At 38.1% G+C, this 121,896-nt stretch overlaps 1 protein-coding gene across 1 annotated transcript; it reads right to left on the minus strand.

Moving 5' to 3' along the window:
• Positions 1–25,926: 25,926 nt before the first annotated feature.
• Positions 25,927–121,537, minus strand: kcnh8 (potassium voltage-gated channel, subfamily H (eag-related), member 8). Its single transcript, XM_066674310.1, has 16 exons — positions 121,462–121,537; positions 98,852–99,085; positions 92,394–92,525; positions 87,539–87,669; positions 86,562–86,796; positions 81,583–81,740; positions 69,969–70,194; positions 62,459–62,662; positions 58,919–59,118; positions 51,368–51,617; positions 45,660–45,874; positions 40,945–40,983; positions 38,751–38,971; positions 37,695–37,801; positions 37,219–37,298; positions 25,927–26,941 (listed from the first exon to the last, which is right to left on the minus strand). Exons 1-16 carry the CDS (start codon positions 121,535–121,537, stop codon positions 26,423–26,425), a joined length of 3,027 nt encoding a protein of 1,008 aa, XP_066530407.1. The 3' UTR covers positions 25,927–26,422.
• Between the last annotated feature and the right edge of the window lie 359 nt (positions 121,538–121,896).

Raw genomic sequence — 121,896 nt, forward strand, 5'->3', positions numbered from 1 at the left:
ATATGGGCTCAAAGTGTCTGCTATCAGTGTAATTATTATTATAGTATAATCAAACAAGAATTAATGTAATAGTATTGTCTTATTATTAAAGACAGTCGTTTTTAAACAAGAAGTGGTACACTGTCTAATCATAAAGTATTATTATTATTTATATATTTATTTAAATCCATAGTATATGGGTAGATAGAGGCAAGGGATAACTCCTATTTATTAGTACCTCAGGAACTGGACAGGAGCATGTTACTTTGAATTAATTTAATTAGGAACAGACAGTGAAATTAAACATTTTGTTTTGATTTAGGGCGACATAGTTGCGCAGCAGATAGCATCACTCTCACACAGCTCCAGGGTCCTGGGGTTGTGGGTTTGAGCCGGCTGTTTAGTGTGTTCTCCTCATGTCTGTGTGGGTCCAAAAAATACACGTTGGTAGGTGGATTATCTACTCAAAAAAGTGTCTGTGTGAGTGTCTAGCGCCTGCCTCGTGTGGTGTTCCTGCCTTGTGCCCAGTGATTTGAACTAAAATAGGAGGTTACAGACAATGAATGAATTAAGGGTTTGCTTAAAAATGGATAAGACCAATGTCATTTTAAAAAATCCCTCTGAAGTACTAGAAACATCACTTGCAGTTTCAGTCAGTGGTTAGAAATCCAATAAAATGTTGGAAGGTTGGATTTTCTGTGTGAAATTGTACACAGCTGTGAGTGTTTGCGTGACTGGATGAGTGTGTTATGAACTGTGCTGAGCTGTTGCCTTGTCCAAAGTGTGTTACCTGCCTTACACTGTTGCTTCTCTATCAAAATAGCTGAAATGTGGTGACGTTACTGATATGAATGGGCTGTCATCACATATTCCAATGTTTCAATGAATCTGAAGCACTTTGAGTTTCTAGGGGAAAAAAATCGAAAAAATGGAAAAGTGTGGCACCAGCTACAGCAATAGCAGTCTTTGCTAAAGAAATCACTGCAACAAACAAGGTAATGTATATGTGAGATAAATATAGGATTATACAAATGTTTTAATGTAGTATGACCAAAAATTACTTGTTTTATGTTTACCAGGATTAACAAAGCGTTAACAAACTATTAGGAATACTATTAGCATTTGTTTTAATGGTGTTTCTTAGTAGCACATACTACCATTTGATAGATATTTCTATCATCAGGAGACCTGCTCAGCGATGAACCAGCAACGAACACAGGAGAACGTGATGGGCTCTGCTTTGTTAATCAGAGGAAGATGGAGCGCACTCCTGAGATTGCTGGACATGAGTTGCATCACAGTGCTGAATCCATTGGAGGATTCATAAAGGTTCAAAATGTCTTTTTAGTTGCTTTCTATTCGAAATGATACCAATAAACACTAAACCAAATTCACCAGTTGGTAGAAAAGCCATTTCACATTATATCATCTTACCTGTTTTATATGTTGGATAATTGTCCACTTTTGCTACAATGATAACCTCTTCTCTTGTAGAAAGGTTTTTATATTACATTTTGGAACATTGCTGTAATGTTTTGATGGAACCTAGCCATAACAGTATTACGTCAGGTACTGAGTTTGGATGATTAATTCTGGATTAAATGCCTCTACAAATCACCCTAAAGAAAATTGTTGGTGCCTTACACTCTTAAAAATAAAGATGTTAAAAAGGGTTCTTAAGTTTCTTAACCATATAAACATATCAGCATAAACCAAACATGTTTATTCTATAGACTTAGGTATGTGTATTAATGTATTAACTTTCAGGGAAGCATACATAAAAGGGGATATATGGAATAACAATGGCCATGCAGCTATTTATAATGCTTGACAAACCCATATGATGCCATAGCCATTTGTAGTCCAACAGTCCAAGAAACAAGTATTTGAATGCACATATAGTTGGATTAATTTCTCTCCATTTCTCAGTATAATATTAGCCAGTCATCAGCTGGTCTGTTATATCACATACACCTAATTGTAATGTTATGTTATTGTGCTGTCTGTGTGTGTTATGAACATTTTATAAATAATTTTAATATATTTAGTAAATTTATTTGATTAATTTCTTTATCTTTTTAAAAGATCCTAACTTCAAGATTGTTTTCTAAACTTTAAACCAGAAATGGTCACTGTAGGACTTAAGTAACTCTTTCAGTTGATGGCCAATGTCTGGGTAGACCATGCTAATGGGTGACAGCAAATAAAATAGGTGAATAAAACAATGATGAGTGTGGAGATTACTCAATAGTTTGTCTCGAAAAGTTAAAGCATGTAGCATTTCAGTGCTATATGTTTAAACTGAACACTGTAGAGAACATTTTGTCCTCCTGTGGCATTGTAACATGAGAGGCATTGTATAAATGTCTCTCTCTCTGTCTCTCTCTCTCTCTCTCTCTCTCTCTCACACACACACACACACACTCTCTCGCATGCTCACGCGCATTTTCACTCTCCTTGTCTCCCTCTCCCTCCATGAAAATAGGTCACTGTAATATTGGTTATACTGTTAAAGTTCTTTAGGTATAATTCAGGTTTAATTTCCCAGGAATCTTATCATTGTGTAGTATTCCCAGGCCCACAAATGCTGCAATAATTCCATAATTTCTCATATTGGCATTTAAAGTAGGTCATATTCACCTATAGAAATTGTAATAAGCCACTTTAAGGTTTTCAGTGCACGATAGATGTAAAATTGATTACAGAGAGTCATATTCAATAATCAAGCAGATTTAGGAGGGAAAGAAAAACAATTACATGGGACCAATAAACTTCCTATTAGTTTCTAAAGGCAAATACTTCCAGATGCTTCGGGTGCTTTACGACTATACTCAATTATGCACCTCTGCAGCTTGTATTGCTATTGCTTCTTTTGTTACAGGGTCTGTTATGCAATAAGGCCTTTCCTTTCGTCCTGCTCACTTTTTATTCATATTTATTTGATTAGTTCCCTAGAATTTCATAGAGGAATTATGTACAACCGTTATCTCCTTCAACCAGGAGAGAGCACTTCTTTATTTCCCTCTTTCACATTTTTAATGTGTCTTTACAAGGTTTTTCCATCAGTCCCATAGCAAGTGGTTCGCTTAGCCTCCAACACCCTTACCTTGAAAATGAGAAGTTTGGCAGAAGGGGGCCTTCTGTTCTGAATGGCACACTGTCTACAACCATAGTATCTGAAATGTAAGAAGAAGTAAAAAAAATAATAATAAAAATTCAGTACCACACCAGATGGCCAAATACTATTCTATTTCATAATACCAGGAGTACAGAAGGTTGTAGCTTGGTCAAATTGGTCAGCCAATTTGGAGAAGAAATACATACAGCATACAAATTATGCTGTTATTTTTTTTTACATACATTTCATAATTAATATTTAAAGTTTTTATAAGGCTGTGAAATAGTCAAAATAATTAAATGGGATAAAGTAATATTCGTCTTCATGCCGCTTATCCATTTCAGGGTCGTGGGAGTGAAGTAATCTGATGTGTACAAATCTGATGTGTAAAGCTTAATAAAACATATATTACTTTCTGTAATTCAGTACATTTATACATTTATTTCATCATGCCAATGCAACATTCACAAAAATTTACTGTCAAGCTGTTATTGTAAATAAGAATGTGTTCTTAATGACTTGCCTGATTAAGTTAAAGCTTAAATAAAAAACAAAAAAAAAAAACAAAACAACAAATCTGGACATAAAATGTACACAGGGTGAACACAGTGCCTGATTTTAGTCATGAATATGTTGTGGGAGAAACAGTGGCAGCATGTTGCCTCTTGTGACAGCCCCTGTCATATATATCATATACAGTCATAGTTCCAACTCTTGCTTTGACTGTATCCTTACTGATTTATCCGCAGTTCCCTTGAGCCCTGTCCAATGGAGCCTGACTTGTGGCATCCTCAAGTGTTAACAAGAGTGTGAGTTTGTGAAGGTGCTATATAACTTGAACAAATTATTATTACTGTTGTTATTATAATTATAATAATAATAATTATTATTAATATATGTGTCTTGCTAGAATAAACTTCAGGCCTGATGTGTCTGGGTGATAGTGTAATTTACAATAATTTACACAATAGCTATATCAAATTACAGTGTGTGAGTTGGGTATTTTCTTTTCAACTGGAACTATAGTTGGGTCAAATTATGAAATTTGAAAATTGTATTAATGTTGTTAATAAATGAGTGTTATGTTGATGTTACATTAGGTGGAAGTGCTGTTGATCCAGAACTATTTTTTTCTTTTCTGTTGAAAATTTACAAGCACGTATCTACATGTCCACAATGAATGCATCTTAATATGGCAGAATTGAGTAATTTAAGGGAATGTCTATAAATGTTTGGACATACCATGAAGATGGTTAAATGGTAACACTTCATTTAAAATGTAATAACATAAGATAACATTTTTATGGTCAACAAAGAAAGTTCAATTTGTGTGAAGAAACAATTTATTTCTTTTCTCTGGGATGCCCCAGTAGCGCTTTACCACGTTCAGTGTAAATTCAAGTTCATCTGGAAACAAATAAATACTGTACGATACTGTTCAGTGCTGGGATTTTGCTATGTTCTGCCAATTAAGCTTATTAAGTTAACTATTACCTTAACTATTATAAACTTAACTATTACGTTTATGCAAGCACAGATGCAGCTCCAGTGACTCAGGAAGCATTTGTGATGAAGGTGACTCAATTATGTCTGGAAAAAAAAAGACCTGGCAGTCAAACAAGACTGCAACCTCAGGGGACTTGGGCATTTACAAAGGAAAACTGTCATTCTGTATGTTGACACTTTGAGCAATGTCACAGAAAATCCATGATCAAATCCACCTTTTATGATAAGGTTAATTTTTACACCTGAAAAGATGAATATCAGCATATTTGTGTAAAGTTTGCTGAGGAGGGCTTTAAGTAACATAATATTTTCCTTTGTAATCAATGAATTTAGCTAGTTTAAGGTGTACCTATTGTGGTCTCATACATTACAACATCTTCAATCTGTTCTCTATAGCGAAGCATTCAAACATGAGGCTCTGTTCACCATGCTCCATCCTAAATATGGAAGAGGAGGGAATATGAAGCCCCTCAACGTTGAGCTGTGGAACAGTAAATGTGTATTCTATAGCATGATGGGGCTCCATCAGGTGCCTTTTGGGATATTTTTTAGTGGTGGATGTGATCCAGAACTGATCATCCAACATCAGTGTCTGACCTCCCTAATGTTATATGGCTCAGTGAAATCAAATCCTCACAGCTATGTTCCAACATCTACTTTACAGCCTTCCCATAAGAGTTGAAAGGTTTACTGCAGTAAGCAGAGGGTTAACTAACTAATAAATACCTGTTTCTTAGACATTGGATGTGCAGTGATCCACAAATATTTGGTAAAATATTGGAATTGCAGCTCACAGAGGAGCTAACGCACATTTATATGTAACCTCATTTTGTGTGTTAATATACACTGCACAAAATATTCAAAAACCTTTTTGATCCTAACCTATGTCAAGAAGCAAGGCTTCTTAGTATTTTCCATCCCAAAGCCCACCCAACGCATTTTGGGAATTTTTACAAATGCCATAGGTACAAAATTAATGTTAATATTTCATTTGAGAATTTAAAAAATGTATTACATTTTATTTATTTATAATACAAAATGCTTTCAACAGCCCACTACAGACACACTTGGTACTGGTCTGAGGACCACTACAGTGTGCTTTACCGCCCATTTGTGGTCCATTTGTGGCCCAGTGATTGTGAAAACCTGGTTACACTGTGCACACACAGGTTAGTACACTATAGGGTCAGAATTGTGTACAGACCTGTTCATTCAGCATTTCTCCTGAAATGTATTTATACATTTTAAACAAGGTGGTTAATTTATACTAAATGCTGAATATTTCTTTGCATAATTGTAGCATTTTACCACAACAGAATGTGTATATTACTGACAAACTCATTTGTTATTAAAGAAATTAAAAGGAGCTCCATTACTCATGAAAATGCTGTTCCGCTGCTACAGAACCTAGTGCTTTAGAGGATTGTACCCATTTGGCCACTGCTTGGCACTGAAGGTCGACTTATGCTTCTAAATGGATTCAACATAGAGCCAAAGCTGCGCAAGTGTCCTGTACTGTTGTGAGTGTTTATACTTGTGCCTTCACTACTCTGCAATTACACTGCCAAACCGGAAAAGACTGAATACAAAATACTTTTATCACACTATTTAGTGCACAATGTAGTAAAGTGATATAAATATAGTAAAGTAAATATAGTAAAGTACTATAGGGTACTAATTGGAACAGAGTATAGTTTCTGTGCGGTACTAGGAAAGCACTAACTACAAAGCTGGCAATTTGTCCCCCTCACATGTTCCCACTTCTGATAGCGAGTTAAGTTTGTTTATTTTAAGTGTCCGTATTTGTTCCGTTTTATTCATGGCATGACGCCTAATATCAGAGGAAATCTTGTGATGAATTTGCTGTTGTCTGTAGTCTCTGTAGTGTTGACAAGAGTTGTTTATATTTCTGGACATTGCAGTTCAACAGACATGTCTGTCTGATTGCGAACCAGGATACAGCATAGGATTTGTGTTGATGCGGGACATACATGTTGCCTTTGGTGTAGGTTTGATGCAGAAGCATAAATTGGCTTTGCGTTTGATTACCTTAGGCTCATGTGGCTTCTGCAAAGCATGCAGTTTTTAAAGCTTTCTATAGAGATTATGCAAACTGTGAATGCACATATGTCCGTAATGAATGAATTTTAAAGCAAGTGAGTTAACTCATTATTAGGGATGTTTGTAGTGTATGGTACAACAACAGCATTGCCCACACATTTTCAGAACTGGTCCTTAGACGACCACCACGAACAGTAATTTGGCTTTGGGTGAACAGAATGAGTCTCTTCAGTTGGTACACATCAACAGAGCACTAGTTGTATTTTGACAAAATGAAGCCGTAATGACCATTAAAATCCCTCTCCTCATGGATCACCCAGTGCATCAGATGAGCCAGAGACTTAAACATCAACCTTGCCTCTGCTCTGAACAACGAGAACACTATCAAAATCTAACAGCTCGGAAAAAGCCTCTGCTCAACAGGAGAATCAGATCTGCCTCTGAAGGCCATTGATCTTATCTCTGGAAGCAGACTCAATTGCCTTTCTTGAACATGAAACGAGTGTCTCTAGAGAGGTACATTTTACAAGTCATTCATCACCACCTGTGTGATTAACACAGACACACCAGTCTCTCACTCATACTCTCACACAGTTTGAGCTCTCTCAATGTCCCACAAGCAAATGTACCATGGCAAAGCCTGTCTTCACTTAAAGGTGATTTTCATGATTTTATTCAAAAAACACATTTTATAAAATTCTGAGGATGTTCCCTCACCATTTGCTAAATTTCCACTCGGTTTACACTGAAACAAATCTAAAGTGTTTATGAATTTACAGTGTCTGTAAATGGGAAAAGAAAATGTCTCTGTCTGGTATGTTAGGCTTTCTATCACTGCTTACAGCAATAAAACTACATTTTATACAAAACAATGAGACCTCCAAATGTTGAAAACCAAGAACTGAGATGAAGATACTAATCTATTTCTGCTTCATATTTGGTAATATTGATGTATTTCTGCTGTAGATGGAACTAACTCTGCCCCCTCCAGGGTTTATTCCCGCCTTGCGCCCAATGATTCCAGGTAGGCTCTGGACCCACCGCGACCCTGAATTGGATAAGCGGTTACAGATAATGAATGAATGAATGAATGAATGGAACTGACTCTAAAATCATGAGTGCGCTAACTTCATGAAAGTAAGTTAACAGACAGAAAGTGCTATAAAACTGATCACATTCAGTAACAAATGAGTTTCTGTGGTTATTCAAAACATACAGGCATGTTCAACTTCAGCCACACAGAATCAACAGTCATTTTTTTTCCTCTCTCATTTAAATGCAACATACATGATTGTAATCAAAATACACTTTTTTTTAAAAAAATCAGATGTTTTTTCTCCATTTTGCACTTTGAGTTCTGGAAACTGGTCTAATGTGTTTACGAAGCCCCAGTGTTGGTAAATGAGTAAAAATGATATGCTAGTCTTCCTCTCTCTGCTCACGGCGGATTACTGCATCAGGACGAAAAAAAAACCCTCATAAAAAAACGCAGTGTTTGTGTGCTGATGTGAACCACTTTGTAAAGCCAGAAATAGTAACTCAGAAGTAAAAAGTCAAGGGTCGTATTTTACGGGGAGTGATTTTGGGGAGCTTACTTTCTGAACCTAAACCCACCTCTGAAATAACACTGTTTTTAAATGATGATCAGAGCTTACTGATATTTAACTCACTCAGCTGTGCTACACCCCTTTTGTATGTGTAACCCCCATTTCATGTGAGATACAGATAACTCACAGTTAAAGCTCCTCAGCAGTTTAGGGGTTAATTTGGTTGAGCTGAGTGATGCACTAAGATGTGGCCAATCATATTGGACAATTTAGTTTGTCCCGCCTCAGCTGCTGCTTATTGGTGATAGCTAATCCAGCAAATAGCGTTTTTTTTCTTTTTTTTTTTTGTTCTTTTCTCTCTTCATGCCCTGGAGGAAGGAGCTGTAGCTCCCAGTTAGCCTAAATAACAATTAAAATCACAGTTCCTTGTTGTTAAAAAAGTACCTGGTTGAAGATACAGCTACCAATAGTTGAAACAGTGTCAAGAAGACTCTCTGTGGTTTATGACTTGACTTATAAACCCAGTTTTTGTTGCTGGTTCTAGAGCTTTTGAGGAAAGCTGACTAACAGCTGTACATTCATCCCAGAGGTCAGGTTTTTAGAGGGCATTGGAAGTCCTGGAGAGTGGATTTCCCCTTTCATCTTGGAACCCTTCTGTGAAATTGATGGCGAGCCACCCAAAAGAACTGACAGATCTGACCACTCTTGTGTTGTGCTGAACTACCTGGTTACGTGGTAGGGCTACAATTGAGAGACTGAGACACATTTATTTTTCTTTCCTCATTGCACCTAATGGTTTAACAATTTTTTTTTATTTTATTATTTTTTATATTACTTGATTAGATATTATTTGTTGGGTTATTGATATTTAAAGGTGTAACCAACATATCTCACAAAAACAATAATATCTCACAAGCCAATACTAGTGTTTTGTATTAATTTAATAGTAATTAATTTAATAGTATATGTATGTTTTTTTAGTAAAGCCAATCATTTACTTTTTCTTGTTTGTGGTTCATGCTGACACACACCCCCACCTCCTTAACAAGCCTAGACATACTGGTCCTTAGAGTAGCAAACTCCTATATTTCCTGTGTCTACTGAGCTTAATTGTTGCTGTATAGTACACAGATTACTAGGTTAGACAAGAGGAGTGTTACATATGTATGTGCGCATGTGTGTGTGTGCGCGTGTACATGCTAGTTCATTTGAATGGCGAGCTACATTATTCTCAGTAATGGAAGAGCAAAGTGATGAATAGCTACTGTATTTGGGTCAGGGCTGTATGACAGTGAATACTGCCATTGTACAGAATGCACAGACATGCACGCAATTTTGTTCCAGTACCATACTTCTCACAATATATTCTCTCTCTCTCTCGCTCTCTCCCTCTCTCTCTCGTGTATATGTGTGTGTGTGTGTGTGTGTGAGATATTCTCTGGTTATTGCATATAGTGACATGTTATCAGACAAATGTGCTGTGTGAGCAGATTGAGCAATGTGTTAAGCATTTTACAGAAACATTATAAATGGATGAACAGCTGAAATTATTTCTCTCTCTCTCTCTCTCTCTCTCTCTCTCTCCCTCTCTCTCTCTCTCTCTCTCTTCCTTTCTCTCTCTCACTCACTCACACACAATGTTGACACTGTCAGAGAATTCTCTAGTGCTTTATCTGCTGAATTAAAGGAACATGCTGACTAAGCTAAATTTTTTAATCAGTAGTAAATATGCCTTGTTCCATCTTACATCTGCACTGAAATAGCCTCTAGAATGAGATTTCCTTGTTCAAAGACTAGGAACCCCCCTTTTAATGACGTCTCAAAGGTGAGTGGAGCTTTTACAAAACTATAGGCACTTTGGAGTAAATATTTGAGCTCCCACACATGAACTGTTAGACAGAGAAGCCAGATAAATCAGGCTTTTATTTTAAAATCATTCTATTCATTCCCATTGGCAAGTTGCAGAGGGCATGCCTGGGTATTTTGTTTGACGGTGGTGATGTGTTTCTTGTTTGGTCTGGGCAGCTTTTCTTTAGCTTTTATTTGTTAATATCGGAATTATATCATATCAACTGCAATTTAGAAATATGATATCAATTTTGGCCATATCTTCCAGCACTAGAAAGACGTAATTGGACCAAAACCACCAAGAATCTGTACTGAGACTCTTGAGAAGACGTGGTCTCAATCCGGTCCCAAACGAACATTGGTATGGTTCATTTTTGGTCAAAACGTGAAACCCAACAATAAAGTGCATGCAGCAGATCTGTGCTGAATATCTCCCATACCAGGTGTGGTTTGCATGCTGTAGAGATAAACAGAGACTTAGCTGCTAATCAGAGATATGTCCCTGTCCCAAATCTTGCTATAAACCCTAAGGCCATCCTTGAAGTGAGCATTTTGATGACATTGTCGAATGGTGAGCTAAAGAGCTGCGAGGTTTCGAGTGTTAAGAATGTTGAGAGCAGAATGGGACACTCGTGCCCTTCAGGTGTAAACATCACTAATACTTAACGGAAACGCAGTGGCTTAAAGCCAAATTAATATACAGTGTGCTATTTGTCGCTTAAAAATAAATATGTTGAAATTTATTGAGATTTTATCACTTATATTAATGTGTGCGAGCACACACACACACACACCTGCCGTCCTTCTATCTAAATATGCAGAGGCTTATACAATGAGGAAAGTTGGTGTAGCTAATGGAACTCAACTTCTTGGTGATATCTCCTGGGGAGACTTATCTGTATTGTTGTATGTATGTATGTATGTCTATGTGTACTCCTTCATGTTGTATTCTCTCCTAAAACTGTTGTGTTTTAACATGCTGGGAAACCATATTGCCATTCAAAAACCAGAACGAAATGCAGAACAAAACGCAGAAGGCTTCTGCTAAGGGTTCAGCTATCATTTCATAGGGGTGCAGCAGAAATTCTCTCAGGTTTCAGAGCTGTAAAGCATTTGGGAGTTGTGTGTTGAAAGTGGGCCCAGAACCGTTCGATTACGGGAGTTACTCTGATTGAGGAGGCTGCGGAAATGCTTAGCCTAGTACTTCAGGATCAGAGATTTCCCCTCTCCTTGTGGAGCACTGTGCCATCTGCTAACTGCATGGGGGTTATATTGTCTTTCTGAGGAGCAAAGAGGATCTTAATGATAGATAAGAAGTCACAGAAGCTGTGTGTGTGTGTCAGGATAACTGAATTTTCTCAGCTTTCCTGATTCACTGCTCATTTTGTACATTCCCCACCATGTATGGCATTTCAACCTACATTTTCCTTATTATTATTTGTTTTTATATTATTAATATTATTATTATTATTCATGGAACTGATGGAATCACATTTTTTAGTATAATTGTCAGTGCTCAATGAGGTAAAAGTGGTATGTCAATTAGGATTTTAATAGAAAAAAACCTAAACTGAATTGTGTATATAGTGTATCTGCTTTCGCTAGCTAGTTAATTCGCATGCGAGAGACTGATAGGACGTTAGTAACACTGCACTGGTAAAATACATCGAACTGATCGGTGCATTTGGATAAAGTTGAATCTCTCCTCTTGTTTTTTCATTCAGATCCCCTTATCTGAAAATATTTAGAAAAATAAATAAAATTAAATAATTTTCAAAAATTATTTTCCGTAGGACCGCCGGTTGAAAACCCTGGCTTTGGAGCCTTCTACAAGGAAATTAGAATGCCTCTTTATCAGATGCCCAAACCACCTCAACTGGCTTCTTTCCACGTGAAGAACAGCTTTACTCAGAGCTCCTCCTGGATGGCAGTGCTCACCTTTTCACAGAGAGTGAGCTCAGCTCACACAATAAATAATCTTGATTAATTTTGGTCATTACCCAAAGGTCATGTTAGGGACCAGGGGCATCTCTAAGTATGATATAAAAATGTATGTACAGCCCAGTACATTCAGCAATATATAGTACCTGCCCACACTCATTGTGTAAACACTGTCTTCATTTACTGAGCATGGGGCTGGCCCTTCAGGGCTAGTTTATCTAAGTGAGCAGCTAAAAAATAAACTGTGCTTGTTTGCTTTCAGTAATGACCTGTGTGGCATGATATCACTGACCCCACACTGAGACCACAGGTCACTAGATCATCCAACATTATCAAACAAGGCAATGTATCCACTATATTCACATTCCCTTTTGTTTCCTCCTTAAAGTTGTATCAGTCCTCCTCACACAGGAGGGCTGGAAACTACTTTAACAATGCTAAGGTTTTCACTGGGGGTACATTGTGTACTAAATACACAAGTCTTAGCTTTACATTTACTTACATGTTTTTTTTTTTCAATTTCTAATTTAAAATGTTATTGTAGCATGAGTCTTCTACCTTTTTGTATGTAGTTTCATTCAGATGCTGCTAGGGCTGTATGGTATTCATGTTTTTCTTTTCGTCTTGCTGTCTCAAAATATTAACATGGTATACGATATTATCTTGGGGTGGGGAGTGCGTTGTCAGTCTGCGTGAGTCTCAAATCTGTGAGTGTGGGTCGAGTGAAGGGTTTTCAACACTGTGCAGTTCAGATCAACACAACCCTACTGTGCACAAACACACATGTGTGTTGATGATTAAAAAAAGAATAATAATACATTTCGGAGAGAGCAAATTTCAGTGACTGGTGCTGGATGAACAGAAAAGTTCGAGAATGAGCGAAATAAGGCAGGCTCTACACTGTTTAGGAGCATAGCTAGTTTAGCACACCACAGGAGATTATTTTCCAGCGAACTGAAGCTCACAAACACATATTTAGAGATAAAGCCTCATTCTAATGAGGATAAATTTGAGTGAAGGGTCTTCTGAGTATTTTGTCTGTTGACAGCTTCCTCTTTCTCTCTCTCTCTTTTTAACCCAAACTCAGCGCTAAACTCCCAACTGTGATGGGCTACTGGGCTTGTGTTTTATGGGCTCTCTTAAATGCACATGAATGATGTCTGTCCTTTTACGTAAAGACACAGAACAGAAATTCGATAGACCATACACATGTCATGAACACCGCCCTTATTCTGAGATGATGTCCACTATTTTAAATACAGTGGTATAAGTTATTACCATCATACCACCTAACCCTAGATGCTACAGAGTTTACTCTACCTCACCAAACATTTCATACCAGAGACGCCACTGGTAGGGACATAGTTCAACTTGCAAATTGAGAGCTTTTCTGTAGGACTCAGCTGCCTCTTCACAACTATGGCCTTGGAATATTTACAGAATAATTGAACTTAACCTATAGTTGACCTCAGTGTGCCCCTTTCCATTACTCCTGAATAAGGTCTGACATACTTAAACTCCTTCGCTTAAGGTTGGTTCTCACACATTAACTGGAGGAAGTGTGCCTTTATTTTCTGGAAGATAACCATGGCCTCAGACTTGGAAGTGATGATTTGCATGCCCACCACATCACACTCAGCTTCAAGTTAATATGATATCCCCGGAGAACAACCCAAAAGGACTCTTTTGGCATCTTCAGAAAATTTCAGAGATGCAATCTCCAGATACCCTGCTAGAAGCCTATTCTTGACTACAATAAATGAATAACTACACCTTCAAATATCAGAGAGGGTATTAAGAGAGAGACAAATGTTCCTTCTAAATCTGACACCCAATCATTTGATGGAGTCTCCTTTCCTGTACTCTGGAATAGACTTGCCCTGGGAGGCAGAGAAATATACCTCTGCAGTTTACACACACTCCAATCCACTTTCTTAAAAATTGTGACCACCAACCAAGTTTGCGGGCTAATGACTTACTGTCCCTGAACTCCAGGAAATAGTGTTGACCAAGAGAGCCCTCCAACATCCAGGGCCTTCAGCCATTCTGGACAAATCCCCTGCTGCCTTATCACCAGTGAGCTTTCCAACTACGTCTGTATCTTTGGCTAGGGAGACTGATTCTGACCTCCCATTTTTCTCCGGTCATACCTACGCTTAGGAGGCTTGTTTCTTAGGTTTAGGGGTTCCTCAAAGTATTCCTTCCAATGCTTGACAGTATTCTAAGTTGAGTTCAGCACTTCACTACCCTTGACAACTCCTTCCTCTCTTGAGCTGTCAAAGTGTTTATAAAAAGTTCTTTGAGGCTGTCATTGCCTCTCTGAACTCTTCCCATGCCCTGGATTTATGCAGCCGCCACAGCTGCATCCAGGTTTTCCTGCTGGCACCCTTCCACTGAATCTAGATAGGAAATGCCTTCTTCTTCAGCCCGACAGCCTCCCTTAGCACTGGTGTCCACCATTGAGTTTTGAGTTGCTACTATATATCCACTATGTACAGGTAATTTCACTGGGGATGTTTTGAACTGGGTCAATTCAGATTCCATATTCCCATGTCTTTCAAAAGCCAGAGGTGCACTTTTAACAAGTAGTCAGTGTTCTAACACTGTTTGCTATTAAGCAAAAAAACATGACTACTTCAGTACCAGGGTTCAGGTCAGGCAGGTCAATCCTCTCAATTACTCTATCTAATGGTGTTTCCACTGCATGGTCCCTAGTTAACTCAGCTCTACTCAGCTCTTTTGGTTTTGCATTAAAATCTCTGTAAATCTCCAAGCTACAGCAGCGATCACGTTTTTTATCAGACTCACATTTGTTTTTAATGGCAGCTCGAATAATTACGCCGAGGTCTATTGATGAGGTTCAAACAACCCTTTGGATAGTTTACAGACAAAATCCGTCTGCCATTGTTGTGGTTTTCAAAGCACTTGATTTCTGTTAGATTTGTGTTAGTTCTTTTAGTGTTATTTAACATTACCATCTACATTTTGCGGTGGGAGCTTCTCTAGTGGAAAAGTGACCAGGGACTGAAAAGTATGTCGAGCCATGCTGAACTGAGTTCAGTAGATAAATCTCAATCCAGGTTTCCAAGTCAATACCCGTAAAAGCTTCAAAGTCCCCCTAAAAAAAAACCATGCTATCATTATGTGGGACCCACCCTATTCACTTTCTCCAAGAAGGCTGAATACTCTGTACCATTCTTGGGCACTTGAGGACATTGCCTCTTTATGTAAATCTAACTTGGCCACAAGTTTTATAAAACAATATATAAAAATTAAAAAAAATATGTTCAGGGACACTGGTAAATCACTTTTTTAAAGAGAAGGGTGAGGAGAACATCTTTTTTTCTCTATTTCTCTCTCACCATACCTGGCTTATGTTCAACTCTCCTCCATTCATCTTAGTTGTAACCATGGAGACTTTCAACACATGTTATTTTCCTCAGATGGACCATAGATCTGACAAAAGAGAGACACACACCTTAGGCGTCTGGCACACGCCCGAGTGGTCATGCTCTGTTACAACCTATCATCATGCCTCAAACACAGCAAAAACACTGGACAACACACCAAGGACACGCATGTCTGTAAATCAACAAACAAAAACATACAAGAGTACATTACACGCAATACATCAGCAGACCAGTGATAGGAAGATGCTGTAAAAATTAAATGTGTCTGAGGCCCTTCCACACAGATCGGTTTCCATCCATCCATCCATTATCTGTAACCGCTTATCCAATTTAGGGTCGCGGGGGGTCCAGAGCCTACCTGGAATCATCGGGCGCAAGGCAGGAATACACCCTGGAGGGGACGCCAGTCCTTCACAGGGCAACACAGACACACACACACATTCACTCACACATTCACACCTACGGACACTTTCGAGTCGCCAGTCCACCTGCAACGTGTGTTTTTTGAACTGTGGGAGGAAACCGGAGCACCCGAAGGAAACCCACGCGGACACGGGGAGAACACACCAACTCCTCACAGACAGTCACCCGGAGCGGGAATCGAACCCACAACCTCCAGGCCCCTGTGATCGGTTTATTAAAAAAAGCAAAACATTTTTTTGTCTGTGTTTTGACCACATGGAAACAGAGGTTTTCAAAAAACACACTCCAAAATGAAGATTTTTGAAAATGTCTTGTCAGTATTCTCATGTTGCTGAAAGAAAACTTAGGTTTTTAGAAATGCTGACGTCACACAGCATTCCTGTCAGACAAGTCATAAACATACACTACAGCATGGGTCACCAATCTTATCCACAAAGGGCCAGTGTGGATGCAGGTTTTCATTATAATTAAGCAGGAGCACACCTGATTCTACTTGTCTGATCAAATAGTCTCCTTCTCTAAACAGTTATACAGGGTGTGCTCCTGCAGCTACATTGGCCCTTTGTGGATAAGATTGACAACCCTTGCACTACAGTGTATACATTTGCATATCACTAGATTTCAGCTTCCCACATATGAATAAATATAAATATAAATGGTGATGTATTATAAATATATAATACACTATTAACATCTAAACTGAGTAATTGAATGACTTGTGTAGTGCACTACATAGGGAGTATGAAGTGATATAGGATTAAACCTCTGTGTTTTCCTCATGCTGTGTGATGTTTTGGTGTCTCTTTTAAAGAGGTACTGTGGATGTTGCCTTATATGTTTTTAACGTGAAACAGAAATCAAGAGCTTTTGTATGTTGTCAGGTAATCATGTAACAGGACTACATTTTACACAGTTTCTTTACATTTACAGTTAATTACAATTTTTTTAATATTACAATTCTTAAGTTTACCTTATAATTTACAGTAAGACATAAGTCCCTGTAGGAACAACAGAATTAAATGACAAAGTTATGTATGTTGCGGCACGGTGGCGCAGCAGGTAGTGTCACAGTCACACAACTCCAAGGGCCTGGAATTTGTGGGTTCGATTCCTGCTCCGGGTGACCCTCTGTGAGGAGTTGGTGTGTTCTCCCTGTGTCCGGGTGGGTTTCCTCCGGGTGTTCCGGTTTCCTCCCACAGTCCAAAAACACATGTTGGTAGGTGGATTGGTGACTCAAAAGTGTCCATAGGTGTGAGTGAATGTGTATCTGTGTGTCTGTGTTGCCCTGTGAAGGACTGGCGCCCCCTCCAGGGTGTATTCCCGCCTTGCGCCCGCTGATTCCAGGTAGGCTCTGGACCCACCGCAACCCTGAATTGGATAAGCCGTTACAGATAATGAATGAAGTTATGTATGTTATTTCTAATTACACAAGACATTTAATGGAAATAAAATATCACATATAAATTAAAGTGTAATTGCATTCAAAATAATCAAATAAAATATTGAAAGAGCAACCATTCTAATTTTAAAGTAGATTAGTGTGACACTGTTTGTGTAAATTATACAGGTGGTGTCAGTGAATCAGTAGACTGATGCTGTGGGTGGATCTATAGCTTCAGTATCTACAGAGTGAAACAGGAGAGAAACTTTTAACTTTTAATGGCAGTGTCTTGTGACAGTTTATGTGGATTTAATGGAAATAAATTCATCAAATTAATCTTGTTCTATCGATGCATCTTGTGAGAAGAAATTTCGGAAAATACAGCTGCTTTTAGATTACATTATACCCTCAGAAACCAGACTTCTTCAGAAATATGCCACAGTACAGGAGGAAAATGTTATGATTCCTGATTCATACTGCATTTAAATGGCCACAGTGAACTATCTGACATTATGAACTGGGATTCATAAAAACATTTTTACTTACAGTAAAACATGCAACATTATGACATACATGAAGCTGAAAATTAAAGTTTAGCAAGAGTTTTTAGCTTATCGTGGCAGTGCTGAGTATGGGAGGGGCTATCCTAGCATGCTTGGCCCTTTTGTTAGTTTAATGTGTATTTTTTTTCTCTCTCTCTCTCTCTCTTTGGGTGGTTAATTTTGTTGTTTGGGGAGTATGTTGTTGCTGGACCGCCTGCTGGGCTGGCGTAGAAGAGGCATTTTCGCTGACTGACTGATTGACCCGTAATGTTGAAACTTGCATGCGCCAGTAGAAACTGTTGAATCAGCCATATTTCACAGAGAAGACTTAAGGTGGCACCACTACACTGTCTGTTGTTAGTTCAACAATATTTCACATTCCAGTTTGTGAACTAAATTTGGAACCGTTCGGAGGTGACTAGAGGTCCTTATTTCCCTGGACATATACTCTTTTTGGGACTGAAAAAATGTACATGGTAGGCATTTTTAAATCACTAAAAATGTCTGGGATTTTGCTGCCTGCAGGCTTTCCCCCGTCCCATTTGTTGATGCTTTCTGGTAAACGAGTTGCATTAATGTCATGTCAACACAGTACTTCAGCTTTGCTTGAAGCTTTGTACGAACAAAAAATAACAGGCTTTCCATGATCATACACACACTGTCAGCAACTGACAAGATAAACTATTTTTATAGTTTGTTATTACTAGTTATTGTTGTAAACCAAGACACTGATATGAAGCACCAAAGCTTCTCCAGTTCCAATGACAAGGGTATGTATTTTGGGCTTTCCTGTTTTTGAAATACCAGAAACACCTCTGTGACAATGGCTATATGACTAACAGCGGTCATGTGTTTGCATGTGTATGTTTGGACTTGGTGGATAGCAAGATTTGTGAGTGTTGTGGGCTTGCTAGGACACAGAAAGATGCAGTTACCAGGGCCAAAAAAATCTATTGGCTCTTATTAATCTTATTGTACATAGATGTGTTTTAAGCAGCCTGAGTGTCGCATGCTAGACATCTTATTCATGAATGTGTCATGGGATGGTGATTGATGATAAAGGTTCACTGCTTGGAAACTAGTACTCATGCATAAAACCTTATTTACATAGTACACACCTCTGTTGGCCCTCGTATATATATTTACGGAATGCACACAGTAATTCATACATATATTTCATTAGTGCGAAAAATAATAAATTCATATCAGCAGCTCTTTAGCCAACGGTAGTCTGTAAGCTGTGAGTTCACTACCCCCAGGGGATTAAAATGGTATTATGGTCCCCTTTTGCTGCAGTAACAGTGTGTAGTCATTTAGGCCTTTAGATTGAAGTGTATTTAGTGTATTTGGACTACACTGGATATCACCAGTAGATTGCATTCTGAGAACATCAGGTCATCGGTTATTATTTCTGGATCAAGGGCCACTTCAGCTCATCCTAAAGATTTTAGATGGTGATCCATTACTCCAATGCAATCCTCTCATGCTATCAGACTCCTGAACACCTAGAGACTGAGACTGGACTGAAGAAGCACACACACACACACACACACTTCACACAAACACTGGTCTGTTGGACTGTAAATGAGTGTACTGTTTTCACATATCCGGTTTACATCATGTTTACATCCAGTTACCGTTTACAGCACAAATACACTTTAAATTGCAGTGTCTCTCTCCCTCACCCCCTCCGTACTTATGGTTTTTGCCTTGTCTTGTATTACATTGTATTGTATTGTACTGTAGGGACATTGTTTTGTATTTTTCTTAGCCATATCTTTTGCACTTTAATGTGTATGCACTGTTTTATGTTGCACTAGATTTGTACTAGTTGCACTTTAATGTTGTGTATTGTTTTGTGTTCTATGTCCTTTGCACTTTAATGTGTGTGCACTGTTTCATGTTGCACTAGCTTTACACTAGTCGCACTTTAATGTTGTGTATTGCCTTATGTAGCACCTTGGTCCTGGAGGAACGCTATTTCGTTTCACTGTGTACTGTAAACACTGTATACTGCTGAAATGACAATAAACTTCTTGAACTTGAACTCTTGAACTTGAACTTGAACCATATAGAATACAGTCCTATTGCTCCACACTCTAAAGCTTTTGGGGCTTTTACATCTCTTTCCAACATTTGATATTGGACATGGTTAACCTTACATAAAGTATAGCTGCTAAAGAGCATCCCATTTCAGGCAATGAAATTATTTCACGAATGAATGAAAGAATGAATTCACTAATTATAAGGAGCAGCCTCAGAAAATGTAACTGAGGGATTTCTTCCTTAGAAAAACAGGATTTAAAGAAAATGAGGAGAGTCCATAGAATCAGCCAAACAGTAGTAGTCATTTATTAGCATAACAGGCTTTTGCTCTAATAATATCATATCAAAGAAGATTAAAGTCATTCAATTACATTCCCAGCAGGACGGAGCATCTCACAAAGCCAAAAAGGCAGTGAGTGTGTGGCACTGAGATTCTGGATGGCACTGAATTGCCCCTATAAGCCGACACTACACACTTCATCCAGCATCCCACCCTTACCCCAGCAAAACATATTCTCACACAACAACACTGCGCAAACTGTTTTTGTCATGGATTTCCAGACTGGCCCTGTGTGTCTGAAGTACAAAAATACATCTTTAGCTGTAATACATTCATAGAAATATAAAAATGCCCTATGCTTGGGCAACAGAACAGCATATCTTCTATTACTGGCCAGGAGAAGAGGGAGTCTGAGAACTGTCAGTTATAAAAAAATCCTTTACAGCAGATGGGAAACAAACAAACAAACAAATACGTCTTTTTGGATTTTTTTCTGTTCATCTGTTCATCTTGAAACTTTAAGGAGCTGGTGTCTTCAAACTATGTCCAAATTTGAAAAAATGGGTTGCGTTCCAACAGTGAAAAAAAGGGAAAATATAATTTTTTTTTCAGTGACAAAAAAGGGAACAGTTGCTCTTAACAAACCATTGATAATCACTTCAAACTTTACCCAAATGAGATATTTAATCAGTAGTTGTTCTCTTCAATTAATCAACCCCATAATGCATCTAGACTTTATAAGTGTTTTACATGCTTTTATATTTCTAGTGCAACATGCCTTAAACTGCTTAAAATAATGCAGGAAAGGCTACATTAACACAGTTTTCCACTCACCTGTAGGAAATACCTGGATGAAATAGGCAGCAATAGAAAATCTTTAAAAAATGAAAAACATTTCTTGCTGTCAGAAGCTTAAAGGGTATGTCTACGATTGTGGTGAACTGTAGTTCTCTCTGGTTTGTTTGTTGGGAAAAATACTCTTGTTTGCATGTGGCTGAAGTTTGACTTGCTTTACTCACTGTTTAAATTACCACAGAAAATCATTTGTAACTCAATTTTAGTTTTGTAGTACTTTTTGTCTTTTTACACTCATGCAGTTAGCCATCTCCCGAATTTGGAGGCATTTCCACCTTAAGTAATCCAAAACAGTAAAAATAAATCAATATCACCCATCTATGGAGTAAGAATAGAGTATTATCATCATCTAGATTTTTTATGGAAGTCCATCACACTAGAAAGCACTGTTGCCAAATTGGGCAGAAACAATTTCCTATTCTTCAATGTTATGCAATCTTAAGGCCATTATTATGTAGTTATTGATGTATTTTGGGGACAATTGCTATAGTAAATCAGGATATAGATTTACATAGTCTTCTCCCATTGACTTTGACACTGCCACTTCTTAAAATAAATATTCATAAAGTCAGGTTTAAAAGAATGTTGGTGTTTTCAAAAGCACAGGTTGTAACTTCATTTACTTGGCTTGCTTTTGCATCACTGTACATGTTTAGGAGATAAATATGATTTATAGTTGGTTTAAAATAAAGCAGCAGAGCTATTGTGTATCTCCTCTATTGTGTATCATATTATTCAATGTGCTGTGCTTGTGAAGACTGCAATTCAAATTACTGACCTCATAATTTAGATTTGGAGAAAATTAATTCATGCTAAAAATTTACTAATGTTCCGCATTTTTCAGTAATTTGTTTTAGATGTAAAAAGAGACACAGTTACAAGTTTTAGACTTATTTTTAAAGAACAGTACCAAGCACATGTATGTGTGTGAACGGGTGTGTGTGTGATGCCCTGTGATAAACTGGCACCTTGTCCAGGGATTGTTACTGTGTCACTGGCTTGCACAAAATGATTCCAGGTAGGCTCTGGCCAGACCGTGAACCTGATTAGCATGAAGCTACACAGAAGATGAATAATGAATAAATGCACTGTGTGTTTGTCAGGGGTGTAGGCACAGGTGGGCCTGGGTTCAAATTGAGTAGCCAAAGCTAATTCTCTGCATGCAATTTCAAGTACATTGACACACTGTCCTTTCTGACTGTTCCACACAAATGCACATTCCGATTTGGATTCAGAGCTGGAGCGCCAGGGGATATTTAGGGTCGCCAACCATCCCGTATTTGGACACTAAAAGCCATGCTTTGTTTTGAGCCGATACTAGATGCTTATCATTCCTTATTTTTGAGGCTAGACTGTTAAAGGAGCAACCTGTAAAACAGACACAAAGCATTTAAAATGAGAACTACAATACATTTTCAGAACATTAGGAGATCTGTCTGCCTCCTCCACTTCCTCCCTTTATAACACTCATTTCCCTTTTTTCCATTTAAAACACATCTACCTACAATGAAACACATATTTGTGGTGTATTACTGAACTTGAATTCCATTCCACCTCAAATAGGCAAATATGCAAGGCTTTTCAAACACACTTACTCCTTATTTTTTTTAAACACACAAACCACAAAGAAACACACATTAATCTGTTTCAATTTCTTTTTAAAAAACAATGGTATTTACACCATTCAATCAGGTTATTATTCACCTTCTTTGTATAAAACACAAAACACAGTCCTTACACATTTCATTCATCGCTATGCTCACCTTCTCTCTCTCTCTCTATATATATATATAAAAAAACAATGGTGTTCACACCTTTAATCTATACACAGGCTTCTGTACGTTTTTCAGAATGAACTGGCTGTTAATTCAGGATTTACAAGGTCTGTGGTTATGAGATTTTTATAGATTTTGGGTCCCATTCAAATTTAACATCTATCTAATCTGTTCTATGGGTTGGGACTGTAATGTGATTGGACAGAGGGTGGGATCTCAGGCTAAAATTCCAGCAGAGATTTGCTCTGAACTGGGCACTTCTCAAAGAGTGCTTCCACACTGCTCTCATGGATGCGAGTGCTTCAGCTTAGCCTGTTTCCTTAATCATAAACCCTCCAAGGTGTGTCATAATAGATTAAGTACAGAAAAAATATCTTACAGATTGCTCCTTTAAGGCGAAAATATTTTTGAGACAGACAGAAGCTCTGCAGTTCTCTCACAGCCAGAGGGCGGGGCTAATAATCTATGGCTTGACAGAGAACATGCTTCTCATTGGTTGTTGCTTTTATTTAGCCAATCAGCTCTTGGAGTTAACTGTCCTTCATTTAATTCCTCAGCCAATGCAGTCACTTCATTCTCCCTCACCACATATGTGATTACAACAACGATTTTAGAATCAAAGTAATCTAAGTCATATCAAAGTTCTCTATGCATAAAAATCACATTTGTTATATTCGTATAAGATTAATAATTCTCATATTCCTTCTTCAAAATTCAGAATGTTGGCAAACGTAGATGTGAGCGCAAGACTTACTAACAAGAGATGCTGTGTAAAGCACATACCCAAATGTCAATTTCTAGCTATGCCACTATGTGTGTGTGAGACAGAGTGTGTGTGTGTGTATGTGTATGTGTGTGTACCTCTAAAACCCAAACACTTGTCACAATCCAGATTGGTACAGGAACAGGAAAAAACCTGCCAAGATTGATTCAGTTTTCAAAAAAATTTAAATAGTTTAAAAAGCATCTCTTTTTTGTTTTTTAATTATGAAAAAAACAATGACACAAATGGACCAAACTGATTTTTCTGTTGATATGTGAATGATTTCCCAACTGCATTAAAAATGCAGGATGGTCTAAATACGCCATATAAATTCAATGTAAAATGGAGGGACAATAGGTTATAATGTGTATATATAAAAACTTTTTGAAATTTTAACAATGTTTCTTTGACAACAAAAAATATTAATAATAATTTTCCATTATATTTCCTGGTACATTAATATAATTATTTATATCTAAAGGGGTTATTTAATTTTCAGTGGAGGTTTGTACCAAACAAAATCATTAACAGAGGGACAGAGCTGGAAAGAAAAAGCTTGGATCTGTGGGATTGCACCATAGTTGCAGCAAGCATTTAAGGTTTAAAATGCAAGATGCTGTCATAGTATTGCATTATCTGGACTATTCAACAAATCTGGAGCTAGAATGTTGTTTAATATTATTAAGACTGTGTAGTAAGGAGTTAAAAGTAAATTCTGACAATAACAAAGTAACATGCAGCTGATTAGAGAGAGAGAGAGAGAGAGAGAGAGAGAGAGAGAGAGAGAGAGAGAGAGAGAAAGGGAGAAAAAGCCGGCAGAGCGGGTGGTCCGTATCTGTGCCAGGGAGAGACAAGTGACAGCAGGGGGTTGCATTGCCATCGGCAACCAACCCCTCAGGACCGGAGCTAAAGAGCAAGTCACCCATCACCCCCCAACCCACCTAAACTTGCACTGCCAGCCCACCAATAAGCCCGTCCATCTCCAAGCCTTTCCTCTCAACTTAACATGTACCATCCATGCATCAACAAAATTGCTCATGCTCCAGAGTCTGTTCCTTAAATACCCCGTCCCTTAACGCAAAACACACACACACACACACATTGTGTAAGACTTGTCCCTGCTGTTCCTCTCTTGTGCCTCGGGGGCATCCGGAGAGAAAAAAATGCAGACAGACTGACAGAGAGAGAGAGAAACACACAATGTCAAGGTGACCTTCATGCTTTTTTACCGCATCCTAATAGGTCTACACAGTGTCTCAATGACCTACTGCTACTCTATGCCGACCCTCTTTTACACATGCGTTTCAAAAATAAGCAGGCAGAAACTAAAGGGACTTTCATCAATAAAACTGAAGATGCACTGGCAACAAAACCAACAAGCAGTGTATTACAGCTGACTGTGGTAATTGCCAGTTAGCAAGTTAGCATTATAGAAACATAAATGTTAGACCCTTAAATGGGACTATGTAAAAATATTTAATTTCAGGACCTTGTCCTGAATTGAGAATGATTTGCATTAACTCCTCTCAGGTATCTGAGCCCACACTCAGCTGCTCATTCTTCTAACTACATAAATTACATTATTGAATTCACCAAATAATTAATAGTAGTTACTAATTATGCATCTTACAATGGAGTTATAGGTCTGTAGTTTAGGGTGTTAAAAGGATACTCTGGCCTCTTATAGTGCTACTGCAATACACTACAGAGAAAATTTTGAGACAAGATGAGACTTCCTCAAATTGAGATTAACACTGGGGAAGTTTGTATATTGACAGCCTGTTTTCATGTTTTGGTTTTTTTCTTTGGGGGTGTGGGGGTGCAGACATTAAAGGAGCTAACATTAAAGATTACTTATTGCAGTCATGTAGTGACTGCCTCCAAAAAATCTTCATAGTGAAGAGAAACCTTAACTCAAATGACAGACATGACTTGTCAGATGACAACAAGTGGGCAGCTAAACTTAGCAACACTGCTAATATCTACTGAGATATTTACTGAATATTTGTGCTCAGTTAGTGTTCTTGTATTGTCTCTTTAAGGCAAAAATGTCTTTTTGTGATGAATGGTGATAAAATTGTTTTTTTAGAACTTCCTGCAACTTAGGAGATAAAAATTACACTATTACTGTTTATACCTCAGTGGCTAGGCTAGCTGTCAGAGATTTTTGATGCCACAGGTTTTCCCATTGTCATAATTAGGAAATACATACTGGACCTGTCTGAATTATAAAATAAAATATAACTATATGAAATATTTGTGTCTAACTGATTAGGGGAGGAATATAATTCTGAAAATACTGCATAAAAAGATCCTATTAAAATCTAGTTTTAGGCCAAAAAGTAAGCTCCAGATCTCAGAAACTGTACAGGTGTAGCTCATGAGTGCCATTTAAACACAGCACCAGAGTCACTGAATTTGTGCGTAGGGATAAGGTGCATATAAGGGGTTCTTGGAGGAAATGATCTCCCAAAGGCATTTTGCTTGTAAATAGACCCCCTTCAGAAGGCTTTTTCAACAAGGTCAAAATGTTTCTTCAAAGCAGCTTTTTGTCTTTGTGCATAGGGTATTTGTTTTAAAGGGTTAGAGGTTCAAGAGATGAGGTGGGTGAGTCTCTGGTGAGCGAGTTTATGGTGAGGAGACTTATGGCTTGCCTTAAAACCACATCAGATTGAATTTCTTTAGAGATGGGATTAAACATGATCTGGTCATGGAATTCCTGTAAGTGTCATCAAATACATTTGTGTCAGAGTATTGAAATACTGGTAACGCAAGTCCCTTTAGTGTCTTCCATTCAATTCAAATTTTAAATAAGTTTTTAAATAACATAAAACCAGTGCTCCATGACTTTAATTGTGTGCCTACATAGCTCAGTCCCAGCTCTGAGTTCATGTTTCCTAGTGGCCTCTCCAGTAAGGAGTACTTGGTCCATGCTTAAGTCTTTTTGCTACAAACCCAGGGGCCTGTGACCGGTCCCTTGTCCTAGTGACATTGGGTTAACTCGGGGTAGAGTTCCAGGGGTATGTGGGGGTGGGTGGAGGTGTATTGTTGGGGTTTCTAGGCTCTGTGAACGGCTTCTCAGGGTATTAGGTCCACTAAGTGGAGATAAGGGTGATAGTGCCCCAGTAGAGTGGTTCATAAGTGGTGAAGTGGAGAGGATGATGGGACGAGAACTATCTGAAATGTAGGGAGTTGGAGAATGGCAACTCCTCTCTGTTTCATGTACCCTGAAATTTGCAAGACTTCCAGTATTGATTCCAATATGTGCAGGCGAAGGAGGGGGCCGAATGGCCCAGGGGGTGGCCTGGCCTTCAGGGGCATTGGACAAAGGTGAGCGGTGCCCTGGGGTACAGATTGGGCTGCAGATCTTGGGTGTTTGAGACGACGTCATCATGGATTCCACGAGAAAGGCAAGACTCCGCATTATCCGGCCAAGCTCGGCTACCTCCTGGCCAAGAGACGTCACCTGCAACACACAAACAACAGTCACTCACAGACAGCAAATTTAGAAACCTGCATGCTTAAAACAAAGTTGCCAGCACCTTAAAATTTTAAAAACCTTGAAGAACAATGATAGGCAGTTCTTTAAAGCTGGGATTACCCATTCTAATAGATGACCCCACACTATGCAAATTTTTGTGATCTTGTGGAACATTTATCACCTCTTTAAAAAGCCTCTGTTTATTATATACTAGGACCAAGCTTATTTATCAACTATGCATACCATGTATGAAATCCATTAGTGGAATCTATATATCTGTTTTATTGGTATTAATCGAACCAATCCCACTCTTGCTTCTTCTGCAATTAGGCCATGGTTTAACAAACACTCTGAATACACACTTTTTCTTTTAGTCCAAGCATATATGGAATACATGTAAGACTGTATGTAAATAACCTCTCTGTACACATATCTTAAACTGCTGCAGCAGATTTTTGTGCCTTTATAATTCATAGAAGAAAAATCCAGTCATGTTTGCACATGAAGCTCACATTATGACTCTGCTAGTTTGGTCCAAATAATATAGGGATCTACATGCCTAGTGGCTGAAATTCTATATTAATGCTAAAGCTGAATGCATTTAGAACAGTTCTCTGAAAGAGTTGGGTAGCTGACATGAGTTAAAATTTATTTCTATAACATGTGATATTAACACTACTCATAAAGCATTAGATTTTGTTGTATATGTTCAGTCTTAACCCTAAGTCAAAACAAAGCAAAACAACATATTTTAATGTGTTAATGAGTTTTTATAGAGGTTGCATTTCATTCAGACAACATATTCTGTCCTTTTCTGGTTTATAGGACATGCAGGAATTATCAGCTATTACTGACAATTCCCAATTATTATCCTTAATGTCAGTCGAAATATTTATGAAATATACAATCCCCAGAATTTCTTTTTCCAGAAAAATTGGCACACAATCTAAAAAAACAGTAATTGATTAAATTGCTTGAACATTTGAACTTATAAATGTAAAATAAAGTAAAATAGGTGTAAATAGGTTGTATGAGTAATACTGTTCTTGAAGGTTCCGAAGTTAATAGTTTAACTGATAACAGGTGAAGTCATCAAGATTAAGTATTACGGCTGGCCCCTGAATTTTCCTTCTTTGGGTAGGTATTTACTCCTTAATTTTGTAATTCAAATATTTCTGTCTATTTATTGATAAAGGCAACACCCCATTCCACTTGTGTTCATGCTCTCCAGCCCCCGGAAACCCCCACTCCTCTCATATTCAGACTTGTCAACATTAAAATCCTTGTAGGAATGAAGTCTGCATGCTTATTACCGCTGACACTGAATCCCTAAAAATGGAATTCAGGACAGGTCTACAAAGTATAAAAGAAGCATTCACCAAAGGTTTTGTCTTTGCAAGCAAGGATGGGTCATACTGTACTTCATCAGTTTGTGCTAAACTTTGTAAAAGAATGGTCAGTCAGTTCAAAGTATATTTCTCAGTCTAAGAGAATTTAGGACCTCCATGTTAGTTAGACAGGGTGCATGTGCTTGACTGGCCTGCCTTCATTTCAGGTCTGTTTCCTATTGAAAATGTATGGCACATCATGAAGAGGAAAATCAGAGAAGAGTGACCACAGACAAAGCAACAGAAGCCTTGTATAGAGCAAAAATGGGCAAATGTTCCACTTGTAAAACTCAACACCTTCAAATAATTTACACCTTCACAATTAACAATTAGCACCTTCAATTCTGAAATGAGAAGAAAAGAAAACTAAAATAAAATGTGATGTGACCCAGTGAAAAACATGTCTATGTCCCACTTTCATCTGAGTGCGTTGCATCAATTTATGAATTTGTTTATATTTATATTCTTTTGTTTGTTAAACAAATATTCAAGTAAATGAACAAATTACAGATTTTGCTTTTTAATGCATTGTTAGGAAAAGTCAAATTTGAATGAAAACGGGCTTTGTATGTTTATTATATGGCTGACACTCTCCAGCACTAAAGGTAACAAGCGAACAGAACACAAACTGTTTCCCTAAATGGTTTTGACTGAAATCTGGTAGAAGACAGACGGTATATGGTTGAAAGTGGCAGGTGTAGGCTGTCAACAAACAAAAAAATGATTGGAAATATCTTCATAGTTTTTTGCAGTAGTGATGAATGCATGAATGTGTAGAATAATTAGCCATAGTACAGTGCACATGGTTCATTCCTGTACCTTGACTCTAATGAAGTCACAGCAGTGGCAAAAATCCAGCTCAGCAGCTGGTCCTGCCAATCACATTTCATGGGACAATCTCATTCTGCCTTCAGCAAGAGCTATGACAAGTCAAGCACACATGTATATCCACATAGGACCAGACAATGCTTAGTCAGATGCAGAAGGTTAGATTCATATTTCACTATAAAGACTTATGAGTGGTGTATTTGGGCTTAAAAATCTTATCTGCTAAATATTTGTTACCTAATAGGTAAATAATGATTCTCAATACAGGTCTAAAAAAAGCTAGAGTTCTACAGCTAGAACTTATGAACAAATAATTGATCTACAGCGGGGAATTATAAACAAGGCAGAGACAGATGGGGCAGGGAGAAGTCAGTAACCTATTTCATCAACAGCTTGTGCTGTTGCCATGGGAGGGATTGTAAACATATGAGCAATAGGAAGATGAAAGCAAAAAGTCACAAAAGAACTAGACTGAGAAAAGCTAATTTGGTCCCCATCACTTTTTGAAAGTCCGTATTTTGTCCCCACCTGTGAAATGGAGTGTGAGGAGCAATGAAAGATAGATTGGACACAACTGTGGAATTATTGTTTCATGACCAAAGATGAAAATAAACACCAGCCCCAAGAACAAACATTGAAACAATGTTGAACAAATAATGAAAGAAACCAAACAAAACACTAAACTAAACATGAAAACAAACAATAAAGCCACAATTATTCATTCATTGTCTGCAACTGCCTATCCAGCTCATGGTTGTGGCAGGTCTGGAGCCTACCTGGAATCACTGGGCACAAGGCAGGAACACACCCTCTAGGGGGAGAACACACCAAACTCCTCACAGACAGTCACCCAGAGCAGGACTTGAACCCACAACCTCCAGGTCCCTGGAGCTATGTAACTGTGACACTACCTGCTGTACCACTGTGCCCGCCGGTCCACAAGTAAAAGACTTAATTAATTATAAAAATATATATATTAATAAAAAGACATAAATAATGTACATAATTAAAAATATACGAAACTACAAACGTATAGGAAAATAATCGTGCCGTGTGTTGAACATGACGAGATGCAAGTACAAGGGAATAACCTTATTTTAAACAGAAGTAGACTTCACAAATTGTAGAACAATCAAAACTGTAGAATAACACAAAACTAAACATGAGCACAAACAGGAGAGAAAATCTAAACAGCAAGGGGAAAGAACACAAGGAACTTGTAAACACAAGACAAATTAATAGAACACAGTTAGGGAACATTAAACATCATGGAAACACGCAAGGAGTATGGGGGAAAGGTGAAGCAGCGGAACTAGAAGGCGGGGACAAAATACAGAACGAGAAAAGGAGGTAAAATTAAAACAAGGACAAACCATACAGGGGAAAAAACAAGACAACACAACTTGAAAAAAATTGCACAAAGACACAACGCCAGCCCCTCAGTGCTTTGCCTTAATTTCTTTTTTGTTCCCACCACTTTTAAAAATTCTGATTTGTGCCATTTCCTTTTTTAAAATGTCATATCCCCATAAGGTTTGAAATTCACATTTAGCAGATTTCATTTATAATCATGTTACAAAATTAGTCAACTGCACTGTCAAGAGGCATGTCCAAGAAATTGTAATATGGCATGATTTGCCTAACCACCACTTTTTAGAATACACTACTTTGTCCTTGTCACTTTTTTTATAGCAATTTAAGTAATATGTGGAAAATGTATCTCTATTGTCTTTCAAATATGAAAGATATAAGTATTTAAATATCTGATGTCGAAATCTTTTTATTCTCTATGAGCTTTTGCATGCTCTATAGGAGGTTCAGTTTCTTTGTATATTTTCATATAAAAAGCTAAGAAGATTTCAGCACAAGCCTAGATATTAAATTAGATGTACATTCTTGTGCGGGTCAACATCTTCTTGTGTTTTACTAAGCTTTGAAGTATTGAAAATAGGGTCTAACCATCCCACTGGAAAGACATACATAAGACATAATGTCTAACTATTCTTCCATAGCAACAGCATTACACCAGCTGCTGGAGGCAGAGGCTAGTCCCTTCTCTCTTCCCCATCTGTCTATGTCTCACTGAGCTAGTGGAGGTCTTTATTTGAAACAAACTGTTTACCTGTTCCCTGTGGAGCTTCATTGTTCATTGTGGCTGTATAAGCGTTTAGACATTTTTGGGTCTGCACTTACTTTCCTCATATCACAATGCACTGGGTTGCCAGGTCATAAGGAAAACAACAATTAGCTATTTTATGAGTGAAATGTCCATGCTACTACCATGTAGGACACAATAGGATAATATTGCTTTACTTAGAATAGTCTATCATTCAATAATATCAGGTTTGTGGTCAAATTAAAGTTTTTGCGATGATGAATGGAAAGGGGTGGACTGATAAATTGTCTGGGCTACAATCCATAAATTGTACAATGCACACACATGGACAACCAATTAGCAATACTTTTATAGTATATAAAGTATATAACCTCATTGTTTCTATAAGTTTTATAGCTTAATATAAATACTTACAATATAGGTACACTTTGAACTTTTACAATTACAGAAAATAGTCCACCTACTTCCCAGCATACTTTAACCTCTTTTCACTCTGTTCTTCAATGATGCAATACTCCACAAAACCACCACAGAGGAGGTATTATTTGGGTTATAGATAATTCTCAGCAAAGCAGTGAGACTGACATGGTGTTTGTGATGTGTTAGCCTGGCTCAGCCTAAGGGGATCAGACACAGCAGTGCTAAGCCTCTCACTGGCCTATGTGGTCTATGACACATCTTCCTTGTTGTTCCACCCTGTAGATGTAAGTCAGAAACAGTAGCTCATCCTCAGTTCTCAGTCCAGCAGTGACAGTGACATGTTTAAAAAGTTTGGTCCACTCGTGCTAGTGCATCACTACCATGTCAGTCCTTAGCATAGAAGACAGGATTAAAGCAGGCTTGCACATCAGATGGACTAAATCTATAACTGTCGAACCAGGGGCGCAGCCAGGGTGGAGGAAATTTAGGACGATTCTAAGGGCCTGGCACTGACAGGGGGCCCTTGGAGGGCTATTAATATTATTTTAATAGTATTGCCTTGTGTAGGCTAGCGCATCTTTCATGGGGCCCATGATTTTTACCTGCGCCCCTGTGTCAAACTTTAAATACCTTTTATGATGAGGGGAGCTGACTGATTGGACATATATACAGATAGAAGGGACAGAGGACCTTATTCAAGCATGTTCAAGCATGAAGACCCAAAGTTTTTTTTTTGTTAATTTTGTTTATCACTGTATATCTGCTCTATATTAGAATCAGAACCAGGAAATAAACCGGTGCACAGAGGATCAGAAACAGAACCAGGAAATAAACCAATACAGTAAGGATAGGAACCAGAACAAATTAAGGGTCAAAAAGGAGCAGAAGCAGAACAAAATCACTGTGGTGAGAAAGAAATCCATTACTTGAACAATTTTTTATTTATTTTAAATGTGCCTATACTAGGAGTTTATATTACTCCAAATTTCAAAAACTGGGGTCATTTGTCCCAATTTCCCAATTGCAGCATTGAACTTATTGAAGTTATTAGTTTTGTCTTTTCACATAAACACAGATGTACAGAAATGAAATCAATCAGGGTAAGTGTGCAGGCAGGCTTAAAAACCTGAATACTGAACAAAAATAATCATGTTATTGGTGAGAAAAAATGCACTCAATCCCTCAGTGAGAAGTGGGAGAGATTCCACAGAGAGCTGTACCACTAGCCATCATTATGTCAGTGAGAATACCGAGGTCAGAGGTTCTAGTGGAGTCTGGGAATTGAGTACAAAGGTTACAGTATGCAGTCATATTGAAGAATGGGATGTGAAATAATTAGTTGAAGTTTAAGCTAAAAGAGCTTAGATTTAATTACGGGAGAAGCACATACCAGTAAAAGGTCTATATGTCGTTGGAAGATGTCTAACAGAAAAGATCAAATAGACTAATAGAGATTCCCACTATGGTGAAAAATATCAGAAGACATCCTCCATCTGTTTAAATTCCCATTAAACGTTATTCTTAGAAAATTACACATACATGTATCTTTATGAATCTTTTCTGGAGACTCACTTAAGGTTGTCAAATGAATATCCAGCTTAGATCCTGAGCTTGTTGATCACTACATTCAATTGATTTTATTTATATGGCGCTTTTCACAACAGAAGTAATCACAAAGCCTTGGCAGCCATGGTCTTGAGGTTAGAGTAGTGAGCTTGAGGACGGAGGGTCACAAGTTCAATTTAGGGACTGGCAAAAAAAAAATCCTTCACGGCTGAAGTGCCTTTGAGCAAGGCACCTAAACCCCAAACTGCTTCCCAGGTTCTGAGGAGGTTGGCAGCCCCCTGCTCTGGTTGTGTGTGTGTTCACTGCCCCTAGTGTTTGTGATTAATTGCTCACTAGCATCTGTTCACTACCACAGATATGTCAAATGCAGAGAAGCAATTTACCTAAGGAGATCAATAAAAGTGTTTCTTTTTCTTCTTCTACAAAGCAGCTTTACAGAGATCTGGGTCCAAGCCTTCTATGAGCAAGCCAGGGATGTCCGTGACAAGGAAAATTGCCTCAGCACATGAGGAAGAAACCTTCAAATCAAATCCTACACATTCCTTTTGTTTTTCACTTTTCTTTTTTAATATGTCTTTAGTGTATTATCATCTCCTGAGAAAGAAGCAGCTTCTACTTGAAATTAAATAAGTGTGGTTACACATTTCTGTACCACACTCTTAGTCATCAAACAGCAAAAACTATGGTATAATTTCATACATAAGTGGGTGTTTCTAATTATCTCGTTTATTGGGCATCCAATATGAAATTACAAGTTACAAGTGTGAAGATACACTTAGTAAGTAGTCCTCTGTTTGCTGCAGTAACAGCTACTATACACTAGATGTCAGAAAGTTCAGATGAGGGTTTAATGGCATTCAGCCACATGAACATTACTGAGGTCAAGTACTGATGTTGGATAATTAATTCTGGATGAAAAAAGCACTACTCCGACTCATCCCAAATGTATTGATTGGTACCTGAATCCAGAGAATGCAGTTCCACCACTCCAGAGCCCACTGTTAGGCTGGCTTTATACCTTTCCAGCCTTACGCTTGGCATCGAGCATGCTGATTTTAAACTTGTGCACATGTGCATTCCATTTTACTGGCAATGCTTTTCTACAGAGATTACACAGATTACAACAGTGCATAACATGTCCAATGTTTGTGTCAATACCTTAGAATAGTTAAAGTCTTTTAAATTTGGCCATACATTTTGCTTTTAATCAGGAAAAAAAAAGATGTGTCATGGCTATATTCAAAGCTGGAAACCTGTGTGAAAAAATACAGTATTGGTAATGATCCAGGACATGGCACAGATGATCTCAGTTTAGATGAGCATGGATTTGGCAGAAACTCAAGGTGTCATGCCAAATAAGTGATAATAACAAATAATGAGTGTAATTGGTTAATGATCCACAAATGCCACCGGAGACAGCAGAAAGGATTAGAACACAGCATCAGACAGGAAGAGGCCTGAGGAAGAGTGGCCCACACCTCAGAGAAGACCGGACCAAACACGGATTACATTGTAACCCTGCTGAGAGACAGTCTGTCAGAGTGAGAGAAGGGGAGAAAATAACGAAAGGGTACAGGAAGAAAGAGGAGTGAGAATGACATGTAAAGAAAAATACAGGTGGAACCAAAGAGCAGATAGAGAGCAGGGAGAGAGAGGAATGAGACAGACATACAGAGGGAAAGTGAGAGGAAGGTGAAAATGACAAAGAATACAGGAAGAATGATAGAGAAAGGTGAAAATGAGAGAGAGTGTCTCTATAGGAAGATGCCCTCTCACAGAGACACTGGTGAAAATTTTAATGTCACTGCAGCCACCTGACAGTCAAAGCAGTGGGTCATGCAACATCTCAGCACATGCAATAGTTACATAACTTTCAGCACCATAATGGCAACTTTCTGATTTTGTTCTTCTTCAGAATACAGAACAACTGAGTCCCTTGCAGATGTCCATTCATTTTTTTAACCTGATCATAATGAGTCTCAGATATTGTTTCCCTAATATATTTTTTTATTTGTCATTTGTTCAAAACATGAAGCCCAATATGACATTGACTAGGCTGACTAGATAACTATTCATTTTTGCAGAAGCAAGAGAACAGGAGTGGAATCATTTTGTTTGTGGATGATAGTTATGTTACACTTGCCATGCTCTCAAATTGTGATCATTCGGATTTCATCTTGTGCAACATATTATTCCTTCTTCTGATGCATCTAAAAGCTCTAAAGCCAAATTGCCCAATCTTAAGTACTGCAAAATGTCAGAACATGCATATTATACAAATTACTGAATTTTATATCAATTCATGAAATTATATTAAAAAAATGAACATTGTGTTGTTCACTGTGTATAGGTTTATTATCGATATTAATTAGCAAAAATAAATAAAAATAAATAAATGAGTTTTATACATTTTTGCCCATAATTATTTATTCTATATTTGCTTATTTCTTACAGAAAAATAATTAGATAGATTATTGTTCAATTAATCATCCAATTAATCATTTTATCACTTATATTAGAAAATTAATAAAATTATGTTTAATAATATTATATAATATTGACCAAATTCTTTGAAAAACTATTAACTGAATATAAATGTACTGATTATATTAGCTTAGTTTTTGTTTATAGTTATTATCATAAAATCTTATATTATATTGTAGTAAATGCCCCATCCAGGGTAGGCTCCAGACCCACCCTGACCCTTTAATGTATTAACAATTACAATTATTCTTTACAATTACAGTGGCAGTGCATGGAGTTGGTGGATGAAAAACCAGAGTTAAGAAGGTAACAGAAGGTTCAAGGGCACTGTAGAATGTTCTCTGTATATCAGCATGGGGCCAACCCCACTTTTTTCCTCACAAGTCTGATGTCCTCTAGTGTTTGATAGATATCCTCAGCATTTCACGCTTTCACTCTTCTCTCCCTTGCTGGTGTGGGCCATATGGTGAGTGAGTAACCGGGCACCAGGAGCTCAACTAAAATGAGCTGATTTCAGGTTAACTCTTTACTAACAAGTCTAGGGCACTCACACTACAATGTTCCATGAAAACAAGGAACTGCAACCACAGTGATACAGGAATGATCTTCAGGTTCAAATGTACATAATAAGTTACAAAACATATAGTTTATCAAGGACAAATATTTCAACTTAGCAATGTTAAAACAAATTAAGGAAATATTAATTTGCAATCACAATTTCATTGATTCTAATCTTTTAAAATGTATGATGACATTTTTTTTGTTTTAACTGTTCAGAATAAATTATTCTTTCATTCACCTTTAGTTATGGTTTCATCCTATTCAAGGTCGAAGTGGATTTAGAGCCTGGAATCATTTGACACAAAACAGTATCACACCCTGTAAAAAGCCCAAGTCCATCACAGGGCATCACACACTCCCCCAGTCACTCACACAATCACATCAGTGGAGAATTTCACACAGCCTACCCACCTACCAGCATGTGTTTTTAGACTGTGGGAGGAAACTTATCCACCTGAAGAAAACATAGCAGAAGGGTAGAACTTACCAACTCCTCAGTGACCTGAGGCAAGGATCAATACCAGTACCAATACCAGGACCCTGGAGCTCTGTGGAGCTGAAGCAACACCATGCTGTTCTGTGCAGAATCAATGGAGCTTACAAAATAATATTCCACTGCAATCATACTTTTTTTTATATAAACTTTGTTTATAAAATCAATTGTGCTCTAAATGTATGGCTGCTGTATATTTAGAGTCAAATTCTGCTGCTAAGTAAAGGAACTGCGGTATGTATGCATGAGGATACCTCCCAGTTAATATGAGGAATATCACAACAGTTCAGAACCCTTTTTATGAGGGTGTGCTTACTCATGTCAGACATGAACAGAAAAAAATCAAACACCAATATGATTTACAAAAGTGCCCAAATGCAGCAAGAAAAGACTAGTTTTACAGTACCTCCTGGTCCAAGTGACGTAAATGTCCTCTGGTCTCCTCTGATTTAGCTACTAGCTCTGCTGTGGTGAGATGCAGGATGTCTGGAAATGTAGGTAAATATAAATAAATGAATAAATATCTTGAATAAAACTAGAAGTTTATCATTGCTACTACACAAAGAATGATTGTGTCCTCATTTTCCTTTCAGTCTCAGGCACACATTATTTTGCTGGTTGTGTAGGGTGGCCCTCCTACTCCCCAGTCACAAGTACAATGCTACCAGTGCAAGCATCTATTAACAGATTAACAGGCACAGCAGATCTGGGCATTTGGAGTTCTCCAAGTATGTTGAGCTTTTCATTCATTCATTCATTCATTCATTCATTCATTCATTATCTGTAAACACTTACAAAGTTCACACACACACACACACACACACACACACACACACACACACACACACACACACACACACATACACATGTACAAACACTAACCTGTTTTGCTGGTGCTTATATTTGTTTGGCTGCTCTGGTGACCAGGTGAGAAAGTGAAAGCTGGAGACCTTTCCGAACCTTCATTAGCTTCTGTCCCATCCACCACCCTTAATCAACACACACATAACTTTTATAAAACCTTCCTGTCTAAATATCAGTTGGACCTACCACTAGTATGTTTTCACTAACACAATGAAATCTGCTGTAAATCAATATATTTGTTGAGAACTGACAACTATAAATATTACCAAGTGTTTTGTTCCATGTTTTGTTCCAGTGCTGCTGATGAACTCTCTGCATATATTGCTATACACATTTCACCCAGTTCTTCAATGGTCAGGAACCCCAGAGGAACTTTATCTGGTGTGTCATGCTCAGTGCTACAGTGACTTTGATTTGGTGCTGGTGATGCTAGGGTGTGCTTGTATGAGTTTGTCAGATACAGCAGAGTTGCTAGTTAAAACCCTCTGTTTCACTTCTGAACTTAGAATAGTTCAAGAATCAAAAGTATCCAGCTGACAGCGTCCTATGGGCAGCATCCTGTTATACTGATGAAGGACTAAAGAATAACCAACACAAACTGTGCAGTAACAGATGAGCTACAAGTTTACATCTACAAGTTGGACCAACAATGTACATGTGTCTAACTGAGTGGACATTGTGTTTAACAACTGCACTGACACAGCACCACAAAATCAGTGTCGCTGCAGTGCGAAGAATGTTCCACCAGCCAAATCATACTTCACCATTAATGAACAGTGTGAAAAGGAGCAAATTATGCAGAAAAACAAATGGACTACAGTATGTAATTATAGAACTACAAATGACCCAATCTTATGCACTAATGCTCTAATTAATATTGATTAAAATATTTTTGGTTGTCAACAGAAGAATCTTTCTCTAACTGTTTAACCAATTAAGTTGGATTCTTGTGGTGGGTTTCGTCTCTAGAACCTACATTCTTTCCTATGTTCCCAGACCTCTATCAAACATTCTGTTCAACTCGCCCTTGTACCTAGAACCCTTTGGGCATTTAATTTGAGTGTCAGAGAGTACCTGGGACTGAGATTGGAAGGGTCAGGCTTGGTCACTGGTGTCTGCTGAATGCGAAGCTTCTTGTCATTGTGGTGAGTGCTGCCTTGAAAGAGCGAGGGTCTGTGTCCACTCTTGTCATCCATAGCGTTCAGGTACAGGATCCGATCCTCATCTTCCTCTTCCTGCTGCTCGGCAATTGGAGGAAAACATTGAATCACGCCTCCGTTGCCCCTCCCCTCCACCTAGAATGGGGAAAAAGCTGTTCAGAAATTTTCTTCAAAAAGATTTCCATAACAGGCCTTCCAGTTAGATGTTAATATAAAATATTCTTTGATTTCACAGGGGTGGTTGATAGAATCGTATAATATTGATATACAAATATGTGTACAAAAAAAAAAAAAAAAACAAGAGGTAAGTGCACACATGAAAACCCAATATTGTCATATTTCACTGGCCCTTTGAAGGAAGAATCATGTTCTGAGATACTCAGCATGAGTAAACTCAAAGTAAAAACAATCACACAGGTAAACCAGTTACTAACTGATTTGCATTCAAGCAGCAGCACACTTTTTTCTACGAGCAGCCAAATGCCCAACAGGCAGTGCTACTATGGTCATGTTTTAGAACGTCACAGGTTCAACTTAGGTCAGTGCAAAATGTGAAATGTTTTCAGGCTCAAGGTTCAGGCCTGGATTGTTTAGGGAGCAGTTCTGTCTCAAAGCACACTCCTACGAACCATATGAAGTGCTGTACAGGAAAAATAAGAACAGTTATTGCATTTATATATATATATATATATATATATATATATATATATATATATATATATATATATATATGTATATATGTGTGTGTGTGAGTGTGTGTGTGTGTACTTAAAATTTGCATTTAAAACTGACATTTTGTGGACAAATATTTGTCAGTGATAGGACACTGTATAAAAGTGTTGGGTTAAAAATTTGCCATCTAAGTGATATGAGGTTTTGTTCCGACGGCAGTGATATGTTAACTCATGTTAATTAATGGCCTGTAGTATGATATTACATTCCACATCCTCATTACTTGGACACAATTTTTCATATATCGTCATAAATACAACTGCTAGGACACCAGTGATGCTAGTACAGGATTTCTGTTTTGTGGTGAAAGCTAATAAAGGTATCCTGAATGCTAACATAGCCTCTGATATAGGAACAAGTTTGCAATTTTAAACACCATTTCTGGAAAAGTAGGTTGATAAATATACTGAAAACCATTTCTGTGTACTTTTCTCAATTAAATATAGGTTCAAGAAAAAAAAAACTAATCAGAAACTGGTTTTACTGCAATTTTATTTTTAAATCCCAACTTTTCTGGAAACGGTGTGTATAAATAAAGTGTTTCAAGGAATTTCAATCTTTGAAGTATTAATATTCTTACATTTATTTGAATAAAATCTGTGATATAGAGTTAAAACTTAATATAAACATGAATGCATAACACACAATAACATACAAATAAGTACTGAGCTTAAAAATGACGGAGGTCAAATATGGCCATCAAAGGCTTCAAGGTAAACAGTTGTGACAGTTCTTCTTACTGTAGCACCAACAGGTGAAATGTAAGTGATGAAGTGAAAAATGCAGGTGTGAGGAGTGATAATGGGACTGGCTATATAAGTGTTCCCCAGACCTCTGTCTTTTTTGTCTGTATTTATAACTGATTAATTACACTGTGAAATATTCCGAAGCTCTAATTTGGTCATTTTCCCTGTTGAATAATTGAGGCTCACACTGTAATTGAAAGAGCGGCAGCCAGTCAACCACAGCATCAATTAGCTCTTTCTCTGCCGCTCCCCACATATTCCTCACTCCATACACTGTTTCCGCCTCCTCTTCCTGCTCCTACGCTCCTCCCTCCATTATTACAACTTCAGACATGGAGGGACAAGAGGCTAAAATGAAGGCTCATCATCTTCATCACCATCATCACTCTCAGGTTCACTTTTTCTCAGGTTCACTTTCTCTTTCGTTCAGTTTCTCTCTCTCTCTCTCTCTCTCTCTCTCTCACACACACACAACTGTTCTGGAGCTATAGTGCTCTTAGCCTCCCATCATTAGGCAAATGAGGCGAAAGATGGATCATCATTAAGGAAATGAGCCCACAGCTATTATGATCTACACACCATTGTTAGCAGGAAAAGGAAGGATGATTGACAGGAGATGGAAAGACGCACCTGTGTGTCCATGGACTTGCTGGATAACCTGGATATCACCTGAGAAGTCACACACAAACACACAGATGTATACTGTAAAAATTGTTCCTTTCACAGCTGGATTGCACATTATGGACTAGATGTATGTTCACTGTAAAACAAATCCAACTGTGACAGCAGTAGCATACTCTCAATATACAGTAATTTACTGTTTAGCATTGTAGAGTCATTTTACTGCTATTCTGTTTTATACTTTACAATCACAGTGCACTACTGCACTTCTGTTAAGAACTGAGACCAAGTATATTTTAGAGGAAACTACTTGCACTCGCAATGTGTGCATGCAGCTACAGGACATAAAGCTTTGATGTAACTGTAGTATGCACCTACGCAATTAACCTGAAATTGATAATCGATTAATTAAGACTGCAGCTCATCATACAAAATAACATAGCCCTGCCTACTAATTGCACATTGCCTACACTGTTCACTGCAGAAAGCCCTGCCCCACATTTAATCACTGATTTAGCACAGGGTTTGAAAGGAGCCCTTGAAATAATGAAAAGTAAATGTAAGTTCAGGAATGACGAGACATCTGTTTTGGTAAACGAGGTTCTTTCCCACCAAACCATTCCACAGGGGGAAATTCTACTCCAATTCATCCTGAATTTGGCACCATGTACAAACAGTGTTATTCTAATAGCAGACGTTTTCCAGCTTCCACTCTCGTGCTGCTGCCATATGTGTAATATCTTCACACACTTTTCTGTGATTATCCCATATTTTGAATGTACATTTTCCAAGTGATTATTAAAATCATCTCTAGTTCCAGCCAGAAGCTCAGCTAGTATCCGGTGGCTATGACACTTCAATTCTATTCATGTCTAATTTAATTAAAAACATCATTCATTATTTTAATCACTGAAGTGCACTGCATCAGCAAAATAAAGTCACCCCTTGGTATCTGTGGGAGACAAGCCCCAGGATCCCCCTCAGAAACCCAAACGTGTAGATGATGCAGTCCTTTATGAAAAGAAAAAAAATGTTGCATAAAGCGTTTGATTAGTCTCAAAGCCTGCATGCATGGTGCCAGGTGAAGGGCAGTGTCTGCAAGTGAGGGACCATCCCTATGGAGGGAGGGTTTCTTGGAGGGAGGGTTTCTGCTTGTGCTCACAACCGCTCAACACATCCACCTGCAGACACTTGCAGGGCTGCTTTTTGCTTGCACATGCTATTCTGAAATGTTGTGTGCACACCTGGTTTGGCATGAGTAGTCTCTCAAACATGGAGATCCAACTGTACACAACTAAGGCCAACAATATTAGTAACACAGAAGTACACCGAACAGTGAAGGACACTTCATAAATCAGCAAACTGACAAAAGCACCAGCCAAGTGGGAAGCTCTAGTTTCCCATGAAACTAGACATAGGGTAGTTGTGTATGGACAATAGCAGGAAACAGTAATCCCACAGATAGATCTGCTTCAATTCTGTATGGAAAACATGATACAGCACTGCTGCATGTGTCCCACAAAAGGATTAACAGTGTGAATGTAACCTCAGGACAGCTAATCAGAGCAGTGCTCATATATGTACTATATACTTCAGTCTTAAAATCACAATAATGAATAAACACTTTTCTAATTATAATGGTGAATAAGAACTGGAAGATTGTTGTGTAAATGTTGTTTTGTGTAAATAAACTGATTTTGGTGAACACAACTTCCAGAAACATTATAAATGGAGTAAAAGATTTAATGATATAGAAATATAAAAAGTAAGTAATTGGTCATTTTAATAAAAAAAAAAAAAAATCTGAACATATAGTATACATTTAGGTAAAGTTATCTTTAAAGGTAGTTAAAGGGTGCCACCTCAGTAATAAGAACGTGTACCCAAAACATGTTCAGTTGCTTTTTTCCTGCAGTTCCTAAAGTTTGAAATATGACAAGGCTTCACACAAGAAATAACATTTAGACATTTTTTAGACATAACTTGGTGGGTTTTTTTTACCAGGTGCAATTGTGTAGGACTATGAAAAATTGTAGGAACACCTATGACACTATACCCTATGAGTGTAAAGTTTTGTGGATTCTTGAGAAAAGGAAGGATATTAAACTACAATTGTGGGGAACTGCAGTTCTCTCTGGTTTGTTTATGTTCAGAAGTTTTGTGTCTTATAAGGTGGAACGGTACGTTTGAGGAGAAAATGGACTGTTGTTTGTATGTGGCTGAAACATAACTTGCCTGTAAGTTTTTATTCACTTCTTGAATTTCCACAGACACTTTAGTTTTGTAGCATTTTCTCTGTGTTTACTTTCATGCACCTAACATTCTCCAAAATTTAGAGTGGTTTACTACTTAAATAATCTAAAGCAAAAAAAAAGTCAATATTACTCACTTATGGAGTAGAATAAAGCAATGTCCTCATTCCTTTTCATGATTTTTTAATGTTTGGCTGGCACTTTGCCATTTCTTTGATGTGAGCAGAGAGAGAGGAAGCCTAGCATGTCTGACTAAGCCAGTTATTTATTTATTTATATGTGTGTTTATTTATTTACTAACCCTAACCCTAACCCTAAACACATTAGACCATTTTTCAGTGCATGGACAGAGTGGAGAGCTTGCAAATAGTGAGAAAATATCTTCTTGATTTTATAAAAAGTGTTCATTACAATCTTAGATATTCCCTTTAATACGTGGTTTGCCACATTTTTTTCCACAATAACAGGTTCTGCTCTTTTGGGAAATCCAATCACACCAGCAGTTTTGAACGCTGGGTCTGGAGTACCACTGCCCTGCACATTTGAAAATTACCCCATTTCCCAACACACCTGATACAATGCATGATCAAATCTTTGCTAAATTAAAGTGTGGGCAATAGTGCAGAGTGAATGCACTATTGTGTGGGTCGTCGGAAGTCCAAGATTCAGGTTGAGGACCACTGCTTTAAACTAAATGTTGGAAAATATTTGTGAGAATTTGATGGAATGACTTCACAATTTCAGTGTTCTACAGCCAAGTATTTAGGTGCTTTATACCATTCTAGCTGACACCGGTTATTAGGTATTTTGACCATAGTGTTATTTGCTGCTCCAGAGCATTGCACTCTATTAGTTTATATATACATATAGACATTATATGACTCACTATCAATATCCTCAATGGGTGCAACTCAATTCTCTAAATTATTAAGGGTGTTAAACACACTTTTATTTGTTTCACTAACATAAGCAGAAGAAGACAGCCCAGTACTATTCTTCACCTTGCTTAGAGGAAGAGTATAAGATCAAGGACAAGAGAAATGATATGCCAACCACTCTTCCTGTGTTGGCCCATAGGCAGTGAACTGTACCATTCTTCACTGCGACTCTTAAGTAGCTCTGCTCTGTGGTGTAGATGCTAGCAGTAATTATTATCCTCTGTTCCTCAGAGAGTGCAGGAGTGTTCCATCACAGTGTAAATCTCCCAGCGTGCCTCTCAGCTAGCAGCCTCTTGCTGATGAAAAAGCTTTTCAAGGAGAAGCCGACAGCCACTAGTACAGGCATTAAATACAGTAAATGGAGTACAAGCTTGGATTGTGCTGAACACTTGACTTTGGGCTTTAATTGGTTTAAAGCCTCATGTACAGAGAAGTCATGTTCAGCCAAGTGAAGTGAAGAATGTTCTCCACACATTTGTAGACAACACTTAAAGTTCATTTAAGGTTATCCCATTGTGACCACAGATATTGAGATTTGCACATTCCTGTGAGAATCTGATTGCATTCAGCCACAGGATCATTAGTGAGGTCAGGTGCGAATGCTGGATGATTCGATCTGAATCAAAAAACACACCACTCAAACTCATCCAAAAGTTCCACAAACAGTTCCACTGCTCCATAACACAATGCTTAGGGTCTTAAAGATGATCTTTATAATTTGGAATTTTTCCCTGGTGAATGTCTGGTGTTTTATGCATCAGTGGCTCTGTAAATGGAAAAGCAACTAAGGGCCCCTGTCTGAAATGGCTCTTGCTTTCTTTCTTTAAATTTCTGCTTGAGTCATGGCCGAGAAATGGCATCTGGAGGCCTAAGGATTGTGGAGAGACCTCCTTACATTGAAAATGATGAAAAGGGATGTTTCTCTATTCCTGCACCACAGTTGATAAAAGTGATAGTTGATAAAAGTGTAGCTGATAAAAATCACCCAACCTGACTGACTATGGTTTAATGCTACACCTGTGCAAGCACACTACTCCAATAAGAGACCTATGGAAAGATTCCTAATGCATTTTAATGCATTAAAATAATCCATTGAGAACCCACCAAAATCCTCACACACTCAAGGCAAAGTCTGCAGTCAATTTCAATGTCAATTGCTAAAGGAATTTCCAATCCTACTAATTTGATGATCTTCACTATAGAATAATAGTTTGGTGTTATGTTGGTGAAATTTGTTGAAGTGACAAGCAGGTGTAACTGTTAATAGCAGATAACAATAGTGGAAATATACTGCCATTATCAGATCAATTCAAAACAGAGAGAAAAGCCAAACTGGGGAAGTAACAGCCTGTCAAAATAGTCTTTCTGATATATTTTGGCCTGCAATGTTCTACTCATGCACAAAATATAGTCTACATTCTTTTCAAACTTGGCAGTGTAGGCTGATATGACCTGGTATGACCTAATATTTCATGCTAAAAAAACTCAAAAGAAATCCAATGACAGTAAATGTGATTATTGTGGTGGGTCTTACGTGGCGCTCTTGTCCCTCCCTGAGGTTGTAGGTCAGGTCATGAGTAATGTCCTGGACAAAACGGTGAGAGTACTCAGGGTACAGGTCCAGCACCTCATACAGTCCCCTCAGATTAATGCACTGCAGATCACAGTACGTTAGCGCCTTCACATCTGCATTAGTCTTTATCACCCGGTTCTCCACAGACAAGTTAGCCCCGATTAGGTCTCCTTTACCTGTGTATGAACACACACCCACAAACAAATATGCACAAAAGCAAACTGTTTGAGAACACTGAAATAGTAATGCATTCAGTTTACCTTGTTCAAACTGGAAAGAGGTAATAGGCACAATCTAATACTGGGGGAAAATAGTTTGAGTGTAGAACAGCATCTTGTATTCTCAATTTCAAAAATATAATACATACTTTCATTTACTGTTTTAACGGCAATTTATATGAATGCATGAATAATGTTGGAGAGAGGGCCAAAAAAATTCTGGTAGTGGATGACTAAATATTTTTTAAAAACCTTTAAAGGATCATTACATAAGGTTTTTACCTTACAATTGGTGCTTTAAAATAATTGTGAAGCATTGCTATCCTAGAATGAGCACTGCAGAAACTTCACTATGTAACTCTATTTAAACCTAAATCTTACCTATTGTTTTTTTAATTTAATGAAAATTAAAATATACATTTTGGTTCTAGCTCTTACTATGAACAATACAGTTGATTTTCTATACTAATACAACTAAAAATGCAGCTGATAGAAAAACTTAGAAGAAAATATCTTCAGGGTGTCTGATTGCTGTGGGAATTTACAGATGATAAAGGTATGGGGTGCTAAGGGAATATGAGAAGCATGTTCTACCTGAATGTGTTTGACTAAATGAAATACATTTCAGATTGTGTTAGTCTGTACCCGTTCTCTTAAATACTCTGGGGTTGGGGTTGTTTTCAAAGGACACAATTACACACGAAAGACAGACTGCTGCTGAGCTTGTGGAGATGGTTTGTGTGTGTTTGAGTGTGTGTGTGTGTGTGTGTGTGTGATGACTTATATCATTCTGTCATAATCACAGAAGGTGTAGATGTTGCTGAGAGTACAGTTTAATGCAAACTCAAAGTCACACAGACCTTCTGCTGTCAGCAAGATGGACAGGGTAAAAGAGGGATAGGGTGCAGAATTTTTTTTTTGTCAAAAAAAAAAAAAAAAAAATCACACAACACCACCCCTCCACCATCACACACATATACACACTAGCAAAATGATGGAGATTATATTTTTCACACATCCACATCTTTGTCCTGTGTGCCATATGAATGTGTGAAGTCTCATAGCGAGAGTGACCAATTAGAGAGGACACCTGAGCTGCTCATCTCTGAGAAACAACGTGTTCCTTGAAGTGCTTTGTGTTTCCTTTGTCAGAAATGCTATGTCTACTGAAACTGAAAAGAAAATAATCTCAGTTGCACGTTATCAATGAATATACTTATATTATGTTTTATTACAAACGTTGACTAGACATAACCTTACACATCACTGAATATAGGAAAGCTAGAAGTGCCATAAATGAACTCTTGAGCCATGCTTTTAAAAAAAGTAGGTGCTACAAAAAGGTTCTTTGAGCAATGCCACAGAAGAACTAGTTTTGGTTCCATAAGGAATAATGTTTGCTAATATGTTTAAAAGAATAAAGAACCTTAAGATCGAGTGATGGATTTTTAAATATTTAAAAGGCTTTTCACACTCAAATATCTCCTAAACAAACGTGGTTCTTTATGGAACTAAAAATGGTTCTTTTGTGGCATTGCTCAAAAAACCCTTTGTAGCACCTTTACGTTTAATATTGTAGAATAAAAAACAAGAAGGAGAGGTTTCTCTCTCTCCTGTTTCTTCATTTGCTATGGTCTTTCTATCATGGGTTGAATAATTAAAACATAACCAGGCAAATATCCAATGACAGTAGTATCATATGATTTCAATTTAATATAACAATACCATATTTACTTTTCTTAAAATATCCTTTAAATTATAAATGTATTGATGACAGGAAAGCTGTGTGGGATGACAGCTGGGCACATAGACCTTTGATAGTGTTTGACAGGAGTGTTTGGCAGCACTTGTTGTAACATGCCTCTAAAAGGCTGAATGACGTCAGTCAATGAGATACATTCGTTGTTTCATTCAACAACGCACGGGGCCCTGGAGCTGGAAAACACTAGCTATTCATTCTATCAGTAAACAATGGCATAATGCAGCTTTGCAGGGCTGTGGGTTCCTTCTGTGTGTGTGTGTGTGTGTGGGTGTGTTTGTGTACCAGGCATGATGCTGTAAAAATAGATCTTGTTTACACACTCACATTGAGGGTACTTTTCTTTCTTGTGGGGAGCACAGACTGGCCCCTACAATGTCAAGCCTTAAATTGTAAATAATGTTAGGGTTAGGCTTAGGATCTAATGTTAGACTTTTAGTAATTAAGAATAAGGTAAGGATAAATCTCCATGACATCAATCAAGTCTACAAACTAAACTACAAGTCTACTACACAATGCTTGAAGACAAAGTTATTTTCATTCATTCACCATTTGTAACCACTTCATCTTGTTCAGGGATGTGTTATGTTTATGGCTGTGGGCAGAAACTAGAGCACCTGTAGATAATACCCAGACATGGGGAGAACACATCAAGAACCTCACAGGCAGTGACACAAGGCGAGAATTGGACCTGGGACTCTGCATCTGAGTATCACTGGGACAGCCAGCAATATTTATGCTACCATACAGGACATTACTTAACGCTTCATAATCTTAAATGCTGATTAGCTAAAATTAAAATAAATGAATGTACTCAGTGTAAATGTCACGCCTGCATCTTCAGACTCCATATCCCAGAATGCACCAGTCAAATGACAGTCACTACACCTGTCTCACTCACGAGAATTCTAATCATGCACACCTGTTTGTACGCCTATATATACCCCAATCCCTTCATAGTCCCTTGCCGAGTATTGCCGTGGTTCGTCCAAGCATACAAAGCATTCTCTTGAAACCTCTCTGTCCTGATATCTTGTTGCCTACTCCTTGTTTGTCCTTATGGTTTATGGCTTTTGCCTCGTCCCTCTGGTATTGTTTGTATTCTCCGGGTTTTGGACTCTGCCAGATTTGTGACTACGCTTATTGCTACATCCCTGAGGTACTGTTTGCTCCCTGTGTTTGACCCGTGCTTGTTTTTGACTTCTTTTTTGAACTTGTGTAAATAAACTCTTTTACTGTGATCTGCAAGTGTAGGCTCTCTGTCCGGTCTTGACAGAAAAATATTACCCTTTTGTGAAAAAATGGCTCAAGTAAAAGCAAAATGCCCATTCAGCAGTTATACAGCAGTGCAATAAAACTCTACATGAAGTCTCCTTCATGGACACTACTGATCTCCTGCTGTTTGAACTGTGCTGAGTTACATTATGAAACTCCATGACTGCAGTATACTAAAACACACTGATATGCACACACTTTATATCAGACTTTCATTTTGTGTTCTAGATTAATCATGTGTTCACTGCAGTGCTTGGTAGTGATTTATTGACTTTTTTGCTACCTCATTCTCTTTATTAGCGGTAGATTTTCATGCAAATATCATGTATCTACCTGTATACAGATACAGTATATCTCACTCTTGTAATTTTGATTAAAGTTCCTTTAATTCTTAAACCCACTCTCCTTTATTTTGACATATTAATTTCTGTTGTTGTGCAATATGTATTCTACTCTGACACTGCAATTTCCTTCAGGATGATAAAGTGGTGTGTTATCTTACCTCTTCACTCTTAAAAGCACAAAAAATCAGACTTGAGTAGAATAACAAATATAGCAGCTCTTAAAGCTACCTGGGTACTCAATAACTTATAGAACTGCAGTGGAACTTCTTAATACACTCACCATCTATCAGCAGAGGAACTGAAAGTTATATGACTCCGTACTTCTTTTTCTGTATTTTCTCTTTTTCTGTACTTTCATTTTGCTCTTAAAGAAAATTACTAAAGGTTCAGAGCCAGTGGTAAGCAATCATAGAGAGGAACAGAAATGACAAAACAAAGCAAAATATAACACTGTAACAGAATATAAAGGAATTGTATAACTGAATAAAAATTGTGTAATATTATTTTTATTATTATTATTATTATTATTATTATTATTCATTCTTATTTATGTAATACACTTGACAACAGTAAGGAAACTACAAATCCATCCATATTTTAAAGTAAATATATTTAAGTAAACGCATATTTTTACTGACCTACTTTGTTCCCTTTTAAGGCAAGGGTTCAATGGACCACCAGACTGTGCCCACTTTTTATACAATATAATATAACATCATTATATAAAATGAATTTTATAAATGATATGAAGCTAATTTAATAAAAAAGTAATGGACTGCTGGTGCCAAGGCTGATAGTGCCTCAAGGTGAGCAGTGTCACTGATGATATGAATTCCACATTAGCTATGATTAATCTTGTTTCAGGTTTTTATGGGTAGTATTTCTCACTACATAGTACTGTTCCAGTAAGAACTGTGGAGAGGCAGTTCAAAAACTCACTTTCATTTAAAATCCAGTCAAAATAGCCATGAAATAAAATTGCTTTGTTTTATAGCCATTTGTCAGAATTCATTTCTGAAAATCCAATTGCACAAGGTTGAGGAATGTCAAAGGTAAACGAATTACAAACATAGTACATTTTAATTCTGACATTCAAGAATACTTGAGTTCTTGGTTTTTTAAACAGCTAGAAGAAATGTGATTCACTCTAAATATAGTCACCATCAGCCAAACAGTAGCTAGATTTTATATTTAAGAGACTGGAGAAAGCCATGAGCCACCTTTGCTGCAGATTTAAAAATTGTACAGATATCTGTCCACTAAAAAACTCAACAATATTGGTCTGAATGGATGTGTATCAGTAAATAAGCCATTACTGAGAAAAGGAAATCAAGTCTGGTAGTGGATGATTAAATATTTTTAAAAAACCTTTAAAGGAACATTACATAAGATGTTTACCTTAAAATTAGCGCTTTAAAATAATTGTGAAGCTTCGACCAGTAATAGGGAGAATGCAGTCTCTGTCATTGTAATTCTGGGACGAGCACTGCAGAAACTACACTATGTAACTCTATGTAAACCCAAATCTTACCTATTGTTCTTTTAAACTGAATGAAAATGAAAATATGCAGTTTGAACTAGTATTTCTGCTTTGTTCCAGTGTTCCAGTCTCAAATAGGCAAACTCAGACAGGCAGGGTTTCTGACATCATAAACCTAATGAACTGATCACATTTTGCAAGGTAGGGCTTTTAATCCACACTAGAGTGACTGAGGAGTAAGTGGAGACAGAGGCAGGGACTACATGTACTGAATGAAGGCAAGGGTGCAGTTACATCAAACCCTTTTTGAAAATAATTCTAAATATGTCATTTTAATTAACAGAGAAGAGTTTTTATGACATTGGCAGAATCTCAGAGGCTGATACTACACACACACACACAGACACACAAATGCATAAACATAGTATAGCTTTGAAAATGAGGCTCTATTTTTGATTCTTTTTGCTGTAACATGATACATGAAGAGTGTATTGTTTCAATATCATTCATCAACTGATGGAAAGCTGGGAATTATTTTTTATTTAATTTTTACATCTCTAGGTCAGCAAATAAATAGATCATGACTGACTTACCTAGAATAGCAAGCACCATGCCATCCTTGAGCACCTCCATGGACCCAGAGCAGACAAAGAATAGTGCCTGCAGAGCATCGCCCTGGCGTAACAGATATTCCCCTGGAGCGCAGAAGGACATCTTTATGTGCAGAGAGAGAGAGCGCAAACAGCCACGGCTCAAAGATGAAAACACAGCCAGTTCCAGAATCTCCTTGTTCAGGTACATCCCAATATCTGAGCGCAACTCATCAGGGAAGTCCTTCAAGAGCTAGAGCAGGAGAAAGGGAGCAGGAGAAATCAGTATGCACACTTTGCATTTTTGGCTTTGTAACCTTAGTAATTATTAATTATTCAGTAACTGCAACCAATCTTTGTCATAAAGCTGCTTCACATAATTCATTTAAGGACAAAAGCTTTAACATGAAACATAAAAAACCCCAAGGCGAGCAACAAGAGGTGACAGTGGCAAGAAAAATTCCCTTAGAGATGAAGGAAGAAGCCTTCATCACCCTCACAAGGGGTGACCTATGCTCCTCTGGTCAAACTACCTACAAATTATATACAAAAGGTCATATAATCACAGTAATGACAGTAAATAATGGAAGAAATGATGATGCTTTTGGAGTGTTGTGTGTGATCCAGAAGTAATAATCACACTAGCCCCTGACCTCACTGATTATTATGAGGCTGAACAGCATTAGATTCTCACATCAAAGTTCCACTGTAACTCCATTACAGCACTCAGCTCATGAATTATTCATGGAGATGTCACAAAGCTACTGTGACATCAATGTTCTCCTCTTCACTGTGAAGTATTCCAGTTAGTTGTAATTTTTTACAGGTTCTTCAAATCTGGTCTGAATTGCTGAAGTTTTTTTTTTTTTTGTGCATTTGTTGAGAAGCCAACATAAAATCTCTGGGACAAGCTGCAGAGGTTTTCATGAACCAGAACTAATCATACAACATCATTACCAACCTCACCAATGCTCTCATAGCTGAAAGGCATCTATTCCCCACAGAAATGTAAAGTAAAGCCTTTCTAGAATAATAGAAGCCCCTACTCCAGCAAAGGATAATAAACCCTTCAACTGTATAATATTTCAAAGAAATATCATATTGGATGAGCACATGTCCACAATAATGTGTCCACATTCATCTACATAATGTGTTTCTCCCTGACCACTGTTCAAAACGCAGAAAATGTTTCTTTCGCTTTCTTAGTTCAACCTACTAAATTAAATGTCTTACAACAAATTTTATCATGCTCCACTTGACCCAAAGCTTACTGTAAGTTTAAATATAGCCTGATGAATCAGGTTTAATCAACCAGGTCGGTCCATGCTTATAAAAATGGGTTTGTTCTGATTAGACATTGTCTGCACAGATGAGACAATGTTTAATTTAGTGTCAACATGTTTTCCGTTTGAACTCAAACTACCCCATCTGTTATTTTATTGTAGATTAGATTTGATGAATGCAGTTCACATAACGGATCGTATATATGACTAATAACATTACTCATGTTAAGAAAAAAAAATGTTTTATAGTATTTATTCATTTGTCATGAAATGTAAAGAGCAGTTGATGTCCAGGTCGTTCTGAAACGAAAGGGACAAACTTAAAGAAAGGTTTGAAGCAGATTAACAGCTGTGAATATATAAACACACACAAAGAGCACATGAGAGAAAGAGGGAAAGAGAGAGAGAGAGAGAGAGAGAGAGAGAGAGAGAGAGAGAGAGAGAGAGAGAGAGAGAGAAAGGGGAAGTAGGAGATTGATTTCACAAAACATACTACAGTTCAGTGTAAGCCACCAATATCAGAATAATTACACTTTCATAAATATTAATGCTGTGAGAGGGGAATTGCTGGATGGGATTCAGTGTGTTACAGCAACTGTGTGAAATGCACTGCATCAGTTTAACTATAAATCTTAAATATCATCACTGTCCAAAGGAAACCATGTATCACTTTTTATGGTTTTCATTTTCCTACATCATTTGAACACATCAGCTACAAGACATTTCAAGACAGATTAACCAAGAGAAATGTTCCAGAACAACTCGAAAACGGAAAGTCGCTTTCCATTACTTTCTACTGAAATTTCAAAAGAAAATTCTGTAATTTATTTCTTAATATTTATTTAACTGAAAAAAAATTCCAATGTTTTCACTGGCCAACTAAATTGTATAATGTAAATATGTGAATAGATTTATAACTTGATGCCTGCAACACAGTGTTGGGACAGAGGCATTTACCCCAGTTAACTTATTCTGTTTAAAAAAATTTTCCTTTTTAAATGTTTGATATTTCTATGATGAAATAAAGCACAATGTGGTGAGCCCGGACTGAAATATGAATCTAACATACGTGATCAATCTGTCTTGCCTTACTCCGCAATCTAGCCAATCAATCTGACTTGATCGGAGTTAGACCTGCCCACTGACGGATGATGGATAATGCTGAAAGATTTAATTATTTCATGGTGCAAGGCTGCAAGGCATGAAATAAATATATAAATCATTAAATAATTAATTAAATTAATTATTTCCCCATTTTATTTACCCAAGACATTAAATTTACATTAGTTAACAACATTTATGTTGATCTTTAAATTCTATTAATATTTAAAGGAAAATAAAATTCCAGACTCCTAAAGGGCCCTCCCCCCGCTTGGGGCCCTGGTAACTCAGTCACACTTTTCACCCCACTACAAAGCCCTTGTCCAGAACCAGTAAGTGGGTGAATTGGTAGATAACAAATGTTAGCTGTGGTTAGCTTGCTGGCTAAGGTCAGAACCCTTGAGATAGAGCTCTGGTTTATTTGAATGTTAATAAAATTTTACTGAGTACTAAAATATTAGATGTAGAACTGAGGCTGTAAGATTTGTGTCTGACTCTGCCAAAGTGACATAAAAAATGTATTCTGACCCATTAAAATAGGAGAAACAACAGACTTGCCCCTAGATGTTATATTAAAATGTAAAACTAAGAAACAGTGAATAAAATTTCATAGATGTAAAGTTAATTTAATTTTTATTGTAATATATTTGACAATGGCATAAAGATGGCAAGGTCACTGCATTAACTATGTTAATGTAAGCATTTTATTAATGTTATTTAAAATTGAATTCATTTTATATGGTTAATTTTAGTCAAACTGTTGCACTGCATTTCTGCACAGTCCAGTTGGTATACTGAATGTACTAAATGTTATTAAAAACAGAAATGCAAAGCCAGCCATGAAAGTGCTTTTTAAAAAAATATGTGCCATGCGTGTGCATTTGGTAGTTCTACAATTACAATGTTTTAGCTTCTTTTTACTTTGTTCTCCAATGATTAGGACCACCACAGAGCTGGTGGATGATTTTCAGGTACACTGATGCAGTGGTGGATTGTTGGACTGGATCAGACACAGCAGTGATGCTGAAGCTTGTCGATCCCTAAGTTTCACTCCACAATGTTTTCCTCAGAAATGAAAATTAGGGGCAGAAATGAAAATTAGAAGCAGAAATGAAAATTAGTCAACAAATGTTTTGCACATAGAATGTACTGATTTGTTTAGGAATTCTCTGATGGCTTGGAAAAGGGTTCATGACCAGAAAAAGAATTCAAATTACTGCTGTAAATGTGCATATAAATTTTCAGAGGTGAGTATGGTTCTGGACATTTGGGCTAAGCCCCGGATTATTAAAAATGTTTGGCTCTGCCCATGGCTCAAATTTTCTTTTAAAGATTGAGTCTTTTATGCATGCTCTTTTATACATTTTATATTCAACTTCTTATAGTGGAATATGTCAATTCAGTGGAACTGTCCATACATTTATACAGGTTGCAAAACCTATATTTTATTGTAAAGTAGTGTTATCATGATACCAAAATTGTGATTTTCGATACGATACCTGCCTAAATATCTCAATACCAATACTGAAACAATGCCATGGCAAAAACCTAAATCATAAGGAAAGGTAATATACTTTCTCTGCAAGCTGAGGGCAGTCAGCATATCTCGTTAAGTGTGACACCACATGTGACATTTTGGCATGTCTTGGTCCAATTGCACCTTTGGCCCTGTGTCAGACATTCATAAGACTTGTTTACTGTTTGAATAAAGCTGAATGCCTCAATCAATTACAGGGTTTCCTTCAGAAAATAGGTTAGTAAATGTGGTACTTATGTTGAAGGGGGGGGGGGTGTAACTACCCCCAATTATGTGCTCTGTCGACTCGAGTGAATTAAGACGACACACAGCTCGCCTTAAATACTGGATTATACTTCAGAACGTGTGTTTATGACTAAAAACGGAGGTATAACGCATATAATAATTGCACATTACAAAACGAATTGTTGGGTGTAGGGGGAGTGTGGTGGACGACGTTTTCAAGGCGGCCGCCCTAAAAAAGCATTGAATTGTGATATCAGTTCAGGAGTTCAGAAAAAGGAATAAATTCAACATAAAAGGAAGCAAACATGTATTTGGCAGCACTTTTTTTTGCACTTTCACAGCTCATTCTTTATCTATGCGAGCTGCCGACTGTGCGGCTCCGTCTCTGCAGCAAACGAGTAGCGTCGGGGGAGTCGTGTCTCCCGGAGCTCCGTCTTCAGGAAGAGAGAAGCCACGAAGAGAGAACTGCCTCTCCCACTCATGGAATATGATTTGTGCCAAAAAGAATCGCACAAAAAATCATCTCAAACATAAAACTTATAACTTGCAAACAAAATATCCAGCTCTGACGTTTGTGCTCCACGACTTTTGCGCGTGAGCTCTGAGTTCTGCGCGTGCTCTTTCAGTTTTGTGCGCTCTGTGTTTTGTGAGCGAACTGCACGAGTTCTGTGTGCGAGCTCTCTCTGTTCTGTGCGCCTGATCCCTGGGTTTTGCGAGCAGTTTTGACACAAACCTCTCGCGTGAGCGGGTTTTCTCAGGGGTGCCTTCCCATTGGCTAATGAATTAGTGACAACTCTGTGTCCAAGGTATTTTGGACTGCGCATGCCTACTCCATGTTGCAGCTCAGAAGTGGACACTGGGGATTTTACATAAATAAGAATACTCTCTGTGATTTATTGTTTTAAAATGCTAAAATACCTGCAAAGTCCGACGATATCAATGTAGATATTGGTAGTTTCGTCTAAAAACTGTGAAAACAAACATGTTTGTCTCTCATTTTGTGAGGAAATGTGAATGATTCATAAAACAATAATCATTTTCAACAATCAGCAATAATTATAAGTATTATTAATATTAATGAACAAGAACAGGTGAAGAATGTAAAATATTCTAATAGTATGCAGCTTAAGCAAAAAAGCGCTATATGTTTAAATATTAGGAAAGGGGAGAGATATTCAGCAAAGTTCAGTGATATTCGGCACAAGCGGAGTCGTGAATAACGTCAGTGCACTGAGTTGTCATTCAAAAATTCATTAGCCAATGGGAAGGCACCCCTGAGAAAACCCGCCCACGCGAGAGGCTTGTGCCAAAAATGCTTGCAAAACTCAGGGATCAGACACATAACCCGGAACTTCGTGCAGCTCTTGCACAAAACTGAGAGAGCACGCGCAAAAGTCATGGAGCAAAAGTCAGAGCTGGATATTTTGTTTGCAAGTTATAAGTTTTATGTTTGAGATTATTAATTTTGGGCGATTCTTTTTGGCAAAAATCTGATTCCATACACTCACGGCCAGTCCCGGTGTTCTAACGAGTTGCTACCAGCGATTATCTTCTATAAAAAGTAGCTACGCTTTGTACAGAAAGTCGCTTTTAAATAACTCGCTAGAATGTCTGAAATGTCGCTAAAATTGCGGCAAAATTATTAAGGGAGTAGAGGTGGCGAAGCGCTGCGGGCGTACACTGCCCCCCTGTGGCACTCGTTGGAAATACCGCTCTTATTTTAAAACACTCCTTAAGTAAGCGGTACTCATTATATGGGGTATTGAGATACTTTTCTCGTTTCGGTATACAGTGTAACACTACTGTAAACAATTGTTAAATAAATGATGGTAAAAAAATAAATTTAGCAAAAAAAGTATACTGCAATATTTTATACATTGTGACAGTTAATTTTATTAACCATATCTGCCAGTATTTTACCATGAATTTTCCTTTTTTTATTCTTTTTGTGACTTCATCCCTACTTTTTTGGAATAGGTGGCAGGTGTCAATTTGTGATTTATATTTGTTTTTATACTGAGAGGTCTTGCCAATATTTTCTGGAAGTAGGGGCTTGGACATTTCCTACAGCATTACTTCACTCTTACAGCAGTTTACATAACAGCAGGGAAGTCCAGTTACTCTCTTTACTTCTCTCTATCTTTGCTTGTGTCCTTCATCTGCTCCCTCCATCCTTCCACTCGTGTCTCCATCCTTCATTCAGCCGAGTGAGTGGCATCTGTCACTCCCTCACCCCCCCCCCCCTCTCTCTCTCTCACACACACACACACTTTCCTCCCATCAGCTGCAACATCTATTATTCATAACTCTGTGATTTAGCTAGGTGTTTATATTCCACCTCAGTTTTTCCTTCCCCCTTTCCCCCACAAGTCTCACTTCTGGAATAGTGTGTCTGAGCCCAAGGACAGACTGCTGAAACACACTCTCTCTCTTTCTCTCTCAATCTCAGTGTCTCTCTCTCCCACTCTATCTCTCCCTCTCACTCTCACTCCATGTCATGAACACATCTTTCACCTTTCCTTCCACTGTCCATACTAATCTATGTAACCAGCTGTGACTGGTCATAAATGTCACTCCTGAAATATCCCCCATATCAGTTTTAAAGTAGAACTCAAAGAATCAGGGCAATTATTGGAGCAGATGAATTAATATATCTATAAAATTCTCATGAAGGACTAAAAATTATAATGGTAATTATAAAAAAGTAAAAGGCAGGGTTTGATTAGTAGTGTCTGAAAAATGTGGAGAGATGAGTATTTTAATGAAAGTTTCTAATACTAATCATCAAATGTCAGTTTCTGGCCTCGTTAATGTTTTCCTGGTTAGTGCCAACACATTCTCAATGAAATGTTCCAGTATCTCAGATTAAGCCTTTCATGTTACTGGAGCAAACAGGAGACAAATTCCCTATTCATAACCCTCTTTAAGATGATATCTTGGCTTAACGTGTTTTCACAAATATCTTGCCATATCATATACAGAGTTGAATATGATTTGAACAGGCTTTTTGAGTCAAGAACTTTGAAATGGGTTTGTCATTTCCAAAAAGAATCAGCAGAGAATACATTTGATGTTTACACTGTCAGAAAAAAAAGAAAAAAAAACCCCAGATGTCAAGAATGCCAAGAATTATTACATTATCACTTTTCAAAAGTAATGACACAATGATTACAGTCATTCAACGAATAGCACTGTTTCAGTTAAAATTAACTATTGACCGATTCAATTTCCAAATTATGTAATAAATAACAGTAAAAAATATAAGTAATTTTTTTTTGTTCTGACAGCAAAGTCTTACTACATAATGTACATACTGTACATAATTTTACAGCATGTACATGCAATAATGTGGTATATTAAGGATTGGATTCCAGTCAGTAAGATGTGCTGGGCCTGGAGGGACTTTACCTCATTGGAGTCTATGCCGTTGTTGACGGACCAGGTGGTCTGGAAGTACTCCAGCATGCGCTGCTTCAGGCTTTGGGGCAGGTGGTGCACTCTTATAAAGTCCTTTAAGTCTTTAGTGCGCGTGTGGTATGATGACCAGCGGGAGTACATGCGTTGAATGATGGCCGTCACATTGCCAAACACAAGGGCATGCATCAGCGCTGATATGGAGAAAGAAACACACACACACACACACACACACACACATATATATATATACAGTAATGATCTGCTTAGAATTTTATGAATGGCATTCTTAACAGGATTCACTTTTTCATGTGCTACAGAATACCAGTGCATGCATGAGTGCAGACAGTGAGAGAAATATTATATATAGCATATCATTATATTTGGCTTTTTTGGATTTGCCCAAGACACCTGAACATTTAAGTTAAATTCATTCAAAATGTAGTACATTTATGTTTAATGTAATTTTAAAAATGCATCTTAATAATTGTGACATTTAAAAACCTCTACCAATGGCTGTTCATTTTTTAATTTTATTATTTTGACCTAATACATAAAACATAAAATGACTAATTTGGAAATATTTGCCTAGGTTAAGCTAGATGTGCCCAGAATTCAAACCAAATTTACTGTCACACTGAGGGGTGGAGTGTCACGGAATTGAATTATGGAGGTATGCAGAGATAGAGGTAAATGCTGGAGATTTTATTGAACAACAGGAGATGAACAGAGTAGAAAACACAGGAACTAAAACAAAGAACTAGAGGGCTACACAGAGGAGTGGAGGACTAAACAGAGGTACTAGGCTAAACACAGAACTACAAAGTTAAACCCTGAACTAGGAGCACATAGAACATATACAGAAACCTGGAGACGGAGATAGAGACCAGAACATCAAGAACAGGTTGAGATCTGACAAACACTTAGAAAACCAAGAAACCCAGACATAGGTATTATATAGACACCTAAGACAAGATACACATGGGAAGTAATCAAGATATATGACATAGGAATACAAGGGATTGGTGATCACATGACAGTGGAACACAAGGGCAGGAAGATCACATGAGAGGGGAACACAAACAGGAATTAAAACAGAACACAACAGAACCATGCACATGTTACATTTTCTACTACTAATCAATCCAATCAACCAATCTAAAATTCAGCCCATAGTCCAAATTGCCTATAGTGACATATTTCTCACAAAACCATGAACTTTGATTGGCTGATATCAATGTCACATTCTAATTATGTTGTTCAAGGATAATTGAGGCCTAGTTCCTGAAGGTCTCCCCAATGAGATGCCCTAAATCGTCCCATACATCACTGACAAATTTGAAATTGACTAATTTTCAGTATTAAGATTTGACTGCTTAGTGAACAATAAAGTCACACAGAACTCCTCAGGGTTCACTCCACTGTCTTAAGCTGAGTTCTGTGCATGGTAAATGTGTGCAAAAAAACTGTGGTCAGAAACAGTGGAAAACTGGAATAATTCAAGCCAAAAGTCAACTTGTCCTACTGTAAGTGCTCCAAGAAAGATACAGGTAGTGTCTGATTATATGTAAATGTTATGGTATGTGTGTGTGTGTGCACTTTTGTGAATTATGTGTATTTATGTATTATTGTTGTTGGACATGGACGTGATTGCCCTCAGGCTGGGAGTGACATTTCACAAAATAAAGGCCATTAATTATTAATATGAACCAACAGCTGGTGGGACCTCAGTTCAACCCATTTACGACTATAAAAAAACACACACACAAACACTGTCTGCATAGACAAGTTTTATTGTGTGTACAGTCCCAACTTCAAACCTACCTTTCACACTTAAACACCTACCTTTGATTCACAAAACCCACAATGTTGTACATATCAAATTAGTAAAATCTGAATTACAATCTATTCCGGGTAGGCTCCAGACCCAACTGGACCCTGAACTGGATAAGCAATTACAAACAATGAATGAATTCTAATCTATTAAACAACAATCAATTGATCCATCAATCTATCTAGCTATCTAATAGCTATCTAGCTCAAATTTTCTTCCCAATTCCACCATTACCTAGATCTCCCACAGTCACATAGTCCTGCCAACACATCATAGCTCAAGAGTCTTGGAGCAAAACACTAAATGTCCAGTTCTTATACAATAGTCAACAAACACCTGTGTTTGGTAGCATTGCACTCGTTGATTAACTAATATCTGATGGCCCATAGATTTTTGTTTTCTAATTTTTTCCCTCTCAAACTTGTTGACTGTAATACTTTTTACTTTACCTTTTAAATGGTGTATCTCACTAACCTGCTGTTAGCAGGTGATACAGTACCCTGAAGTCCAGACCAATGCCTCATATTTTTGCATTATATAAATTGGATATTCAACCAATTATTATTCTAAGTTAACAGTACAGTACAGTAACGTAACCACATTCAGGAAACAAGATTTTTACATGATCATATCTTAACGGTCTTTGTCAGCATGATATAAAGCATCGGTTTGCATGCTAAGTAAACATTGTTGGTGTTATTCAATTTAAAATAGAGTTGGAGAAAGGATGATGCACTTTTTCACTTTTAAACAATTCACTCTGAGTCTGAGGAGGCTGCATCAGGCAAACATTACAGCTGCTATTGCTATAAAATCTGTTCCATCTTTGATGCTAGCATCAATAATGGTTTTTGGCATAGTCAAGTATCTAGTGTGGCAACTTACCAGGCCTTGGCACAAAATTGTTCTGAATAAAATGTGGTTCAGAAATACACTGTATAGCCAATAATTTGTGGATTTCTGCTCATCCAAATTTTTTTATGAATTCAAGGCTTTTTTAGGGAGCAATTATTGCTGAGACAGCCTCTATTTTTTCAGGGAACAAATGATGTGAATAGTGGATGGCTAACTGAACTCGTCCCAAAAATATTGGATGGTCTTCCACCACTCCAGAGACATTTCCTGCTTCAAAGCCCAAGCAATGTACTTGGCTTTTTCTTTTTGTGTGGGATCTCTGTGTGTACAGTTTAATATCTGTGTCCATAGGTAGCTAAATTCTACATGATTTTTTAATATTAAGTCATAACGTGCATTCTCCCAACACGTAGGCTGTCCCAATTCTTAGATACCTTAAATATGCTGCCTGTAGAGATGCCTTAACCTGGCTGAATTTTAAGGCAGCATCAAATCATTCCTCAGCTGCAAAGGCAATCCTATAATGCCCCGCACACATGACTACCATCTATTATACCATTTTCCATTTTATTCCAAAATCACAATAAAATGGAAATAGCAGAATCCATCGTGCTGAAGTGCTGAGGCTATGCTAGTGGCTAAGGTAAGTAAACACCAGTTGCATCTGTCTAGAATGCTGCCTACTTAGAAAGCTCACTAGGTTTTGGGACAGACGTATAATGTAGGTGTGGGTTAGGCCTAGCTAAAATTACCAACTTCTTCTCTACTCTGCTCTATACATGATAGGGTGACTGACAGTGACAGACGCCTGGGCATCTATCCCAACAAAAGACACATGGGCCCACCTCCAATGAGCATGGTGCAGATAGAGAAAATCTTTTCTGCATCAGTGTTGGCTGAGACATTGCCGAAACCCACACTGGTCAGACTGCTGAGAGTGAAGTAGAGCGAGGCAATGTAGACACTGCGCAATGATGGACCACTGCCGGCCGAGCCATTGGTCCCAGCATACGGTGACTCTAGACGTTTCCCCAGTTCATGTAGCCAGCCTAAGAAAGGAGAAGGAGACAAAGGTTAGTAACTATAGCAGTGGGCAAAACATTGTCGAAAAAAAACAAAACAACATTGTACAGGTACATGTTTACTGAAGCTGTTAGCTAAACAAATACATTGTATATAGTTTTTATAATTGTAATTAAAAAATTATGGTGAGGGAATTGTTGCACTACGTTCATCAAAATCAGCAAATCTAAATTTAAATATTAACCCCAGGGCCATAACAAACTGATGCACACGGAACTCATAATAAATGCAGTGACAAACACATTTTTTTCTCTTTCCTTTTTTCAAACATCTTAATTTTTGGTTATTTTTTGTTTAATAAACAAGAGCAAAGAGAAACTAGGCAAGCTTAGTTTTGCCGGACGCCATTAGCCATATAGCCATAGTCACAGAGGTGTTTCTGGTATTTCAAAATCAGGAAAGCCGAAAATACATGCCCTTGTCATTGGAAGGTCTGGAGAAACTTTGGTGCTTCATATCAATGTCTTTGTTTACAGTAATAACAAATAATAACAAACTATAAAAATAGTTTATCTTGTCAGCTGTTGACAGTGTGTGTATGATAATGGAAACAGTGCAAAGCTACAAAACTGAAGCCCCATGTTGAGATGATATTGAAGCATCTCGTTTACCAGAAAGCAACAGAATATCATTTTAACTGTTTAAGTTTTTGAACGTTTCTAAAACCAAGCACCTTAACATTTTATCAACCAAGTAATCTATACTTGACAAAGGAACAGGGCATCACTGGGAACTAGATATTTATTACTGATTTATATTTCTATAAGGGTCTGGCTGATAAAACAGTGCTGTAACAAATTCACAGCCTCCTTTATTTTGAGGAACACCTCGCTCTGGTGTTTTGACTTTAGTAATCAGAGATTTTGTTTTTTTTTTCGTGTAAAGTTAAACAAAAAGCTGTGCAGATGTAATGTCAGAAAGTCAGTAACAGTGCGATGTGTCCGTGTATTTATGTCGTTATAGGGACAGACAAGACGATTGTCTGTGTGTTAAATATATAGTAGAAAACAAAGGGAAACATTCTCCAAATGTAAAGAAGAGACCATATTACCTCAACAACATTCAACACACTTCAGTTCGAGAAGTGTGTTGAATAATAATTGTCATTTTAATGCTACAAACCTGTTACCATAAGTGCAGTATTGGTTTACAAAAAGGTCCAATTGTGTATCATAAAGCTACTACACTTACTTTCCCAATGGCAAATACATAAAGTATATTTGGACATTTGTATAATAAAACTTAAAAAAATTAGAAAATAGAATAAATAGAAAAAAATGTAGAATGTGTTTAAACAATACACACCTCAGTGAAATGATGTACACCGCACTCACAGTTTAACTGTTTTTTTCTGAGATTGACTTAATTGACATTACGACAATTTCTGTTATTGTAATGAGAATATAATAAAGTCTTAATTTATAATACAGTACAAATATATTACCAAGAAAGTATAGTTAGACTTCTTGTACTGAATTTAGTGCTCTGCACTATGTGAAATATTCACTGAATCAATGCAATGCAGTAGTTATTAATAGTTCAGTATCAGGTACCATTTATAATAAGATTACACTTTATAATAAGATTACACTATAAAGGTTTATAAATGGTTTAACAATCTGCTTGGTTAATGGTACTGAGCGGTCCTTTCATATTGGTTTTCCTGTGCTTGGATTCTTGCTAGTTTTTTTGGTTCTCCTTCTTGGTTTGTTAATCTAATGAGATTGCTTGGTTGTTTGGTTCCTCTGGTTTCTGAGTTTGTCTTCATAATTATGCAACTGTCTCTATCCATGTCTGCTGTGGTTGCTCTTGTGATTATATTATTATTGACAACTGTTTCTCTTAGATCCTATAAGCTCCTATATATTAAAATCTCCTTTTCATTTTATATCTGCAAGTGTCTGGTGTGTGCTTCCATCGTTAAAAAAGGTAAAAAGTGAAACAGTGACCTCATTTTTGTCTAATAGAGAATGTGTCAGTACTTGTTTGTTAAAGGGTTAAACTAATTAACAACTATTTGCTTAAGTTCTCGATAAAGTTAGGTAAGAATCCAGAGATCTGAGGTTTCACAGTGTAGATAGATGTGGGTTCACTATTTGGCCGATAGCAGGTCACTGCTGCACTTTCTATCTTGGTGTTATAAATGATTATTAATAATTGTATTGCATTTACAACCAAATTAATCAAATTAATAAACAGATTTTAACTATTTATAAACCAAAGTGTAGTCTTATTCTAAAATGGTACCCGATATGACATAAAATGATTGAGGAGGTACTATTAAAATAAAGAATTTGAGGTCCTTGATGGATCTCTGACATCTAGGAAAGTCCCATGCTAATCTACACTGGCATCTACTGTGCATTTACTGCCAATCAAATCATGCATTTTTGCTGTACCTGCAGAAACTGTGGGTTATTAATATATCTGTCACTGAAAAGGAAATGCAACGCTAGCTTTAAAGAAACGATATGTTCAGGACAATCTAAAGGTACACTTCCATTTACTCATTTTCTTGACTCATTCCACCATATGACATGGTTTTGTTTGCCATGTGTGTGCTTCTCTGATATCATGGAAACAAAGTAAAGAATCTGCTACACTCCATTCAGAACCAGATCTGCTCATGACTCAGTGCAATAAGCATTCATTCATATACAGTTGAACACTGCTATATTTTCGATTCAGGCCTGACATACACCCATTGATGCAGCATAAGTCAGCCTTGAAATGAAGTGGATAAAGTAGCAAGTGGACGCTAACTGTAATAAGATACCTGTGCATATCTGGGTACATATTTGGTTATGAGGGGCTAGGTTTTCAGCATTTTTAGATTTTTTTTGGAGTTACATTAATTCCCTACATTGTGTCTGGACTCCAGCTTTGTTCTACTATTAAAAGTTAATTTATTGTCTGTAACCTCTTATCCAGTTCGGGGTCGTAGTGGGTCCAGAGCCTCCATGGAATCACTGGGTGCAAGGCAGGATCACACCAACCAGCCAATCCACCTACCAATGTGTGTTTTAGGACTGTGGGAGGAAACTAGAGCATGCAGGGGAAACCAACATGGACACAAGGAGAACACACCAAACCCCTCACAGATGGAGTGGGAATTGAACCCACAACCTATAGGTCCCTGGAGCTGTGTGACTGCAACACTAGCTGCTGTGCCAAAAGGTTAAGTTAAGGAAAATTACTGCATTTTCCCCTGAGAAAGTGAAGGCAACATAGCTTTAAAAATCATTTAAAAAACATAGTTGAACTTAAAATCCTTCTGGTCTCGCTTTAGAATAAGACTACATTTAAAAGGTTGGTTTACCCTTTCGTATATTAATGCTTATTAATTAGGTTTAAAACACATTAAAAGTAATTAATAATTTTTTATAACACATATAGAGATAACACATAGAGAGGGTAACAGTGATTTTAATTTGCCACATAGTGAACCCACATTCATTTACACTGTTAATCCTCAGATCTTGCCAGACACTCACCTTACTTTATGCTCTCCAAGTCAACATTAAGCCTGTCAGCTTCAGCACATATTTGTTAATATATTTGACTATTTAACAACTAACTTTAATTAATTAACTATAGCTAGAATGTTTTTTAAGACATTGTTGATATTCTTAGCTTATTCTTTACCTTGACATTTTCAGTTAATTCTCGATAACTTTCACTATTAGACAAAAAAATTACAGGTGCAATTTAGGTGTCTCATATTTTCAATGCACTAATCTGACCTCGCTGCCAGCTGCATTCTGATTCTGAATACATTCTGCATTCATCTGTGTATACGCACTTCAAAAACGTGAATCATAAAGACTCCTTCTAGACTTCTACACATCATACCAAAAAAGGAGACTTGTGATTGGTCATTTGGCGTGTCAGTTAGATTTCTTTTCCTGCCGTAGTAGTCAGTTAACATGGTTGACCGTGTTAAGTGGATAGCCCTAGAGAGTCTGGCAATGCGAAACTAGTGTGGATCAGACATAGCAGTGTTGCTAGAGGTTTTTATAGCACTAGTGTCACTGCTGGACTAAGAATAGTCCACCAATCAAAAATATCCAGCCAACATTATTCAGTAGTGTAGGAGTATAAGGGACAGGCGTTGAATGCTTTGATTAAGTAGTTCATCAGTAGTCAACATAAAACTTTGTTGGAAAAACTTTATGGAAATATACACATATGGGCCAAAACATTATTGACCTCTTGGTCAGATCAAAACATTATTGACCTCATTCATTATTAATGGCCTCTTGCTCTCCACTTTATCATCTCTACCTAAGAGTGCACGTTGTAGTTCTACAAATACAGACAGTAATAAATCAATTATTCTGCATACTTTGTCAGCCCTCTTTCACCCTGTTCTTCAATGGTCAGGACCCCCACAGAGCAATTTTTATTTTTGTGTTGGATCATTCTAGGCACTGCAGTTAACATGACATGCTGATGGAAGTGTGTTTGTTGGTCCTTTGGGGGTCATGAAAAAAACAGCCTTTAAAAACAGGGTGAAGAGGGGTTAACACTACATGCTTAGAAATAGATGCTCAGCAATCTGCAATCAATAAATAAAAGCAATCTGTATAAGATTAGCATTGCCATGTGAAAAGTATGACATGCAAATCCGTGAGGCGTTCCATATTTTTTAACTGCATTCATACCTGTACTCTGCACAATGACTATACAGTTGAATCTATTTGTAGAACTACAAAGTGAATATTGAGAGTAGATATAAGGAGGTATTTTAATTTTATGGATGACTGGTGTATAAGCATGTTTAGTATTTCCCAGTTACTGCCTGTTTTCTCAATTCATCTTGCTCTCATACTTCACTGTGTAGTTCTCTTCTAGGGTCAGAGAGGAGCAGTAGCAAGTGAGGATGGATGGTTTCCAGAAGCAAGATAGGGTCTTATCAGTCCACATTCTGTACAGCTCTTTGTAAGCAACATAAACTAATCCCAGATCAGCATTCTTACACTATGTGGTTTGAGAAATATAGGCCCAGGTTTGGAAACCACTGAGAGAATGTCAAATCAGGAGAAAAGAAGCCCCTAGAGCAGGATTAAAAAGAGAAGTACTGCTGAGATCCAGGCAGTTTAGTCCTAGCTAGCTGCTCCCTGGTGCATTTAGCAGTTGCTCATTCCTGTCACTTTGCCACAGTTTCATTTTAACACAGCTTCAACTTTAATTGTCAGCTCAGCCACCAAGCAGCCCCTCGCCTTTTCTACCTGGTCTTGTATTTACTGGGCCTCGCATAAAATTTCCAGACCGTTTGTTGCTATAGTAACTGCCCTCTATGGCAGACCTGGGGGTCAGTGGCATCACAGTGAGGGGATGGAGTTCTCCATCAGTTCTGATCACGGAGAGCTAAGGCCCTCTCCCAGCAGTGGCCAGTCAATGCTGACCACAGTATTGCTCTCTGGGCCTAATTACAGTGAATGGAGGAGGACGGGGCTGTGACAATTTCCACTTTAAGGCCGTTCTTCTCATTGGCTCCTCAGTTTCCCCACTCTTGCATGAATCCACTTCTCTCCTTTCCTGCCTTTGTCATTTTGCTGCTTTTTTCTCTCATCTTTGTCTCTGCACCACACTGCCATTCTTCACCAAGCGACTCGGCACCTGAGCTGTCGTTTATCATCCTGTAAGCTCTTCATCACTCTCACATATCCTCGCTTTTTCTTTATTTCGTTTTCTACATCCCTCTCTCTCAATAAAGTATAGAACGAACTCCTCAGGAGGTCCTGTTAGACACGCTTGGTAAACCTATTCAGTGCACATATTAAACACGAGAGGTAGCTAGGAGTTGATCAATTAGATTAGAGAGGTATAATTCCAGCAGCAGAGCCCAGACTCTAATTGCTAAACTGGGGCTTAAATGGAAATCTGAATTTGTAGCTGAATTTGTCATGTAATTACACAAGCAGCCTTGGCCTGTAAGTTAGAGAAGCTGGATTGACACTTTAAAAACCATGGGTTCAATTCCCTGGACTGGCAGGATAAGTGAAGGGGAGTGAAGAAGCAGTGTGTACTCCCTTCTCAAAATTCAAGGCTGAAGTACCTTTGAGCAAGGCACCTAATCCCCAAATCCTCAGCTGCCCACTGCTCTGCCTGGGTTTTCTGTTCACTGCACTGTGAATTGTCCCTTAACCTCATCCAAACCCTAAATCAAACCTTGAACAGGTCCTCCAGATATGTCTTCAGAGAAACTGAACCGAACCCAAAAATAAAAACTGTCAGTGTGTTTAAAAGTCAGCACAGTTCAGGATCAAAGTTTATTTAAAGAAAATTTGACACACACCAAAGCTAAAACTAAATATATTGTAGTAAACACTTGAAAACATCTTGGACTGATATTCCAGTGATTTAACACTCAACTATTACTTGACGCAGAGTGCTTGAAGACTCGATATGTACCTGATGTTAAGTGACCCCAGTCTAATAACCACAGTATCACTGCGCTTGATTGGGCAGCAAACTCGCATGACCTAAACCCCATAGAGTATCTATAGGGTATTGTCAAGAGGAAGATGAAAGACACCAGGCCCAACAATGCAGACGAGCTGAAGGCCGCTATCAAAGCAACCTGGGTTTTCATAACACCTCAGAAGTGCCACAGGCTGATCGCTTCCATGCCACGCTGCATTGATGCAGTAATTCATGCAATAGGAGCCCTGACCAAGTATTGAGTGAATACACTGTACATACTTTTCTGTAGGCCAACATTTCTGTATTAAAATTACTTTTTAAATTGGTCTTATATAATCTTCTAATTTTCTGAGATAATGACTTTAGAGTTTTCATTGGCTGCAAGCTGTAATCATTAACATTAAATAAACACTTGAAATTAACAATAAATGCTTGAAATTGATCACTCTGTTTGTAATGAATCTATATTCACTTTTAAAGTTTCACTTTTGGAACTGAATTAGTGAAGTACTTTTGATGACATTCAAATTTTTTGAGATTCATCTGTAATTTTATAGGTGGAGGTTTTATGGACATGTCAAATACATTTTTCACAAGCTTGTATGTACAGACATCTGTTTTTATATTGTTAATATTGATGTCGGAATTATATCATATTGACAAATATTAGGAAATATATCTTGATATAAATTTTGGCTATATCATCTGGCTGCACAGGGTTCATATGTGGTAATTTTGGGAAATTACAATTATAATTTTACAGATTACATTTCAGAAGGTCCACTGCTACATAATACTGAAGTATGTGAAGGACTGCATTTAATCTTAATAAAATAACCTCACCAATATCCCAGGTGTGTGTATGTGCGTTGCTCTCCATCTCTTTCTTGCCGATGATGTACCAGATGCATGCCATCCAGTGGGCCAGCAGAGCGAACATGGACATGAGAAGGGTCAGTACCACAGTGCTGTGCTGAGAGAAGCGGTCCATCTTCTGCAGCAGACGCAGCAACCGCAGCAATCGTATTGTCTTCAGCAAGTGCACAACAGACACCTGACGATGGGACACCTGACCAAAATACAAACAATTTTTAGAACACTTTTCAAAGTTTACTTCCTCTAAAGTCCCAGCAATTCAATTCTGCAGTTTTCTCTCCAATTACTATGTTACTGTTACTTCTACATGGCAGATAGACTCCCCCAGTCACACTATGCTTCCAAGCGGGAAGAGTAAAAATGAATACATACTTCCTATGAGACATTTGAAACCTGCGTCCGCCTCTTTTCAAATTGGCAATAGCACAATGTCACTGGACAGCTCAACAAACTTGGAGGAGAACATTAACTGCCCAATTCTGTTATGATAACTAACAGATGCCAGGATTAGCACTGCATTGAGTAACGGGGGAGGGAGAGTTTTATTATACACCCAAAGAGAATAAGGCCAGTTGTGCTCTCTTGTACTGCCAGCCTGGGATTCTCTGCAATTTCCTCAATTTTGGTCCAGCATTATCATTTTCTTGCCCCAAATAACAGTGATATACTGTACTGTGCAAAAGTTTTAGGCACCAGATTGTCAGATTTAAAAAGCTATTTATCTGAGCAGTAAGTGTTTATTTGTGCTTAAAAAACAAACAAATAAACAACAAATAACACCCAACAATAGAATAAAAACAAATAACATTATTCCAGTAAGTGTGACATTCTGTGTGTGAATGTGTTGGCTTAAAATTTTCCAAATCTCTCCTCATGGCAATCCATATCATTTGAGGTTATCATCCAATACCATATGTATGTATGTATGTATGTATGTATGTATGTATGTATGTATATAAAACTAATTTATATCTAGTTTATATTAAACTAATATATATATATATAAAGACCTCTGCACAGTACTGTACAAAGCATGCTGTGAATACATTTATTCATGCATTCATTCATCCTCTGCAATGATGTCATCCTAATCAGGGTCACGGTGGGTCTACAGCCTACTCAGGATCACTGTGTGCAAGGCAGGAACACACCCTGGACAGGGAGCCAGTTCATAACAGGGCATCTCTCACACACACCAGTGGACGATTTCACACAACCAATCCAATTACCTACATGTGTGTTTGCACTGGAGCACCTGTGAGAAACCAATGCAGACAAGGGAAGAACACGCCAAACTCTTCTTTCGTAATTTGATATTAATTATTCCTTACTTACACTTAAAAAAAACAAATTCTGAGATTCTATCAAAACTGTGGATCCTAAGGTTATCTTTTCATGTTAAGGTTAGTTCTCATTGTAAATGAAGGGAAGCAGGGGTGTGCAAAAAAACTTTGCAATAATAAAAGTAAAATGAAATGATATAAATATATTTGACCAGTAACACTTTCTAGACAGCTAAATGTAGAAGCATCTAAATGACAAAGGCAAAACACTTATGTCCCTAAGCTAGACCCACAATATTAGGAAAGGTGGTATTAATTAAACTTATGAAATGGTGCTTAGTCCTTATCAGTAGGACACCCTCAGAGCAACAATGACGGCATTTCAATCTGTGAGCACGAAACAGGAAAAGCTATAAGGTCACAACAGCCTAGTGTCTTTACAAATCATTGTCTAAGTCACTAAAGATAATAGCATTCAGACTGTATATGTGGGTATGTGCAGTGAATAAATTAGATTAAAATACGGAAGGCTTTAGTGGGAGATGTTAAAGAGACAAGGGAGCCAATGCACACACATACAAAAGCATTGTTAAAGTGGGGCACATATTCCTTAAGAATAACTGGAGCTGAAGGACATGGTGAATACACCTTCCCACAACCTCCCACACAATCACAACCCACCAACCCACACACAAACACACACATACTAGACTTGATTGAAAGAGGCTTGACCCTGAAACATAACATGCCATCTTCATTCAAAGAATATTAATTTATTGCTAACATCTGAAAATTGCTTTCCACTGAGATATTTCTGCAGATTTAGGAACATGTAAAAAATCACCCTTGGCTGAGACTGGGCTGTCTAACATTTTTATCGTCAATATTTTTTACTGACGAAAACTTTACAATAGGTTTTATTTTTGTAACAACTGCAGCAAGAGAAATGATCAAAAAGAGCTTATGTACATTATATATTCTCAGAAAGAGTCACTTCCTAGAACCATTATAAAACTACCTCCTAAAACAATAGATTTTATTGATTCATACTGAACACCTCTTGTATAAGAATGTTTAGAAAAATATGGCTTCACCAAAGTGTTGAAACCCAGCTGTTAGAAACTTGTTCTTCAGAGTCTCAATTGATTGCGATAATTGGTTTATGTAAATAACTAGAGGGAGTTTGAGTATAAGCAATCCAGCCCTTTGATACAAAACAAAGTTGTATTATACCACATCACACAAAAGCCTGTCAATTCCATTGAATCATAAAAGACAAAAACAGGCGTTGAAACACAGTTCTGTCACTCAGACACATCAGCGTAGGAACTGGTTCATTTCCACTCCAGTGTTCTCAATGCCAGATTAGATCATGCAGTGCCCCCAGGCAGTACAGTTATTGTGACCTGTCACCATGACCACTGCAAATAATAATCACCTTCTGATCATACTGTTTACCCTTTGATAATAACATGTGGAAAGGTATGAAACCAAATGCATCAGTATCAGTAATAGAACTGAGATCTTGTAATTATTCCTGAAAGATTAATATGCAAGGAGAACGCTATCAATCCTATGCAGAAACACTGCAGAGTTCTCTGTGCTTGAGCTCTGAGCTCATCTGGGGTGTTTTGAAAGTCTGTGGAAACGTGTGCATGTGATCAGATGAGTTCACATTTCAGCTTGTTTTTAGGAAAAATTGACATGGGGTTTTCTGTGTCTAAGACAAATGGGACCAGCCTGACTGTTACCAGCAATAGGTGCAAATGCCAACATCTGTTATGGCTTGACATCAGTGCCCATGGCATGGGTGACTTGAATATCATCGCTGTCCAGTAAAAAACATGTCTCCAAATAGCAAATTTGCAGGAGAAAGAAAAAGGAACATTTTGGAGCCATCTTGAAATGTTTCCACATTCTGTTCAAATGATGTAGTAAATTACACAAAAATTAAGACACATGTTTTTCATTGGACAACGATAATATGTGTAAAGATCCCATTGATGTGAAAGCATCTCAGTGAGTTATAGAAAGACATAGCCATCATGGCAAATCTTTTGCAGGAAGTCCATGGTTATTTCAGAAGGACTAAATAAAGCCTAATTCTGTGTATGCTACAATAGGGTAGCATAAACACAATATATGGTTGCTCTCTATCAAACATGTTTGAAGAGCCTCCCATATTCACCTATTTAAGGTAGAATGGAGAAATCAAGCTTGGTAGCACACAGCAAAAATGGTTCACTAGTAGGTAGATGCTTTAGTGATGCCTGTTCATGTGTTTTAAATGAAAAAATTGGAAATAAGAAGTGTCTCAAAACTAGTTTTGTTTATAAATCATAGCGCTAGCTTTAGATTCGCATAAGTCTCTTAAACTAATCCATTTAAGGTGGAACTAAATGCTTGAATACAAAAATTATATATTAAAAGCAAGGATCTGCCTTGTAAAATGACATTTGTGATTGAAGGGAAAATAACACCAGCCTTGTCTAGTCTAAAATGTTAAGGGGGTTTAGAGAGTAAATTCTTGGAAATGCAGGGAAAACAGCTCTTTCCATTTTTGCCTTTCACTTAAGTACACAAATGTTTAGTGACATCACATACAATTGGTTTGTGTAATTAAAACCGATAAACTGGAACAACAGTTGCTTCAAAAAGTTTCAAAAACTATAGTGCTAGCTTTGGCCCTTAGGGTGAACTAGAGCTTAGCAACGCCAATAAGACTCGTAAACGGACACATGTAAGCTGAAACGAATTGTTTGACTATGAAAATTGTGAATAAGAAGCAAAGTTCTAAACGACATTTATAGTGGAAGGCAAAATCGATAAGCAACTAAATATGTTGATTATGACACATTCTTTTTAGCTGTTACGGCCCAAGTTTTTAAAATCGTCTCTTGCTTGTTTGTTCATTTTTCCTCAAACTGCCAACCTGCTCGAACTTTACATCTGGGGAGGAGGGGGAGGAGGCAAGCAGCTCTCTCCACTGTTTTGGAACTGTATTATCATTCTGATTTTAAACTCTTGGTGTCAATATTACAGATTGCTCCTTTTTATTGGATAGGTGGTCATAACCTCACTCACAGCTTAGCAAACCAGTAAATGGCCCAGTAGGCCTTGTGTGCACACTGTAAAACTGACAGAATGGGAACATCACAGCAGTGCCATGTTTTTTCCATTCTTTCTGTTTCATGTCAACAGCACAGTGGCTGTATCAAACAGGCTTAAAACTCTGTCCATTCTCTTAGATGTTTATATTTATCAAACTAAGGACCAAAACATACAAGTCCTGCTCGTGACTACCAATACAGCACTACACTGACAACATGTGTTGCACAAGGTTTGGCACAGGCTGTAAATAGAAATTTTAAAGTGAGTGTGAAAATAATATAAAGATTTCACATTTAATGAAGAGACACCAAGCCTATAGATCATTTAGTGACACTCCTTTGTTTCATTCAGTGTAGTTCTAGAGTTCTTTTTTTTCATACTTACAATACCTTATCTCTAATTATAAAACTGGTTTTCTATGGAATCGCTCAAAGAACCCTTTGCAGCGCCTTTATTTTTAAGAGTGTAGTTCACCAAATTATCTAATACACTGTAGTAATACATTGTATAAACACAATTTGTTTTATATAATCACAAAACAAAATGTTCTAGATCTAAAGAATAATATGATCTAATGTGGTGCAGCAGGTAGTGTGGCAGTCACACAGCTCCAGAGACCTGGAAATTGTGGGTTCGAGTCCCACTCCGGGTGACTGTCCATGAGCAGTTTGGTGTGTTCTCCCCGTGTCCGCGTGGGTTTCCTCCGGGTGCTCAAAAGTGTCCGTGTGTGTGAGTGAATGTGTGTGTCACCCTGTGAAGGACAGGCACCCTCTCTAGGGTTTGTTCCTGCCTTGCGCCCAATGATTTCAGGTACGCTCCACAGTGCTAACAGACAATGAATGAATGTCACTGCTTGACTTCAAGCTACTCTTAAGAGGACATCCATTGGCTCAAATCCACTGGACCACTTATACAAGTCACATGTAAATGTGCACAAATCTACTTTTACAGTAAATTAATATTTTTTTTATAAATAATATAGAGTTATCTTAAATTTTATTATGTCATTGAATGTTGCTATTAACTGGCAGCTGACATTCTTAACCGTTGTCCTGAAGTGCAAAAAAAAAAAGTAAAATTAAATGTGAAATCGTGCTTTTTGCTCATTGTGCAACATTTACAAGAAATCTGACCTCTGCGTTTAACCCATCCATGGCAGTGAACTCACACACTCATGATTAATGGCAGTGAACACACTGCGAAGGTGAAGCACGCACTTGAACACTAATGCATGCGGATCCAAACATTAAACTATGGAACACACAATTCAACATGGCTCTGCAGAAGCTAACACACAAACAATGAACCATGATGCTAGATTACACCCCACAAAAAATCGTTCATTTTTTTCTGTGCTTGATTGTTGTTAGACTTCAAGGTCCGCACACTATATGATATGTCCTGAATGACACGCCACGCACTTGACGGCTCTGCTCCTCAAAAACTTGCGGGAGTTTCTGCTCCATCGCAAGAGCAGTGGGGGAGTTTCTCACACAGAGAATTGTGTCTGAGAAAGAAGGCAGCAGATACCTTGCTCTGACAGGCAGCATTTTGAAATAAAGGTGTTAGTAACTGAGTCACATATGCGTTAAAGGCAGCAATATAGGAACACATGGCCAGGGCGCCTGTACAGTAACACTGTAGGCTCCAGACCCACCTCAACCCTGACACAGACTATGAATTAATGATTCCTTTCTTAATTCAGCAACTAGTGTTAACCATTCAGCATTGGTTGTTTTATCCAATTATCTATGCATTTATTTATTAGGATGAAATGTTTTGCCCTCAAACTTCAGGGACACCCAGGCCTTTGCCCAAATTATAACAGAAAACCGTAACTGAAAGATCCTGACATTGCATAAATATAAAAATGAGACAGCATGTGGTGCAAGTAGTGGCGCAGGACATATGATGTCTAGGATCAAAACGCAGACATTATATCAACAGTAACTGTCACACATCGCCTACACTATATTACTTTAGTCAACACTAAACACACAGGCACACCAAAACACTGTTCGTCAGCTCGTTACCGTGGAGCCTCTGGCAGAATCTGTAAATAATACCCATTATATTGTCCATTATTATAATCACCAGTCCACTTCCATAGAGAGCTGGCACCCCTCTACCCCTCCAGCATTAAATAATAATCCACAGCATAACAGCCATCATACTTCATCTAATAATCAAATATTAATAAGAAAGACAGAGGAGGATATGGGTCTCAGGAGTTTGTGTTTCGAGAACATTACTGTTATTAAGAGAGCAATAACCCTGGACATGGCCCCTGGTTCTGTGATAATCAAAACAAGTGTGTTCTTATGGTATTAGTAATAACAGCACATTACAGTCTTCGGTCTTGAATGTGCATTGTAAAATATATTAAATTAGAATATACCCGTTTCTCTATAATGTGTGCTGCAGTTTAGAGGTGATGTCTAGTTACTTTGGAGATGCAAGGTTTCATTGCAGCAGTAACCAATTATAGATGGAAAGCTCCAAAAATAATTTCAAATTAATTTGTAAATTACAGAAAGTCGTAAATACATTCCTTTTAGTGTGACTGTGATTAACACTGAATAACAACAAAAAACAATGCGATGAATCAGATAATTTTTTTGATTGTTGGAAGTTCATTAATTCAGTCAATATCTGTAAACGCTTATTCAGTTCAGGGTTGCAGTGGATCTGGAGCCCATGTGTAATCACTGGGCACAAGGCAGTGACACTTGTATGGGGCAGCAGTCCATCACAGGGCATCACACACTCACACATTCACACACATCTTGAATGGCCAGTTCACTTACCAATGTGGGTTTTTGGACTGTGGGAGGAAACCAGAGCAACTGTGTTGAGCTTTTAAATTGTGTTGTGTTATCCGCAGTTCAGAAAAATATGGCACCTGGCTTGACGTGTCTTGGAGGCAGCATGTGCTTGTCTCACTCTCTGTTGTGCATTCATTTGTCTTGCAAACAAACATGTAATCATAAAGCCTTAGATAAAGCCTTAGATAAAGGATGTGATACCTTAAGTAGTTAGCCTTAATTTGAAATTTTATTACAGCTGTACTCATATTTACATGAGTCTACAGTTTTAATATAGTACATACAATAATATACAGTACATACAATAATATACAGATTTTAATCTGAATGTCTTTAATTAAATGTAACAGTGTTGATGACAAGATATTTAGAAAAAATTACAAAGTAAAATATGTTTTTTTTTTCTTATTGCACAACAAGACTGTATACACCAGAGGAATAGCTCTGGGAAAAATTGTATTTGCTACTTCTATTTTGAATCATTTAATATTTTGCGGTACTTACTTCTGTTCTATGTGTTTGTGTGTGTGTGTATATATCTTATTAGAAAAGGGGCCTGGTGTAAATAACACACCACTAAGGGGAATTAGGGTTGAGGAAGAGGGGAGGAATTAAGTGCAGATATTTAAATACAGTGTGTGTGTGTGTGTGTGTGTGTGTGTGAAGAGCCAACACTGAGGGTTACCAAGAGACTCGGGTGAAATCTGTAATTGGTTCAGATTTGAAGGAACAGCCCAGAGATCACCAAGGTTCATGTTTCAAGCACCAGGAACACTTTCATTTTTCTCTCATTCTTTTTCATTCTCTCTCTCTCTCTCTCTCTCTCTCTCTCTCTCTCTTGCACTTTTCAGTTCGCTTTTAATAAGCCACAGTGGAACTGAAGTTATGTTTGATTTCCTTTCACATCATAGATGGTTCATTACTGTTTATGTGTGTGTGTGTGTGTGTGTGTGTGTGTGTGTGTGTGTGTGTGTGTGTGTGTGTGTGTGTGCATTTGCCTTCCTTGTGAGGCCCACGTGATGTCCTTCAAATGTAAAATTGTGTTAATGTAAGGGTAGATTTAGGTATTTAATGGCCTCAGAATTTGTGAAAACACACACACGTGTGTGTGTGTGTGTGTGTGTGTGTGTGTGTGTGTGTGTGTGTGTGTGTGTCCAATTGATCATACAGCCTCACCTGAACTGAAAACCCGCCTGGCTTTTCTCTCAATTATAAACAAAAGCCTTGTGATCCCAACAAATATCAGTGTCAGTCAGCCACTTCTCCCACTATAAACCCCATCTTCACCTGATCCACCAAGAGACAGACATTACCCAGTCTACAGCCATGATGTGAGAAAAGTTGAGATCCCCTTGATTCCAGAAGAAATTTTGAATTGTCCCAATACTCCATATCCCAGAATGCACCAAAAAGTCACATGACTCTACACCTGTTTCACTCACCAGAATTCTAATCATGCACAACTGTTTGTACGCCTATATAAACTGGACTCGGGATTTGTGACTATGCTTATTGCTACATCCCTGAGGTACTGTTTGCTCCCTGTGTTTGACCCGTGCTTGTTTTTGACTTCTCTTTTGAACTCGTGTAAATAAACTCTTTTACTGTGATCCACAAGTGTCGGCTCTCTGTCTGGTCTTGACATGGATTAACAAGTATCCAGAAACTCCTCAATATTTAGTTAAAGTAAGTAGAAGTTGCTACTTCTAAAACTAAGTGTGTCAAAATTGTCAAAACAGAAGTCAGCTTGAAAAAAGAATGAAATATTAACAAAGAACTGCAAGCAGCACTGATAAATGATAAATACAATGAATACAAAATAAGAGATCTGAGAAACGCAATAAAAAATTGGATAAACTAATCTCTACAACCATAAAAGTCAATCATATAGCCGCATTTTATACACTTAATGTGACATCTTTTTGTCTAAAACAGGCCATGTAAGTGGGAAAAATCTGTGGGCAAGATCTAAAGATCTGGAATTGAGCAGGTGAAATCTGGCCTTTCCAAACATTTCACTGTTTTTACAGTGAAGCAGTGTCCTAGATTGCAACATACACATTGCATCAAACTTCCATAGCATAAAAAATATATTTAACTTCTCAGCCTTGGTGCTGTAAAGTAAAAAACCTCATATTTTATTGTAGTTTAAGTTGAATTATAATTATAAGTGATGTTGTGTGTACCAGTGCTACAGCCATTCTTTCACTTGTCAAGTTAGCATATCAAAAATGCACAACTTGACCCAACCTGATATCATAGATCCCGCATTATAACAGTGCCAGACAAATTGCATGAGCACTGGAAGTCTTTTTCTTTGTGAGCAGTCTAAAACCTGGAGGGAAGTGAACAGGTCTAGTTCCCCCAGGCCCTCCCAGAACTATGCCTCTGGTATATACAGTCCTGTTGTGCAAACAGAAATAAAAAAACATATTTTACTTTTTATTTTATTTTTTCTAAATATCTTGTCATCAAAACAAGCCAGAAAATCAACAGCGCATATTTAAACAAGACTGTACAGAATATGTAACTACATAGCTTATTTTATGGGTATACTATTACATTTAAATTGATATTATGCCACTTTTAAAAATATACAATTTTCAAATGCCATATTTGTTCTAATTTATAATAGGTGTCTCTGATAATGATGTAATTACACATTTACATTATTCATTCATTCATTATCTGTAACCGCTTATCTAGTTCAGGGTCACGGTGGGTCTGAAGCCTACCTTAAATCACATCGCACAATGCGGGAACACACCCTGGAGGGGGCGCCAGTCCTTCGCAGGGCAACATACACTCACACTTTCACTCACACACATGGACATGTTTGAGTAGCCAATCCACATACCAACGGGTATTTTTGGACAATGGGAGAAAACCGGAACAACCAGAAGAATCCCATGTGGACAAGGGAGAAAACACCAAACTCCTTATAGACAACCACCCAGAGCGGGGTTCGAACCTTCAACCTCCAGGTCCCTGGACACGACCTGTTGTATCACTGTACTGCCCTACATTTACATTATATTTAGCAATAATGTATAATCTTTAGGGAATGCCTCTGTTACATATGGATTATAGTAGTACAGCTTATTAATTTACACTTATATATCAAAGTCAGTTTTATTCATGATGTTATATTTATGTATTTTCTCTCTTGTTACTACATAATTACATGCAGTATAATTACAAAAACTGAAGTGGTAACTTTCAATGGAAGTCAAGGTAAAAAGATTTTATTCGAAGTAATTTATGGAGCATTTCTATTGGATCATTCATTATGAAATTTTCACACAATGTGAGGGACAGCTGCAGGGCTCATGTGACATACTAAACTAAAAAGCGACAAAAACAGAGATACATGTTTTTCTTTGGTCAGCGGCGATATATTTAGGCAATACATAGGGAGCATTATATTATAAGGTAATACATTTAGCAGATTTTGTATTGTTAGCTTCCCACAGGCTGATTAATTACACCACATTTTCCAACAGGTATCTAACCAGCCATTCATGGATGTATTTTTCTTCTGGCTAAAGTCATGAATATTTTATTGGATTCCCAACATGTGCATTTAATTTGTTATTAAATGCACGATTATCCATGATTGTGTAAAATATAATTAATATACCAGATACGATTTTGTTTATTTTTATTGTTTTGTTTCAGTAATTATGTTGTTTTGGTTAAGCTATAATGTGGGAGGATGTGTAGTGTGTTCAGTATTATAATTGCAGTACAGTTTCTACTCTCCTGTATTTTTGTTCCAATGGCTCTGTTCCCTTCTGTCCGAGCCATATGGTTAATTAAAGAGTTAAAGGCTATCCATCGTGACCCGAATCTTGTTTCCTTTACTTCACGCCCCAGAAGAGACAACAGTGGAGCAATATATTCGAGTGAGCAAAAGTCGGGGTTATAATTGTTGAAATAAAGAACATTGTCAATTAAATGATGCTAATTCACTGGAGATGACACAGATCCCATAACTTGCTAATGGACATGTGTTAGAAGATGCTGGATTGAATACTGGAGGGAAAAAGTCCAATCCTGTAACAAATCTATCCTGAAATAGCACTCACTCACCCTATTTCATATTGTAATTTTAGCCCCTTAAAGTGGATGTGGCCATTTCTGGAACCAGGCATCAGTTTCTCATTGTTGACTTTTATATTAGCTGTATAGTCATTAGCAAATACAAGTATTGATAGAGAACTAACAAGAGGTAATTTTGTTTTGTAGTAAGGTAATTACATAATTTACTACAATGTTGTTATCCAATTTTATTTTTCGTATTATGTACAGAAAATGATTTCTGATGATGTGTTTGGCAAGTGCTTCTTAAGTGAAACTCACCACGCTGACTTTGAAGGTGTAGAGGAGGTCAAAGGGAAGTGCAGCCACTAAGTCAATGATGAACCAGGTGGTCAGGTAGTGGATGCAGATTTGCCGAGCATCAAAGATCACCTGCCCTGACTTGCTCACGTATGTTGTGCGGAAGCTGAGCACAATGTCTGCCAGGAGTCAAAAATAGCACAGAGTCAGCAGGTTCAGACAGCTCACATGTCCAAATACATCCGGCCTGAGCTCCAGTCTATCAGCCACAGTCTCAGCCCTCTGAGAGGAGGTCAGACCAGACACTGTGATAATTATCTACAAAAGCGCTTTGAGGAATATTGTGATTGCTTTTAACTACAGCCTGAGTGTCATAGAGAATTAATAATGGACAAAACAATGGACAAGATTTCAGGTTTCAGTGTGATTGCTACTAATGCTTTTAGCTGTTGTCTCATAAATCTCATATAACACCACCCTGATATTAAAGAGACGGCGGACCACTGTTGGTCCACTGAGGGCAAAGTTGGAGGTCCACTAGTGTTTTGCACAGCGTTTTCTGGGCGGACCACTAGTGATTAAACAGAATTTTACACAAAATGCCACATTTTAGCACTTTTCCATTCATAGTCCAATTTACATTTTTTCCTTCATTAGGTTATTTTGTTATTGTTTATAAATAAGATTAGTAAATAATTTTAATCCAGCACAATGTCAACATTTTCAGCATAATCATTTTATATCAGGCATATACTCATTATTATATTTCTCATAGTTATTGGTAATATTTGTATTAGTTTGTTTTCCAGAAAAAAAAAGGCTCTGTGAATTTAAAATCTGTTTGAGGAGATTAAAAATTAGTTAGCTATATCCTGTCAGTGGTGTGCCAGCCTTTTTATGCCAGTGGACCGATATATGCTCACTGTCTGGGTAAATGTGCGATCTAATGGCGCTTTTCCACTGCATGGAACCTACACGACTCTACTCCGCACGTCTCTTTTGCTTTTCCTCAGGCCAAAAGTGGTAATTGGTCTCTGGAGCCGCGTTGGTTTTCAGTCCCTGTTAGCTCCGGGTTCTAACTGTGTTGAGTACTAAATGGTGACGTGTAAACCCTCAGAGCGCTGATTGGCCAGAAAGACGTGTCTCACCAAGAAATGCAGAGCTCATTCAAATCCAGCACAAACTGCCACTTGTATCTATAACGTTACAGCAGCTTTCACATTTATATTTATCGGACTCGTAACTTTACCTCAAGGGGTTTTGAAGAATTTTACATGCTCCTTGGGCCGATGGCCGACGAAATTTCCAGTGAAAGCCGAACGTAGAAAAGTAAAACGGATCTGTAAGAACTGGGGCGCAGAGTCGTGTTCAGTCCAAAATCAAAAACAACACGCAAATACACGACGAATAAACAGCGCCTAACTTTACCGCCGCAGTTGTTGTAGTTTTAAAAGCCAGTGATTCCTGTTAGAGACGGGGGTTTTCGACGTACCTGCTCCATTTCGCGGGGGACAGGCTTTAAGTGTGCCGAGCCGAACCGTGTGGAGTCGAGCCGTCTAGAGCCGGACCGATGCGGTGGAAAAGTGACATAAGTGCATAGGAGTTATTTGGAAACTAGGATGAGGAAATCTAATATATAGACTATTTTTTTCCACCTGTGAGTAAACCATACCTCCACAAAAAAAAAAAAAAAACCTTCAATTAGATTTGGCAAGGGCTGGATAAGTTTCTGGATGTAGGCAACATCAATCACTCTTGCATCTAAGAATTAAGCCGTTTAATAATATGCTGCATGTTCTTTCAGAAATGAACGCTTAGTGCGGACAGAAGACTCTGTCTGTATCAGTATCCCTATTTAACGGTCAGCAAAAATTAACCTTTACTCACGAGTCGTGAAACAGGCCAGTGGTCCCTGTGCATCAGTTCGTAGGTAAATATCCCAAATGGGATTTTTGCCAATTCAGGTTGACCAGTACGACTGTACATTAACATCTGTGTTGAGATGTATTTTCCACACATCGAACAAGGAATTCACTGCACTATATCACCTCTTCTCAAACTATGAATCTGGTTGTACATTGATATGTTAATATATAGCAAAACCACTTTTTTAAATCATTACTTTCTTGTTTGTTAATGTAAATTCTATGGATTATTTACAGTGTATATCTATTTTTTCCCATAGAATTATATTGTAAAAAAATGATTAATGAATATCTCCTCCTTGGATCACCACCTTAACGTGGTGGAGGGGTTTGCGTGCCTGCGTGAGCCTAGGAGCTATGTTGTCAGGGGCAATAGCCCCTGGTAGGGACTCCCAAGGCAAACTGGTCCTAGGTGATGGGCCAGACAAAGAGTGATCCATAAAGACAAGGATGAAAAACACAAGAACATGGACACAGCCTCCCTTGCCCGGAGTAGAGTTACCGGGGCCTCACCCTGGAGCCAGGCCTGGGGGAGGGGCTCCTTGGCGAGCGCCTGGTGCCCGGACTTTCACTCATGGGGTCCGGCCGGGCTTAGCCCGAAGGAGTTACATGAGTCCACTCTCCCATGGGCCCACCACCTGTGGAAGAGGTAGTAATCCGGGTCTGGTGCATTGTGGATCGGGTGGTGGTCGGGGTTGGGGGCCCTGGCGTTCTGATCCTCGGTTACTAAAACTGGCTTTTGGAACATGGAACATAACCTCTCTGGTGGGAAAAGTGGGCCATGTTCCGGACCTCCATTGTTGAGGCGGCTGAACGGAGCTGTGGCTGCAAGGTTGTCGATGCCTGTCGGGGTGGCAATCCCCGCACTCGGTGGTGGACGCCCCAGGTGAGGGGGGCTGTCAAGCTGAAGAAAGAGTCCTATCAAGCCTGGTTGGCTCAGGGGACTCCGGAGGCAGCCGACAGGTACCGAGGGGCCAAGCGGCTCACGGCTGAGGCAAAAACTCAGGTGTGGGACGAGTTCGGTGAGAACATGGAAAACGACTTTCGGTCAGCTCCGAGAAGTTTCTGGCAAACCATCAGGCGACTCAGGAGGGGAAAGCAGTTTTCCACCAATACTGTATATGGTGGGGTTGGGGAACTGTTGACCTCGACTGGGGACGTCATTAGGCGGTGGAAGTAATACTTCGAGGATCTTCTCAATCCCACCAGCACGTCTTCCGCAGAGGAAGCAGAGCTTGGGGGCAGTGCCTCTGGACTGGCAGACTGGGGTGGTGGTTCCCCTTTTTAAAAAGTGGGATTGGAGGGTGTGTTCCAACTATAGGGGGATCACACTCCTCAGCCTCCCCGGTAAGGTCTATGCAGGGGTACTGGAGAAGAGAGTCCGACTGATAGTTGAACCTCGGATCCAGGAGGAACAATGCGGATTCCACCCCGGTCGTGGAACACAGGACCAGCTCTTTACCCTTGCTAGGATCCTGGAGGGTGCATGGGAGTTTGCTCAACCAGTCTACATGTGTTTTGTGGATCTGGAGAAGGCATTCGACTGTGACCCTCGGGGTATTCTGTGGGGGGTGCTCAGGGAGTATGGGGTACTGGGCTCTTTGCTATGAGTTATCCAGTCCCTGTACAAACAGAGCAGGAGTCTGGTTCGTATGGCTGGCAGTAAGTCCGACTGGTTTCCAGTCGGAGTTGGACTCCGTCAGGGCTGCCCGTTGTCACCAGGCGTAGCCAAGTGGCGGAGGGTGTCCGGTTTGGTGGTCTCAGGATTCCATGTCTGCTTTTTGCAGATGATGTGGTCTTGTTGGCTTCATCAAGCCGGGACCTCCAGCTCTTGTTGGACCAGATTGCAGCCGAGTGGAAGCGGTAGGGATGAGGAATCGTGCTCATCAAGTGGAGGAGTTTAAATACCTCGGGGTCTTGTTCATGAGTAAAGGAAAGATGGAGCGTGAGATTGACAGGCGGATCGGTGCAGCGTAATGCGGGCTATGTACCGGTCTGTTGTGGTGAAGAGAGAGCTGAGCAGAAAAGCAAAGCTCTCGATTTACCATTCAATCTACGTCCCAACCCTCACCTATGGTCACGACCTTTGGGTAGTGACCGAAAGAACGAGATCACGGGTACAAGCGGCTGAAATGAGTTTTCTCCGCAGGGTGTCTGGACTCTCCCTTAGAGACAGGGTTAGGAGCTCGGACATCCGGGAGAGACTCGGAGTGGAGTCGCTGCTCCTCCACGTCGAGAGGAACCAGTTGAGGTGGTTCAGGCATCTGGTCCGGATGCCTCCTGGTCGCCTCCCTTGTGAGGTGTTCCAGGCATGTCCAACGAGGAGGAGGCCCCGGGGCAGACCAAGAACACACTGGAGAGACTACATGTCTCTATGAGACTATATACCCCCGGAGGAGCTGGAGGCGGTGACTGGGGAGAGGGAAGTCTGGGTTTCTTTGCTCCGACTGCTCCCCCCGCGACCCGGACCCGGATAAGCAGTGGATAATGGATGGATGGATGATTAATGAATATAAAATTTATGGTTACCACAAAGACATAATGCAATATATTTGCCACCATAGTGAAATTATTGCAACAATATCTGTATATATTTTACTGTAAATCTGACACTTTTTTTAAAGTGCAACATGTAGTGTTTCTTTCAGTAAACGTCTACAAAAAAAATCTAGGATATGAAAATACTGAGTACATTGATAGATACCTATCAGCATTTTCATTTTGTAGATTTTTCTGCTACCATGTCCACCATGCCTTATTCATTATATAGTGCACTATTTTGGGGTTCTGCCACTTTGTAGTAGTGTACAGAAACATAGTGGACAATATTCAGTGCACTCAAACAATCCCACAATACACTGCAAAAAGACCTGTACAACCCATGCACATTAGTGGACAGTGGATACCCATAATCCAATGGCATGTTTGGAAAAAAAACCCACAAGGTAAAGTTCGAAAACATTTACAACCTCCCTGAATTCAGTTCCCTATAACAGTACAATATATAGTGAGTAGTATAAAGTATAAGTGAATAGGCAGCCATTTTGGACACAGCGTGTGACTCAGCTCTCTTACCAATTATAAAGAGGATCTCCACTGCAATGTCGCTGACTGTGGTGCTGCGCGTGAGGTCATCATCACCAATAAAACACACATTGTACGGCACAGTCACAGCTACATAGAAGGTAGCCAAAAGAATTAGCCAGTCCCAGCCGGCCTTAAATGTGCTGAAGTGAAGGAGGATGAATTTTGACTTCTTGGCATCAGCGACTTTATACTCAGGCAGAGCAGGCGTATCACCAAACACATTCTGCATCATGACCACAACAAAAATAAATAAATAAATAATAAACAGGAAAACCATCAGATTACACCATGATAAAGAAGCTGTTACATAATGTGTTATAATAATATAGTAATATAGTTTTTTGTCTCTATACATTCATTAGTAATACATAGTTAACTACTTCATCAGTAGTTAACAAGTCAGCACAGTGGAAGAAACAGATCAGTCAAAACATTAAAATAAAATGGGTAAAATTGGCAATAGCATTTAATAGAAGGACTAGTCTTTAATTGCAGAACTATAGTTGCACTTATAATTGGAGCTGATAAAAAATTTTACTTATCAATTGTTTAAATCATGTTTGAAGCTTAAGGTGTTATTAAATAACTCAATAAATAGCTCATTTAATTTTTAATAAAGTCTTCTACAGCTCTGTTCACTCGGGTTTCAGTTGAAAAAACAAATGGGGCCTGTTACAACACTATTTCAAAAATCATATTGTTATTTTTTGAGCAACAGAACTGGTCTTGAATGATTTATAACACTGATTCCCAAATGTCTGAAGGGTAGTGTGATTTCTTACAATATTTCACAATGTCCTTCCATGTATTTCTATGTGCATGTGTTTCAAAAATGTGTGAATGTTTTTGCTGCACATATTCACAAATTTATTTATTGATGTGTATTCTCTCTCTCTCTCTCTCTCTCTCTCTCTCTCTCTCTCTCTCTCTCTCTCTCTCTCTCTCTCTCTCTCTCTCTCTCTCACCTTGTTGAGTTTGATTTTGCTCTGCTTATGCCGGTTGTGCAGGTGTCCTGAGATGTGGTAGAGGACTGTGCTAGAGCGAAGCCGAGACGAGCTGAATGGAGATCCGCCTTTAACCCGCCCACGGCGACGCTCTGAGGAGGAGTACAGGAAGATGCCATTAAAAAATAAGATAAGCAGCAAAGTACTTAACATGATAAAACCTTTTTTTAAAAAAACATAATGCAATGCCATTATATTGATTTTATTCCATTAGAGACTGATTCTGATTTTTTTTATATGTATACTGCTTTATCTTTATGGCCAAATAAGGGTGTCAAAAGACAAAATGTTTTGCCATTCCTATCACTTGAAGTAACCTTTATTTATTTCTGTTTGTTTATTTTGTGTGTTAATATTCAAAAAGTCATTAATAAACCCAGGCCTACAGCAACAAACTCAAAACACCAGTACAAAACCCAGTTTTACAAATAAGATCATTCTGAATGACAGTTTATATGAATGGGAACGCATATGATGATTTTGAACACAAACCCAACACTATAAACCCTAATGTTCAATGTAATTAACTGGACTGAGTGATTCTAAATTAAAATATATTTAAAAGTTACACTCAATTAAACAATTCAATTAATATCAACAATTTCTTCTTTTTGAGTTTGTGAAACTGTAAAATTTTAATTTAGCAGAGTCCTGTTTGTGGATTTAAGTAAAAAAAGCTGGATATGTGAGATTTTACTGAACTTAAATATTATGAGTTTATGCAGCATGATATCTGAAGTCACAGACATAGGACCAGTGCAGTTATTTCCAGCCAAGATGGTGGATGGTCTGGGGTTCACTGTTTTAAGTGAATTTGGACAGGTTCATGTGTTTATTTCAGTGCAAGGGGTGGTGGCGCAACAGGTAGAATCACTGTCACATGGCTACAGAGTCCTGGGATCGTAGGTTTGAGTCCTGCATCAGGTCACTGCCCTAAGACGTTTGGTGTGTTCCCCCATAGTGCAAAAACATAAGTTGGTAGGTGAACTGGCTGGTCAAGAGTGTCCTTAAGTGTGAGTGTCTGGTGCCCTGTGATGGACTGGCACCTTGGCACAAACAATGCATGAATTTATGGTGCAGCAGGTAGTGTCGCAGTCACACAGCTCCAGGGACCTTGAGGTTGTGAGTTCAAGTCCTGCACCAGGTGACTGTTGGTCTGTGAGGAGTTTGGTGTGTTCTCTCTGTGTCTGCATAAGTTTCGTCCGGGTGCTCCGGTTTCCTCCCATGGTCCAAAAACACACGCTGGAAGGTGGACTGGTGACTCAAAAAAAAGTTCCGGGTAGGCTCCAGACCCACCATGTTGTATGCATTAAATGAAGTAGTAGACACTTAAAATAACTGTGTATGCATACTTCTGACATACTTCTGAGTTTAAGAATTTAAAAAATTTATGGCAACTGTTTATCTTAATTTTTTTGAGTTCTGCTAACTTACTCGGGTTTACAGTGAACATTTCCATTAAAAGGGGGAATTATTGCATAAGCTGTGTTCTGAATAATATTTAACCCCCCCGAAACTGTTCCTCTTTTTTTGTGAAGCATCAATGCTTTAACCTGTGGAAGAAAAATGATCCACTGATTATTCTAAGGGCAATTTGTCTTTTTTGAAGCAAAAGGGAAGAAGTGCTTGCTGTCATTTCCATACAAAGAAGTAGGAGTAATTTTCTACCCTGGTTTTATTCACAGTGGCCTGTTTTTCGCTTGTACTGACTGTTATCCTGGACCATATTGTTGTTACACATAAATAGGTGCAACATCATGAAAAAACAGGTGTTCTCTGCCTGACCTGCTTACATATAGGTGCACGTTTTCAGTAAATCTCAAAGCAGTCTGAGGTAGCTAGTAGCATTTTGACATAAGTCGTATATATAATACATATTTTTCATATGTGGTCAATCAATCAAGAAACATTTAGAGTCTGAACATCAAGAAAATTATACGGGACACTAGCCTTGAATCAAGTCATAGTTCATATTTAAAGAGAGCGGTGATCAACCAATAGCATTTCTCTTGTTATATACCAGTATAAGAGGCACAGCTCCTGCTAAAAACATCCTCAAAAATGACCGTCATGCTTTTACACTCTCATTGCCTTTCCTGGTCTGTTATTGTGTGTTTCTTGTGTTTTCTAGTTGTCATATATGGCTCTGATCTGTTTTTGGTCTGGTCTCTCCCCATATCTCTGCCTTTGTCCCACGTCATTAGTATTGTCACCTTTGTCTCCTGTGTATCCTGTGTCCTGTGTATATATACCCCCTTAATTTCAGTGTTGATTCGTCCAGTTTTGTATGTGTGTGTTTCTGCTCCACATATCAGTATATTACTGGTTTATGTTTGTTCATATCAAGTTTAGTGAGGTTTGTTTTAATAGGTTTCTCGAGTCCTGCTCGTGTTTATTTACAGATTTTGCATAGTTTCTGGTTTAGTTAAAGTACTACTTGCACTATGCTCTTCTCCTCATCTATGACCAACTCTGACAATGATGTTTCTTCTGCCAAATGTAACTTTGGATTCAGCGTTTCCTTAGTTTCACACCAAACATTGTGTCCCATCTGCCCCAAGTAAATAAAGCTCATTCTTATCACTAAATTGAATTTGGAACAGTTCTCCTCACAACACACTCCTCAGCAAAAGGTAAGTTTAGCCTTTGATAAAAGGCTCAGTTACTGCAGACTGGGTTATCAGTGCAGGTTCTCTCAGACAACATGACACTGTATGCCCAAACAGAACATTTGCCCATTCTGAACTGAAGTGACATTTGTCTTACATGGACATAGAGACTTAATGAATTAGTGTTACTGTATATCTTCAGTAATATACCTGTAGAAATGACACCTTTCTCTTACAATGGCTTTAATGGCTGAACCATCTCTTCCGACTTCATCTTAACAAGAGGGTTTTATCCATTCATTTATTCATTGTCTGTAACAACTTATCTAGTTCAGGGTCGTGGTGGGTCCAGAGCCAACTCAGAATCACTGGGCGTGAGGCAGGAACACACCCTGGAGGGGCCAAGAGGGTTTTAATCACCTTGAAACAGCTATCCAATGAAAAACATGTGCCTCCATTGCTGTCTCCACTGTTGTCACACTGTGTGAAATTTTCATGATGAACAGACCAATAGAAATGTTCCAAAATTACTTGGAATATTATAATTTTACATAGACTTCAATTAGTAGTTAAGAACCTTGTAAAGTTACTATTTTGGAGATACATATTTTTCTTTGGACAGTGATGAAATACTCAATCTGCACCTTGGGCGACTTTTGCTGTGAATAAAAAGACCCTTAACAATGACTAACATGACAAGAGAAATCAAAAGGACTTTCCGGTTCCTTGAAACAGAAAACATAATGAACTTGCAATAACACTTATAGTAAGCTGCATTTAAACAAATCTAACACTCTTTGCTCACCTAGTAAGATACATAAACATCATATTCCATAATCAACATGAAGATGGAATAAATGCCTAGTGCAAAAGCTGAAGAAATTGTGAAAGATCCTAAAAATGAATTAAAACTGAAAGAGACAGACCAGTCACTAACCTTGTTAGCCAGAGGCTTTGGTGTAAAACATAACAAAAGAGTCCAGAAAGGGCAGAGAATGGATGGATAGATGGAAAGATGCCTAAAGGGGAACTGGGGGGTGGAGGGGGGGGTGATGACTATTAGCAAGGGGTGGAGATCATATCAAGCTGCAGGGGATGGAGGAGGAGAGTACAGACAGAACCTCATCCATAAAGGAGTGCAGTCAGCAGGGAGTCCGGCAGCACTGTGCTTATAATAGAACCTAATGAATCCAACCCCAATTTACTATCACACAGCAGGTCACACAGTAAGAGAGAGGGAGGGAGGGGTGGGGGGATGGTGATGAGGAGGGAATAACGGGAGAGATAAATGACTGAAACAAGTGAGAGAAAGGGGATGAAAAAGAGTAAGGTCAAATGTGGGAATCCCTGTCTAGAGTCCTCTCCAACCGAGCTGGAGGCACACTATGATCTAGGTTATGGGCCTGATGGGGCAAAAAAAAGGTGTTTTCCCTGTCCCAACAGTTCCCTGACCACATTCACCATCTCTCACCTACAAATGACTTAACACAGACACTCACACACACCATCATACTACTGGGCAGGCTTTGGTTATCATCTCTCACTGACCTGACTGTAATATTAGGTATAAAAATAAGTGTTTTCTGTGTAGTCAGTATTCAAAATTCAATTCAATATTAAAACATTTTACAACCTTTTTTCCTATAAAGGAAACAAAATAGAATCGTCATTTAATTCAATGAAAATAATTTAAAAATTCATATGGAACTGGAATGCATGCAGAATTACATGCATTGATTTGTTCTGTTCTTCTGGATAATATTGCATCCAAAAGTCTGTGTGACTTTAGCTTTAGATGATTTAAAGATTCAATGGCGATTGTGAACATATCATATTAATACTTATTTTTAGTGTTTTTTAAGGCAACTCATTTTAACTGGGAACAGTTAACATGGGAATGTGTTACACTATAGAGAATGCTCTAATATAAACAGAGAATCCAATAATAAAAAAAAAAGTGTAATGCATTTATCCTAGTGATAGAAACCAGTGCAACACGATAAGATAAAAGTATGCATAATCTAATTAATAAAGACATAATCATAGCTGACACAAGAATAAATCTCATGAACAAATTAATAAATTCATAAATCTCTAGTGATGTCTCTGACACATATACACACACACACACACACACGCTTGCACATACACACTCACACACACGCACACGCACACACACACACACACACACATACACACACACCAACCTTCCTTCTTTTCCTCCAGGATGGCTTTGCTCTTGGTGTCTGTGATGTCTTTGAAAGAAGCGAGGAAGAGTACCACATCTCCTTTCTCATTCTTAATGGGCACAATGTCCAGTAGACACCAGAACACACAACCTGTATCCAAGAAGAGAGACAGAAGAAAATTGCTTCAAAATCACACACGCACACATAAACCCCAAAAGACAGGGACACAGTATGATGATAATTTCAGAGTAAATCAGAGGACAGGTTATCTCAAGGGTCTGCAAGCAGAGAAAATCATGAAAGGATCCATCACTGTAGAACATCTGTGAAAAACAAGACCATTACGTTATCCAAGTGTGTGTGTGTGTGTGTGTGTGTGGTGCTGCTCTCACTAGCAGCCATAGCCTGTTACTGGAAGCCGCAAGGGGAATTCCATCTGATTGCTCACAGCTGGTGGGTTCTTTGTCAAATCTCTTGTTTCTGGGTGAAAAAAAAATGCCTCTCCGTTACCTGCCACCAAAAAAGGTGATGATAAACAACCCCCTGTTAAACGAGTAGGGAAATGATGAGAGATATACAATGCAGTTTAGAGTCTTATTCTATGTTGATGTCTCTGCTAGAGGTTTCTTTCCAACATCAAAAATGTGATATATATATAATTTTTTTCCTTGTTTTTCTTTTTTTTTTTTTTTTGAAGCATCAAAGCAACTAACAAAACTCTTTTATTGATATTTGGAGATGAATACAATATCTGCTTATCACATACCTTATGGTCAGCAACCATAAAAGTTAAACACCAATAGTTCACCCATTCACATCATTCATTCATTATCTGTAACCGCCTATCCAATTCAGGGTCGTGGTGAGTCCAGAGCCTACCTGGAATCATTGGGCACAAGGCGGGAATACACCCAGTCCTTCACAGACACATTCACTCACACCTACGGACATTTTTGAGTCGCCAGTCCACCTACTAACGTGTGTTTGGACTATGGGAGGAAACCAGAGCACCCGGAGGAAATCCACACGGACACGGGGAGAACACACCAACTCCTCACAGACAGTCACCCAGAGCGGAAATCAAACCCACAACCTCCAGGTCCCTGGAGCTGTGTGACACTACCTGCTGCACCACCATGCCGCCCCCATTCACATCAGTTTAACACTATTAATATAGAGAGAAGGAAGATTTTTATAGTGCTGCAGTTGGTTGCCCAAGCTAGCGCTGCACAATTTAACGTGTAACTGAACATTCCAATTGGAAATTAACTGCTGTTTAATGGAGATTTTAAAACATAAACACATAACGAAAAATAATATTAAATACTGAAGAGATATCAGAACTGTATCACTGCTTTTATTTACATGAACATAAACAACTGCGAGATATCTGCTTCATTCATGTTCATAACACACCACACTATGAGTTGTTACCATGGAGACTGTGTAGGCTCCCCTGTAAACTTCCTACCAACTGAAAAGACTGTGGCTGAATAGAAGTGGGTTAACAGACACTTCGTTTCACACACAGTTTAAAACAGTAAAACAAAAACACATAGTTCCCCTCTGATAATATCAATGTTGAATATGGCAGCTCAACTTTAAACCCTGGAATGGGGTCCTGATGCATTCCAGTCTATTTCAAACAAAAAACAATGAATGCTCAATAAAATAGCTAAATAATAGTGTATTTAATAGAAAGAGATTTCAATGAGTGAGGAGAATACTTCTTTGGTTGGGTAATGCTCTTTACACCTACTCACAGACACAGCCCTAATTATTAGTAAAAAAAAAAAAATGAGGCACTGCTTTAATATTAAGTTCATGGTACTACCAAGCTGAGAGGGTGGATTCTAGCCCATTCTTGAACTGTCTCAAACACAAAGTCATTACATATCTCAACATGCTTGGAGGAGAGCGTTATCTGTCCAACTAAATGAAGTTAGCTAATTGCATTGGCTAACATCATGCTGAGCGAAGATGAATAGAGAAAGGTCCATCTTACCCACCCAGAGAGAGCAAGGCCAATTATGTTCAGTTGGAGTCCTGACCACAAATGGCTGAGGCATCACTGGGGATCAAACTTGCAATCTCCTAATGATCAGGCCAAGCTTTAGAGAGTTTCACCACTTGGGAACTTCATACTACATTTTTGAAGGCTGCTGGCTGCACTCATCATTGAAAAAGAGTGACAGTGCCTTAACTGCCAGTTAGCTGTGTTTCAGACGCCTGAAAGCTAATTGGAAAATATTGTGTGGCATATCTAGCTATCATGCCAATCCGTGAAATTGTCTTGTCGATCAACTGATTGTTCAGGACTCAAGAAGCTATTATAATATAGACTACTCAAGACTATTATTTCATCTTTGCATGTAGCACTAAACATTTCCACAAGTGAGGTGCCATGTCCTCCAACAGTGAGGTCCTCCCATTGAAAACTCCTCAAAACAACGTAATGTTTCACACACTGTCAAAAATCCAATGAAATTAAATATTACAAACACCTAAGGCCTGTCAATACCAGTGTCTCAGATATGAATGTCTCAAATATAAATTGTATTCTCTAGTGTTGTAGTGAAGACCATTAGTGTCAAATGTTTCAGAATGTAAAAATGAAAAGAACAAAAACAAAAACAAAAAAAAAATCTGATGTAAATGATGCTAATAAATTCTAAAAAGGTTTATATGTTGAAGAAAACATAGAACATTAAATAATCATTAAAAAAAAAAAAACAGTCTGAAAACATGGTTGTGGCACCAGCTTTCAGAGAATGAGCAGAGGAGGCTCATTAAAGCCATGAGCCATGCCCTTTTTCCCCGGCAAGGAAACAAGACCCTTTACAGCCAGAGCTTTGATCTGGGAGGTGAAGCTTGTAGCAAATTCTTGAGCCCCACCGGCTGAGGCAGGTCTTTGGACACATGACTCTCAATCTGTTTGACTCTGAGTAGTTTTTGGTGTGAGCTCAGTGAGAAATACCTAGCAGAGGTGTGCTTAGTGTTTTCTGTGTTAATCTTCATCCTCTAAGACAATTACAGGCCAAATTATGTTTTTCACTAAACTCAGTACTGATAATTGTATTTCCTCCCAGATAAATTTTTTTTCCTATTTTTTAAAGAAAACTAGCTCACTCTCTCATTTTACTGCTTTTCTTAGACAGGGCAGAGACCACAGACAGCCCCTTCATCCCCCAATGCCATTGCATGCAGAATTTTAGGTTTAAGCCTAGGATTGACCACCCCTGCAGCAGGCAAGAGCTTAGATGGGGCCAACATCAACAACTTATTGCCCCAGTGGAGCAAAGGATCAATTTAGGATCTCATCCTTTACACCAGTCCATAACAAGACATCAGATATTCACCCATTCGCAAACTCAGACCTGCTTAGACAAGCTCAGTGTGTTTTGGACTGTGAGAGTAACTGGAGCACCTGGAGGAAACCAATATAGACACAGGGAGAACTCAACTCCTCACAGACAGTTTCTAAGGATCCAACACAGGACCCTGAGGCAGCAACACTAAACCTTATGCCACCAAGTTGCACATAAACTTTAAATATTAAATCTGCTTTGGCAGGACTTCAAAGGGAGTGCCTGTCAAAGCATGATAACCTTTATAAAATGTTATTAAAATGTAAAAATTCATAGAGCATGTAACTGCATTTTAGTCATAGGTTTGTAGGCAGCTGTTCATACACTGTTTCTGGATACACTGTTTGTGTCTACTTCTCTAGAAATGCTTTACACTACTTAATAAAGTATTGCTGTGAGAATCTGTTTGCTTTCAGCCACAAGAACACAGCCTGTGGATTGATGGGTATACACTGGTACTTGTAGCCAGATCACCTACTGGGCTGGCATAAAGAGGCATTTCTGCTTACTGACTGACTGACTGACTGACTTCTAATGTTGCAATGCCCTTCTGCAAGTAGGAACCTCATTTCACATTCTGTTACTTCAGCCATATTTCACAATGTGGTGCTACTACACCATGTGTTGTTAGTTTAGCCATATTTCACATAGCACTTTTCTACCACGTGGGGAGGGTTCCAATTCGTAAACTAAATTTGAATCCATTTGGCCCATTTCCACTGACATAAACTGGTTTGCAAACCAGAAGAAAATAGTTCCCAGCTGGAACCAAAGAATGTAGGTTCTTCAGCATGAGCCGTGTCTTTGTCTGTGGGCGTTTCGAGGTTCAGTAACTCAAGAAAGAGCACAGAGCCTCACACACATCGCCTAGTGGAGCTGGATAGGGACATTTACAAAGTTTCACATAAATAAATAATAGGAAATAAAACAGGAACAAACACCATTTGTGTGTGTTTCTGGGGCTGTGTTTGCTTGCTGTTCACAAGCTCAGCAAGACAGCTCGGAACTCAGCAACATTTACACATGTATTATATTTCACAGAAAGAGAAGGACTGCTGAATTTGTCTTATTTCGCATGAGTATGTGTCTTTGTGTTGTGGCATTAGTGTGTTTATAAAACTCCATAAAGCTGTGCACAGCCACTTTAAACTTTGTGTTTTACACTAACCTATTACATTGAATAAATAAGTCATTGTAATTCTTAAAATATACTAAATGTTCTTGGTCTTCTTTGTTTTTTGGTGGTAGGTCATCTAGTATTTATTTTTAAATAGAATGAACAAGAAAAACACTGATGCCAGTGATATATTATGAACAAAATGTTGTGCACCTTTTTTGGTTTCTGCATTTATTAGTCCTGCCCTCCATATTTACTGTACAACACAATCACATAATAAAAAAAAACACATGTAAACTTTGATATGAAGTACTAAAGCTTCTCCAGACCTTCCAATGATGAAAGTGTATGTATTTTGGGCATTTCTGTTTTTGAAATAACAGAAACCCCTCTGTGGTAATGGCTATATGGCTGATAGCTGTCCGGTATTCTATTTGCTCGTTTTCCACTGCAAAAGCAAAAGTTTACTTTACAAAAGTTAGAATACCACTTCTTTACACTATTAACTGGAGCAGATGGGACAATGGAAGAGCTTACTCATCAGCTACTGTACAGTAACTGATGTGTAAGCCCTTCCTCAGATGAGCTCAGAACACATCCATTCCATCCATTATCTGTAACCGCTTATCCAATTTAGGGTCGCGGGGGGTCCAGAGCCTACCTGGAATAATCGGGCGCAAGGCGGGAATACACCCTGGAGGGGACGCCAGTCCTTCACAGGGCAACACAGACACACACATTCACACCTACGGACACTTTCGAGTCGCCAATCCACCTGCAACGTGTGTTTTTGGACTGTGGAAGGAAACCGGAGCACCCGGAGGAAACCCACACGGACACGGGGAGAACACACTAACTCCTCACAGACAGTCACCCGGAGCGGGAATCGAACCCACAACCTCCAGGCCCCTGGAGCTGTGTGACTGCGACACCACCTGCTGCGCCACCGTGCCGCCCTCAGACCACATCTGTTAATCAAATTCCAATTAAACAATTCATCATACACATACAAATGCTTATATTAAACTTTGGGACAAAACAAAAAAAACATCTTAAGTAACTAATATGCTACCATACTATGAGAGAAGATTACACACTTGCCCTTTATATATTCTTTGTCAGAGACACTCATCTGAGGCATATCCTGACCAAGAACAGACTGAGTGACCTCAGCTTGGCCAGAGAGGAAAATCTTATTTGAACTCCTTCACTTGGGGTAGGTTCTCACCCCTACCTGAAGGAAGTATGCCATCTGTTTTTGGAACATAACCATGGCCTCAGACTTGGAGGTGTTAATCCGCATACAAACCACTTCACTCTCTGCAGCAAACTGCTCAACTGAATGCTGGAGGCCTCTGTGAGAAACACCTCGATGGAAGCCTTTGTGTCCCAGGCTACATCTCTCCACCCTGTCCCTGAATATCAGGAGCAGGGGTGGAGACAAGGCACAGCCCTGATGGAGTCCAATGCCCACACTGAACAAGCTTGACTTGCCAAGGATGCGAACACAACTCAAACTCTGAGAGTACCGTATGGCTCACCAGAACAACCCTGGCACTCCATACTCACAAAGCATCACCTCTGTGTGTTGATGTGATTGTGTGGATCTATGTGTGAGCAGGTGTAGAAAGTGTGTGCAGCAGATTAAGCATATTCTATAATAGTTTGAACAAGTTTCCATTTTTGAATTACCTAAGGGAGCTATATGAATGTGTGTGTGTGTGTGTGTGTGTGTGTGTGTGTGTGTGTGTGTGTCTGTATGTGTGTGTTTATGCTGAATAATCAACAGTATTAGTTTAAAAGCTTTGACAAGACACTTATATTATTATCCCAATTAAGCTTCTTTTTTATTATTGAACTGAATTGGTTTGAATTGAACTGGAACCACAGAATGGTTTTGGAATTGCACATAAGAGAGTCTGGAATTGCACATATAACACCCACAAATACAAGCAAATCATGAGTAGATATAATATGTGATGTCCTCTCACCTGTCTTCTTGTAGAACATGATCTCCTCTTTGAGTTCACTGCGCTCCTCAAGAGCTGCGTCCACGTGCATGATGACCTGTTCACTGGTCTCAGGGCCATACAGGAACTTACAGGCACAGCTCTGTTGCATGACCTCAGTGCGTGCAAAACCTGAGAGCTCACAAAAGCCATCTGAGCAGTACACAATTGGAAAGCCTTTTGCTACCTGAGCATTGGCCAGGATGAAATTGCTGTCTGTGGAGAGAGAGAGAGAGAGAGAGAGAGAGAGAGAGAGAGAGAGAGAGAGAGATTATTACTCATATTTTCGAAGTGTTCTAATTGTGCCATATAATGCACTGTTTAATGCAAAGCCTCTGGCAATGTGTGGCCTTAAGTTTTTCGGGGTTTTCTTAAGGAAACAACTTGTGAGCATCTATTTGGTAGATTAAGTTTTATGCAAATACCAGTTGCAATCTTGTGCACACTAGATACCGTGAAGTGAGTAACAGATGTGAGCACAAGACAATACTTAGCACAAGTTTGAGTAGCCGGTGCTTGCTTGTTAGCATGTAATGCTCACTAATTAGCATCTGGTGATCATTTAACAGCATCTGGTGCTTAGTGCTTAGTGCTCTGGTGCTTAGTGCTCTGGTGCTTAGTGAATAATATCTGCCACACAATTAATAGCATATAGAGCTTACTTAACAGTATCTGGCATTCATTTATTAGCATTTGACAGATTAATAATACATGGTGAAGAAATTCAGTTGTCTCAAAACACATCTTCTTAGAGGCTCAGCAAATTAATATGAAAAAGTGTAAAACCATAAAAACATGGGTTTTTTCTGGGTTTTTAACTCATCTATTGCCAGTTACAGTAAATATACCAAACAGTGAAAGAATCCTGAGATTCCTCAAGGTCAGTCAATCAATCAAATGTTATTTATATAGCAGATTTCACAAAAGGAAATGGTGGATGTTATACTAAAATTGTTTACAATTTAGGTCCCACCCACAGGCTACAACTCCCCTTATAACATAGCATTCAGCCTGAGAGTCCTGACTATTAAGGGCTGCAGCATCAGGAACTAGAAATAAAAAACCTCCTTACAAGAAGTGTGATTTGTGATCCCTTACCCATTTTGATGATCATGATACATCCTGGTCTTTGTGTAATGTTAGTTTATAGAATTGTGATTATAATAAAAGATAAAGAAATAGGAGCTGAAATATAGCCCAGAATAGCCCAGAGGAAAGTAAAATCAGAAATTAAATCTCCTTAACAGCTCTGTAGTTTCTCCTAGACAGTAATGAGGTCAGAGGGAAAGACAATTGAGACTTTAGCATAAGTCTCCTGCTCAAATATGTCTCCTGAAATAAAGACCTCAGTAAAGTAACAAACAGTGCTTAGATATGCCAGATGAACTAAACCCTACTCTATCCTTTATCTCCTGTATCACTCTCTTGTGTCTCTTTTTGACTCATTGTTTTTCTCCTAAATATAAAATACATTTCAGAATTATTATTGTTGATCTCTTTGTTCAGCAATAGTCTAATATAATGAAAAGTAATCTAATCTAATCTAGAGAAAATTTATCTTGAGAAAATGCTCCAGAGATGCCTTGCATTTCATTAGGTTACATAACCAATTTACAGTCTGCCACTTGGATGGTTTTGTTGCTGTTTTGTTGTATGTATGTGTCAGAAAGTAAATGAATAACCTAAGCTTGGTAATTGAATACAGTAACATGGCCATGTCCTACATCTCCCTGAGGACTGAACTCACTGAGCTACAGCTCTAAATCCTCTCACAGACGAGAGGAAACATGTTTACCACTCCAGCCTCATTTACAAAAGCCTCTCAGACCGAGAGGAGAAAAGAGTTCACAGCTGAACTACTTTCCCCAGTACGGTTCTGCCCACATCAGCAGAAGCACAAGTTGGGAGTTTTTAAATGTAAGAGAAATGTGGAGGAGAATTATAAGAGTGGATGAAGAGAAGTATAAGGGAAAAGAGCAGAATACTGGGAGACAGAGAAAGAAGGAAGTTGCAAGAGGTGGATAAGGGAGAGATAGAAATACAAATACGGAAAGAAAAAAACGAGAGAGACAGTGAAGGAGAGACACAAAGGGAAAGAAAAGCAAGAGAGAGTGAGTAAAGTTGAGAAACAGAGACAGAGAGGGGAACAGAGAGAGAATGAGGGGGGGATATGAGAGAAAGATCCACTAAAAAAAAGGAAATGGAATAGAATATTATATATTAATATTAATTAATATTAATGTTTCAATACATTTTTGCCAATTATTTTTCCACATGTGCAAATATCACAACAAAATTAAAAAACGAAATCACTAAGTTTGTAGGGTTTTTTTAAATTCTGTGACCATACAAAATAAAATTTAAAAAGCTGTTTGTGACTTGATTTCCAATACCTTGCTAATATTTCATGGTTAAATCTAAAAATAAAAATTATGTTTTCATTAATTTAATTATATTTTAGATTAGCTTTTTCCCTTAAATTGCATTATCAGCATCAAAATTAAAATTAAAGCACAATATGCATTTAGCTAGCTTTTCCTTTTTAACAGCACTATGCCACAGATGAGACAAATGTAAATTTAAATGAAAAGATATTAGTTTAGAATGCAAATGACAGTTTAAGTTTTTGTTTTCAGTGATAAAAATAAAATAAAATTAATATGCCACACACTGATGATTAATTTTCATTTACCTTTTTCTTTTCCAAGCTGTGCAATATTTAAATATATAGTCACTATTCAAAAAATAAAAATGTTTCTCCAGAATAGTAACTTTCCAAAAAAAACTTCCTTAACTTTCAATGGATGTCAACACTAAAAGATTTTATTCCAAGTAATTTTGGAGAGTCTCTGTTGGTCCATTTATCATGACATTTTCACACAATGAAGGACTGCTGCTGTGTTCAAATAACTAAAAACAGACAAAAATGGAGACATTTTTCTTTGGACAGTGACAGTGTGTGGGGGTGCTCTCTTTAATTCGTCTCATAGTCTGAAATCGTGATAGCAAATGTGTTGTCAGAATTTTTTTTTCATAAAATTATTATATTGCCCAGACAGTTACTATTCATTACTTCCATGCTATCTTATATTAGCTAGGCGATATCATATCCTTTACAGACACTGAATATGTGACAGCTCACAGCTCTAAATAAATCCACGGTAAACAATGTAATAAAAAAAACCCTTGATAAACCTTTTGTTGTTTTTTTTAAGAAAGTAGTTGTTTTATTTTTTTTAGAATGCTGTCCACCTCCACAGCTGTGTATGTAGGCAGCAGGGAAATTTACTAGATACTGAGACACACCCAAGGTCTTCATTTTGTTAAGCTAATTTAACATATAGGTACGGGATAAAATGAAGGTGAGGTTATAGGTGCACATACTGTCCACAAAAACATCCTTAGACTAAAATATTTGAGTATTGCTGACCTAGAGGTCAGTGGAATGTGTGTGGAATATTGGGCAAAGCCATTCCCTGGACACTAGCCTGCTGTCTAGCAATGAATGTTAAAGGCAGGAGCTCGACACCTCATCCCAGAAGACAGCTCCATCTCTTCATCTCTCCATCACTCTCTCTCTTTCTCTTTATCCCTCTATTTATTCAACTGGGGTCATAACCCCTTATCCTACAGCTCAGCACGAGCTCACATGCTGCTTGATATAGTAGATGGCACTGGATTTGTTGTCCAATAAAATGTGCGTCTTTCAGAAGAATTTCTTTTGTTGTTAGATAGAAAAATTAGCCATAAATGCAAATTTAGTTATCACGGCCAATGGGAGGACTGAGGCGGAGGAACACACAAGTAATGTTTTTACTTGTTTTACTAAACAAATGCACAAACAGAAAAACACAAGCAGGACACTGGAAACAATTTAGAACATAAACAAAACCACCATGAACAAAAACAAATCAGAAAACAACCATGAACCAATGAGCATAAACACAAACAAACACATCCACACACAAGACCGTACAAAGGAGCACAAGGGTTTTACATACACATGGGAACACCTAGAAGAGATAACAAGAGGGCAAGATAACAAAGGAGACACAGGTGGGAACACTGATTACAAGGCAGGACTAGGGCGGGGGCTAGGGCAGAGACAAGGGAGGAGACTGGAACAAACCAAAACAGAGCCACATGCTCTGGGCAGAAACAGGGCAGAAAGCATGACAGTAGTATGTAATTTTAAAGATTCCAGTGCTATCAATTTACAGTGTTGAATATATACTATGTGGACAATAGTATTTGTCTATTCATGCTCTCTGTCTTTACAAACATTTCTGAAAGGACAGGTGGTATTAAAGAGCTGACTGAATTTAAGTATGGTACAGTAATAGGATGCCACCACAGCAACAAGTCAGTTTGTGATTTCTTCCCTCCGACATATTCAGCATTAAACTGTGAGTGGTGTTAACCCAAGGTAGCATTTAGGAACTACAGTAATTCAGCCACAAACATAAAAATAAATAAAGCTACAGAGACAGGTAACACTGCTGACTATACATGCAGAGGTCCAGTTCTCCAAATGCCATTAACATCAGCATAAAACAGTTTGGGCTTCCATGGTCAAGCAGCTGCATGCAAGCTTCACATCAACATGCATAATAAAAAAAAGCAATATGGAGTGATGTAAAGCATGCTGCTATTGGACTCTGGAGCAGTGGAAACATGTTGGCTGGATTGATGAATCAAGCTTCTGTATCTGGCAGTCTGAGGTACAAGTCTGTGTTGGTGGAGGATGCATAATGCTATGGACTTGTTTTTCTGAGGTTTTTCTAGGCCCCTTAGTTCCTGTGAAGGGAACTCTTAATGCATCAGCACACCAAGACATGGATTAAATGATTGAATGCTTCGCACTTTATGGGAAGAAATGGCAAAATACTTTTTTGTTCCTGCATGACACATGTACACAAAGCAAGGCCTGTAAAGGCATGGTTGATTGAGTCTGGTGTGGCCTGCAGAGTTCTGACATCAACCCCATCAAACCTGTTTGGGATCACGTTTCAACCAGGCCCTCTCATCCAACCTCGTTGTCTGACCTCACAAATGCTCTTCTGGATGAATAGGCCAAAAAATTCCATCAACACAATAAAGACAAAACCTTATAGAAATCCTTCCCAGAAGAGTGGGTTTGGGCTGCAAAGGACGAGACCAACTTTATATGAATGCCTAAGAATTTAGAATGGGATGACATAAAATGTCCTTTAAATGCAATGTGTAGATATTGAAATACAGTGAAACCTTGACTTACGAGTGAATCAACTTACGAACTTACGAGAAATGAGCCATCGCCTGGAGGATTTTTTTGCTTTATGATGCAAGCCAAGATCTGAGTTACGAGCGAGCGAGCTTACACCACCCACCAAAGGTAGCCCAACAAACTTTCAGTTCACGTGACGCTTGACATACTTCTTTCATTTTCAACAACTGTTCTGTCTCCAGTTAGATGTTGGCTATCGGTCTGTATTGTTTTCTGACAGAATACGCACAGGTAGTGTTGCCAAGTGTCCCGTATTTGGACACTAAAAGATGCGGTCTGTTAGAAACCGTTACGGGACGAGTTTTGTTACGTCTTTTTTGAGGTCACGCTTTTATGTTTGAGACAGAAACACGCAGCGCCCTCGCTCTCAGCTGGAGCGAGGGACAGATTCTATATGGCTCCTAAACAGAGAACACGATTTTCTTTGGTCATTACCTTTATTTAGCCAATCAGCAGCCAGAGATATCTGTCCATTATTCAGTGTGCAGCCAATGGATTCACCGTCCCTCCTACAGCGGTTTGTTTTGCGGCGGCGATTTTAGCTCTCTGAAGGTCAGAGCTGAAACACTGGGAACTACATCTCTGCTTTAGATAGAACTAATGTTATCTTATCTCCTTGTGGCTTTGCTTAATCCTTACATTGTCAAAGAAATGTGCTGCTATGAGACAACTACCCCAGACCCCCCTAGTTAAAGCTTAGCCCCCCTTTCCATTAACCTCTAGTGACAGCCCCATCTTTTATCTCAGTGGTATCGCTGTTATTTATAGCATTGTAGCATTAACAGTGTAGCAAGTAAATTAAGCGATAGAGCACAAAAAGAAAAACTCCCAACCTCCACCGCCAAACTCCTTCACCTCCACCAGTGTATTCTTCTGATCTTCTGGGTAAATACACTTAACAGAATCAGTTTATTTCTTATCATTCTATTTTATTTTGTATTTTTTTCTCTTTTATTTGAAATAAATTCTCTTTTTTATACATTTTGTTTGTTATTTATAAAGTACATTTTCTTTTTTAAAAACTTTAAAAAATTTCAATGGGGGAATTTTAAGCTGATATACAAGCAAATTAAGTTACGTGTTTGGTCACAAAATGAATTAAACTCATAAGTCAAGGTATTACTGTACTAATATATTTGAATGACCATGCAGTAGGGCTAAATTGAATATTGTCTTGGATTTTATGGATAAGTTTTACTTGTAACAAATATTTCATAGTTAAGGCAGAGCTGTAATTGCTTAGAAAATGTTGCTCTCCACCCACCTATGCATTCTTTCATAGAAGCATCTGTGAGATTTGGATAAACTTCACAGAATTTACGGAATGCGTTACGGAAACACCCATTCACTTTCCCGTAGCTCAGTCAGTTATGTCAGTTTGGTGTAAGTTTGAGTGCTTTGTTTAATGAACTGGGGAAAAAATCCTAAAAATTAAAAATGTTCACTATTTTCCACTTCACCCAGATGTAGTTGACATGTCACGTTTCCTCATTTTGTTTGTTTAGTGCTGAAGCTAAAGCTAATATTTTCAATGAATCCCAAAAATCAGCAGTTTTTTGAGGAAAAACCTTCACACAAACCACCCCAACCACATCCAGCTCTTTATTAAGGTATCACAGACATTTTTTGTTTGTTTATTTTTAAGAGCACAGTATAAGTTACTGCAAACTATAAAATGAAACACAACTTAAAAAAAATACTTGGATCTATATTGACTTCTAGTGTTATTAGCAATATTAGCCTCTTAGCCTCCAGTGCTAAACTGAAGAAGCACAATTCTGGTTGTTCGTGGTTGACTGACTCATGCCTCTTTCACATGGTAATCCAGAAATGTTTACCCGCAGGAACTGTAGGTGTGAACACGAGCACTTGCAAGATTTGTTGCGGACATTACCTGGTTTTTATACTGTTAGAGCACACTAGTGAAGACTCCAGGTAAAGTTAAAGTCAGCACATGTGAGAACAGAGTTTCTCCTGCACTCGCTGCTGCAAGGCACTGCTCCACGTCTAAAGCACATGTTTCATTTCCTGCTGCGAGAGCATGTCTAACAAAAAAATCTCTTGCTGTGAGCTGCATGTGTGAAAGATCACTCCGGGACATCTCCAGACCCAATACTCCAGAGTTTCTCTAGAAATTCTCTGCACTTGCCCTACTTAGCAATAGTTGTTATTAAATAAATATTTTATGACTGGAGAACATGTAACCATACTGCAAAGGCTTGATATAGTTTGATTACAAAAATCTTTATCTTTGTTTACATGCAAACATGGACATAACTGGGTTTGTATTTGAAAGCTGAATTTATAGAAGAATCAGTGTTGGGTAGAGTATAATAAACTCACTCAAGCAAAAGTATGTTCTGGCAAAAATCCAGTATATTTACAACACAAATACAGCACATAATATTCATGAAAATTATTACTTATTACTTTTACTTTTTTTCTAATTGCTCACATGAGATGATTAATTAAATTTGTTCTTAAAATGACCAAATTCCACTCCATGGGTTGAGTTCCCCACATAGAGGAGCCATGTTTAAAATGGGCTTATCATTTTAAATACATGTATTGTGTTAATGGTACTAATAGTACCCATCATCCTGCCAGTTGCTGGGCCCTTCTCTTGGCTAAAAGAAGCTAGCAAGAAAATTATTCACATGCATTTATCACACATTTGCACCCACAAATTAAACAGACAGAGACTCACAAATATAACTACACTTCCCATCCACATAGGGACCCCATCTGGTTTAGCTCACACATAATTGGATAGATGGAGTACCTTAGCAAAGAAGTAAATCCATTACCCAATATATGTGTGTGTGTGTGTGTGTGTGTGTGTGTGTGTGTGTGTGTGTGTGTGTAACTTTTTGTACTTTTTGGATACTAAGGGTCCTTGAGTGATCATTAGGGGAGAAAAATGCAGTTCTGTGTGTTCCTGTTTTTTCCCCAGTACACACTTAAAAACGATGGTCCTACAAGGGTTCTTTAGTAAAGAAAATTGTTCCATATAGAACCCAAAATGCTCAAAAACGTTTTGCATGATTAAAAGGTTCCTTGCATCGTGAATGGGTTCCTCAGATTGATAGGAAATGTGCTATAGATTATCCTATATAGCATCTTTTAGAAAAATGGTTCTATAAGTCATGAAAAACAGTCCTTCTATTGTAACAGACATGACATTTTAACATTAGAAGAACCATATAGTGTGCCATACAGCACTCTTTTCTGAAAGGTGCTTTACAGAACAATCTATAGCACATCCGCTATCATTCTCTTCACATTTCCCATTCCATTCTCACATGCGCAGACTTGGACTTTACCCTGAGTCTTTAATATGGCCCTTTAACAGCCTTTTCTCTTTGCATTCTGTCCATTTCTTTGAAAAAATGTGGCTTTATAGGCAAAGTAAAATCACAAAATTTGCCACGGTACTAACTCATATTGAGACAAATAATTAGTGATATAAAATACAGAGGTATGTATCATCAGCACTCATTTTGCTCATTATGGGTAAAACTGCAGTAATGTATTGATATAATACATGCTGAAATATATGTTTATAATATGTTATCATGACATTCCTGGCAGGAGCAATCATTAGCTATCTCACATTCTCAAACAACTCTGTTAATGAAATCAAATTTGTTGTATTTTTTTTAATGGAAAACATCAACACTTATACTCAACGTCAGCATACTTCCAAGCATGTTGGGCTTTCCAGTGGCTTTGTTAGCAACAGAACAAAATGAAGTAGTTAGGTGTAGCATTATGTGACTGGGGCAGTCCAAGCTAAAAGGTGGAATTAAACTAGGGGAAGAAGTGGATATGCTAAAGTGCTAAGTATGACTAAAGTTTGGCCATACAAATCAAAATAAGGTTTTCAAATCTAAGCACTGTGAAGTCATAAGGCTCTGATATTCCCTCATATGTGAAAAAGGCCTATTTGTTTCTAGGTGGGAAATAGTCTGCATGAGTCATGACAACAGATTGCTAAATACACTATGCCAATATGGACAATAAAGACACCTTCCAGTAAAAATCAAGTTTATTTCCTCTGTTACCATGTCATTGCTGTGTTTTACAAGGTACAAGACAAGTCATGTATGAAATAAGTCTTTTGCCATGGCTTAATTCTGCTTTGAAACTGGTGTGTTCAAATGGACAAATTCAGACAGCCAGGGTTTTTTTCTTTTCATTACACACTGCTAAGGATCCAGTCACATCAACTTTCAAGCTGCATGTGAACAACCGAAGGGTAAGTGGAGTTGTTTGTGGACTAATATTGTATTCATAGATCTGTGCATACTGAATGAAGATTAAGGTGTAGAGTTATATTTAAGTCACTTTTAAGGCATTAAGGTGTTTTTCTCTTGGAAAGAAAACTAAATTTGAACAGAGATGAGTTTTAGGGCTTATATGATGACAGGAGTGGGACTTGAAAATGAGGGTAAGTAATTTAATTTCCTTAACTGCAACTGCCACAGCCCTACCAGCTGTTGGCTACCTCTAACAGGACACTCTTTGTCAGCATACTGTGTATTTTTAAATTGGATGAATGTTTCAGTAAGTATTTATGCCTTTTTCTGCATCTGATTTTGTAAATTCTTCATATCACCAAAAATGTGTTCATAAATCAAATTTAGCACATGGAAATGTGATTTCCCATATTTACCCTCAATTTAGCCTCAATTAATGCAGATATTTAAACTCTGAGCTAGTGACAGGAAAGTATTAAACAGCTCCTGAGCCAATGGTTGTCCATGAAAACCTGGGATGGTTAGGAAGCACACTGCCCCTTTACCCAGCAGAGCATAAACAGCATTGTTTATTCATTTAATGTCTGCAACTACTTAATCCTGTGTCTCTGGAACCTAGCCAAAACAATTGGGTATGAGGCAGGAACACACCATGGACATCACACACTCTTGCAATCACTTTTGCTGTCAATCTACTAACCAACATGTGTTTTTGGATTGTTGGACTTATTATACCATTTTTCCACAGGTTAACACAGTTCCCTGGGGATCAAACTACAAATGATTGGGTTGATTTATTTCATAGTTTGTGGGTTGGTAGGAGCTCCAAATTCCTAAATTAATGTGACTAAATTAGGGTGGATTTTTCATAATATATGTAAATTGTTATGAATTTGGTCCATTTGTAATATATAGCAGTGGTTGGGTTTCTTGTTTGTTTGTTTGATTTTTTTCTAATTAAATAAACATAAATTTTATATAAAGAAGGAGATATGTATAACAATATATATATAGTGTGGATAGCAGAAGCTGGGACAGTAAGCCAAATGCATACAGGGATATATAAAGTGGAGAAAGAGAAGTGGACACATTTCTCTACTGTCCCAGTTTGTTTTCATGTCCCTTAACACACACATACTCACACACACACACACACACCCCAGTTCATGTCCCAAACTGTAACACCTGAGAGCTATTTAAAGAGCCAGTATGATTAGTGAGGGGGGCAGAAGCACAAGGAGAGCGAGATAGAATGAGGGAAGGGGGGTGTGAGGAGGGAGGGAGCAAGGGACTGAAGGGGAAAAAAGAGGGTGTCAGAAGAGGGGGTCAGGAAATATTTTGGAGCTTTCTATTCTAATGGGATCACCTGTGTTCAAGGCCTTTCTTTTTACAATCCAAGACAAGTGTAAAAAAAAAAAAAACCTTCACGAGTGTTACCTCAGGAAATGATCATACAGCACCAAGGTTGTCCTCGTCGCCATGGTAATTCCTCTATGTAGGTTACAACATTCTGTATAGTCAAGAATGTCCCATTCACACTAACCGTTTTGTAGCTCTGAATCCTATTAGGCTGAATTATTGAAATGGCTGCCCTGCTGCATAATGGCCGTCAGCGTTGTTGACTTCTTCGAGCTGAACGGCCGGTTGACCTCTAGAAAACAGGTGCCATCAATCACCAGCTGGTTTCGAATTCAGCTATTCCTACCTTGCTCTGGAAAGGTCCATTAGGGCTGTCCTCAGTCACTAGACACTGCCTGGCTGTGGAACAATGGAACAGCCGCTATCCTTTTGCCTGAAGAGACCCATTTATTCCACCACTTACAAATTCAATTAACCCCAACATATCAATAGTTATTAGGCCTACTTTGTACTGTACACATTTACATGATTAATTACACTATAAGCTAAGAATAGACTCTGTGGACAAATGCTCAGCATTTCAGCCTCCAAGTATGGTATGAAGGCTAAACATTGGATAAACATAGAGTATTTAATGGCAACCACTTGACTCAAAATCAAGTACTACTTCAGGATTGCCACTCATCCCAAAGGTTTCATTGCTCCATAGCTCATTGTGTGCATGTGTGGGAGGGGCGGTGGTTGAGGGGGGTTGCCCATTGTGCCCCAGTAAAATGTTGCTGTGCCCCACTAAAATTACTAAAATGTTGATTTTAACCTGGATTGCTGAGCAGAACTACAGGACAAGCCATGCAAATTCATTAAAGGAACTACATTTCCCATAATGCCCCAGTGTCTTTCTAAAAGCTTGAGCAGCTAACACTTTCAGTCAGAGGCCGTTTATTTTGTTTTATTTCCATGGAGTAATGGATGTTTGTTAATATTTAAAAGAATGTCTGCCACGCAACATACAAGGTCATTATTGCTCACAGCAATATATTTTGGTTATGGCCACTTATAAATGTATAGTCTAGAAAAATACATAATACACCACTAAAGCAAACAATCTCATTCCCGAGCCACAGAGAAAAAAAGGAAAGATCATTTAACACAACACAACATAAAATTCTCATGAGCATTTTAAATACGGTTGTTTATGAATCAGTCAATTTTAGACAATGTCAAATTAAATTAGGAGCTGTAGAAGTTAGAAGGTAGTAAGCAGCAATGTCCCTGTACATTCTGTGTGTGCCCCATTACAACTTAAAGTCTAGAAACACCCTTTCTTTATACCATCTAATCGGCTCTTAGCATTGGATAAGCTCATGTGCAGCTTTTGCAGAGAATTCCGTTTAATTTGTTTGGTGTACTCTGTATATCTGTGTCCAGAATGGGTAAACCCTTAACGTGGATGATAATAGGACATCTACTAACATTTGGACATTTAGTGTACATGCAGTTTGAATTCTGTATTGACAGGCTCCAGTCAGCACTTCTGTATTTGTATCCATTTGTTTTGATGTTAAGTCAATGTCATATGCAGCCAGGGATATAAATGATGGATTTTCTTCTTTCCAACAAAACAGGACTCTACAGACAATATATTCATTTAATTCAAATCATGATTAAAGGTCCCTTTTCCTGGTTACAAAAAATAAAATTTGTTATTGATTGAAATGTTAAAATCTTCAGTTTTAATAGAATTTCTCTGCTACTAAGCCATGAGTGAGAAACAATTCAGGTCAAATAGCACACTGCACAAATGACCTTAGATTGAATATTACAGAAACTCTCTAGCCAGAATGAAAAATGTTATCCTTTTTAAGTTTAAAGATAAAGAAGATACCTTTGAAAGTGGGAATGCAGAAGGAGGGCAGATAGCGTTTTTTCTAGTAAATAGAACATTTCTAAATACTGTTTTCTTTCATAAAACTGTAGTAACTGTCTGTAATCACAACAGACAGAACAGATTAAACACAACAGAACATCAGAAATATCTTTTCTGAATGAAAAAAAAAAATCTCAGCAAAGACAGAATTTTTTTGTCTAATGTCAAAGGCTTGTAATAATTAGCCTATAGCCGGTTGGTTTACAACACAGAAATTCCCAATACTTGTGTGTGAGGTTCTTTACCTTCTTAATGTAGTACTGGGTGTTATAATATGAAAACATTAATGCTATAAATCATGAAAATCATATAAAATAAGTATTGTGTCAAACTGTTAAGGCAGATAGATGGTCCTACAAAAGTTCTATAGAGAAAACAGAGAAAAATAACATTTAAATCTAGTGTCCAGAATACACAAAAGCATACAATTATATTAAAGACTTTTGATGAAAATATATTGTTAACTGGATCACAGGTAGTATGAAAAATCTGTAAATTTACAAGGAAGTATATGCTTCACTTTTAATAATGGATAATATATGTGTGAAAATAGCTTAACATGTCAGTGATATGGATTCTTAAATCTGTTTTCTGTGTTCATTTCAGTGAGTGAGAGGGGGAAAGAGAGCAAGAGAGATGGAGCGAGAGATCCATCTGTATTCTGTTCTGTCTCACTGGGAGAGAAGAAGCCCTTTGGGACTGGGAAAAAACACAGTGGCCTTGGGAAGCCAGACCATGTGTTATGGTGCCATTGTAATCCTGTCGTTATAGTTTCACTGATAGAAGAGCAGCATACACTGCGTTTGTTAACAGACATTTGTCTAGGATTTCAGTCTTTATAATCTGGATTAAAAGCTGTGTCCAATAGGCTAATATTGCAACAATGGCAGAAACACAAACAAGAAAGTCTACTCTGCTAATAATTTAATAATATCACCAAAATAATAAATGATTTTGTATTGTTTCTGCAGTGCTGAGCCTGGAATAGCAATGAAATCTAGCAAATAAAAACATCACACAGATATGCTAACAAGGTTAACAAAAGTAAACATTGTAGGGGTCTTCAAAGGAACACTGCGTAATATTGTTAACTTACAATGACAGCTTCAAAATCATTGTGATGCTTCACTGACCTGTAATATGGAAAATAGAGCCTCTGGACTCAGCACTGCAGTAACTGTTCTGTGGAACTATGTATGGAAGTTATAAAATCTGAAAAAAATTTATATCAAGTGATGTAATCATTATATCACTGATGATGCACTGTTCTCACTTAATACAGCATGGTTTGATTATGCTTAAGACTTCGCAATTAAATTAAATGTTTTTAAATGTTAAGTTAATGCTTGGTGCGAAGGCAGTAAGTAAATCGCCTGGTGACACCTGTCTCTGTCACTTACACTGCTTCAACTTCCTGTACTTGATCCGCAAGTCTTAACCATCTGTAAAAAATGACAAAGTGCCGTTTCTACATTGCGGAGCCCAGAGTAGTAATGACAGAGGCTCTGTTCTCACTATTATAGGCCGGTGGATCATCTTATTGATTCTGAAGCTGTAATTTTAAACTAAAAACATTATGGAATGTTCAATTTAAGGAATAAGTGAGTCAGAAAAAGCATATAAATTGCTTTCAGCTTTAAATAGGGAGAAGACTGTAATATGAAAAACCCATTATTTCTCTATGCTTTCTTTGCTTTTGCCCCTCCTTTTTCTCTTTGTTGAGAACTGTATCACTTCTTGTATATTTGCTGTCTCTCTCTCTCTCTCTCTCTCTCTCTCTCTCTCTCTCTCTCTCTTTCTTCCACTCCTATTAATGGTGACTGATTAGCTGTCTGCGTGCTGTGTGAAGTTCACTGTTGTAGCTTTTCAGGTAGAACAGCAAGCTAAAATCTCGGTACAGAGTGGTCTCAGAAGAGACGTCACACCAGATGTTCATATGATACGTTTACACTTAAAATTGTGTCGAGGTGGATGCACCACAGCTTTGCAGAATGAGATTTATGAACAGACGTTTGTGTGCCTACTCAATTTGGGCCAGAACTGAAGCATGAATGCATGTAGTACTGTATAGCACTGGCAGAATGTTGGGAAGTTGTAATGAGCAGGCTGCCAGAAACACAACCATTTCCTGACCAAGGTGTCATGCATTTTGCTTCTAATTGTGCTAAATGAACCATTACTGAAAAATCTTCTTGTAAAAGAGTGCTCACCTAAAATGATGGTTAACCTCTCCCCTCCTCTCTCTCACTTTCTTTCCGCACCAGAAAAACACTCATATTCTGCTTCAGTGTAATTACCAACCATATGCCACCACTGACAGCTACCTGCATGGAGAGCTTTTTTGTCGTGACTGAATAACTGAATCGTACTCCTCACAGACGATGGATGTTTTTTGTTGCGGCATGCTTATATGAGTCTTAATATCTGGGTCATTTCCCAATTGTTTGCCTCACAGTGTTAGATGGATGATGACAATAAGCGTCCTCCATGGACACCATGCATATATTTAGCCCTTATACCTGGAGACCAAGTCTGAAATTCCCAATCTGCCTTCCCTATAAAGTTCACATTTAGCCCTGCTGCTGATGTTGTTTGCTGTGTGACGGATGCTATTTTCAGTCGTTTTGGTGCCATTCTCTGCCATTTTAGTTGCCGTTCCTCAAGGACAAAAATGTTGGCCCACTGGGATATAGCCAGTTTGGTGCTGTGCAAATTTCACAGCCCCCAGGATACTTACTTGTGGTGGGAGTGTTCCATTAATTTATATTTAGAGCTGCAAAGCTCCATGGTAGCCTTAGATCCTGTTAAAATGGTATCTGCTCCTGAAAAAAAGGGTGTCAAACTAGTCTGCCAAGTACCATCCCAGACAAGGGCAAGAACCTGCCAGAATCACTGTTTCACTGTGATTTTTTTTTGCTCAGTCTTGGACACATTGATTAGTATTGGACACCCAAAATTAATTTTAGTTGGTGTTTAAGTGTGTAATATGCAGTATGTTTTCAAGTATTGTTCAATGAGTATACAAAAAAATCCAAAGTGCATACATGGAACCAGTCAGTTTTTGAGTATGATAATGGAATACGTCTCTGTCTCATATAGTGCTGTACTCCCTATGTAGTGCACTTCACAAATTATAAACTAATACTATTATACTCAGACAGTGCACTAAACATTAGACAGAGGGACAGAGGGAAGCTTATATGGTATAAACATTGTTTTTTAATCTGACATATCATGCACAATTTTAGTGCATAAACCATTATTTTATGACATCAACTTTGCACTACCCAGTGTGGATGAAGATTCACTATATTGCCAAAGTATTCATGCACCCATCCAAATATCTGAGGTCAAGTGTTCCAATTACTTCTATGGCCAAAGGTGTATAAAATACCAAGAACCTACACATGAAGACTGCATCTACAAATATTTGTGAAAGAATGGGTCACTCTCAGGAGTTCCAGTGTTGTACCTTGATTGGATGCCACCAGTCGTAAAATGTTGTTGCTTCTAAATATTCCACACTAAAATGCCAGTGATATTATAACAAAATAGAAGTGACTGGGAATGACAGCAACTCAGCCAAGAAATGGTAGCCCATGTACAATGACAGAGTAGGGTCAGCAGATGCTGAAACCCATGGAGGAACTGTGCATTGGAAAAAGTAAAAGGAACTTAAAATGCAGCAGCTTTGGCTATGTCATTAAATATCAACCTCTGGTTCCATCAAGAACCTTTCATTTGATGATTGTTGTGATGAACCATGTTTGAACATGAGATATATTGACAGGGAAGAAATTCTTAAGTTAATAGAACCTCCACATAATGTTTTAGACACTCTTTTACAACAAATAATTTTGGCTCCCCAAAGAACCATTTGGAGATTTGTCGGGGAAGGATTTTATAAGGTTTAAAAAAAATTCCATGCCAGTGTAAGATTATTTCTTCCTTTATATAATGTGCAGGCTTTTAATCTTTATGGTAGTTTGAAAACTCAACATTCAGTTTCAGAAAAGGTTCTTAGAAGAGCCATCCAAAAATCTTTTTTTTAAGGAACTAAAATGGAAAACCAAAATTCATTTGTGACATTACAGAGAAAATTTCCTTCCATCTCCTTTTAAGGGTGTTCTAAATTAAAGGTTCTTCCTATATCCTTGATATTATAAAGAGGTCCTAAAAAGTCCACAAAGCTTCTACACATTCACACATACTATTTACAGAAATAGTTCTCCATGGCACTGATCACTGAGAGGCTCTTTGGGAAACAATTATTTAGGAATGGAAATTGAATAAAACCATATCCAAGCTGTGAAGCAGCTTATAGCAGCACTTTCTTTCAACAAATATAAACAAACAAAACAAATGTGCCTTCAAACTAAAGCAAATTTCTTAAGTTCCAAATCTGAACCTTGAAAAAGTTTTAATCTCTCCCTCTGGTCATTGATTAAACCCCCTAAACTCAACCCAGTTCATCAAATTAATATATTTCGAAATTATTTGTAATTATATGTTTTTATGAAATTAGCTTTAATTATGTAATTGAGTACTTACAACTAACTAATTATTTAGTAATTTAGTTACATCAGAAACCCTGGTTGTCGGAATCTGCCCATCTGAGACTCTATTTGGGACTATGCATTTCCAAAACGGAAATGGTCATTTTACTCATGATACTCATGATCTCCTAGCATGAAAATGGTAACATTACATGAGAGGGCAAAAAATCTTCTTAACTTTCAATGGAATGTATACAACAATTTTATTTTTCAAAGTAATCTTGGAGCATTATTGGTCCATTCATGATTACATTTTCACACAGTCTGAAGGACAGCTGCTGTGTTCAAATTGTATAGTAAACATCAACAAAAATGGAGACACATCAACAATGTTAAAGGTATATTGCATTTTCAGTCCCAGGAGGAAGTACCACTGTAGAGAATGTTAAAACAGTATATAAACATCATATTTACCATTTTTATAAAAAGAAAAGAAAAGTTAAATCATCATAAAAATGAGAAAATATCATGTAAAAAAGAGGAATTTATAACTGTGATAAAATTGTAATATACTCTGAAAAACCCAAATAACATAGAAACTCTGCATCATATGAAGGTTCTTTAAACCTTAAAAAGACTCTTCCTTCACATAAAATGGATCACTAGAGAATCAAACGTTCCCATAGTTGAAGGTACCACTTAAGTAACATGAGGGCGGTGCCTGTGTATTTAAAAGTGTAGGAGTGTTCCAATCCGCTGTACAGTAATTCAGAGAGTACACTTCTATAGTGTTGTAATCTTAACAGTATTTTCTGCCTTCATAAAAATCCCAGTGCTCAGCACAGAGCCCCTTTGTTGGAGCTGAACTAGAGCACAAGTCAGACAGCAGCTTCGTGTCTGTAATTAGTTAAGGTGCCTCTCACCAGGGACAGGGAGCGAGGCGGGCTTATTTGACAACTGACCAAAGCCAAGCTTCCAGACAAAATCCCATCTGACTCTGTGCCACCAATTAAATTTGATCGATGTTGGTCGCTACCAACAGAGGACAAAAAAAAAACTTTATGTGTCCTCTTGGAGCGTATGATATCTGCTATTACATTCTTATTTAGGTCTTTGCTGATTACTCTTCCCTGACAACATGAAATGCTGAGTGAACAACAGGATTTTGGAATCAATTTCAAAGTAAGATTCACTAGTACTGCCAGGGCCAGGCTAAATTTCTTTGGTGTTCCTGGGCATTGCAGTTATGGTGCGTCATCCCCATGAACCGTACAAACATCTCACTCTCCCTGTCTTACACACACACACAAATGCACATTACTTATACACTTACAACCTACAAAGCAGTGGTTTTGCCAATGTCACACACATTGGTCCTAGTGTGAAATTAAAATAATTTTTTCATATTTTTCTGTTTAATGTATAATTGTAACTCAACATGCAAACATTCTCCCACTTTTTTGTCATTTTATGGTAACTGTTGTGTAGTATTAAATATCACCATAGTAATTTTATTCAACAAAAATAAAAACCCTAAAAATTAAGTCATTTGAAAATGGCAAGAGAGAAAATTTTATTTGTCACTTCATTCATTATGAATTCAATCATATAAAAGCTGATGCAAAAGATTTCAATGTATGGATTGTGAACATAGTGTATTAAAGGGAACATCTATGATTATGGGGAACTATAGTTCTCTCTGGTTTGTTTACATTTAGAAACTCCACATCTTTTAAGGTAGAGTGGTATGTTTGAGGAGAAAAAAACAACTCTTGTTTCTATGTGGCTGAAGTTTAACTTCTGTAAGTTTTACTCACTGTTTGAATTACCACAGAAACTCATTTGTAACTCGAGTTGTTTAGTTTTGTAATACAATTGTTCTGTTTTTCTTTCATGTAATTAGCCTTCTTCAGAATGTTGGGATATTTCCACCTTAAGTAATCAAAAGCAGCAAAAATAAGTAAATGTTACACACCTATGGTGCAGGAATAGCGCATTATCCTCATCTTGGTTTCTACTTTTTAACATTTGGAGTACTCTCTGTTTTCTATAAAACTCCAGATGCCTTTTCTCAGCTGTGAGATAGAAAAAAGCCTAGCACAACTGAGGAAACATATTCTGGAGTGTTTTTTTTGTTTGTTTGTTTGTTTTCTTTTTTTACAATCATGAACGTCTCATTTAATACTTAATTATTTAGTTCTTTTTTGTTAAATAAATGAAAAAAAAAGCAGGTGAATGTTTGAATTTGTAATTAATATTATGTTATAAACCATAGATGACTAAGAAACATTCCTATGATTCATACAATGTGTATGAAATGTATTTTCCCTTTCTGTAGACGTTAATTTCTGATGCCTATTCAGCATGTAAAATCACCCTTAAACGTGGCCCTGACCCTAAGCCTAAACCTCAAACTCTTTGCCTAAATCTAAGCCTAAACCTAACCATAAACATAAGCCTAAGCCTAAGCCCCACTGTATAGCGTTACCCCACAACAGTTTATGACACTCTTTCTGTAATTCTGCTTCAGGTACATAATCAGCAGTTTGTGTGGTCCCACCAGTGGACGCGAGCTTTCTTGGTAATTGTACCATAAGCATAAAATATAATGATACTTTTCATTGTATATATTCTTTAACCAGTTCATCCTGTTCAGGATGGTGTAGGTCTGGAGCCCACCCTGAATCATTGGGTGCAAGGCAGGAACACACCTTGGACAGCATGCCAGTCCATCACACACACATTCAGTCATACATTCACAGCTATGAACAGTTTCACACAGCCAATCTACGATCCAGCAGCTGTTTTTGCACTATGGGAGGAAACTGGAGCACCTGGAGGACACCAACGTAGACACTGGGGGAATACACCAAACCACTCACAGTCAGTGATTCGAAGCATGGTTTGAGCTTACTATATCAGAAGTCTGGAACTAGAAATATTGTTTTTGTTTATCTTTGTTTTTACCCTAGTTTTCTCCAAATTAAATCATTTTCAGTTCCTTTCACTAGCTAATTCTTCAGCAATCAGAGACCTCCACCATGCTGAGAGGAGGAAGTCTAGACCATGCACTCTCTGTTGTGAAGTAATTTACTACACATTTCAAACTATCTCTGATGCAATGTCATTCAGCTCTACACAGTGAGAACACTAACTCCCACACAATCAGCATCACACTATGTGATAGAGGGTGAAAAAGGACCACCCTGCCCACCCGAAAACACTTGATAATTACAAAACGGCTGGTGTATGAGTAAGTTTAAAGTACACCGAATGGTTCAGGAGGCGTTAAGCTAACATATTAAGGAATTGTACATGCATTTTTCAAACTTAAAGTTGTGCTTAAGGCTACATTACAGTCACATTGTATGGTAAATATCTGCAACTTGTCTGGATTGACCCCTTAAACAAACAAAAAATATATATATTTTAAAATATTGGAGAAAATACAGGGTGCAGGATCATTTTCCAGATATGATTAGAAGAACATATATTTAAAAAATTAAATGGAATTGCAGCAGGAAACTTGAATTATGGGCGGCATGGCGGCGCAGCAGGTAGTGTTGCAGTCACACAGCTCCAGGGGCCTGGAGGTTGTGGGTTCGATTCCCGCTCCGCGTGACTGTCTGTGAGGAGTTGGTGTGTGTTCTCCCCTTGTCTGCGCGGGTTTCCTCTGGGTGCTCCGGTTTCCTCCCACAGTCCAAAAACACACGTGGATTGGCAACTCAAAATTGTCCGTAAGTGTGAGTGAATGTGTGTGTGTCTGTGTTGCCCTGTGAAGTACCGGCGCCACCTCCAGGGTGTATTCCCGCCTTGCGCCCAATGATTCCAGGTAGGCTCTGGACCCACCACGACCCTGAACTGGATAAGCGGTTACAGAGAATGAATGAACTTGAATTATGTACAGGAGTACAATGCTACACCCAGCATTTAACCCATCTATGGCAGTAAACACACATATACACACACACACACACATATTAGCCATTGGGGCAGTGAACACACACGTGGTGGACAGACACCTTAGCGCCTATGGAGCAGTTGGTGGTGGCTTGCTCATGGCCACTTAAGCAGTGTTAAGGGAGGACAAAGCACTGTCCCTTTGTTATGCACTTGCCCCTTTTTTTCCATTCCAAATCATTAAGCTTCCTGGGATTGAACCATTTGGATTATGGCACAATATAGAGTAATAATATCCCATAACTAAAAGACGTATCCATTGACACTGTAGTCCTTTTACTATTGTGGTTGGTGTAGTGCAATGTGTAACACCACTGCCCTGTCTGCAGAAGTCCCTGCTCAGATACAAATACACCACACTGTACCTATAAAACTTATTGGGTAAGACATTAGCCTACATCTGTTACATAATTAGTACAGTAAGTCCCTGTACCAAATGTTGTGTAAATATTTAGCTCAAATAGTGAGCATTCTCTTAGTGGTACTACTTTCTAGACCTTTCTGAGCTAAACACAGAGAAAATATTCATCTTTGCAGCCCCTCCAGGACATGACTTTGAAAACCCTCAACTGTCCTGCAATGACCATGAAGGGAAATCCCTCAAGCACTGTCCATGGTGCTGACCAAGCAAACTTCCCTCCTTCTCTTTCATTTCAGAGCTCCATTGCATCTTCAAAAGCATCTACACAAGTTCATATTCTAGTTTGAAGATATCCAAAATCTTTACCTCACTTTCAATGAACAAATATAATTTCCATTCTAGTATAATACATCACAAATCTGAGTCTGAAGGGTCAAATATATACAGTAAATAGATTAATTAGGCTGTTACACCTTAAGCTATGGCCACTATGGGTCCACACTTTAGTTCACTCACACTCTCATAATCAAAACATTGCTTTTATTTTACAATAGCTGTGTATCATTGCCATTTCAGATTAATAAGCAATAACAATGTGTGTGATCATTTTTATTCACATTTAATCTCAAGATGAAAAATAATATAAGGATTCAGAGGATTAGTAAGTGGTTAAACCAATATGTGGGGATGAAATGAACGTCCTATGCCTTAATAACAATATGTATGTATGCAAAAGTTTGGGGACACTTCTGTGCATTTGAATCCATATGTGATCTTTATTTTCTGAATTTAAAGTTTATATGATATTGATAGTAGAATTAAAACATCAGAAGTGGCTTGCCTGTGCCTTTAGAACAGACGTGTCCAACTTTTGCCCATCTGACCATTCGTCACCTCTTCTTACAGTAACAATGTATTTCTCCATCAGTGGTGAATGAAGTCGAAAAGGCGCCGGAGTACTCACGTGTTCCGTCAAAGCGCGTAGCGATTGTGTCCAGAAACGTGTTCTGCGGCGCGAGCAGTCCTTTCATCACAGGCATTTTCGCGCGCGCCGCTCCAAGTCCCCATCAAAGTTACGGAGCCTCACCGGAGCCGAGGCGAGAGGAAAGGGTGCTAAGTCCAGAAGGAGTGTCGCGCGCGCGCTAACCGGCGCGGGGTCCTTCTCTCGCGCGAGTAAAGATGTTGAATGGGAGGCGCGCGCTCGCGGGTGTACATCAGGTGAGCGGAACTGAGAGGGAGCGCGTGGACTCTACTCAGCACTGCCCATTCCCATTATCATGCATTCTATACACCTTTTATACCATAATAATAATAATAATAATAATAATAATAAAACCATATATCTGCATTTCTATTTTAATTTTATTTACATAATTTGTTTGGCTGCTTTTTGCACTGT

The sequence above is a fragment of the Hoplias malabaricus genome, chromosome 6 (assembly GCF_029633855.1).
Source record: "Hoplias malabaricus isolate fHopMal1 chromosome 6, fHopMal1.hap1, whole genome shotgun sequence".
Classification (NCBI taxonomy): Eukaryota; Metazoa; Chordata; class Actinopteri; order Characiformes; family Erythrinidae; genus Hoplias; species Hoplias malabaricus.

Coding starts and splice junctions, on each gene's coding strand:
- kcnh8 (XM_066674310.1), bottom strand. CDS start 121,537: ATGCCTGTGATGAAAGGACTGCTCGCGCCGCAGAACACGTTTCTGGAC. Junction 40,984..45,659: donor GGGAGGGACAAGAGCGCCAC/GTAAGACCCACC, acceptor GTGACTTCTCAG/GTGATATCCAGGTTATCCAG. Junction 37,299..37,694: donor TATAAGCACCAGCAAAACAG/GTTAGTGTTTGT, acceptor CTACATTTCCAG/ACATCCTGCATCTCACCACA.